This window comes from Taudactylus pleione, unplaced genomic scaffold (assembly GCF_031769625.1).
Source record: "Taudactylus pleione unplaced genomic scaffold, aTauple2 ptg001329l, whole genome shotgun sequence".
NCBI lineage: Eukaryota > Metazoa > Chordata > Amphibia > Anura > Myobatrachidae > Taudactylus > Taudactylus pleione.
Window position 1 is genome coordinate 1,324,683 of NW_028285729.1, and position 118,812 is coordinate 1,443,494.

Here is a 118,812-nt window from a genome sequence, read left to right on the forward strand (position 1 = left end):
CTGGGAGAAAACACAAAGATAACCACAGCAGACCAATCCATTGCTGAAAACAATGATCTACAAATTTCTTTAGCTCAGGTATCTCACTTCTCACTGTAACCTTTAACCTTCCCGGAACAGACTTGCAATTGACAGGTCTACATTATCTGCCTCGATTCCGCCTTGTCTCTCCACCGGTTAGTTGACCTTCTTACAGTGAGTGGAATGGACCCAGGTATCTCTCTCCGCCACTTTCAATGAAGTTGTACTCGTCAGCAACACCTGTTACGGACCTTCCCACCGATCTGTCAAACAACCTGAATGCAAGAAATTTATGATCATAACAAATTCTCCAGGTTCAACATCATGACAGTTTGTTTCAGGCATATCATGTGGCAACAATTTCAGTTTCTGCTGTTGCTGTTTTAACTGTTTACTCATTGTTATAAGATACCTTACAGTTACCTCGTTGTTACTTTTCAAATCTTCCTGTGGGCTTATAATCAAATAAGGTTGTCTACCAAACAGTATTTCAAAGGGGGACAGATTGAGAGGGGGTCTAGGAGTTGTCCTGATACTATGAAGGACAAGTGGTAGTGCTTCTGGCCAAACCAGTCCAGTTTCTGCCATGATCTTACTTAATTTATTTTTAATAGTCCCGTTCATCCTCTCCACCTTGGCACTGGCTTGTGGTCGGTAGGGGGTATGAAGTCTACTATTAATACCCATCAACTTACACATGTTTTGGAAGACATCACCTGTGAAATGAGTACCCCTATCACTTTCAATTCTAGGGATACCATATCTGCATACAAACTCCTGAACTATTTTCTTAGCAGTAAATAAAGCAGTATTAGTGGCAGCTGGGTATGCCTCAACCCAATTAGAAAACACATCAGTGCACACTAATACATACTTGAGATTCCTTCAGGGTGGTAATTGGATGAAATCAATTTGTATTACCTGAAAAGGTCCGTCAGTCGGAGGAATGTGGAATGGTTTGATAGGCATGGTTTTCCCAATGTTTTTCCTCAAGCAGGTCAAACAGGACATTGCTCTCTTTTCCGCTTGGGAAGAAAAATGCCGGTGCACACCAGTATGCTCTCACCAATTTGCACATACCTTGCTTTCCCAAGTGAGTCAGACCATGCGCTGCCTCAGCTAGGCTTGGGTAGTACGCCTTGGGGGCCACTGGCTTACCTTGTCCATCTCTCCAGAGTCCAGAGGACTCCTGCCCACATCCCTTAGACCTCGAGACTGCCTTTTCCTGAATGGAACACAAATTTTGCATCTCAATTAATTTCTGCATGTCAATCATTTGAAACATCATTTGGTTAATTGGCACGTTCACTTTTAACCCTGCTGCCCATTTGGCAGCTTCGTCTGCCCTGTTGTTGCCCAGTGACACCGGATCATCCTCACATGTACGGGCTTTACACTTAATTACGCCACTGCCTTTGGCAATTGGATCACTGTCAGTAGTCCTTTTATATGTCTGGAATGTGCGACTGGTGTGCCTGCTGCTGTCATAAAATTCTCAGACGCCAGAGCCCCGAAATCATGTACCACCCCGAAGGCGTACCTAGAGTCAGTGTAGATATTAGCAGATTTGCCTTCTGCTAATTCACAAGCTCTTCTTAGTGCCACCAGCTCCACCACTTTTGCCAAGTGAGGTGGACCTAGTGGTTCGGCTTCTATGATGTCTTCGTCATTTACCACAGCATAACCTGTACATAAATCTCCAGTGTCAGTTTGTCTATGACAACTCCCATCCTGATTCAGATATTCCATACAGTTATGCGTATCAATATACCTGCAGAACTCACCTTCCGCCAGCGACTCACCTCTCTCCACCCTTTGAGCATCCTGTTGCACACGTGGTAAATACGTTGCTGGATTTAGTGTACTGCACCGTTTGATGGTGATGTTTGCAGGTGCTATTAGGGCTAGTTCCCATTTTGTGAACCTAGCTGAGGAGACATGTCTGGTTTGGGCAGAATTCAGCAAAGAAGATACAGCATGGGGTGTATAAACAATCATATCATGACCCAATACTACATCCTCACTCTTACTGACCAATAGAGCTGTTGCTGCTATACTTCTTAAACACGTTGGGGGTGATCTTGCCACAGTGTCCAATTGTGCACTGTAGTATGCTACGGACCTACTGGCATCACCATGTTTTTGTGTGAGGACACCAGCTGCACAACCATTTGCCTCCGTAAAGTACAAATAAAAACGTTTTTCATAATCAGGTATTCCCAATGCAGGTGCTCTTGTCAGACTATCCTTAAGATTAAGGAAAGCCTGCTCTGTTTACTCTCTGTGTATGACACGATCGGGCTTTGAGGAAGAGACTAAGGGCCTTATTCAGAGCCGGTTGCAAGCGCTGAGCCCACTGGTCATGCGCACGTCGGAGCCGGCTCCTACGTGCGCATGTGCGAGAACCGGCTAGCAACAAGCACTCCATCGCTACAGGTCTCGCACCAAAGGGGGTGAGCTGTCGATGGTGATTGACAGCTTGCCCCATTTGGGAGGCGGGCATGGGGGGTGACCGGCCAAACGGAGGCGTTTCCAGATGGAATGCTTGCCGTTTGGGGATGGCCCCACTGACATCAGCAATTGATCAGAGCAGGAAGCTCCCTGGGGCTTGTGCTTGCCGAGACCCAACCTTAGGGTGTCGTCGCAAGCCCCTATGGTTGCGATGGTCCTGACCATCAACCTGGTCGCTCACTAGAGCTGTGGGTGGTAACCCACAGCTTAGCTAGCGACCAGGAGGTTACACTTTACACCACAAGCCACCACCCTCATTCAGAGCAACTGTTTGTATCTAGCAATCGACTCTGAATGAGGGTCTAAGTCCTGTAATGGCAAGGCCAACATAGAAAAACCTGAGATCCACATTCTGCAGTATCCACACATTCCCAAGAAGGTACGGATTTGCTGTTGGTTCTGCGGCAGTGTCATGGTCTGTATGGCTTGGATTCTGTCATTGGTCAGATGTCGTAACCCCTGGGTTAGGCAATGTCCCAAGTATTTAACCCTGGACTGGCATGGCTGTAGTTTGTCCTTAGCAACCTTGTGTCCTGTTTGCGAGAGATGATGCACTAAAAGTTTAGTATCATTTAAACATGACGTAAACAAATCAGAACACAACAATAAATCGTCCACGTATTGTATTAGAACAGATCCATTGGCAGGTTGAAAAGATTGTAAACAGTCGTGTAAGGCCTGGGAGAAGATACTGGGGTTGTCTATGAAACCTTGGGGCAATCGTGTCCATGTGTATTGTACCCCCCTGATATGTAAATGCAATAGGTACTGACAGTCAGGATGAAGAGGGACAGAGAGGAAAGCAGAACAGAAGTCAATGACAGTGAAATGGGTTGCATTTGGTGGGATCTGCATGAGAATGACAGCTGGATTCGGCACTACAGGGAATTGGCTTTCTACTACCTTATTAACCCATCTAAGGTCCTGTACCAGCCTCTAACCCCTCCCACCACTCTTCTTCACAGGAAAGATGGGACTGTTGGCTACATTTGCTGTACGGACTAAAATTCCCTGTTGTAATAACCGCTCAATTATGGATAAACCCCTATCTCTACCTCCTGTTTTAGCGGGTAATGGGGAATTTTTGGAGCTTGCCTACCGCTTTTTAAATTTACCATTACGGGAGCTACATTTGCCATCAATCCAGTGTCCTGTCCATCTTTGGTCCAGAGGGACCCCGGTATCTGAGATAACATTTGTTCTACTTGAGATGGATTTTTATCTGAAACAGCAGAGTGAAACATTAACCTTTGGGGAGTGTCCAATATATCCCTCACCTCGTGCGCCACTCTCTCTGGGATATTTAAGAATATACCATCAGGGGTACAATATATGAAACATCCCATCTTACATAACAAATCTTTTCCAAGTAGGTTAGTAGGGGCCGCTGCTGCCAGGAGAAAGGAATGCCTTGTATGCAATGGACTGATTAGTAACCTCTGCAGATTTGGTTAAAGGATAATGTTGCACTTTACCCATTACACCCATTGCTGGTACTGTTTCGCTGGTCATCTGTAAATTAGATGGAGATTTTATCACTGATCTGATCGCCCCTGTGTCTACAAGAAAAGAATGTTTAGTACCAGCTACGTCAATTATCATTACAGGTTCTTCTCTAACATCCCCAGTTAACCTGACTGGCTGTAGACTACAGGTATGACCTGCCCCCTAGCGTTGACTCTCACTCTCCAATACAGCATTTAAGGCCACAACTGGAGTAGGTGACTGTGGAACATTCCCTGCATTCTGCATATATCCCTTATGTGGATATCTAGGTACTACCTGGTTAGGAGGTCCTACCCTCTTCACCTTACAGTTCCTAATTACATGTACCACTTGGTTGCAGTTAAAACACCTTTGTGAGTGGGGTGGGGGAAAAGGTTGTTGTGTGGGTTGGGCAGTAGAGAAAAATTGTGTGGGTAAGAATTTTGAGGGTCATATGGTGGCTGGTGGGTAGCATGGGTTTTGTGGCTGTGTGTGATAAGTGGGGTAGGGCTGTGTTTGTGGCGGTGCAGGATTGGTGAGGGCGTGTAGCTGTGCAGGTGCATGTGTGTCTGGTGGCTGTGATGGTATATTCATTCCTTCTAGAGCTTGAATGCTAACAGCCATTAGTTTCTCGCTCTGGGTCTCTCTCTTCTTGAGGATGTTTTTATCGTGCTCAATAGCAGACTCCCTAAGTGTGTCTACAGTAACTCCCCTGCAGCCTGGTAGAGAGGTCTTGACTCGGGTCTTTAGATTGTCTTTAAGACCATCCATAAGTACTGTGATGACCATTTCCCTATGGTGAGTGCTATCTTTAATATCTTCTATCCCAGTGTACTGGGTGATAGTCTGCAGAGCTCGGGTACAGTAATCTTCTGCAGATTCACTCTCTTTTTGTTTTATGGTGAAAATTTTACTCCAGTTAACTACTACCGGAAAATATGCACCCAATTGAGTTATTATGCGGGTAATGTTACCTTGGTTATCCTCGTCTGTTAAGGGGTCGTCTCCCTCCAATACGCAATCTGTGATAAACTTTTTCCACTCGCCAATCTTTATTGGTTGGCTCGTGAGCATTACCCAAGTTTTTCACAAATCTTTGGCATTTTGCTAAGTCCTTCTTAGGGTCAGGGAAGTCGGTCATTATGGAATTTAGTTCAGCTCTTGTCCAAGGACAATGCATCACTACATCTCTTGTGGGCACCACACCATTCGCATCCGGATTCCCATTGGGAACAGTTATTGTCCGGACGGGAAGTATGCCTGCCCTAATGCTACCTTTGACCGAATTACCTAGTTGAGGGTTCAGCCTACTACTATGTACGGTATTAGTAATCTCCGCTACTGTTAAAGTGGGGGTTAATACTTCCTGTACGGGTGGGGCTACCTCCATTTCTGGTACTAGTGAGGTAGCTACCTGTGCTTGCTGTGGTGGTACATTTAACATTTGTGCAACATGGGAGAGAGCGGACATCACAATAGGGTCATCATCTACATCATCAACACGTTCCTTATAATTACTTAAGAGAGGGTACAGGTTACATGTTACATTTTTATGGGTTTTTACATCGACTGTACCTTCACCACCATCCGCATAGGGCGGTGGTGGTGCGCGTGAACTACTGACATTACCTTCCGCAACGCTACCTTGCTGTGCGTGCGTGCTATTTCACGGCATGCACGCAACGCTGTTTAGCGCTCCGTGCGCACTCCCCTGCATCATGCATGCGACGCTGGTTTGCGTTGCATGCACACCCCTAAGCCACGTATCCCCCTCATGCTGCCATAGCTTTAAACAATCGTTATACTTTATCATTTTCTTTCGAGAGTGCACCATACAGATGCTATCTCGGACATTGTTCAATACCTCCTTATCATAGCTGCCAATTCTGGGAAAAGGTTTAACACTCATCCTCGTCATCTTAAACCATACATCACAGTACATAGTTGCGTACGCACCGCGCTTTGTATGCATTATATGCCATGCCGAACCAATCGGCGCTTCCAAGAGCAGCACATCATCTAACATCTCTACCGTTTGCTTGGCTCCCATCTTGGGAAAATAACACTAAACTTTTCAATAGAGATTTAAATCGGTGAAAGAATGTCAAGGCTACTTTTACTTACCGGTGGACGATATTAACAGGACGCACCCACACACCTATGGAAGAATAACCAGGCTGCTTCCATGCACCTAAGCCCTTTTCGAGTACTTTGCACTGCTAGAATTTCAGCATTACAATAACACCTACCCTTTTCAGTGATTTAATCCACCACTACTCAGTTCACAATCACAACTATTATGCCACAACTGTGCGGGTCGATCACAATACCCAATAACCCTAACTGATCACTGGATGCTGCGATCACACTGAGAGCCGATACCTAACACAAAACAACAACTACACCTCCTATGTGTATAGACTGCGGTATCTACTACCGAGCCACTAGCCCGACACCAGGCGCCTAGCCCCTAAGGGTCCTACAATACCCCTAGCTAGGGAACATGTTACCCCTACCAACACATGTTCACTGTTACACACCTTTTTACTGCACAGAAAAATAAATGTTTTCCCAGATCTTTAAAACAATGCTATCACGCTATCAAAATCACAATGCAATCTCAACGGCTTTGTTTAAACACGCTGCAGCAATACAGGAAATACGTATACACTATTGTGACCGCTACACAAAAAGTATTATTGCCCTTACACTATTGTGCAACTTCCCCTTTTAACATGAAGTTTTATCAACGAAGGAAAACAAACTTTTTCCTTCCTAGTCCCTGGATTCTAATCAGCGCTCCTTGAACTCACACAATAACGGATAGCGGTCTCTCAGCAACAAAGTGGTAGCAGGTATTCGAAGGCACAATGCGTTCTTTCCTGCGCATGGCGCTTCCACCCTTTGCTGAGAGATCGATAACCATGTGTTACCGTGTGAATAGTAGCATGATTTCACTACGAGCCCCCAACTATGAATTCCTACCTGTCTATACACCCTAAATGTTGCTATTTAGCGTTATAAGTCGCACAAGAAATAATTGCTTTCCAGACTTTGATTGTGTTTTCAAAGCACAAAAAGATATTATTCACCAAAAAGCAGATAGTTACACGCTGTGATCTAAATACAATTAGCGCAAACAGATGATACAATCACTAGGTACAATCGAAAACATACGCATGCGCTCTGAATCCAGATTCCCGGCATCAACTATGAAACCTCCGTCAACAGCAAAGAAAAGATGACTGACTAGCAGATCCAGGGTGCTTGCATATAAACCCTTGCAGAGATAGGCAATACAATAGAACAAGTTGGCATAATCCCATTGGTTCTTCTTCCTGGTTCTCCTGTTACGATGCAGTTCATAGGTCATTTTGTATTGTAATAGTTCAGCCTCCAACAGCTTCTTTGTGTCCATTTTCCCGCTGAAGAACAAGTCTAACCTGGCTAATTACATCACATGAACAGAGTACATTTCAATGCCTATCTCTCTATGATCCATAATTCCCAGACGCATGTTGGGATCTCCTTGCCGATGGAACCGGAAATTCGCAAATAAACAGTGGTTCAGAATGGCACCAAACACGGTCTGTTTATCATGTACTAAACCTGAGATCTTAAATACAGTCGCTTTATTACATAATAATGAATAAAACCTCGGATATTAACCTTAATGCTAGGGAACCTTCCTATGTAAGTGTGCAAACTGTAAGTGTGAGGATATTAAGGAAAGACACTAGTTAGCGTTGTGCGACTACGTGTTTGTGGAGTACACCGTGGTACGTGTTTTGCAAGGTTGTTCATATTATATGTTTTAGTAAATGTTTGTATATATATAATGAGGACTTTTAACATTGTTCTATTGCGTGGGAATTGCACGACGCTAAATAATAGCATCGCAGTATGTACTTATAATGTGTGAGATTCGCTAAAATGGCGCTGGGCGGCCATTCGCAAAATGGCGTCTTGTTGCCATTTGCAAAATGGCGTCGTGCAGATTTTAATTTTAACAGATTCTGTCTCAGCCAATTATCCGGCTTCGACAACACTGAGGTGGGTGTAGCTATGTAGGAGTGGGGCACCAGCGCTATGTATTACTGAGAATGATAGAAATGAGCAGAAAAAGCGCCAGCTGTGAGCTCATGTCTCCGCGGCTTCTGGGAGGTTTATCTCTGTTCTGTTGACTATAATGTGTGGCCAAATCATTTTCCACACTGTACCACCAGCCTCAACACCATACACCAGCGCCCCCTAGCTGTGATAAATGCTAGCTAGAAGTGATTGGTTACTATGGGCAACACCAGCAGAATTCATGCCTACAAACCCATGGACCAATAGCAGAGTGTGTTCTAGCTGTGGGTGTGGCTTCGATTTGCCAGTCTCTACAATGGCGGATTATCTGATGCAGCCTCAGGATGTGTTGAATTTTTTAAGTGCATCCCCGGATCCAGCCGCCTGTACAGTCACTGGGAGAAAGGACACCGTTAGCCAGAGTTGCTGCTGTTATTAAGGGGCCAAAGTCAATTTCCTGCAATTCTCACTCTATGGGGGGAATTCAGTTGTTTTTTGGGCGCCCTGTGCTAGAGATGTGGAGTTCGGTTTCCCTGGAAACTGAACAGACTATAACTTAAGGGTTCCAAGTCCAACCAGGCCCGGGCTCAGGTCTTCCCACCAAGCTCGGATCCCAAAACTAGGCCAAATGTCATCTTCCTGGCGTTGGATCTTGCGTGTTTTGGAATGCAAATTAAGTGACTCCATCGTGATCAGGCGCCATTTCATAGAGGAGAGGGTGTGAGCTGGAGCAGCGAGGCACTGTATTCCAAAAAGAAAAAAATGCTAAACAAGCCATCATGGAACCATTAAGGTGCCATTAGCAGCATTAGGTTAGGAGGAGTTAGGTTTAGGAGTTTGATAGAAAGACATACATGCCTACCCTCCCGGTTTTCGCGGGAGGCTCCCGATTTTTCGGGTAACCCCCCGCACCCCCGGAAGGGTTGGCATTTCTCCCGCATTCTGCCCACTTCCTAGTGAAGTGGGCAGAATTAGGAGACTACCCACGGCAATCGCGGGCCTCCGTGAAGGGGGCGGGGCTTAAGCTGTGATTCTGCATGAATCACAGCATTTGGCCCCGCCCCCTATGTAAATTGTGCCCAACCGCGGCAATTTTACCGCGAGGGGGCGGGGCTTAATGACGCGAATCATCAAGCCCCGCCCCCGTCGGCCCCCTGCTGCTTCTCTTACTCGGGCTTCTCCCGGGAAGAGAATATAAAAGGTAGGCAACCCTGTAGAAAGATCTGGAGAGTGTGACAGGAGTAGGTGTCTGTAAAGAAATGTGACCGCAGGCATCATTGTCACTTGTCAGTGTTGTCACGGATGTCAGTGTGACCTCATTGTTTTGATTTCTTTTCCCAGTTATATATATAAAAAGTTGCAAAACAAAAATGTTTTACCTGTTTGCAAGTAAAACAAAAAACCTGCAGTCTTTTTTAATTTGCATAGTGTGTTATCCTTCCAGTGTAATCGAGGGTGTGTGCAGTGGTGTCTCACACTTAGGGCATGATTCAGACCCACTGTCCGCTCGCAAGTGGGTCGATGGTGTGCACTGCGCATGCGCACGATGGAGGGAGCTCCGTCGTGCGCATGCGCGAGACGCGACAAGCGAAGGACTTTCCTTCGCTCGTTGTGTATGATCAAAGGGGGCGTGCTGTCGATGTTGATTGACAGCACGCTCCCTTTTGGTGGGCGTGCCTCCCAGACGGAGGCGTTCCCAAGGGAACGCCTACCGTCAGAAGCCGGCCCCACTGACATCACTAGTGATGTCAGTGGGAGTGATTTTGGCTCTGATAGAGCCAAAATCACTCCGGGCCTTGCGGTTGAGAAACTCAACCGCAGGCTTCGGCTCGCAGTGGCGATGGTCGCGATGGTCAAGACCATCGCGACCATCATCCTGCACGCTCGTATATGCTGTGGGTGGTGACCCACAGCTATACGAGCATCTAGGAGGACGCTCCATAATTATGGAGGTGGGCCCTGATTCAGAGCGAGCGCTCTGGTCAGAGCGTCCGGCTCTGAATCAGGGCCTTAATCTGCAGTGCACTTCCAACAAAATTCTCGCAAAGACCAGTGCCTCCAAATTTGTGCACTGCAAACTATTGCCAGTGGGTGTTTTTTTTGGTAAGAAACATAGGCATTATACTGTACTCAGGGCCTGATTCAGAGCCAGACGCTATTTAAGAGCAAACAATTGTTCACAGAAGAGTTTTCTCTAACATGTCAACTTAGGTTATAAACATTAATAGTAATTCATCTTCACAATATACATTTGTCTGTTTTCCTTTGTATCAACAATTAACCTCTGTACCTATTACAGATATTTACCTTATACAATTATTACATATTTTAACCTGCTTTTATAAATTAGTGTAAACTTTCAGTTCTAACTACAGTGTTGTATCTTATTTTGCTTAAGTATATATTCTCCGATATTATAAAAGGTTTATTGAGTCCAACTCAGTTCTCCCTATTCCCTGTTGCAATAAATAGGACAGGCCATCGTTGGTGCACTTTCCTTAGGATACTTAAAAGCCCCAGAATTTGTCATAACGCATCCGAGCGTTTGGCGGCAATAGTTTCATTAAAGTCTGAAATCTGTTTGAGATGTTTCCCCTTTAAATGTTGCTGCATCTTTAAAACTGTTACCCTGTTTCCTATGCTGGCTTTAAGGTCCATGGTCAGTTAAGGTTTTCTGGAATAACTATGTACAAGGATGTACAGGGGCTATTGGGTCCTCAGGAGATTTAAACTAAGGTCCGTATTCAATTAGAAGTGAAAAGTCCGTATCCGCGATACTTTTTCGCAGATGACGTAATTTTCTAGGCAGAAAGTCAATGCAATGTAATAGGCGGAAAAGTTTCGCCTATGAATAGGAGGCGGAAAAAAGTGCAGAATTGGGGTTTTGGGGTGCAAAGTTGCGGGAACCACGTGCAGCCTTCAGACAGTCCCCCAAAGGTAAACTGTGTCAATTTAAAAAAAAAAAACACTTAAGGACACCCCAAAAAAATTACTTTCAATTTGGGGGTGTAAAAAAAAATGTTGGGGGACAAAGTTAAAAACTAGCAAACTTGACTCTGGGGGGGTCCCCAAGTATGCCCCAGGTGTTTTTTTGATTGCAGGGGCTTGCGACAGGTGGATTTTTCATGACTTTTTCAACTTTACTTTGGCAACTTTTAAATATGCTCACCCCCATTTTCAAGTACCCCAAATGTGCTGGGATAAGTTATTTTATACAAAAAATACTCCTGAATACTATTCTGCATCACGTATAGAAAAACGCTATTTAGCAGCTATTGAGCCCGTTTAAAAACACCAAATACCTTCAGCAAGCCAAATCGGGGGGTACCATAGCTAACCCCCATGTCAGAGCATCTTTTGGGGGGGTGTCAGGCTGATTCCCCAAATCTGACAGGACTTTCCGCTTGTTCAAGTTTCGCCGGGTCAGTTTCGCCTACTTTCAAATTCAATACGGGCTAAAGCGGGCACGCGCACAATACTTTTCCGCCTCCAAAACAGGTGAAGTAGGCGGAAAGTCTGGGAGGCGGAAAAGTATCCCGGGTCCACTCAAATTGAATACGGCTCTTAATGTTGCTGCATCTTTAAAACTGTTACCCTGTTTCCTATGCCGGCTTAAAGGTCCATGGTCAGTTAAGGTTTTCTGGAATAACTATGTACAAGAATGTAAAGGGGCTATTGGGTCCTCAGGAGATTTAAATCAAGTCTTTGTTATCTTTCTCTGCCTTTGTATTTTGAGTTACCTTTAGTATAGTTGCATTAAGAATAGTATTAACTATATAGATATCTATATAAGTATATCAGTCTTTTTCCTTTCTCCTGTTTGCCCACTTTATAGTGGCTTGGCAACTAGGCTTACAGTCTATTACGGTCTATTACGGCTGGGTAATTGCTACTAATGTGCGAGTTTAATATTGAAGCTTTTAGATAGATTCTCTCTCTGAGTGCATTAGAGACAGATAGTTGTTACTTGGGTATATTGAGGTGCAGGCTGTGTGCATACCTCCCAACATGACCCTCTCCAGGAGGGACACAATGCTCTGGTCCTGGACTTCCCTGGTAATTTATGATTGGTGGAGGCTCCAGGGGCGGGGCTGCAGCACAGTCCAAAATTCAAATAGGGGAGTCACACCAACTGCCAGTGAGTCCCAGCCAGTGATGTTGGCAGTGTGTGAGATGACAGTTGGTGTGACTCCCCTATTTAACTTTTGAACTGTGCTGCAGCCCCGCCTCTTACCAGGGAAGTCCAGGACCAGAGCATTGTGTCCCTCCTGGAGAGGGTCATGTTGGGAGGTATGTGTGTGTCAGGCTGTGATAGGTAAGAGATACCTCTGTCTGCTGTCCTCAGTGCATACACTGCTCCACAACGAGTCCCTTTAGGCTGCACCTCAGTGACAATCTGAATATATTGCTTCATTCCCCTCACAGGGTAGGAGCACATCTCTTCCCCGCAGTGATGACATGGGGGAGTCACTTTTCGCCGAGTCTGCCTCAATCATTGCCCAAAAGGACTGGCTAGTCCTAGAGGTGTGTGGGATGGACCCCTCTCACCCTCCCCTCAACTCTCCAGAGTAGTCTCCCTCAGTGCCTCCTCACAGCTCTGCCCTCCTGGACAGTTACCTCAGCTCTGCCCTGACCAACTGCTACTGGCTTACAACTGCCACTCACGAAGCACTGGTCATGTGACCTGCTCCTGACCTCTTTAGAAGCTGCAAAGGTTGCTGGGAATTGTGGGGGTAACACACAGGGGGAGTGATAGTTCACTGTTAATAGACATTTACATAACATAAAATATTTTACACTAAATGTGTATATACAGTCAGGTGCATAAATTTTGGGACATTGACAGAATTTTCATATTTTGGCCTCTATTCACCACCACAATGGCTTTGAAATGAAACAAAGAAGATGTGCTTTACCTGCAGACTTTCAGATTTCATTTGAGGGTAATTACATCCAAATCGGGTGAACGGTGTAGGAATTACAACTGTTTCTATATGTGCCTCCCACTTTTTAAGGGGCCAAAAGTAATGGGACAAACTAAACAATCCTAAATCTAACTTTCACTTTTTAATACTTTGTTGCAAATCCTTTGCAGGCAATTACAGCCTGAAGTCTGGAACGCATAGACATCACCAGACGCTGGGTTTCATCCCTGGTGATGCTCTGCCAGGCCTCTACTGCAAATGTCTTCAGTTCCTGCTTGTTCTTGGGGCATTTTCCCTTTTTTGTCTTCATCAAGTGAAATGCATGCTCAATCGGAGTCAGGTCAGGGGATTGACTTGGCCATTGCATAACATTCCACTCTTTAGCCTTAAAAAACTCTTTGGTTGCTTTTGCAGTATGCTTCGGGTCATTGTCCATCTGCACTGTGAAGCACCATCCAATGAGTTCTGAAGCATTTGACTGAATATGAGCATATAATATTGCCCGAAACACTTCAGAATTCATTCTGCTGCTTTTGTCAGCAGTCACATCATCAATAAATACAAGGGAACCAGTTCCATTGGCAGCCATAAATGCCCACACCATGACACTACCACCACCATGCTTCACTGATGAGGTGGTATGTTTTGGATCATGAGCAGTTCCTTTCCTTCTCCATACTCTTCTATTCCCATCACTCTGGTACAAGTTGATCTTTGTCTCATCTTTCCATAGGATGTTGTTCCAGAACTGTAATGGCTTTTTTAGATGTTGTTTGGCAAACTCTAATCTGGTCTTCCTGTTTTTGAGGCTCACCAATGGTTTACATCTTGTGGTGAACCCTCTATATTCACTCTTGTGAAGTCTTCTCTTGATTGTTGACTTTGATACATATACACCTACCTCTGGGAGAGTGTTCTTGATTTGGCCAACGGTTGTGAAGGGGTTTTTCTTCACCAGGGAAATAATTCTTCTGTCATCCACCACAGTTGTTTTCCGTGGTCTTCCGGGTATTTTGGTGTTGCTGAGCTCTCCGATGCGTTCTTTCTCTTTAAGAATGTTCCAAACAGTTGATTTGGCCACACCTAATGTTTTTGCTATCTCTCTGATGGGTTTGTTTTGACTTTTCAGCCTAATGATGGCTTGCTTCACTGATAGTGACAGCTCTTTGGATCTCATATTGAGAGTCGACAGCAACTGATTCCAAATGCAAATATCACACCTAGAATCAACTCCAGACCTTTTACCTGCTTAATTGTTAATGAAATAACGAGGGAATAGCCCACACCTGTCCATGAAAGAGCTTTTGAGTTGATAGTCCCATTACTTTTGGCCCCTTAAAAAGTGGGAGGCACATATAGAAACCGTTGTAATTCCTACACCGTTCACCTGATTTGGATGTAATTACCCTCAAATTAAATCTGAAAGTCTGCAGGTAAAGCACATCTTGTTTGTTTCATTTCAAAACCATTGTGGTGGTGAATAGAGGCCAAAATCTGAAAATTCTGTCAATGGGCCTGATTCAGACCCACTCGCGAGCGGCTGTCCGCTCGCAAGTGGGTCGATGTTCTGCACTGAGCATGCGCATGACGGAGGGAGCTCCGTCGTGCGCATGCGCCAGACGCGACGAGCGAAGGAAAGTCCTTCGCTCGTTGTGTCCGATCAAAGGGGGCGTGCTGTCAATGTTGATTGACAGCACGCCCCCTTTGGTGGGCGTGCCGGGGGCGTGCCTCCCTGACGGGGGCGTTCCCACGGGAACGCCTCCCGTCAGAAGCCGGCCCACTGACATCACTAGTGATGTCAGTGGGAGTGATTTTGGCTCTGATAGAGCCAAAATCACTCTGGAGCTTGCGGTTGAAAACCTCAACCGCAGGCTCCGGCTCGCAATTTCGATGGTCGCGATGGTCTCGACCATCGCGGCCATCACAAAGCACGCTCGTATAGCCTGTGGGTGGTGACCCACAGCTATACGAGCGTCCAGGAGGACGCTCCATGAAAATGGAGCCCGGCCCTCATTCAGAGCGTGCGCTCTGCTCAGAGCGTACGGCTCTGAATGAGGGCCAATGTCCCAATATTTATGCACCTGACTGTATATATATATATATATATATATTTACATGGGCACCCAAGCACATATAGGAAACCCAGAATCTGGGGTACCACACACGTGACTTTTTCTGTGTCGGCCTTTTTATCCCTGTTGCCCTTCTGTCCCTGTCAACCTATTGCCTGTCTAACATCTGTTATCTATCTAGACCATGGCCCGTATTCAATTTGAAGCGAAAAGCCGGAATCGTCGGAAAAGTTTCACCGATGATGTCGGCGGGGATGGGAGGCGCGGCCGGGGGAGGGGAGGTTGGGGCATTGGCAGGCTGCTGTAGAAGGAAAAAAAATTCCTGTCTACAGCAGCACACACAGTAGGTGTTGCTGTGGGCCTATTCTGATAGAAGGCCTGGAGCTGTAGCTCCATCAGCCCCATTGTTAATCCGGCCCTGCATTCATACATACAAATACACGCACACTGAAGCAGTACACAAACATACCTTCACTTGGTGCTGCAGGACCAGTCCTGGTTGCAACAGGGGCCTGGGACCTCGATTCATTAGGCCCCGCCCCCTCGATGTAATGCAGCAATTTGCGTGTATATGGGGGCGGGGTTTAATGTATTGGCTCCGCCCCCGATATGGTGTCTCAGGGAGGGTTTCTAGGCATCCGCTAGTGTGGAGCCAGCCCCTCTCCTCCCTAGAAGAAAGCTGATGCAGTGCATTCAGTAGAACAGCCGCTGCTGCTAAGCCTCAACCCGGGAACAGATGTCGCTGCACACCTGTTCTCGGCAGGGTCATATCGACCCTGTGTGGGGGCCCCTCTTTGTGTGGGGCCCCGGGATGACCGCCCCTGTCGCCCCCCCCCCCTTAATCACATTCATAGTGACATATTAATAAAAGAAACAGAATCGGGTTGTATTGATTGTACAGGACCCCCGCAGGAATGGCGATCATCAAACCTAAAAGTTACATAACTTACAGTGTCTGTATAAGTACCACTTTGTTATAGCTTCACAAATCTCTACTTCAGTGCCCTTTCCTCATCCCTAAATGTGTCCTGATATACTGTACCTATTACTGGTTCCCAGCTATGTGTCCCCTAACTGTACATTCCCCATACACACCCTTACTCACTTTATGTACAACAATAGAAATATGAGGCTATGGGGTCTATTTACTAAGCTGAGTTAGGAGATAAAGTGAATGGTGATAAGGTACCAGCCAATCAGCTCCCAACTGTCATTTTTCAAACACAGCCTGTGACATGGCAGTTAGGAGCTGATTGGCTGGTACCTTATCACCATTCACTTTATCTCCTAACTCAGCTTAGTAAATAGACTCCTATGTTACCAAGTTAATAGCACTTCTTTTCAATAAATGACTATGGGCCTGATTCAGAGGCGCTCGTAAGCGGCAGCTCGTTCGCTCCGAGCGATGTTTGCCCAACTGTGCATGCGTACGGATCGTTATACGCATGCGCAAACCAGTCAGTGCGGCCGAAAATCGTTTGTTCGCTAAATAGCGAATGCCTGCTAATATGAGTGACAGGAGGAGGCGTATGTGGGTGGTAACAGGGGAAGGTGCTTGAAAACGGGGGTGTGGAATTAGATCGCAGGCGTGCTTAAAGGTCAAAACGGGCGTTTTATGGGTGTGCATAATTAATACAGCAGCGTCATTGACCACGTCACTGGGTTGTTTTATAGCCAGAACTGCTCGCAAATTTGTGGTAGCAAAAACCAACCACAAGAATAGCGAGCAGTTCATACGCTGGTCGATGTACTCGATTAATCTAATAAATAGCGGACATGACGTATGGTGCGAGCGGCCAGGGGGCGTATTTTTCAAAATTACAACCGCAAGTTTTGTTCGCTCGTTCAGACATAGAGGCGTCAACAGACCGCAAAGAGCGAACGGTTCATTTGAATAGCCACCCCTATTTGTTGAACGAACGAGCGCAAATAGCGTGCGGCTCTGAATCAGGCGCTATATTTCTACTTTAACTTATAAACCTAACATGGCCATACTGAGTTATTACTAATATACGGGACCTACAGGAGGCGCCAGATGTTTCTTTCCCTGTTACATAGCATTAATCAACTGGTTCAACCACCGGAAAGAGCTGGCCTCCCTAACAATTTAGGAAAAGCCTGTTGACAACTTGAGACTTACTACAGTAGTGGTTACTTTGTGACATCTTTTCCAGCAAAGGATACTGCAAATGTAGCTAAAGTATACTCAGGAACAATTTATAGAATAGGTATCAAGCCCGGATTTGAAATTTAAAAGAGCGCTCTCCAACTTGTGACTGTTAAGGGGCCTATCCATCAGCAGATAAAATGAACGACTGAACGATATATCGTTCAGTCGTTCAATTTATCTGCTAATGGATAGGCCCTGAATGACGACAGATGCGCACTCCAGCGGCCGACAAATTGTGTCTTTTGACTCTCCAACATGTTGGTCAATTATCGCTTATCGATGACAGATATTAGAAATATCTGTCAGTTTATAAGCGGTAAACGACGAACAACGAACAATTTTTTTAATGAAAATGAATAGAAACATAAAAAAATTCCACTCCCAGAATGATGTCGTGCGAAATCGTTCGTCGTTCGCAAAAATCTGTCATGTACATGACAGATATCTGTCACCGCAGCCCCAGGAATGATCAAGGGATAAATCTTTTGTCTTTCATCGTTAGAAAAAGATCTGCTAATGGATGGGCCCCTTAACACAGCGACAAGATGGCGTCGCGCATGTCCTGCAATACAGTTGGTGGCCCTCTTGGTTAGGAAGTTGAAGCCTCCCTGTAGGAACCTAAGTATGGAGTATGTGCAGTAGCATTCTCCAACTCCAACAAGATCACTGTGGACACAGCAGCTTGTGTGCAAAGCTGACACTCTACCAGTATTTCCTGCGTCAGATCACAGTGGAGAGAGGAGACAGCAGGTTGTCTGCAGAGCTAACACCTTGGAGAAAAGAGACAGCAGGTTGTCTGTGGAGCTAACACCTTGGAGAAAAGAGACAGCAGGTTGTCTGTGGAGCTAACACCTTGGAGAAAAGAGACAGCAGGTTGTCTGCAGAGCTGAAACCTTGGAGAAAAGAGACAGCAGGTTGTCTGTGGAGCTAACACCTTGGAGAAAAGAGACAGCAGGTTGTCTGCAGAGCTGACACCTTGGAGAAAAGAGACAGCAGGTTGTCTGTGGAGCTAACACCTTGGAGAAAAGAGACAGCAGGTTGTCTGTGGAGCTGACTATCTACCATCATATACTGGGAATTGGGGCCAGTTTCAGTTTTGATTCTCTGATCAGCCAGAGGAGGAGGATCCACCCCGGCTCCAGGATATTCATAGAACAGACATCACAGGGCAGCCCCAGTCTTAGGCCCTCATTCAGAGCCGTACGCTCTGAGCAGAGCGCACGCTCTGAATGAGGGCCGGGCTCCATTTTCATGGAGCGTCCTCCTGGACGCTCGTATAGCTGTGGGTCACCACCCACAGGCTATACGAGCGTGCATTGTGATGGCCGCGATGGACGTGACCATCGCGACCATCGAAATTGCGAGACGGAGCCTGCGGTTGAGGTTTTCAAACGCAAGCTCCGGAGTGATTTTGGCTCTATCAGAGCCAAAATCACTCCCACTGACATCACTAGTGATGTCAGTGGGCCGGCTTCTGACGGGAGGCGTTCCCGTGGGAACGCCCCCGTCAGGGAGGCACGCCCCCGGCACGCCCACCAAAGGGGGCGTGCTGTCAATCAACATTGACAGCACGCCCCCTTTGATCGGACACAACGAGCGAAGGAAAGTCCTTCGCTCGTCGTGTCTGGCGCATGCGCACGACGGAGCTCCCTCCGTCGTGCGCATGCTCAGTGCAGACCATCGACCCACTTGCGAGCGGACAGCCGCTCGCGAGTGGGTCTGAATCAGGCCCTTAGTTTCCACTCTCCAGGTAACGTGAGGTGATCGCAGGGCCTCAGCTGTAAGTGATAGTGGTGACCCCAGGGCTATGTCAGACCCCACGGTCACCGCCTTCCTGACCAAGCTGCTGTGCTCTCACGGGGGGCGGCTGCCGAAGGAGAGACTGACGCAGCTGCTGGAGCTTCCCCCGGAGCAGATAGAGCTGATCCTGCAGGATGAGGCGCAGAGGTTCCCCCAGGTGGGAGAGCTGGTCCTGGCCCAGAGCCCCATCAGGATCTGCCCCCGGTACCTGAAGAACGAGGGGGAGGAGGAGGAGGAGGAGTGCGGGAGACTGCACCTGTGCCGGCGCTACCTACAGGGCAACTGCTGGCAGAGCAAGAGGTGGGTACTGACTGGCAGCATCCTATACACAGAGAGGGGGCAGGAGGTGGGTACTGGCAGCACTGCTATACACAGAGAGGGGGCAGGAGGTGGGTACTGGCAGCACTGCTATACACAGAGAGGGGGGAGGAGGTGGGTACTGGCAGCACTGCTATACACAGAGAGGGGGGAGGAGGTGGGTACTGGCAGCACTGCTATACACAGAGAGGGGGCAGGAGGTGGGTACTGGCAGCACTGCTATACACAGAGAGGGGGCAGGAGGTGGGTACTGGCAGCACTGCTATACACAGGGAAGGGGCAGGAAGTGGGTACTGGCAGCACTGCTATACACAGAGTGGGGGCAGGAGGTGGGTACTGGCAGCACTGCTACACACAGAGAGGGGGCAGGAGGTGGGGACTGGCAGCCCTGCTATACACAGAGAGGGGGCAGGAGGTGGGTACTGGCAACACTGCTATACACAGGGAAGGGGCAGGAAGTGGGTACTGGCAGCACTGCTATACACAGAGAGGGGGCAGGAGGTGGGTACTGGCAGCACTGCTACACACAGAGAGGGGGCAGGAGGTGGGTACTGGCAGCCCTGCTATACACAGAGGGAGCAGGAGGTAGGTACTGGCAGCACTGCTATACACAGAGAGGGGGCAGGAGGTGAGTACTGGCAGCACTGATATACACAGAGAGGGGGCAGGAGGTGGGTACTGACTGGCAGCATCCTATACACAGAGAGGGGGCAGGAGGTGGGTACTGGCAGCACTGCTATACACAGAGAGGGGGCAGGAGGTGGGTAATGGCAGCACTGCTATACACAGAGAGGGGGCAGGAGGTAGGTACTGGCAGCGCTGCTATACACAGAGAGGGGGCAGGAGGTGGGTACTGGCAGCGCTGCTATACACAGAGAGGGGGCAGGAGGTGGGTACTGGCAGCACTGCTATACACAGAGAGGGGGCAGGAGGTGGGTACTGGCAGCACTGCTATACACAGAGAGGGGGCAGGAGGTGGGTACTGGCAGCACTGCTATACACAGAGAGGCGGCAGGAGGTGGGTACTGGCAGCACTGCAATACACAGAGAGGGGGCAGGAGGTGGGTACTGACAGCACTCCTATACACAGAGAGGGGGCAGGAGGTGGGTACTGGCAGCACTGCTATACACAGAGAGGGGGCAGGAGGCGGGTACTGGCAGCACTGCTATACACAGAGAGGGGGCAGGAGGCGGGTACTGGCAGCACTGCTATACACAGAGAGGGGGCAGGAGGTAGGTACTGGCAGAACTGCTATACACAGAGAGGGCAGGAGGTGGGTACTGGCAGCACTGCTATACACAGAGAGGGGCAGGAGGTAGGTACTGGCAGCACTGCTATACACACAGAGGGGGCAGGAGGTGGGTACAGGCAGCACTGCTATACACAGAGAGGGGGGAGGAGGTGGGTACTGGCAGCTCTGCTATACACAGAGAGGGGGCAGGAGGTGGGTACTGGCAGCACTGATATACACAGAGAGAGGGCGGGAGGTGGGTACTGGCAGCACCGCTATACACAGAGAGGGGGCAGGAGGTGGGTACTGGCAGCACTGCTATACACAGAGAGGGGGCAGGAGGTGGGTACTGGCAGCACTGCTATACACAGAGAAGGCAGGAGGTGGGTAGTGTCAGCACTGCTATACACAGAGAGGGGGCAGGAGGTGGGTACTGGCAGCACTGCTATACACAGAGAGGGGACAGGAGGTGGGTACTGGCAACACTGCTATACACAGGGAAGAGGCAGGAAGTGGGTACTGGCAGCACTGCTATACACAGAGAGGGGGCAGGAGGTGGGTACTGGCAGCACTGCTACACACTGAGAGGGGGCAGGAGGTGGCTACTGGCAGCCCTGCTATACACAGAGAGGGAGCAGGAGGTAGGTACTGACAGCACTGCTGTACACAGAGAGGGGGCAGGAGGTGGGTACTGGCAGCACTGCTATACACAGAGGGGGCAGGAGGTGGGTACTGACTGCCAGCATCCTATACACAGAGAGGGGGCAGGAGGTGGGTACTGGCAGCACTGCTATACACAGAGAGGGGGCAGGAGGTGGGTACTGGCAGCACTGCTATACACAGAGAGGGGGCAGGAGGTGGGTACTGGCAGTGCTGCTATACACAGAGAGGGGGCAGGAGGTGGGTACTGGCAGCGCTGCTATACACAGAGAGGGGGCAGGAGGTGGGTACTGGCAGCGCTGCTATACACAGAGAGGGGGCAGGAGGTGGGTACTGGCAGCACTGCTATACACAGAGAGGCGGCAGGAGGTGGGTACTGGCAGCCCTGCTATACACAGAGAGGGGGCAGGAGGTGGGTACTGGCAGCACTGCTATACACAGAGAGGGGGCAGGAGGTGGGTACTGGCAGCACTGCTATACACAGAGAGGGGGCAGGAGGTGGGTACTGGCAACACTGCTATACACAGGGAAGGGGCAGGAAGTGGGTACTGGCAGCACTGCTATACACAGGGAAGGGGCAGGAAGTGGGTACTGGCAGCACTGCTACACACAGAGAGGGGGCAGGAGGTGGGTACTGGCAGCACTGCTACACACAGAGAGGGGGCAGGAGGTGGGGACTGGCAGCCCTGCTATACACAGAGAGGGGGCAAGAGGTGGGTACTGGCAACACTGCTATACACAGGGAAGGGGCAGGAAGTGGGTACTGGCAGCACTGCTATACACAGAGAGGGGGCAGGAGGTGGGTACTGGCAGCACTGCTACACACAGAGAGGGGGCAGGAGGTGGGTACTGGCAGCCCTGCTATACACAGAGAGGGAGCAGGAGGTAGGTACTGGCAGCACTGCTATACACAGAGAGGGGGCAGGAGGTGAGTACTGGCAGCACTGATATACACAGAGAGGGGGCAGGAGGTGGGTACTGACTGGCAGCATCCTATACACAGAGAGGGGGCAGGAGGTGGGTACTGGCAGCACTGCTATACACAGAGAGGGGGCAGGAGGTGGGTAATGGCAGCACTGCTATACACAGAGAGGGGGCAGGAGGTGGGTACTGGCAGCGCTGCTATACACAGAGAGGGGGCAGGAGGTAGGTACTGGCAGCACTGCTATACACAGAGAGGGGGCAGGAGGTGGGTACTGGCAGCGCTGCTATACACAGAGAGGGGGCAGGAGGTGGGTACTGGCAGCGCTGCTATACACAGAGAGGGGGCAGGAGGTGGGTACTGGCAGCACTGCTATACACAGAGAGGGGGCAGGAGGTGGGTACTGGCAGCACTGCTATACACAGAGAGGCGGCAGGAGGTGGGTACTGACAGCACTGCTATACACAGAGAGGGGGCAGGAGGCGGGTACTGGCAGCACTGCTATACACAGAGAGGGGGCAGGAGGCGGGTACTGGCAGCACTGCTATACACAGAGAGGGGGCAGGAGGCGGGTACTGGCAGCACTGCTATACACAGAGAGGGGGCAGGAGGTGGGTACTGGCAGTACTGCTATACACAGAGAGGGCAGGAGGTGGGTACTGGCAGCACTGCTATACACAGAGAGGGGCAGGAGGTAGGTACTGGCAGCACTGCTATACACACAGAGGGGGCAGGAGGTGGGTACAGGCAGCACTGCTATACACAGAGAGGGGGGAGGAGGTGGGTACTGGCAGCTCTGCTATACACAGAGAGGGGGCAGGAGGTGGGTACTGGCAGCACTGATATACACAGAGAGAGGGCGGGAGGTGGGTACTGGCAGCACTGCTATACACAGAGAGGGGGCAGGAGGTGGGTACTGGCAGCACTGCTATACACAGAGAGGGGGCAGGAGGTGGGTACTGGCAGCACTGCTATACACAGAGAAGGCAGGAGGTGGGTAGTGTCAGCACTGCTATACACAGAGAGGGGGCAGGAGGTGGGTACTGGCAGCACTGCTATACACAGAGAGGGGACAGGAGGTGGGTACTGGCAACACTGCTATACACAGGGAAGAGGCAGGAAGTGGGTACTGGCAATACTGCTATACACAGAGAGGGGGCAGGAGGTGGATACTGGCAGCACTGCTACACGCAGAGAGGGGGCAGGAGGTGGCTACTGGCAGCCCTGCTATACACAGAGAGGGAGCAGGAGGTAGGTACTGGCAGCACTGCTGTACACAGAGAGGGGGCAGGAGGTGGGTACTGGCAGCACTGCTATACACAGAGGGGGCAGGAGGTGGGTACTGACTGGCAGCATCCTATACACAGAGAGGGGGCAGGAGGTGGGTACTGGCAGCACTGCTATACACAGAGAGGGGGCAGGAGGTGGGTACTGGCAGCACTGCTATACACAGAGAGGGGGCAGGAGGTGGGTACTGGCAGCGCTGCTATACACAGAGAGGGGGCAGGAGGTGGGTACTGGCAGCGCTGCTATACACAGAGAGGGGGCAGGAGGTGGGTACTGGCAGTGCTGCTATACACAGAGAGGGGGCAGGAGGTGGGTACTGGCAGCGCTGCTATACACAGAGAGGGGGCAGGAGGTGGGTACTGGCAGCACTGCTATACACAGAGAGGGGGCAGGAGGTGGGTACTGGCAGCACTGCTATACACAGAGAGGCGGCAGGAGGTGGGTACTGGCAGCCCTGCTATACACAGAGAGGGGGCAGGAGGTGGGTACTGGCAGCACTCCTATACACAGAGAGGGGGCAGGAGGTGGGTACTGGCAGCACTGCTCTACACAGAGAGGGGGCAGGAGGTGGGTAATGGCAGCACTGCTATACACAGAGAGGGGGCAGGAGGCGGGTACTGGGAGCACTGCTATACACAGAGAGGGGGCAGGAGGCGGGTACTGGCAGCACTGCTATACACAGAGAGGGGGCAGGAGGTGGGTACTGGCAGCACTGCTATACACAGAGAGGGGGGAGGAGGTGGGTACTGGCAGCACTGCTATACACAGAGAGGGGGGAGGAGGTGGGTACTGGCAGCACTGCTATACACAGAGAGGGGGCAGGAGGTGGGTACTGGCAGCACTGCTATACACAGAGAGGGGGCAGGAGGTGGGTACTGGCAGCACTGCTATACACAGGGAAGGGGCAGGAAGTGGGTACTGGCAGCACTGCTATACACAGAGTGGGGGCAGGAGGTGGGTACTGGCAGCACTGCTACACACAGAGAGGGGGCAGGAGGTGGGGACTGGCAGCCCTGCTATACACAGAGAGGGGGCAGGAGGTGGGTACTGGCAACACTGCTATACACAGGGAAGGGGCAGGAAGTGGGTACTGGCAGCACTGCTATACACAGAGAGGGGGCAGGAGGTGGGTACTGGCAGCACTGCTACACACAGAGAGGGGGCAGGAGGTGGGTACTGGCAGCCCTGCTATACACAGAGAGGGAGCAGGAGGTAGGTACTGGCAGCACTGCTATACACAGAGAGGGGGCAGGAGGTGAGTACTGGCAGCACTGATATACACAGAGAGGGGGCAGGAGGTGGGTACTGACTGGCAGCATCTTATACACAGAGAGGGGGCAGGAGGTGGGTACTGGCAGCACTGCTATACACAGAGAGGGGGCAGGAGGTGGGTAATGGCAGCACTGCTATACACAGAGAGGGGGCAGGAGGTGGGTACTGGCAGCGCTGCTATACACAGAGAGGGGGCAGGAGGTAGGTACTGGCAGCGCTGCTATACACAGAGAGGGGGCAGGAGGTGGGTACTGGCAGCGCTGCTATACACAGAGAGGGGGCAGGAGGTGGGTACTGGCAGCACTGCTATACACAGAGAGGGGGCAGGAGGTGGGTACTGGCAGCACTGCTATACACAGAGAGGGGGCAGGAGGTGGGTACTGGCAGCACTGCTATACACAGAGAGGCGGAAGGAGGTGGGTACTGGCAGCACTGCAATACACAGAGAGGGGGCAGGAGGTGGGTACTGACAGCACTCCTATACACAGAGAGGGGGCAGGAGGTGGGTACTGGCAGCACTGCTATACACAGAGAGGGGGCAGGAGGCGGGTACTGGCAGCACTGCTATACACAGAGAGGGGGCAGGAGGCGGGTACTGGCAGCACTGCTATACACAGAGAGGGGGCAGGAGGTAGGTACTGGCAGAACTGCTATACACAGAGAGGGCAGGAGGTGGGTACTGGCAGCACTGCTATACACAGAGAGGGGCAGGAGGTAGGTACTGGCAGCACTGCTATACACACAGAGGGGGCAGGAGGTGGGTACAGGCAGCACTGCTATACACAGAGAGGGGGGAGGAGGTGGGTACTGGCAGCTCTGCTATACACAGAGAGGGGGCAGGAGGTGGGTACTGGCAGCACTGATATACACAGAGAGAGGGCGGGAGGTGGGTACTGGCAGCACTGCTATACACAGAGAGGGGGCAGGTGGTGGGTACTGGCAGCACTGCTATACACAGAGAGGGGGCAGGAGGTGGGTACTGGCAGCACTGCTATACACAGAGAAGGCAGGAGGTGGGTAGTGTCAGCACTGCTATACACAGAGAGGGGGCAGGAGGTGGGTACTGGCAGCACTGCTATACACAGAGAGGGGACAGGAGGTGGGTACTGGCAACACTGCTATACACAGGGAAGAGGCAGGAAGTGGGTACTGGCAGCACTGCTATACACAGAGAGGGGGCAGGAGGTGGGTACTGGCAGCACTGCTATACACAGAGGGGGCAGGAGGTGGGTACTGACTGCCAGCATCCTATACACAGAGAGGGGGCAGGAGGTGGGTACTGGCAGCACTGCTATACACAGAGAGGGGGCAGGAGGTGGGTACTGGCAGCACTGCTATACACAGAGAGGGGGCAGGAGGTGGGTACTGGCAGCGCTGCTATACACAGAGAGGGGGCAGGAGGTGGGTACTGGCAGCGCTGCTATACACAGAGAGGGGGCAGGAGGTGGGTACTGGCAGCGCTGCTATACACAGAGAGGGGGCAGGAGGTGGGTACTGGCAGTGCTGCTATACACAGAGAGGGGGCAGGAGGTGGGTACTGGCAGCACTGCTATACACAGAGAGGGGGCAGGAGGTGGGTACTGGCAGCACTGCTATACCCAGAGAGGCGGCAGGAGGTGGGTACTGGCAGCCCTGCTATACACAGAGAGGGGGCAGGAGGTGGGTACTGGCAGCACTGCTATACACATAGAGGGGGCAGGAGGTAGGTACTGGCAGCACTGCTATACACAGAGAGGGGGGAGGAGGTGGGTACTGGCAACACTGCTATACACAGGGAAGGGGCAGGAAGTGGGTACTGGCAGCACTGCTATACACAGGGAAGGGGCAGGAAGTGGGTACTGGCAGCACTGCTATAGACAGAGAGGGGGCAGGAGGTGGGTACTGGCAGCACTGCTACACACAGAGAGGGGGCAGAAGGTGGGGACTGGCAGCCCTGCGATACACAGAGAGGGGGCAAGAGGTGGGTACTGGCAACACTGCTATACACAGGGAAGGGGCAGGAAGTTGGTACTGGCAGCACTGCTATACACAGAGAGGGGGCAGGAGGTGGGTACTGGCAGCACTGCTACACACAGAGAGGGGGCAGGAGGTGGGTACTGGCAGCCCTGCTATACACAGAGAGGGAGCAGGAGGTAGGTACTGGCAGCACTGCTATACACAGAGAGGGGGTAGGAGGTGAGTACTGGCAGCACTGATATACACAGAGAGGGGGCAGGAGGTGGGTACTGACTGGCAGCATCCAATACACAGAGAGGGGGCAGGAGGTGGGTACTGGCAGCACTGCTATACACAGAGAGGGGGCAGGAGGTGGGTAATGGCAGCACTGCTATACACAGAGAGGGGGCAGGAGGTGGGTACTGGCAGCACTGCTATACACAGAGAGGGGGCAGGAGGTAGGTACTGGCAGCGCTGCTATACACAGAGAGGGGGCAGGAGGTGGGTACTGGCAGCGCTGCTATACACAGAGAGGGGGCAGGAGGTGGGTACTGGCAGCACTGCTATACACAGAGAGGGGGCAGGAGGTGGGTACTGGCAGCACTGCTATACACAGAGAGGGGGCAGGAGGTGGGTACTGGCAGCACTGCTATACACAGAGAGGCGGCAGGAGGTGGGTACTGGCAGCACTGCAATACACAGAGAGGGGGCAGGAGGTGGGTACTGACAGCACTCCTATACACAGAGAGGGGGCAGGAGGTGGGTACTGGCAGCACTGCTATACACAGAGAGGGGGCAGGAGGCGGGTACTGGCAGCACTGCTATAAACAGAGAGGGGGCAGGAGGCGGGTACTGGCAGCACTGCTATACACAGAGAGGGGGCAGGAGGTGGGTACTGGCAGCGCTGCTATACACAGAGAGGGGGCAGGAGGTGGGTACTGGCAGTGCTGCTATACACAGAGAGGGGGCAGGAGGTGGGTACTGGCAGCGCTGCTATACACAGAGAGGGGGCAGGAGGTGGGTACTGGCAGCGCTGCTATACACAGAGAGGGGGCAGGAGGTGGGTACTGGCAGCACTGCTATACACAGAGAGGCGGCAGGAGGTGGGTACTGGCAGCCCTGCTATACACAGAGAGGGGGCGGGAGGTGGGTACTGGCAGCACTGCTATACACAGAGAGGGGGCAGGAGGTGGGTACTGGCAGCACTGCTATACACAGAGAGGGGGCAGGAGGTGGGTACTGGCAGCACTGCTATACACAGAGAAGGCAGGAGGTGGGTAGTGTCAGCACTGCTATACACAGAGAGGGGGCAGGAGGTGGGTACTGGCAGCACTGCTATACACAGAGAGGGGGCAGGAGGTGGGTACTGGCAACACTGCTATACACAGGGAAGAGGCAGGAAGTGGGTACTGGCAGCACTGCTATACACAGAGAGGGGGGAGGAGGTGGGTACTGGCAGCACTGCTATACACAGAGAGGGGGGAGGAGGTGGGTACTGGCAGCACTGCTATACACAGAGAGGGGGCAGGAGGTGGGTACTGGCAGCACTGCTATACACAGAGAGGGGGCAGGAGGTGGGTACTGGCAGCACTGCTATACACAGGGAAGGGGCAGGAAGTGGGTACTGGCAGCACTGCTATACACAGAGTGGGGGCAGGAGGTGGGTACTGGCAGCACTGCTACACACAGAGAGGGGGCAGGAGGTGGGGACTGGCAGCCCTGCTATACACAGAGAGGGGGCAGGAGGTGGGTACTGGCAACACTGCTATACACAGGGAAGGGGCAGGAAGTGGGTACTGGCAGCACTGCTATACACAGAGAGGGGGCAGGAGGTGGGTACTGGCAGCACTGCTACACACAGAGAGGGGGCAGGAGGTGGGTACTGGCAGCCCTGCTATACACAGAGAGGGAGCAGGAGGTAGGTACTGGCAGCACTGCTATACACAGAGAGGGGGCAGGAGGTGAGTACTGGCAGCACTGATATACACAGAGAGGGGGCAGGTGGTGGGTACTGACTGGCAGCATCTTATACACAGAGAGGGGGCAGGAGGTGGGTACTGGCAGCACTGCTATACACAGAGAGGGGGCAGGAGGTGGGTAATGGCAGCACTGCTATACACAGAGAGGGGGCAGGAGGTGGGTACTGGCAGCGCTGCTATACACAGAGAGGGGGCAGGAGGTAGGTACTGGCAGCGCTGCTATACACAGAGAGGGGGCAGGAGGTGGGTACTGGCAGCGCTGCTATACACAGAGAGGGGGCAGGAGGTGGGTACTGGCAGCGCTGCTATACACAGAGAGGGGGCAGGAGGTGGGTACTGGCAGCGCTGCTATACACAGAGAGGGGGCAGGAGGTGGGTACTGGCAGCACTGCTATACACAGAGAGGCGGAAGGAGGTGGGTACTGGCAGCACTGCAATACACAGAGAGGGGGCAGGAGGTGGGTACTGACAGCACTCCTATACACAGAGAGGGGGCAGGAGGTGGGTACTGGCAGCACTGCTATACACAGAGAGGGGGCAGGAGGCGGGTACTGGCAGCACTGCTATACACAGAGAGGGGGCAGGAGGCGGGTACTGGCAGCACTGCTATACACAGAGAGGGGGCAGGAGGTAGGTACTGGCAGAACTGCTATACACAGAGAGGGCAGGAGGTGGGTACTGGCAGCACTGCTATACACAGAGAGGGGCAGGAGGTAGGTACTGGCAGCACTGCTATACACACAGAGGGGGCAGGAGGTGGGTACAGGCAGCACTGCTATACACAGAGAGGGGGGAGGAGGTGGGTACTGGCAGCTCTGCTATACACAGAGAGGGGGCAGGAGGTGGGTACTGGCAGCACTGATATACACAGAGAGAGGGCGGGAGGTGGGTACTGGCAGCACTGCTATACACAGAGAGGGGGCAGGTGGTGGGTACTGGCAGCACTGCTATACACAGAGAGGGGGCAGGAGGTGGGTACTGGCAGCACTGCTATACACAGATAAGGCAGGAGGTGGGTAGTGTCAGCACTGCTATACACAGAGAGGGGGCAGGAGGTGGGTACTGGCAGCACTGCTATACACAGAGAGGGGACAGGAGGTGGGTACTGGCAACACTGCTATACACAGGGAAGAGGCAGGAAGTGGGTACTGGCAGCACTGCTATACACAGAGAGGGGGCAGGAGGTGGGTACTGGCAGCACTGCTACACACAGAGAGGGGGCAGGAGGTGGCTACTGGCAGCCCTGCTATACACAGAGAGGGAGCAGGAGGTAGGTACTGGCAGCACTGCTGTACACAGAGAGGGGGCAGGAGGTGGGTACTGGCAGCACTGCTATACACAGAGGGGGCAGGAGGTGGGTACTGACTGCCAGCATCCTATACACAGAGAGGGGGCAGGAGGTGGGTACTGGCAGCACTGCTATACACAGAGAGGGGGCAGGAGGTGGGTACTGGCAGCACTGCTATACACAGAGAGGGGGCAGGAGGTGGGTACTGGCAGCGCTGCTATACACAGAGAGGGGGCAGGAGGTGGGTACTGGCAGCGCTGCTATACACAGAGAGGGGGCAGGAGGTGGGTACTGGCAGCGCTGCTATACACAGAGAGGGGGCAGGAGGTGGGTACTGGCAGTGCTGCTATACACAGAGAGGGGGCAGGAGGTGGGTACTGGCAGCACTGCTATACACAGAGAGGGGGCAGGAGGTGGGTACTGGCAGCACTGCTATACACAGAGAGGCGGCAGGAGGTGGGTACTGGCAGCCCTGCTATACACAGAGAGGGGGCAGGAGGTGGGTACTGGCAGCACTGCTATACACAGAGAGGGGGCAAGAGGTGGGTACTGGCAGCACTGCTATACACAGAGAGGGGGCAGGAGGTGGGTACTGGCAACACTGCTATACACAGGGAAGGGGCAGGAAGTGGGTACTGGCAGCACTGCTATACACAGGGAAGGGGCAGGAAGTGGGTACTGGCAGCACTGCTATACACAGAGAGGGGGCAGGAGGTGGGTACTGGCAGCACTGCTACACACAGAGAGGGGGCAGGAGGTGGGGACTGGCAGCCCTGCGATACACAGAGAGGGGGCAAGAGGTGGGTACTGGCAACACTGCTATACACAGGGAAGGGGCAAGAAGTGGGTACTGGCAGCACTGCTATACACAGAGAGGGGGCAGGAGGTGGGTACTGGCAGCACTGCTACACACAGAGAGGGGGCAGGAGGTGGGTACTGGCAGCCCTGCTATACACAGAGAGGGAGCAGGAGGTAGGTACTGGCAGCACTGCTATACACAGAGAGGGGGCAGGAGGTGAGTACTGGCAGCACTGATATACACAGAGAGGGGGCAGGAGGTGGGTACTGACTGGCAGCATCCTATACACAGAGAGGGGGCAGGAGGTGGGTACTGGCAGCACTGCTATACACAGAGAGGGGGCAGGAGGTGGGTAATGGCAGCACTGCTATACACAGAGAGGGGGCAGGAGGTGGGTACTGGCAGCGCTGCTATACACAGAGAGGGGCCAGGAGGTAGGTACTGGCAGCGCTGCTATACACAGAGAGGGGGCAGGAGGTGGGTACTGGCAGCGCTGCTATACACAGAGAGGGGGCAGGAGGTGGGTACTGGCAGCACTGCTATACACAGAGAGGGGGCAGGAGGTGGGTACTGGCAGCACTGCTATACACAGAGAGGGGCAGGAGGTAGGTACTGGCAGCACTGCTATACACACAGAGGGGGCAGGAGGTGGGTACTGGCAGCACTGCTATACACAGAGAAGGCAGGAGGTGGGTAGTGTCAGCACTGCTATACACAGAGAGGGGGCAGGAGGTGGGTACTGGCAGCACTGCTATACACAGAGAGGGGACAGGAGGTGGGTACTGGCAACACTGCTATACACAGGGAAGAGGCAGGAAGTGGGTACTGGCAGCACTGCTATACACAGAGAGGGGGCAGGAGGTGGGTACTGGCAGCACTGCTACACGCAGAGAGGGGGCAGGAGGTGGCTACTGGCAGCCCTGCTATACACAGAGAGGGAGCAGGAGGTAGGTACTGGCAGCACTGCTGTACACAGAGAGGGGGCAGGAGGTGGGTACTGGCAGCACTGCTATACACAGAAAGGGGGCAGGAGGTGGGTACTGGCAGCGCTGCTATACACAGAGAGGGGGCAGGAGGTGGGTACTGGCAGCGCTGCTATACACAGAGAGGGGGCAGGAGGTGGGTACTGGCAGCGCTGCTATACACAGAGAGGGGGCAGGAGGTGGGTACTGGCAGTGCTGCTATACACAGAGAGGGGGCAGGAGGTGGGTACTGGCAGCGCTGCTATACACAGAGAGGGGGCAGGAGGTGAGTACTGGCAGCGCTGCTATACACAGAGAGGGGGCAGGAGGTGGGTACTGGCAGCACTGCTATACACAGAGAGGGGGCAGGAGGTGGGTAATGGCAGCACTGCTATACACAGAGAGGGGGCAGGAGGCGGCTACTGGGAGCACTGCTATACACAGAGAGGGGGCAGGAGGCGGGTACTGGCAGCACTGCTATACACAGAGAGGGGGCAGGAGGCGGGTACTGGCAGCACTGCTATACACAGAGGGGGCAGGAGGCGGGTACTGGCAGCACTGCTATACACAGAGAGGGGGCAGGAGGCGGGTACTGGCAGCACTGCTATACACAGAGAGGGCAGGAGGCGGGTACTGGCAGCACTGCTATACACAGAGAGGGGCAGGAGGTAGGTACTGGCAGCACTGCTATTCTCACAGAGGGGGCAGGAGGTGGGTACTGGCAGCACTGCTATACACAGAGAGGGGCAGGAGGTAGGTACTGGCAGCACTGCTATTCTCACAGAGGGGGCAGGAGGTGGGTACTGGCAGCACTGCTATACACAGAGAGGGGGGAGGAGGTGGGTACTGGCAGCACTGCTATACACAGATAGGGGGGAGGAGGTGGGTACTGGCAGCACAGCTATACACAGAGAGGGGGCAGGAGGTGGGTACTGGCAGCACTGATATACACAGAGAGAGGGCAGGAGGTGGGTACTGGCAGCACTGCTATACACAGAGAGGCGGCAGGAGGTGGGTACTGGCAGCACTGCTATACACAGAGAGGGGGCAGGAGGCGGGTACTGGCAGCACTGCTATACACAGAGAGGGGGCAGGAGGTAGGTACTGGCAGCACTGCTATACACAGAGAGGGCAGGAGGTGGGTACTGGCAGCACTGCTATACACAGAGAGGGGCAGGAGGTAGGTACTGGCAGCACTGCTATACACAGAGAGGGGGGAGGAGGTGGGTACTGGCAGCACTGCTATACACAGAGAGGGGGGAGGAGGTGGGTACTGGCAGCACAGCTATACACAGAGAGGGGGCAGGAGGTGGGTACTGGCAGCACTGATATACACAGAGAGAGGGCAGGAGGTGGGTACTGGCAGCACTGCTATACAAAGAGAGGCGGCAGGAGGTGGGTACTGGCAGCACTGCTATACACAGAGAGGGGGCAGGAGGTGGGTACTGGCAGCACTGCTATACACAGAGAAGGCAGGAGGTGGGTAGTGTCAGCACTGCTATACACAGAGAGGGGGCAGGAGGTGGGTACTGGCAGCACTGCTATACACAGGGAAGGGGCAGGAAGTGGGTACTGGCAGCACTGCTATACACAGAGAGGGGGCAGGAGGTGGGTACTGGCAGCACTGCTACACACAGAGAGGGGGCAGGAGGTGGGTACTGGCAGTCCTGCTATACACAGAGAGGGAGCAGGAGGTAGGTACTGGCAGCACTGCTATACACAGAGAGGGGGCAGGAGGTTGGTACTGGCAGCCCTGCTATACACAGAGAGGGGGCAGGAGGTGGGTACTGGCAGCACTGGTATACACAGAGAGGGGGCAGGAGGTGGGTACTGGCAGCACTGCTATACACAGGGAAGGGGCAGGAAGTGGGTACAGGCAGCACTGCTATACACAGAGAGGGGGCAGGAGGTGTGTTCTGGCAGCACTGCTACACACAGAGAGGGGGCAGGAGGTGGGTACTGGCAGCCCTGCTATACACAGAGAGGGGAATGGAGGTGGGTACTGGCAGCACTGCTATACACAGAGAGGGGGCAGGAGGTGGGTACTGGCAGCCCTGCTATACACAGAGAAGGGAAAGGAGGTGGGTACTGGCAGCACTGCTATACTCAGACAGGGGGCAGGAGGTGGGTACTGGCAGCACTGCTATACACAAAGAGGGGGCAGGAGGTGGGTACTAGCAGCACTGCTATACACAGGGAAGGGGCTGGAAGTGGGTACTGGCAGCACTGCTACACACAGAGAGGGGGCAGGAGGTGGGTACTGGCAGCCCTGCTATACACAGAGAGGGGAAAGGAGGTGGGTTCTGGCAGCACTGCTATACACAGAGAGGAGGCTGGAGTTTGGTACTGGCAGCACTGCTATACACAGAGAGGGGACAGGAGGTGGGTACTGGAAGCACTGCTTTACACAGAGAGGGGGCAGGAGGTGAGTACTGGCAGCACTGCTATACACAGAGAGGAGGCAGGAGGTGGGTACTGGCAGCACTGCTATACACAGAGAGGGGGAGGAGGCGGGTACTGGCAGCACTGCTATACACAGAGAGAGGGCAGGAGGTGGGTACTGGCAGCACTGCTATACACAGAAAGGGGTCAGGAGGTGGGTACTGGCAGCCCTGCTATACACAGACAGGGGGCAGGAGGTGGGTACTGGCAGCACTGCTATACACAGAGAGAGGGCAGGAGGTGTGTACTGGCAGCACTGCTATACACAGAGAGGAAAGGAGGTGGGTACTGGCAGCACTGCTATACACAGAGAGGGGGCAGGAGGTGAGTACTGGCAGCACTGCTATACACAGAGAGGGGCAGGAGGTGGGTACTGGCAGCACTGCTATACACAGAGAGGGGGCAGGAGGTGGGTACTGGCAGCACTGCTATACACAGAGGGGGCAGAAGGTGGGTACTGGCAGCACTGCTATACACAGAGAGGGGGCAGGAGGTGGGTACTGGCAGCACTGCTATACACAGAGGGGGCTGGAGGTGGGTACTGGCAGCACTGCTATACACAGAGAGGGGGCAGGAGGTGGGTACTGGCAGCACTGCTATACACAGAGAGGGGGCAGGAGGTGAGTACTGGTAGCACTGCTATATACAGAGAGGGGGCAGGAGGTGGGTACTGGCAGCACTGCTATACACAGAAAGGGGGCAGGAGGTGGGTACTGGCAGCACTGCTATACACAGAGAGGGGGCAGGAGGTGAGTACTGACAGCACTGCTATAAACAGAGAGGGGGCAGGAGGTGGGTACTGGCAGCACTGCTATACACAGAGAGGAAAGGAGGTGGGTACTGGCAGCACTGCTATACACAGAGAGGGGGCAGGAGGTGAGTACTGGCAGCACTGCTATACACAGAGAGGGGCAGGAGGTGGGTACTGGCAGCACTGCTATACACAGAGAGGGGGCAGGAGGTGGGTACTGGCAGCCCTGCTATACACAGAGAGGGAGCAGGAGGTAGGTACTGGCAGCACTGCTATACACAGAGAGGGGGCAGGAGGTGGGTACTGGCAGCACTGCTATACACAGAGAGGGGGAGGAGGTGGGTACTGGCAGCACTGCTATACACAGAGAGGGGGCAGGAGGTGGGTACTGACAGCACTGCTGTACACAGAGAGGGGGCAGGAGGTGGGTACTGGCAGCACTGCTATACACAGAGGGGGCAGGAGGTGGGTACTGACTGCCAGCATCCTATACACAGAGAGGGGGCAGGAGGTGGGTACTGGCAGCACTGCTATACACAGAGAGGGGGCAGGAGGTGGGTAGTGTCAGCACTGCTATACACAGAGAGGGGGCAGGAGGTGGGTACTGGCAGCACTGCTATACACAGAGAGGGAGCAGGAGGTGGGTAGTGGCAGCACTGCTATACACACAGAGGAGGCAGGAGGTAGGTACTGGCAGCACTGCTATACACAGAGAAGGGGCATGAGGTGGGTACTGGCAGCACTGCTATACACAGAAAGGGGTCAGGAGGTGGGTACTGGCAGCCCTGCTATACACAGACAGGGGGCAGGAGGTGGGTACTGGCAGCACTGCTATACACAGAGAGAGGGCAGGAGGTGTGTACTGGCAGCACTGCTATACACAGAGAGGAAAGGAGGTGGGTACTGGCAGCACTGCTATACACAGAGAGGGGGCAGGAGGTGAGTACTGGCAGCACTGCTATACACAGAGAGGGGCAGGAGGTGGGTACTGGCAGCACTGCTATACACAGAGAGGGGGCAGGAGGTGGGTACTGGCAGCACTGCTATACACAGAGGGGGCAGAAGGTGGGTACTGGCAGCACTGCTATACACAGAGAGGGGGCAGGAGGTGGGTACTGGCAGCACTGCTATACACAGAGAGGGGGCTGGAGGTGGGTACTGGCAGCACTGCTATACACAGAGAGGGGCAGGAGGTGGGTACTGGCAGCACTGCTATACACAGAGAGGGGGCAGGAGGTGAGTACTGGTAGCACTGCTATATACAGAGAGGGGGCAGGAGGTGGGTACTGGCAGCACTGCTATACACAGAAAGGGGGCAGGAGGTGGGTACTGGCAGCACTGCTATACACAGAGAGGGGGCAGGAGGTGAGTACTGACAGCACTGCTATAAACAGAGAGGGGGCAGGAGGTGGGTACTGGCAGCACTGCTATACACAGAGAGGAAAGGAGGTGGGTACTGGCAGCACTGCTATACACAGAGAGGGGGCAGGAGGTGAGTACTGGCAGCACTGCTATACACAGAGAGGGGCAGGAGGTGGGTACTGGCAGCACTGCTATACACAGAGAGGGGGAGGAGGTGGGTACTGGCAGCACTGCTATACACAGAGAGGGGGCAGGAGGTGGGTACTGACAGCACTGCTGTACACAGAGAGGGGGCAGGAGGTGGGTACTGGCAGCACTGCTATACACAGAGGGGGCAGGAGGTGGGTACTGACTGCCAGCATCCTATACACAGAGAGGGGGCAGGAGGTGGGTACTGGCAGCACTGCTATACACAGAGAGGGGGCAGGAGGTGGGTAGTGTCAGCACTGCTATACACAGAGAGGGGGCAGGAGGTGGGTACTGGCAGCACTGCTATACACAGAGAGGGAGCAGGAGGTGGGTAGTGGCAGCACTGCTATACACACAGAGGAGGCAGGAGGTAGGTACTGGCAGCACTGCTATACACAGAGAAGGGGCATGAGGTGGGTACTGGCAGCACTGCTATACACAGAGAAGGGGCATGAGGTGGGTACTGGCAACACTGCTATACACAGAGAGGGGGCAGGAGGTGGGTACTGGCAGCACTGCTATACACAGAGAGGGGGTAGGAGGTGGGTACTGGCAGCACTGCTATACACAGAGAGGGGGCAGGAGGTGGGTACAGGCAGCACTGCTATACACAGAGAGGGGGCAGGAGGTGGGTACTGGCAGCACTGCTATACACAGAGAGGGGGGAGGAGGTGGGTACTGGCAGCACTGCTATACACAGAGAGGGGGGAGGAGGTGGGTACTGGCAGCACTGCTATACACAGAGAGGGGGCAGGAGGTGGGTACTGGCAGCACTGCTATACACAGAGAGGGGGCAGGAGGTGGGTACTGGCAGCACTGCTATACACAGGGAAGGGGCAGGAAGTGGGTACTGGCAGCACTGCTATACACAGAGTGGGGGCAGGAGGTGGGTACTGGCAGCACTGCTACACACAGAGAGGGGGCAGGAGGTGGGGACTGGCAGCCCTGCTATACACAGAGAGGGGGCAGGAGGTGGGTACTGGCAACACTGCTATACACAGGGAAGGGGCAGGAAGTGGGTACTGGCAGCACTGCTATACACAGAGAGGGGGCAGGAGGTGGGTACTGGCAGCACTGCTACACACAGAGAGGGGGCAGGAGGTGGGTACTGGCAGCCCTGCTATACACAGAGGGAGCAGGAGGTAGGTACTGGCAGCACTGCTATACACAGAGAGGGGGCAGGAGGTGAGTACTGGCAGCACTGATATACACAGAGAGGGGGCAGGAGGTGGGTACTGACTGGCAGCATCCTATACACAGAGAGGGCGCAGGAGGTGGGTACTGGCAGCACTGCTATACACAGAGAGGGGGCAGGAGGTGGGTAATGGCAGCACTGCTATACACAGAGAGGGGGCAGGAGGTGGGTACTGGCAGCGCTGCTATACACAGAGAGGGGGCAGGAGGTGGGTACTGGCAGCGCTGCTATACACAGAGAGGGGGCAGGAGGTGGGTACTGGCAGCGCTGCTACACACAGAGAGGGGGCAGGAGGTGGGTACTGGCAGCACTGCTATACACAGAGAGGGGGCAGGAGGTGGGTACTGGCAGCACTGCTATACACAGAGAGGGGGCAGGAGGTGGGTACTGGCAGCACTGCTATACACAGAGAGGCGGCAGGAGGTGGGTAGTGGCAGCACTGCAATACACAGAGAGGGGGCAGGAGGTGGGTACTGACAGCACTCCTATACACAGAGAGGGGGCAGGAGGTGGGTACTGGCAGCACTGCTATACACAGAGAGGGGGCAGGAGGCGGTACTGGCAGCACTGCTATACACAGAGAGGGGGCAGGAGGCGGGTACTGGCAGCACTGCTATACACAGAGAGGGGGCAGGAGGTAGGTACTGGCAGAACTGCTATACACAGAGAGGGCAGGAGGTGGGTACTGGCAGCACTGCTATACACAGAGAGGGGCAGGAGGTAGGTACTGGCAGCACTGCTATACACACAGAGGGGGCAGGAGGTGGGTACAGGCAGCACTGCTATACACAGAGAGGGGGGAGGAGGTGGGTACTGGCAGCTCTGCTATACACAGAGAGGGGGCAGGAGGTGGGTACTGGCAGCACTGATATACACAGAGAGAGGGCGGGAGGTGGGTACTGGCAGCACTGCTATACACAGAGAGGGGGCGGGAGGTGGGTTCTGGCAGAACTGCTATACACAGAGAGGGGGCAGGAGGTGGGTACTGGCAGCACTGCTCTACACAGAGAAGGCAGGAGGTGGGTACTGTCAGCACTGCTATACACAGAGAGGGGGCAGGAGGTGGGTACTGGCAGCACTGCTATACACAGAGAGGGGACAGGAGGTGGGTACTGGCAACACTGCTATACACAGGGAAGAGGCAGGAAGTGGGTACTGGCAGCACTGCTATACACAGAGAGGGGGCAGGAGGTGGGTACTGGCAGCACTGCTACACAGAGAGAGGGGGCAGGAGGTGGCTACTGGCAGCCCTGCTATACACAGAGAGGGAGCAGGAGGTAGGTACTGGCAGCACTGCTGTACACAGAGAGGGGGCAGGATGTGGGTACTGGCAGCACTGCTAAACACAGAGGGGGCAGGAGGTGGGTACTGACTGCCAGCATCCTATACACAGAGAGGGGGCAGGAGGTGGGTACTGGCAGCACTGCTATACACAGAGAGGGGGCAGGAGGTGGGTACTGGCAGCACTGCTATACACAGAGAGGGGGCAGGAGGTGGGTACTGGCAGCGCTGCTATACACAGAGAGGGGGCAGGAGGTGGGTACTGGCAGCGCTGCTATACACAGAAAGGGGGCAGGAGGTGGGTACTGGCAGCGCTGCTATACACAGAGAGGGGGCAGGAGGTGGGTACTGGCAGTGCTGCTATACACAGAGAGGGGGCAGGAGGTGGGTACTGGCAGCGCTGCTATACACAGAGAGGGGGCAGGAGGTGGGTACTGGCAGCGCTGCTATACACAGAGAGGGGGCAGGAGGTGGGTACTGGCAGCGCTGCTATACACAGAGAGGCGGCAGGAGGTGGGTACTGGCAGCCCTGCTATACACAGAGAGGGGGCAGGAGGTGGGTACTGGCAGCACTGCTATACACAGAGAGGGGGCAGGAGGTGGGTACTGGCAGCACTGCTATACACAGAGAGGGGGCAGGAGGTGGGTACTGGCAACACTGCTATACACAGGGAAGGGGCAGGAAGTGGGTACTGGCAGCACTGCTATACACAGGGAAGGGGCAGGAAGTGGGTACTGGCAGCACTGCTACACACAGAGAGGGGGCAGGAGGTGGGTACTGGCAGCACTGCTACACACAGAGAGGGGGCAGGAGGTGGGGACTGGCAGCCCTGCTATACACAGAGAGGGGGCAAGAGGTGGGTACTGGCAACACTGCTATACACAGGGAAGGGGCAGGAAGTGGGTACTGGCAGCACTGCTATACACAGAGAGGGGGCAGGAGGTGGGTACTGGCAGCACTGCTACACACAGAGAGGGGGCAGGAGGTGGGTACTGGCAGCCCTGCTATACACAGAGAGGGAGCAGGAGGTAGGTACTGGCAGCACTGCTATACACAGAGAGGGGGCAGGAGGTGAGTACTGGCAGCACTGATATACACAGAGAGGGGGCAGGAGGTGGGTACTGACTGGCAGCATCCTATACACAGAGAGGGGGCAGGAGGTGGGTACTGGCAGCACTGCTATACACAGAGAGGGGGCAGGAGGTGGGTAATGGCAGCACTGCTATACACAGAGAGGGGGCAGGAGGTGGGTACTGGCAGCGCTGCTATACACAGAGAGGGGGCAGGAGGTAGGTACTGGCAGCACTGCTATACACAGAGAGGGGGCAGGAGGTGGGTACTGGCAGCGCTGCTATACACAGAGAGGGGGCAGGAGGTGGGTACTGGCAGCACTGCTATACACAGAGAGGGGGCAGGAGGTGGGTACTGGCAGCACTGCTATACACAGAGAGGGGGCAGGAGGTGGGTACTGGCAGCACTGCTATACACAGAGAGGCGGCAGGAGGTGGGTACTGGCAGCACTGCAATACACAGAGAGGGGGCAGGAGGTGGGTACTGACAGCACTCCTATACACAGAGAGGGGGCAGGAGGTGGGTACTGGCAGCACTGCTATACACAGAGAGGGGGCAGGAGGCGGGTACTGGCAGCACTGCTATACACAGAGAGGGGGCAGGAGGCGGGTACTGGCAGCACTGCTATACACAGAGAGGGGGCAGGAGGTGGGTACTGGCAGTACTGCTATACACAGAGAGGGCAGGAGGTGGGTACTGGCAGCACTGCTATACACAGAGAGGGGCAGGAGGTAGGTACTGGCAGCACTGCTATACACACAGAGGGGGCAGGAGGTGGGTACAGGCAGCACTGCTATACACAGAGAGGGGGGAGGAGGTGGGTACTGGCAGCTCTGCTATACACAGAGAGGGGGCAGGAGGTGGGTACTGGCAGCACTGATATACACAGAGAGAGGGCGGGAGGTGGGTACTGGCAGCACTGCTATACACAGAGAGGGGGCAGGAGGTGGGTACTGGCAGCACTGCTATACACAGAGAGGGGGCAGGAGGTGGGGACTGGCAGCACTGCTATACACAGAGAAGGCAGGAGGTGGGTAGTGTCAGCACTGCTATACACAGAGAGGGGGCAGGAGGTGGGTACTGGCAGCACTGCTATACACAGAGAGGGGACAGGAGGTGGGTACTGGCAACACTGCTATACACAGGGAAGAGGCAGGAAATGGGTACTGGCAGCACTGCTATACACAGAGAGGGGGCAGGAGGTGGCTACTGGCAGCCCTGCTATACACAGAGAGGGAGCAGGAGGTAGGTACTGGCAGCACTGCTGTACACAGAGAGGGGGCAGGAGGTGGGTACTGGCAGCACTGCTATACACAGAGGGGGCAGGAGGTGGGTACTGACTGGCAGCATCCTATACACAGAGAGGGGGCAGGAGGTGGGTACTGGCAGCACTGCTATACACAGAGAGGGGGCAGGAGGTGGGTACTGGCAGCACTGCTATACACAGAAAGGGGGCAGGAGGTGGGTACTGACAGCGCTGCTATACACAGAGAGGGGGCAGGAGGTGGGTACTGGCAGTGCTGCCATACACAGAGAGGGGGCAGGAGGTGGGTACTGGCAGCGTTGCTATACACAGAGAGGGGGCAGGAGGTGGGTACTGGCAGCAATGCTATACACAGAGAGGGGGCAGGAGGTGGGTACTGGCAGCACTGCTATACACAGAGAGGCGGCAGGAGGTGGGTACTGGCAGCCCTGCTATACACAGAGAGGGGGCAGGAGGTGGGTACTGGCAGCACTCCTATACACAGAGAGGGGGCAGGAGGTGGGTACTGGCAGCACTGCTATACACAGAGAGGGGGCAGGAGGTGGGTACTGGCAGCACTGCTATACACAGAGAGGGGGCAGGAGGTGGGTAATGGCAGCACTGCTATACACAGACAGGGGGCAGGAGGCGGGTACTGGGAGCACTGCTATACACAGAGAGGGGGCAGGAGGCGGGTACTGGCAGCACTGCTATACACAGAGAGGGGGCAGGAGGTGGGTACTGGCAGCACTGCTATACACAGAGAGGGGGGAGGAGGTGGGTACTGGCAGCACTGCTATACACAGAGAGGGGGGAGGAGGTGGGTACTGGCAGCACTGCTATACACAGAGAGGGGGCAGGAGGTGGGTACTGGCAGCACTGCTATACACAGAGAGGGGGCAGGAGGTGGGTACTGGCAGCACTGCTATACACAGGGAAGGGGCAGGAAGTGGGTACTGGCAGCACTGCTATACACAGAGTGGGGGCAGGAGGTGGGTACTGGCAGCACTGCTACACACAGAGAGGGGGCAGGAGGTGGGGACTGGCAGCCCTGCTATACACAGAGAGGGGGCAGGAGGTGGGTACTGGCAACACTGCTATACACAGGGAAGGGGCAGGAAGTGGGTACTGGCAGCACTGCTATACACAGAGAGGGGGCAGGAGGTGGGTACTGGCAGCACTGCTACACACAGAGAGGGGGCAGGAGGTGGCTACTGGCAGCCCTGCTATACACAGAGAGGGAGCAGGAGGTAGGTACTGGCAGCACTGCTGTACACAGAGAGGGGGCAGGAGGTGGGTACTGGCAGCACTGCTATACACAGAGGGGGCAGGAGGTGGGTACTGACTGCCAGCATCCTATACACAGAGAGGGGGCAGGAGGTGGGTACTGGCAGCACTGCTATACACAGAGAGGGGGCAGGAGGTGGGTACTGGCAGCACTGCTATACACAGAGAGGGGGCAGGAGGTGGGTACTGGCAGCGCTGCTATACACAGAGAGGGGGCAGGAGGTGGGTACTGGCAGCGCTGCTATACACAGAAAGGGGGCAGGAGGTGGGTACTGGCAGCGCTGCTATACACAGAGAGGGGGCAGGAGGTGGGTACTGGCAGTGCTGCTATACACAGAGAGGGGGCAGGAGGTGGGTACTGGCAGCGCTGCTATACACAGAGAGGGGGCAGGAGGTGGGTACTGGCAGCGCTGCTATACACAGAGAGGGGGCAGGAGGTGGGTACTGGCAGCACTGCTATACACAGAGAGGCGGCAGGAGGTGGGTACTGGCAGCCCAGCTATACACAGAGAGGGGGCAGGAGGTGGGTACTGGCAGCACTGCTATACACAGAGAGGGGGCAGGAGGTGGGTACTGGCAGCACTGCTATACACAGAGAGGGGGCAGGAGGTGGGTACTGGCAACACTGCTATACACAGGGAAGGGGCAGGAAGTGGGTACTGGCAGCACTGCTATACACAGGGAAGGGGCAGGAAGTGGGTACTGGCAGCACTGCTACACACAGAGAGGGGGCAGGAGGTGGGTACTGGCAGCACTGCTACACACAGAGAGGGGGCAGGAGGTGGGGACTGGCAGCCCTGCTATACACAGAGAGGGGGCAAGAGGTGGGTACTGGCAACACTGCTATACACAGGGAAGGGGCAGGAAGTGGGTACTGGCAGCACTGCTATACACAGAGAGGGGGCAGGAGGTGGGTACTGGCAGCACTGCTACACACAGAGAGGGGGCAGGAGGTGGGTACTGGCAGCCCTGCTATACACAGAGAGGGAGCAGGAGGTAGGTACTGGCAGCACTGCTATACACAGAGAGGGGGCAGGAGGTGAGTACTGGCAGCACTGATATACACAGAGAGGGGGCAGGAGGTGGGTACTGACTGGCAGCATCCTATACACAGAGAGGGGGCAGGAGGTGGGTACTGGCAGCACTGCTATACACAGAGAGGGGGCAGGAGGTGGGAAATGGCAGCACTGCTATACACAGAGAGGGGGCAGGAGGTGGGTACTGGCAGCGCTGCTATACACAGAGAGGGGGCAGGAGGTAGGTACTGGCAGCACTGCTATACACAGAGAGGGGGCAGGAGGTGGGTACTGGCAGCGCTGCTATACACAGAGAGGGGGCAGGAGGTGGGTACTGGCAGCACTGCTATACACAGAGAGGGGGCAGGAGGTGGGTACTGGCAGCACTGCTATTCACAGAGAGGGGGCAGGAGGTGGGTACTGGCAGCACTGCTATACACAGAGAGGCGGCAGGAGGTGGGTACTGGCAGCACTGCAATACACAGAGAGGGGGCAGGAGGTGGGTACTGACAGCACTCCTATACACAGAGAGGGGGCAGGAGGTGGGTACTGGCAGCACTGCTATACACAGAGAGGGGGCAGGAGGCGGGTACTGGCAGCACTGCTATACACAGAGAGGGGGCAGGAGGCGGGTACTGGCAGCACTGCTATACACAGAGAGGGGGCAGGAGGTGGGTACTGGCAGTACTGCTATACACAGAGAGGGCAGGAGGTGGGTACTGGCAGCACTGCTATACACAGAGAGGGGCAGGAGGTAGGTACTGGCAGCACTGCTATACACACAGAGGGGGCAGGAGGTGGGTACAGGCAGCACTGCTATACACAGAGAGGGGGGAGGAGGTGGGTACTGGCAGCTCTGCTATACACATAGAGGGGGCAGGAGGTGGGTACTGGCAGCACTGATATACACAGAGAGAGGGCGGGAGGTGGGTACTGGCAGCACTGCTATACACAGAGAGGGGGCAGGAGGTGGGTACTGGCAGCACTGCTATACACAGAGAGGGGGCAGGAGGTGGGTACTGGCAGCACTGCTATACACAGAGAAGGCAGGAGGTGGGTAGTGTCAGCACTGCTATACACAGAGAGGGGGCAGGAGGTGGGTACTGGCAGCACTGCTATACACAGAGAGGGGACAGGAGGTGGGTACTGGCAACACTGCTATACACAGGGAAGAGGCAGGAAGTGGGTACTGGCAGCACTGCTATACACAGAGAGGGGGCAGGAGGTGGATACTGGCAGCACTGCTACACGCAGAGAGGGGGCAGGAGGTGGCTACTGGCAGCCCTGCTATACACAGAGAGGGAGCAGGAGGTAGGTACTGGCAGCACTGCTGTACACAGAGAGGGGGCAGGAGGTGGGTACTGGCAGCACTGCTATACACAGAGTGGGCAGGAGGTGGGTACTGACTGGCAGCATCCTATACACAGAGAGGGGGCAGGAGGTGGGTACTGGCAGCACTGCTATACACAGAGAGGGGGCAGGAGGTGGGTACTGTCAGCACTGCTATACACAGAAAGGGGGCAGGAGGTGGGTACTGGCAGCGCTGCTATACACAGAGAGGGGGCAGGAGGTGGGTACTGGCAGCGCTGCTATACACAGAGAGGGGGCAGGAGGTGGGTACTGGCAGCGCTGCTATACACAGAGAGGGGGCAGGAGGTCGGTACTGGCAGTGCTGCTATACACAGAGAGGGGGCAGGAGGTGGGTACTGGCAGCGCTGCTATACACAGAGAGGGGGCAGGAGGTGGGTACTGGCAGCACTGCTATACACAGAGAGGGGGCAGGAGGTGGGTACTGGCAGCACTGCTATACACAGAGAGGCGGCAGGAGGTGGGTACTGGCAGCCCTGCTATACACAGAGAGGGGGCAGGAGGTGGGTACTGGCAGCACTCCTATACACAGAGAGGGGGCAGGAGGTGGGTACTGGCAGCACTGCTATACACAGAGAGGGGGCAGGAGGTGGGTACTGGCAGCACTGCTATACACAGAGAGGGGGCAGGAGGTGGGTAATGGCAGCACTGCTATACACAGAGAGGGGGCAGGAGGCGGGTACTGGGAGCACTGCTATACACAGAGAGGGGGCAGGAGGCGGGTACTGGCAGCACTGCTATACACAGAGAGGGGGCAGGAGGTGGGTACTGGCAGCACTGCTATACACAGAGAGGGGGGAGGAGGTGGGTACTGGCAGCACTGCTATACACAGAGAGGGGGGAGGAGGTGGGTACTGGCAGCACTGCTATACACAGAGAGGGGGCAGGAGGTGGGTACTGGCAGCACTGCTATACACAGAGAGGGGGCAGGAGGTGGGTACTGGCAGCACTGCTATACACAGGGAAGGGGCAGGAAGTGGGTACTGGCAGCACTGCTATACACAGAGTGGGGGCAGGAGGTGGGTACTGGCAGCACTGCTACACACAGAGAGGGGGCAGGAGGTGGGGACTGGCAGCCCTGCTATACACAGAGAGGGGGCAGGAGGTGGGTACTGGCAACACTGCTATACACAGGGAAGGGGCAGGAAGTGGGTACTGGCAGCATTGCTATACACAGAGAGGGGGCAGGAGGTGGGTACTGGCAGCACTGCTACACACAGAGAGGGGGCAGGAGGTGGGTACTGGCAGCCCTGCTATACACAGAGAGGGAGCAGGAGGTAGGTACTGGCAGCACTGCTATACACAGAGAGGGGGCAGGAGGTGAGTACTGGCAGCACTGATATACACAGAGAGGGGGCAGGAGGTGGGTACTGACTGGCAGCATCCTATACACAGAGAGGGGGCAGGAGGTGGGTACTGGCAGCACTGCTATACACAGAGAGGGGGCAGGAGGTGGGTAATGGCAGCACTGCTATACACAGAGAGGGGGCAGGAGGTGGGTACTGGCAGCGCTGCTATACACAGAGAGGGGGCAGGAGGTAGGTACTGGCAGCGCTGCTATACACAGAGAGGGGGCAGGAGGTGGGTACTGGCAGCGCTGCTATACACAGAGAGGGGGCAGGAGGTGGGTACTGGCAGCACTGCTATACACAGAGAGGGGGCAGGAGGTGGGTACTGGCAGCACTGCTATACACAGAGAGGGGGCAGGAGGTGGGTACTGGCAGCACTGCTATACACAGAGAGGCGGAAGGAGGTGGGTACTGGCAGCACTGCAATACACAGAGAGGGGGCAGGAGGTGGGTACTGACAGCACTCCTATACACAGAGAGGGGGCAGGAGGTGGGTACTGGCAGCACTGCTATACACAGAGAGGGGGCAGGAGGCGGGTACTGGCAGCACTGCTATACACAGAGAGGGGGCAGGAGGCGGGTACTGGCAGCACTGCTATACACAGAGAGGGGGCAGGAGGTAGGTACTGGCAGAACTGCTATACACAGAGAGGGCAGGAGGTGGGTACTGGCAGCACTGCTATACACAGAGAGGGGCAGGAGGTAGGTACTGGCAGCACTGCTATACACACAGAGGGGGCAGGAGGTGGGTACAGGCAGCACTGCTATACACAGAGAGGGGGGAGGAGGTGGGTACTGGCAGCTCTGCTATACACAGAGAGGGGGCAGGAGGTGGGTACTGGCAGCACTGATATACACAGAGAGAGGGCGGGAGGTGGGTACTGGCAGCACTGCTATACACAGAGAGGGGGCAGGTGGTGGGTACTGGCAGCACTGCTATACACAGAGAGGGGGCAGGAGGTGGGTACTGGCAGCACTGCTATACACAGAGAAGGCAGGAGGTGGGTAGTGTCAGCACTGCTATACACAGAGAGGGGGCAGGAGGTGGGTACTGGCAGCACTGCTATACACAGAGAGGGGACAGGAGGTGGGTACTGGCAACACTGCTATACACAGGGAAGAGGCAGGAAGTGGGTACTGGCAGCACTGCTATACACAGAGAGGGGGCAGGAGGTGGGTACTGGCAGCACTGCTACACACAGAGAGGGGGCAGGAGGTGGCTACTGGCAGCCCTGCTATACACAGAGAGGGAGCAGGAGGTAGGTACTGGCAGCACTGCTGTACACAGAGAGGGGGCAGGAGGTGTGTACTGGCAGCACTGCTATACACAGAGGGGGCAGGAGGTGGGTACTGACTGCCAGCATCCTATACACAGAGAGGGGGCAGGAGGTGGGTACTGGCAGCACTGCTATACACAGAGAGGGGGCAAGAGGTGGGTACTGGCAGCACTGCTATACACAGAGAGGGGGCAGGAGGTGGGTACTGGCAGCGCTGCTATACACAGAGAGGGGGCAGGAGGTGGGTACTGGCAGCGCTGCTATACACAGAGAGGGGGCAGGAGGTGGGTACTGCCAGCGCTGCTATACACAGAGAAGGGGCAGGAGGTGGGTACTGGCAGTGCTGCTATACACAGAGAGGGGGCAGGGGGTGGGTACTGGCAGCACTGCTATACACAGAGGGGGCAGGAGGTGGGTACTGGCAGCACTGCTATACACAGAGAGGCGGCAGGAGGTGGGTACTGGCAGCCCTGCTATACACAGAGAGGGGGCAGGAGGTGGGTACTGGCAGCACTGCTATACACAGAGAGGGGGCAGGAGGTGGGTACTGGCAGCACTGCTATACACAGAGAGGGGGCAGGAGGTGGGTACTGGCAACACTGCTATACACAGGGAAGGGGCAGGAAGTGGGTACTGTCAGCACTGCTATACACAGGGAAGGGGCAGGAAGTGGGTACTGGCAGCACTGCTATACACAGAGAGGGGGCAGGAGGTGGGTACTGGCAGCACTGCTACACACAGAGAGGGGGCAGGAGGTGGGGACTGGCAGCCCTGCTATACACAGAGAGGGGGCAAGAGGTGGGTACTGGCAACACTGCTATACACAGGGAAGGGGCAGGAAGTGGGTACTGGCAGCACTGCTATACACAGAGAGGGGGCAGGAGGTGGGTACTGGCAGCACTGCTACACACAGAGAGGGGGCAGGAGGTGGGTACTGGCAGCCCTGCTATACACAGAGAGGGAGCAGGAGGTAGGTACTGGGAGCACTGCTATACACAGAGAGGGGGCAGGAGGTGAGTACTGGCAGCACTGATATACACAGAGAGGGGGCAGGAGGTGGGTACTGACTGGCAGCATCCTATACACAGAGAGGGGGCAGGAGGTGGGTACTGGCAGCACTGCTATACACAGAGAGGGGGCAGGAGGTGGGTAATGGCAGCACTGCTATACACAGAGAGGGGGCAGGAGGTGGGTACTGGCAGCGCTGCTATACACAGAGAGGGGGCAGGAGGTTGGTACTGGCAGCGCTGCTATACACAGAGAGGGGGCAGGAGGTGGGTACTGGCAGCGCTGCTATACACAGAGAGGGGGCAGGAGGTGGGTACTGGCAGCACTGCTATACACAGAGAGGGGGCAGGAGGTGGGTACTGGCAGCACTGCTATACACAGAGAGGGGGCAGGAGGTGGGTACTGGCAGCACTGCAATACACAGAGAGGGGGCAGGAGGTGGGTACTGACAGCACTCCTATACACAGAGAGGGGGCAGGAGGTGGGTACTGGCAGCACTGCTATACACAGAGAGGGGGCAGGAGGCGGGTACTGGCAGCACTGCTATACACAGAGAGGGGGCAGGAGGCGGGTACTGGCAGCACTGCTATACACAGAGAGGGGGCAGGAGGTGGGTACTGGCAGCACTGCTATACACAGAGAGGGCAGGAGGTGGGTACTGGCAGCACTGCTATACACAGAGAGGGGCAGGAGGTAGGTACTGGCAGCACTGCTATACACACAGAGGGGGCAGGAGGTGGGTACAGGCAGCACTGCTATACACAGAGAGGGGGGAGGAGGTGGGTACTGGCAGCTCTGCTATACACATAGAGGGGGCAGGAGGTGGGTACTGGCAGCACTGATATACACAGAGAGAGGGCGGGAGGTGGGTACTGGCAGCACTGCTATACACAGAGAGGGGGCAGGAGGTGGGTACTGGCAGCACTGCTATACACAGAGAGGGGGCAGGAGGTGGGTACTGGCAGCACTGCTATACACAGAGAAGGCAGGAGGTGGGTAGTGTCAGCACTGCTATACACAGAGAGGGGGCAGGAGGTGGGTACTGGCAGCACTGCTATACACAGAGAGGGGACAGGAGGTGGGTACTGGCAACACTGCTATACACAGGGAAGAGGCAGGAAGTGGGTACTGGCAGCACTGCTATACACAGAGAGGGGGCAGGAGGTGGGTACTGGCAGCACTGCTACACGCAGAGAGGGGGCAGGAGGTGGCTACTGGCAGCCCTGCTATACACAGAGAGGGAGCAGGAGGTAGGTACTGGCAGCACTGCTGTACACAGAGAGGGGGCAGGAGGTGGGTACTGGCAGCACTGCTATACACAGAAAGGGGGCAGGAGGTGGGTACTGGCAGCGCTGCTATACACAGAGAGGGGGCAGGAGGTGGGTACTGGCAGCGCTGCTATACACAGAGAGGGGGCAGGAGGTGGGTACTGGCAGCGCTGCTATACACAGAGAGGGGGCAGGAGGTGGGTACTGGCAGTGCTGCTATACACAGAGAGGGGGCAGGAGGTGGGTACTGGCAGCGCTGCTATACACAGAGAGGGGGCAGGAGGTGGGTACTGGCAGCGCTGCTATACACAGAGAGGGGGCAGGAGGTGGGTACTGGCAGCGCTGCTATACACAGAGAGGCGGCAGGAGGTGGGTACTGGCAGCCCTGCTATACACAGAGAGGGGGCAGGAGGTGGGTACTGGCAGCACTCCTATACACAGAGAGGGGGCAGGAGGTGGGTACTGGCAGCACTGCTATACACAGAGAGGGGGCAGGAGGTGGGTACTGGCAGCACTGCTATACACAGAGAGGGGGCAGGAGGTGGGTAATGGCAGCACTGCTATACACAGAGAGGGGGCAGGAGGCGGGTACTGGGAGCACTGCTATACACAGAGAGGGGGCAGGAGGCGGGTACTGGCAGCACTGCTATACACAGAGAGGGGGCAGGAGGCGGGTACTGGCAGCACTGCTATACACAGAGGGGGCAGGAGGCGGGTACTGGCAGCACTGCTATACACAGAGAGGGGGCAGGAGGCGGGTACTGGCAGCACTGCTATACACAGAGAGGGCAGGAGGCGGGTACTGGCAGCACTGCTATACACAGAGAGGGGCAGGAGGTAGGTACTGGCAGCACTGCTATTCACACAGAGGGGGCAGGAGGTGGGTACTGGCACCACTGCTATACACAGAGAGGGGGGAGGAGGTGGGTACTGGCAGCACTGCTATACACAGATAGGGGGGAGGAGGTGGGTACTGGCAGCACAGCTATACACAGAGAGGGGGCATGAGGTGGGTACTGGCAGCACTGATATACACAGAGAGAGGGCAGGAGGTGGGTACTGGCAGAACTGCTATACACAGAGAGGCGGCAGGAGGTGGGTACTGGCAGCACTGCTATACACAGAGAGGGGGCAGGAGGTGGGTACTGGCAGCACTGCTATACACAGAGAAGGCAGGAGGTGGGTAGTGTCAGCACTGCTATACACAGAGAGAGGGCAGGAGGTGGGTACTGGCAGCACTGCTATACACAGAGAGGGGGCAGGAGGTGGGTACTGGCAGCACTGCTATACACAGGGAAGGGGCAGGAAGTGGGTACTGGCAGCACTGCTATACACAGAGAGGGGGCAGGAGGTGGGTACTGCCAGCACTGCTACACACAGAGAGGGGGCAGGAGGTGGGTACTGGCAGCCCTGCTATACACAGAGAGGGAGCAGGAGGTAGGTACTGGCAGCACTGCTATACACAGAGAGGGGGCAGGAGGTGGGTACTGGCAGCACTGCTATACACAGAGAGGGGGCAGGAGGTGGGTACTGGCAGCCCTGCTATACACAGAGAAGGGAAAGGAGGTGGGTACTGGCAGCACTGCTATACACAGAGAGGGGGCAGGAGGTGGGTACTGGCAGCACTGCTATACACAGAGAGGGGGCAGGAGGTGGGTACTGGCAGCACTGCTATACACAGAGAAGGCAGAAGGTGGGTAGTGTCAGCACTGCTATACACAGAGAGAGGGCAGGAGGTGGGTACTGGCAGCACTGCTATACACAGAGAGGGGGCAGGAGGTGGGTACTGGCAGCGCTGCTATACACAGAGAAGGGGCAGGAGGTGGGTACTGGCAGTGCTGCTATACACAGAGAGGGGGCAGGAGGTGGGTACTGGCAGCACTGCTATACACAGAGAAGGCAGGAGGTGGGTAGTGTCAGCACTGCTATACACAGAGAGAGGGCAGGAGGTGGGTACTGGCAGCGCTGCTATACACAGAGAGGGGGCAGGAGGTGGGTACTGGCAGCGCTGCTATACACAGAGAGGGGGCAGGAGGTGGGTACTGGCAGCGCTGCTATACACAGAGAGGGGGCAGGAGGTGGGTACTGGCAGCACTGCTATACACAGAGAGGCGGCAGGAGGTGGGTACTGGCAGCACTGCTATACACAGAGAGGGGGCAGGAGGTGGGTACTGACAGCACTCCTATACACAGAGAGGGGGCAGGAGGTGGGTACTGGCAGCACTGCTATACACAGAGAGGGGGCAGGAGGCGGGTACTGGCAGCACTGCTATACACAGAGAGGGGGCAGGAGGCGGGTACTGGCAGCACTGCTATACACAGAGAGGGGGCAGGAGGTGGGTACTGGCAGCACTGCTATACACAGAGAGGGCAGGAGGTGGGTACTGGCAGCACTGCTATACACAGAGAGGGGCAGGAGGTAGGTACTGGCAGCACTGCTATACACACAGAGGGGGCAGGAGGTGGGTACAGGCAGCACTGCTATACACAGAGAGGGGGGAGGAGGTGGGTACTGGCAGCTCTGCTATACACAGAGAGGGGGCAGGAGGTGGGTACTGGCAGCACTGATATACACAGAGAGAGGGCGGGAGGTGGGTACTGGCAGCACTGCTATACACAGAGAGGGGGCAGGAGGTGGGTACTGGCAGCACTGCTGTACACAGAGAGGGGGCAGGAGGTGGGTACTGGCAGTACTGCTATACACAGGGAAGGCAGGAGGTGGGTAGTGTCAGCACTGCTATACACAGAGAGGGGGCAGGAGGTGGGTACTGGCAGCACTGCTATACACAGAGAGGGGACAGGAGGTGGGTACTGGCAACACTGCTATACACAGGGAAGGGGCAGGAAGTGGGTACTGGCAGCACTGCTATACACAGAGAGGGGGCAGGAGGTGGGTACTGGCAGCACTGCTACACACAGAGAGGGGGCAGGAGGTGGCTACTGGCAGCCCTGCTATACACAGAGAGGGAGCAGGAGGTAGGTACTGGCAGCACTGCTATACACAGAGAGGGGGCAGGAGGTGGGTACTGGCAGCACTGCTATACACAGAGGGGGCAGGAGGTGGGTACTGACTGGCAGCATCCTATACACAGAGAGGGGGCAGGAGGTGGGTACTGGCAGCACTGCTATACACAGAGAGGGGGCAGGAGGTGGGTACTGGCAGCGCTGCTATACACAGAGAGGGGGCAGGAGGTGGGTACTGGCAGCGCTGCTATACACAGAGAGGGGGCAGGAGGTGGGTACTGGCAGCGCTGCTATACACAGAGAGGGGGCAGGAGGTGGGTACTGGCAGCGCTGCTATACACAGAGAGGGGGCAGGAGGTGGGTACTGGCAGCGCTGCTATACACAGAGAGGGGGCAGGAGGTGGGTACTGGCAGCGCTGCTATACACAGAGAGGGGGCAGGAGGTGGGTACTGGCAGCGCTGCTATACACAGAGAGGGGGCAGGAGGTGGGTACTGGCAGCACTGCTATACACAGAGAGGGGGCAGGAGGTGGGTACTGGCAGCACTGCTATACACAGAGAGGCGGCAGGAGGTGGGTACTGGCAGCACTGCTATACACAGAGAGGGGGCAGGAGGTGGGTACTGGCAGCACTCCTATACACAGAGAGGGGGCAGGAGGTGGGTACTGGCAGCACTGCTATACACAGAGAGGGGGCAGGAGGCGGGTACTGGCAGCACTGCTATACACAGAGAGGGGGAAGGAGGCGGGTACTGGCAGCACTGCTATACACAGAGAGGGGGCAGGAGGCGGGTACTGGGAGCACTGCTATACACAGAGAGGGGGCAGGAGGCGGGTACTGGCAGCACTGCTATACACAGAGAGGGGGCAGGAGGCGGGTACTGGCAGCACTGCTATACACAGAGAGGGGGCAGGAGGCGGGTACTGGCAGCACTGCTATACACAGAGAGGGGGCAGGAGGTAGGTACTGGCAGCACTGCTATACACAGAGAGGGCAGCAGGTGGGTACTTGCAGCACTGCTATACACAGAGAGGGGCAGGAGGTAGGAACTGGCAGCACTGCTATACACAGAGAGGGGGGAGGAGGTGGGTACTGGCAGCACTGCTATACACAGAGAGGGGGGAGGAGGTGGGTACTGGCAGCACAGCTATACACAGAGAGGGGGCAGGAGGTGGGTACTGGCAGCACTGATATACACAGAGAGAGGGCAGGAGGTGGGTACTGGCAGCACTGCTATACAAAGAGGCGGCAGGAGGTGGGTACTGGCAGCACTGCTATACACAGAGAGGGGGCAGGAGGTGGGTACTGGCAGCACTGCTATACACAGAGAAGGCAGGAGGTGGGTAGTGTCAGCATTGCTATACACAGAGAGGGGGCAGGAGGTGGGTACTGGCAGCACTGCTATACACAGGGAAGGGGCAGGAAGTGGGTACTGGCAGCACTGCTATACACAGAGAGGGGGCAGGAGGTGGGTACTGGCAGCACTGCTACACACAGAGAGGGGGTAGGAGGTGGGTACTGGCAGCCCTGCTATACACAGAGAGGGAGCAGGAGGTAGGTACTGGCAGCACTGCTATACACAGAGAGGGGGCAGGAGGTTGGTACTGGCAGCCCTGCTATACACAGAGAGGGGGCAGGAGGTGGGTACTGGCAGCACTGGTATACACAGAGAGGGGGCAGGAGGTGGGTACTGGCAGCACTGCTATACACAAGGAAGGGGCAGGAAGTGGGTACAGGCAGCACTGCTATACACAGAGAGGGGGCAGGAGGTGTGTTCTGGCAGCACTGCTACACACAGAGAGGGGGCAGGAGGTGGGTACTGGCAGCCCTGCTATACACAGAGAGGGGAATGGAGGTGGGTACTGGCAGCACTGCTATACACAGAGAGGGGGCAGGAGGTGGGTACTGGCAGCCCTGCTATACACAGAGAAGGGAAAGGAGGTGGGTACTGGCAGCACTGCTATACTCAGACAGGGGGCAGGAGGTGGGTACTGGCAGCACTGCTATACACAAAGAGGGGGCAGGAGGTGGGTACTAGCAGCACTGCTATACACAGGGAAGGGGCTGGAAGTGGGTACTGGCAGCACTGCTACACACAGAGAGGGGGCAGGAGGTGGGTACTGGCAGCCCTGCTATACACAGAGAGGGGAAAGGAGGTGGGTTCTGGCAGCACTGCTTTACACAGAGAGGAGGCTGGAGTTTGTTACTGGCAGCACTGCTATACACAGAGAGGGGACAGGAGGTGGGTACTGGAAGCACTGCTTTACACAGAGAGGGGGCAGGAGGTGAGTACTGGCAGCACTGCTATACACAGAGAGGAGGCAGGAGGTGGTTACTGGCAGCACTGCTATACACAGAGAGGGGGAGGAGGCGGGTACTGGCAGCACTGCTATACACAGAGAGAGGGCAGGAGGTGGGTACTGGCAGCACTGCTATACACAGAAAGGGGTCAGGAGGTGGGTACTGGCAGCCCTGCTATACACAGACAGGGGGCAGGAGGTGGGTACTGGCAGCACTGCTATACACAGAGAGAGGGCAGGAGGTGTGTACTGGCAGCACTGCTATACACAGAGAGGAAAGGAGGTGGGTACTGGCAGCTCTGCTATACACAGAGAGGGGGCAGGAGGTGAGTACTGGCAGCACTGCTATACACAGAGAGGGGCAGGAGGTGGGTACTGGCAGCACTGCTATACACAGAGAGGGGGCAGGAGGTGGGTACTGGCAGCACTGCTATACACAGAGGGGGCAGAAGGTGGGTACTGGCAGCACTGCTATACACAGAGAGGGGGCAGGAGGTGGGTACTGGCAGCACTGCTATACACAGAGAGGGGGCTGGAGGTGGGTACTGGCAGCACTGCTATACACAGAGAGGGGGCAGGAGGTGGGTACTGGCAGCACTGCTATACACAGAGAGGGGGCAGGAGGTGAGTACTGGTAGCACTGCTATATACAGAGAGGGGGCAGGAGGTGGGTACTGGCAGCACTGCTATACACAGAAAGGGGGCAGGAGGTGGGTACTGGCAGCACTGCTATACACAGAGAGGGGGCAGGAGGTGAGTACTGACAGCACTGCTATAAACAGAGAGGGGGCAGGAGGTGGGTAGTGTCAGCACTACTATACACAGAGAGGGGGCAGGAGGTGGGTACTGGCAGCACTGCTATACACAGAGAGGGGGCAGGAGGTGGGTAGTGGCAGCACTGCTATACACACAGAGGAGGCAGGAGGCGGGTACTGGCAGCACTGCTATACACAGAGAAGGGGCATGAGGTAGGTACTGGCAGCACTGCTATACACAGAGAAGGGGCATGAGGTGGGTACTGGCAACACTGCTATACACAGAGGGAGGGGCAGGAGGTGGGTACTGGCAGCACTGCTATACACAGAGAGGGGGCAGGAGGTGGGTACTGGCAGCACTGCTATACACAGAGAGTGGGTAGGAGGTGGGTACTGGCAGCACTGCTATACACAGAGAGGGGGCAGGAGGTGGGTACAGGCAGCACTGCTATACACAGAGAGGGGGCAGGAGGTGGGTACTGGCAGCACTGCTATACACAGAGAGGGGGTAGGAGGTGGGTACTGGCAGCACTGCTATTCACAGAGGGGCAGGAGGTGGTTACTGGCAGCACTGCTATACACAGAGAGGGGGCAGGAGGTGGGTACTGGCAGCACTGCTATACACAGAGAGGGGCAGGAGGTGGGTACTGGCAGCACTGCTATACACAGAGAGAGGGCAGGAGGTGGGTACTGGCAGCACTGCTATACACAGAGAGGGGGCAGGAGGTGGGTACTGGCAGCACTGCTATACACAGAGAGGGGACAGGAGGTGGGTACTGGCAGCACTGCTATACACAGAGAGGGGGCAGGAGGTGGGTACTGGCAGCACTGCTATACACAGAGAGGGGACAGGAGGTGGGTACTGGCAGCACTGCTATACACAGAGAGGGGGCAGGAGGTGGGTACTGGCAGCACGGCTATACACAGAGAGGGGGCAGGAGGTGGGTACTGGCAGCACGGCTATACACAGAGGGGCAGGAGGTGGGTACTGACAGCACGGCTATACACAGAGAGGGCAGGAGGTGGGTACTGGCAGCACTGCTATACACAGAGAGGGGGGAGGAGGTGAGTACTGGCAGCACTGCTATTCGCAGGGAAGGGGCAGGAAGTGGGTACTGGCAGCACTGCTACACACAGAGAGGGGGCAGGAGGTGGGTACTGGCAGCCCTGCTATACACAGAGATTGGAAAGGAGGTGGGTTCTGGCAGCACTGCTATACACAGAGAGGGGACAGGAGGTGGGTACTGGCAGCACTGCTTTACACAGAGAGGGGGCAGGAGGTGAGTACTGGCAGCACTGCTATACACAGAGATGGGGAGGAGGTGGGTACTGGCAGCACTGCTATACACAGAGAGGGGGCAGGAGGTGAGTACTGGCAGCACTGCTATACACAGAGAGAGGGGCAGGAGGTGGGTACTGGCAGCACTGCTATATACAGAGGGGGCAGGAGGTGGGTAATGGCAGCACTGCTATACACAGAGGGGACAGGAGGTGGGTACTGGCAGCACTGCTATACACAGAGAGGGGGTAGGAGGTGGGTACTGGCAGCACTGCTATACACAGAGAGGGGGCTGGAGGTGGGTACTGGCAGCACTGCAATACACAGAGAGGGGGCAGGAGGTGGGTACTGGCAGCACTGCTATACACAGAGAGGGGGCAGGAGGTGAGTACTGGTAGCACTGCTATACACAGAGAGGGGGCAGGAGGTGGGTACTGGCAGCACTGCTATACACAGAGAGGGGGCAGGAGTTGGGTACTGGCAGCACTTCTATACACAGAAAGGGGGCAGGAGGTGAGTACTGACAGCACTGCTATACAAAGAGAGGGGGCAGGAGGTGGGTACTGGCAGCACTGCTATACACAGAGAGGGGGCAGGAGGTGGCTACTGGCAGCACTGCTATACACAGAGAGGGGGCAGGAGGTGGGTACTGGCAGCACTGCTATACACAGAGAGGGGGCAGGAGGTGGGTAGTGGCAGCACTGCTATACACACAGAGGAGGCAGGAGGTAGGTACTGGCAGTACTGCTATACACAGAGAAGGGGCATGAGGTGGGTACTGGCAGCACTGCTATACACAGAGAGGGGGCAGGAGGTGGGTACTGGCAGCACTGCTATACACAGAGAGGGGGGAGGAGGTGAGTACTGGCAGCACTGCTATACACAGAGAGGGGGCAGGAGGTGAGTACTGGCAGCACTGCTATACACAGAGAGGAGTCAGGAGGTGGGTACTGGCAGCACTGCTATACACAGAGAGGGGGCAGGAGGTGGGTACTGGCAGCACTGCTATACACAGAGAGGGCAGGAGGTGGGTACTGGCAGCACTGCTATACACAGAGAGAGGCAGGAGGTGGGTACTGGCAGCACTGCTATACACAGTGAGGGCAGGAGGTGGGTACTGGCAGCACTGCTATACACAGAGAAGGGTCAGGAGGTGGGTACTGACAGCACTGCTATACACAGAGAGGGGGCAGGAGGAGGGTACTGGCAGCACTGCTATACACAGAGAGGGGCAGGAGGTGGGTACTGACTGCACTGCTATACACAGAGAGAGGGCAGGAGGTGGGTACTGGATAGCACTGCTATACACAGAGAGGGGCAGGAGGTGGGTACTGACAGCACTGCTATACACAGAGAGGGGGCAGGAGGTAGGTACTGGCAGCACTGCTATACACAGAGAGGGGGCAGGAGGTGGGTACTGGCAGCACTGCTATACACAGAGAGGGGTCAGGAGGTGGGTACTGGCAGCACTGCTATACACAGAGAGGGGCAGGAGGTGGGTACTGACAGCACTGCTATACACAGAGAGGGGGCAGGAGGTGGGTATTGGCAGCACTGCTATACACAGAGAGGGGGCAGGAGGTGGGTACTGGCAGCACTGCTATACACAGAGAGGGGGCAGGAGGTGGGTACTGGCAGCACTGCTATACACAGAGAAGGGGGAGGAGGTGGGTACTGGCAGCAGTGCTATACACAGAGAGGGGGTAGGAGGTAGGTACTGGCAGCACTGCTATACACAGGGAAGGGGCAGGAATTGGGTGCTGGCAGCACTGCTATACACAGAGAGGGGGCAGAAGGTGGGTACTGGCAGCACGGCTATACACAGAGAGGGGACAGGAGGTGGGTACTGGCAGCACGGCTATACACAGAGAGGGGGCAGGAGGTGGGTACTGGCAGCACTGCTATACACAGAGAGGGGCAGGAGGTGGGTACTGGCAGCACTGCTATACACAGAGAGGGGGCAAGAGATGGGTACTGACAGCACTGCTATACACAGAGAGGGGGCAGGAGGTGGGTACTGGCAGCACTGCTATACACAGAGGGGCAGGAGGTGGTTACTGGCAGCACTGCTATACACAGAGAGGGGGCAGGAGGTGGGTACTGGCAGCACTGCTATACACAGAGAGGAAAGGAGGTGGGTACTGGCAGCACTGCTATACACAGAGAGGGGGCAGGAGGTGAGTACTGGCAGCACTGCTATACACAGAGAGGGGCAGGAGGTGGGTACTGGCAGCACTGCTATACACAGAGAGGGGGCAGGAGGTGGGTACTGGCAGCACTGCTATACACAGAGGGGGCAGAAGGTGGGTACTGGCAGCACTGCTATACACAGAGAGGGGGCAGGAGGTGGGTACTGGCAGCACTGCTATACACAGAGAGGGGGCTGGAGGTGGGTACTGGCAGCACTGCTATACACAGAGAGGGGGCAGGAGGTGGGTACTGGCAGCACTGCTATACACAGAGAGGGGGCAGGAGGTGAGTACTGGTAGCACTGCTATATACAGAGAGGGGGCAGGAGGTGGGTACTGGCAGCACTGCTATACACAGAAAGGGGGCAGGAGGTGGGTACTGGCAGCACTGCTATACACAGAGAGGGGGCAGGAGGTGAGTACTGACAGCACTGCTATAAACAGAGAGGGGGCAGGAGGTGGGTAGTGTCAGCACTACTATACACAGAGAGGGGGCAGGAGGTGGGTACTGGCAGCACTGCTATACACAGAGAGGGGGCAGGAGGTGGGTAGTGGCAGCACTGCTATACACACAGAGGAGGCAGGAGGCGGGTACTGGCAGCACTGCTATACACAGAGAAGGGGCATGAGGTGGGTACTGGCAGCACTGCTATACACAGAGAAGGGGCATGAGGTGGGTACTGGCAACACTGCTATACACAGAGGGAGGGGCAGGAGGTGGGTACTGGCAGCACTGCTATACACAGAGAGGGGCAGGAGGTGGGTACTGGCAGCACTGCTATACACAGAGAGTGGGTAGGAGGTGGGTACTGGCAGCACTGCTATACACAGAGAGGGGGCAGGAGGTGGGTACAGGCAGCACTGCTATACACAGAGAGGGGGCAGGAGGTGGGTACTGGCAGCACTGCTATACACAGAGAGGGGGTAGGAGGTGGGTACTGGCAGCACTGCTATTCACAGAGGGGCAGGAGGTGGTTACTGGCAGCACTGCTATACACAGAGAGGGGGGAGGAGGTGAGTACTGGCAGCACTGCTATTCGCAGGGAAGGGGCAGGAAGTGGGTACTGGCAGCACTGCTACACACAGAGAGGGGGCAGGAGGTGGGTACTGGCAGCCCTGCTATACACAGAGATTGGAAAGGAGGTGGGTTCTGGCAGCACTGCTATACACAGAGAGGGGACTGGCAGCACTGCTTTACACAGAGAGGGGGCAGGAGGTGAGTACTGGCAGCACTGCTATACACAGAGATGGGGAGGAGGTGGGTACTGGCAGCACTGCTATACACAGAGAGGGGGCAGGAGGTGAGTACTGGCAGCACTGCTATACACAGAGAGAGGGGCAGGAGGTGGGTACTGGCAGCACTGCTATATACAGAGGGGGCAGGAGGTGGGTAATGGCAGCACTGCTATACACAGAGGGGACAGGAGGTGGGTACTGGCAGCACTGCTATACACAGAGAGGGGGTAGGAGGTGGGTACTGGCAGCACTGCTATACACAGAGAGGGGGCTGGAGGTGGGTACTGGCAGCACTGCAATACACAGAGAGGGGGCAGGAGGTGGGTACTGGCAGCACTGCTATACACAGAGAGGGGGCAGGAGGTGAGTACTGGTAGCACTGCTATACACAGAGAGGGGGCAGGAGGTGGGTACTGGCAGCACTGCTATACACAGAGAGGGGGCAGGAGTTGGGTACTGGCAGCACTTCTATACACAGAAAGGGGGCAGGAGGTGAGTACTGACAGCACTGCTATACAAAGAGAGGGGGCAGGAGGTGGGTACTGGCAGCACTGCTATACACAGAGAGGGGGCAGGAGGTGGCTACTGGCAGCACTGCTATACACAGAGAGGGGGCAGGAGGTGGGTACTGGCAGCACTGCTATACACAGAGAGGGGGCAGGAGGTGGGTAGTGGCAGCACTGCTATACACACAGAGGAGGCAGGAGGTAGGTACTGGCAGTACTGCTATACACAGAGAAGGGGCATGAGGTGGGTACTGGCAGCACTGCTATACACAGAGAGGGGGCAGGAGGTGGGTACTGGCAGCACTGCTATACACAGAGAGGGGGGAGGAGGTGAGTACTGGCAGCACTGCTATACACAGAGAGGGGGCAGGAGGTGAGTACTGGCAGCACTGCTATACACAGAGAGGAGTCAGGAGGTGGGTACTGGCAGCACTGCTATACACAGAGAGGGGGCAGGAGGTGGGTACTGGCAGCACTGCTATACACAGAGAGGGCAGGAGGTGGGTACTGGCAGCACTGCTATACACAGAGAGAGGCAGGAGGTGGGTACTGGCAGCACTGCTATACACAGTGAGGGCAGGAGGTGGGTACTGGCAGCACTGCTATACACAGAGAAGGGTCAGGAGGTGGGTACTGACAGCACTGCTATACACAGAGAGGGGGCAGGAGGAGGGTACTGGCAGCACTGCTATACACAGAGAGGGGCAGGAGGTGGGTACTGACTGCACTGCTATACACAGAGAGAGGGCAGGAGGTGGGTACTGGATAGCACTGCTATACACAGAGAGGGGCAGGAGGTGGGTACTGACAGCACTGCTATACACAGAGAGGGGGCAGGAGGTAGGTACTGGCAGCACTGCTATACACAGAGAGGGGGCAGGAGGTGGGTACTGGCAGCACTGCTATACACAGAGAGGGGTCAGGAGGTGGGTACTGGCAGCACTGCTATACACAGAGAGGGGCAGGAGGTGGGTACTGACAGCACTGCTATACACAGAGAGGGGGCAGGAGGTGGGTATTGGCAGCACTGCTATACACAGAGAGGGGGCAGGAGGTGGGTACTGGCAGCACTGCTATACACAGAGAGGGGGCAGGAGGTGGGTACTGGCAGCACTGCTATACACAGAGAAGGGGGAGGAGGTGGGTACTGGCAGCAGTGCTATACACAGAGAGGGGGTAGGAGGTAGGTACTGGCAGCACTGCTATACACAGGGAAGGGGCAGGAATTGGGTGCTGGCAGCACTGCTATACACAGAGAGGGGGCAGAAGGTGGGTACTGGCAGCACGGCTATACACAGAGAGGGGACAGGAGGTGGGTACTGGCAGCACGGCTATACACAGAGAGGGGGCAGGAGGTGGGTACTGGCAGCACTGCTATACACAGAGAGGGGCAGGAGGTGGGTACTGGCAGCACTGCTATACACAGAGAGGGGGCAAGAGATGGGTACTGACAGCACTGCTATACACAGAGAGGGGGCAGGAGGTGGGTACTGGCAGCACTGCTATACACAGAGGGGCAGGAGGTGGTTACTGGCAGCACTGCTATACACAGAGAGGGGGCAGGAGGTGGGTACTGGCAGCACTGCTATACACAGAGAGGGGACAGGAGGTGGGTACTGACAGCACTGCTATACACAGAGAGGAGGCAGGAGGTGGGTACTGGCAGCACTGCTATACACAGAGGGGCAGGAGGTGATTACTGGCAGCACTGCTATTCACAGAGAGGGGGCAGGAGGTGGGTACTGACAGCACTGCTATACACAGAGAGAGGGCAGGAGGTGGGTACTGGCAGCACTGCTATACACAGAGAGGGGCAGGAGGTGGGTAATGACAGCACTGCTATACACAGAGAGGGGGCAGGAGGTAGGTACTGGCAGCACTGCTATACACAGAGAGGGGGCAGGAGGTGGGTACTGGCAGCACTGCTATACACAGAGAGGGGTCAGGAGGTGGGTACTGGCAGCACTGCTATACACAGAGAGGGGCAGGAGGTGGGTACTTGCAGCACTGCTATACACAGAGAGGGGGCAGGAGGTGGGTACTGGCAGCACTGCTATACACAGAGAGGGGGCAGGAGGTGGGTACTGGCAGCACTGCTATACACAGAGAGGGGGCAGGAGGTGGGTACTGGCAGCACTGCTATACACAGAGAAGGGGGAGGAGGTGGGTACTGGCAGCAGTGCTATACACAGAGAGGGGGTAGGAGGTAGATACTGGCAGCACTGCTATACACAGGGAAGGGGCATGAATTGGGTGCTGGCAGCACGGCTATACATAGAGAGGGGGCAGAAGGTGGGTACTGGCAGCACTGCTATACACAGAGAGGGGACAGGAGGTGGGTACTGGCAGCACTGCTATACACAGAGAGGGGGCAGGAGGTGGGTACTGGCAGCACTGCTATACACAGAGAGGGGCAGGAGGTGGGTACTGGCAGCACTGCTATACACAGAGAGGGGGCAGGAGGTGGGTACTGGCAGCACTGCTATACACAGAGAGGGGGCAGGAGATGGGCACTGACAGCACTGCTATACACAGAGAGGGGGCAGGAGGTGGGTACTGGCAGCACTGCTATACACAGAGGGGCAGGAGGTGGTTACTGGCAGCACTGCTATACACAGAGAGGGGGCAGGAGGTGGGTACTGGCAGCACTGCTATACACAGAGAGGGGGCAGGAGGTGGGTACTGACAGCACTGCTATACACAGAGAGGAGGCAGGAGGTGGGTACTGGCAGCACTGCTATACACAGAGGGGCAGGAGGTGGTTACTGGCAGCACTGCTATTCACAGAGAGGGGGCAGGAGGTGGGTACTGACAGCACTTCTATACACAGAGAGGGGACAGGAGGTGGGTACTGGCAGCACTGCTATACACAGAGTGGGCAGGAGGTGGGTACTGGCAGCACTGCTATACACAGAGAGGGGTCAGGAGGTGGGTACTGACAGCACTGCTGTACACAGAGAGGGGCAGGAGGTGGGTACTGGCAGCACTGCTGTACACAGAGAGGGGCAGGAGGTGGGTACTGGCAGCACTGCTATACAGTGTATACACAGAGAGGGGTCAGGAGGTGGGTACTGGCGGCACTGCTATACACAGAGAGGGGACAGGAGGTGGGTACTGGCAGCACTGCTATACACAGACAGGGGGCAGGAGGTGGGTACTGGCAGCACTGCTATACACAGAGAGGGGGCAGGAGGTGGGTACTGACAGCACTGCTATACACAGAGAGGGGTCTGGAGGTGGGTACTGACAGCGCTGCTATACACAGAGAGGGTGCAGGAGGTGGGTACTGGCAGCACTGCTATACACAGACAGGGGGCAGGAGGTGGGTACTGGCAGCACTGCTATACACAGAGAGGGGGCAGGAGGTGGGTACTGGCAGCACTGCTATACACAGAGAGGGGGGAGGAGGTGGGTACTGGCAGCACTGCTATACACAGAGAGGGGGCAGGAGTTGGGTTCTGGCAGCACTGCTATACACAGAGAGGGGGGAGGAGGTGGGTACTGGCAGCACTGCTATACACAGAGAGGGGGCAGGAGGTGGGTACTGGCAGCACTGCTATACATAGAGAGGGGGCAGGAGGTGGGTATTGGCAGCACTGCTATACACAGACAGGGGGGAGGAGGTGGGTACTGGCAGCACTGCTATACACAGAGAGAGGGGCAGGAGGTGAGAACTGGCAGCACTGCTAAACACAGAGAGAGGGGCAGGAGGTGGGTACTGGCAGCACTGCTATACACAGAGAGGGGGCAGGAGGTAGGTAGTGGCAGCACTGCTTTACACAGGGAAGGGGCAGGAAGGTGGGTACTGGCAGCACTGCTATACACAGAGGGGGCAGGAGGTGGGGACTGGCAGCACTGCTATACACAGAGAGGGCCACCTCCTGCCCCCTCTCTGTGTATAGCAGTGCTGCCAATACCCACTTCCTGGCCCCTCTCTGTGTATAGCAGTGCTGCCAGTACGTACCTCCTGCCCCTTCTCTGTGTATAGCAGTGCTGCAAGTACCCACTTCCTGCCCCCTCTCTGTGTATAGCAGTGCTGTCAGGGCAGGAGGTAGGTACTTGCAGCACTGCTCTACACAGAGAGGGGACAGGATGTGGGTACTGGCAGCACTGCTATACACAGAGAGGGGGCAGGAGGTGGGTACTGGCAGCACTGCTATACACAGAGAGAGGGCAGGAGGTGGGTACTGGCAGCACTGCTATCCACAGAGAGGGAGCAGGAGGTAGGTACTGGCAGAACTGCTATCCACAGAGAGGGGGCAGGAGGTGGGTACTGGCAGCACTGCTATACACAGAGAGGGGGCAGGAGGTGGGTACTGGCAGCACTGCTATACACAGAGAGGGGGCAGGATGTGGGTACTGGCAGCACTGCTATACACAGAGAGGGGGCAGGAGGTGGGTACTGGCAGCACTGCTATACACAGAGAGAGGGCAGGAGGTGGGTACTGGCAGCACTGCTATCCACAGAGAGGGAGCAGGAGGTGGGTACTGGCAGCACTGCTATACACAGACAGGGGGCAGGAGGTGGGTACTGGCAGCACTGCTATACACAGAGAGGGGGCAGGAGGTGGGTACTGACAGCACTGCTATACACAGAGAGGGGTCAGGAGGTGGGTACTGACAGCGCTGCTATACACAGAGAGGGTGCAGGAGGTGGGTACTGGCAGCACTGCTATACACAGACAGGGGGCAGGAGGTGGGTACTGGCAGCACTGCTATACACAGAGAGGGGGCAGGAGGTGGGTACTGGCAGCACTGCTATACACAGAGAGGGGGGAGGAGGTGGGTACTGGCAGCACTGCTATACACAGAGAGGGGGCAGGAGTTGGGTTCTGGCAGCACTGCTATACACAGAGAGGGGGGAGGAGGTGGGTACTGGCAGCACTGCTATACACAGAGAGGGGGCAGGAGGTGGGTACTGGCAGCACTGCTATACATAGAGAGGGGGCAGGAGGTGGGTACTGGCAGCACTGCTATACACAGAGAGGGGGGAGGAGGTGGGTACTGGCAGCACTGCTATACACAGAGAGAGGGGCAGGAGGTGAGTACTGGCAGCACTGCTAAACACAGAGAGAGGGGCAGGAGGTGGGTACTGGCAGCACTGCTATACACAGAGAGGGGGCAGGAGGTAGGTAGTGGCAGCACTGCTATACACAGGGAAGGGGCAGGAAGGTGGGTACTGGCAGCACTGCTATACACAGAGAGGGGGCAGGAGGTGGGTACTGGCAGCACTGCTATACACAGAGAGGGCCACCTCCTGCCCCCTCTCTGTGTATAGCAGTGCTGTCAGTACCCACCTCCTGCCCCCTCTCTGTGTATAGCAGTGCTGCCAGTACCCACCTCCTGCCCCCTATCTGTGTATAGCAGTGCTGCCAGTACCCACCTCCTGTCCCCTCTCTGTGTATAGCAGTGCTGCCAGTACCCACATCCTGCCCCCTCTCTGTGTATAGCAGTGCTGCCAGTACGTACCTCCTGCCCCTTCTCTGTGTATAGCAGTGCTGCTAGTACCCACTTCCTGCCCCCTCTCTGTGTATAGCAGTGCTGTCAGGGCAGGAGGTAGGTACTGGCAGCACTGCTATACACAGAGAGGGGGCAGGAGGTGGGTACTGGCAGCACTGCTATACACAGAGAGAGGGCAGGAGGTGGGTACTGGCAGCACTGCTATCCACAGAGAGGGAGCAGGAGGTAGGTACTGGCAGCACTGCTCTCCACAGAGAGGGGGCAGGAGGTGGGTACTGGCAGCACTGCTATACACAGAGAGGGGGCAGGAGGTGGGTACTGGCAGCACTGCTATACACAGAGAGGGGGCAGGATGTGGGTTCTGGCAGCACTGCTATACACAGAGGGGGGCAGGAGGTGGGTACTGGCAGCACTGCTATACACAGAGAGGGGGCAGGAGGTGGGTACTGGCAGCACTGCTATACACAGAGAGGGGGCAGGAGGTGGGTACTGGCAGCACTGCTATACACAGAGAGGGGGCAGGAGGTGGGTACTGGCAGCACTGCTATACACAGAGAGGTGGGCAGGAGGTGTGTACTGTCAGCACTGTTATACACAGAGAGGGGGCAGGAGGCGGGTACCGACAGTACTGCTATACACAGAGAGGTGGCAGGAGGTGGCAGCACTGCTTATTCATTGGGCAAAGTTAGATGTCCGGGATGACAGGTTCTAATCTTGGCTGATTTCCTATTCTAGAGAGGTACAGTATTTAACAGGGAGCAATAGGTGGTTACTGACATCAGAGGCTGGCACAAGTTATAGGGGGAGAAGCAGCTGAGGCAGGTAAGGTGACATTAGAGGCTGGCACAAGTTATAGGGGGAGAGGCAGGTGAGGTGACGTTAGAGGCTGGCACAAGTTATAGGGGGAGAGGCAGGTGAGGTGACATTAGAGGCTGGCACAAGTTATAGGGGGAGAGGCAGGTGAGGTGACATCAGAGGCTGGCACAAGTTATAGGGGGAGAAGCAGCTGAGGCAGGTAAGGTGACATTAGAGGCTGGCACAAGTTATAGGGGGAGAGGCAGGTGAGGTGACATTAGAGGCTGGCACAAGTTATAGGGGGAGAGGCAGGTGAGGTGACATTAGAGGCTGACACAAGTTATAGGGGGAGACGCAGGTGAGGTGACTTTAGAGGCTGGCACAAGTTATAGGGGGAGAGGCAGGTGAGGCGAAGTTAGAGGCTGGCACAAGTTATAGGGGGAGAGGCATCTGAGGTGACATTAGAGGCTGGCACAAGTTATAGGGGGAGAGGCAGGTGAGGTGACATTAGAGGGTGGCACAAGTTAAAGTGGGAGAGGCAGGTGAGGTGATGTTATAGGCTAGCACAAGTTATAGGGGGAGAGGCAGGTGAGGTGACATTAGAGGCTGGCACAAGTTATAGGGGGAGAGGCAGGTGAAGTGACATTAGAGGCTGGCACAAGTTATAGGGGAGAGGCAGGTGAGGTGACAATAGAGGCTGGCACAAGTTATAGGGGGAGAGGCAGGTGAGGTTACATTAGAGGCTGGCACAAGTTATAGGGGGAGATGCAAGTGAGGTTACATTAGAGGCTGGCACAAGTTATAGGGGGAGAGGCAGGTGAGGTGACATTAGAGGCTGGCACAAGTTATAGGGGGAGAGGCAGGTGAGGTGACATTAGAGGCTAGGCTAAGAAGTGCTAAGTGGGCAAGAGGTGATGCCGGTATTTGCCCAGGGCTATGGATGTGTTATGGGGCAGCCTTATATTGTATGGACAGAGGGCAATGAGGGCAGTAGGGACAAGGGTAAGAGTGTAATGGGCATCAGCAGGTACATGAAGAGATCAGTCTCAGTATATTATTATAGTGTTGGAGGTGTGTGCGGCATTGCAGGACAAGGGTAAGAGTAGAATGGGCATCAGCAGGTATATGAAGAGATCAGTCTCAGTATATTATTATAGTGCTGGAGGTGGGTGCGGCATTGCAGGACAAGGGTAAGAGTAGAATGGGCATCAGCAGGTACATGAAGAGATCAGTCTCAGTATATTATTATAGTGCTGGAGGTGGGTGCGGCATTGCAGGACAAGGGTAAGAGTAGAATGGGCATCAGCAGGTACATGTAGAGATCAGTCTCAGTATATTATTATAGTGCTGGAGGTGGGTGCGGCATTGCAGGACAAGGTTTGGGTGTGTTACATAGTGAAGCACATACATCATATATAGGTAAAGGGACATATGGTCTCTGTATGGGAGCAGGACGGGGCTGTGTGTTACACAATGTTCTGTATGTAATGTAGCCAAGAAAATTCTCTCTATATCTAGGGGCTTATTTATCATTATCTTTTAATATATGCGGCATATTCCCCAAAAACACCAATTTCAGAGGATACCGGCAAATATTAAGTAACCCCTAAATGCATTATCGAGGGATGGAAGCAAATATCCATTTTCGACAGCAGCCGGAACCCACAAAGGTTTCAATGGGGTGTGAGAATCTGTCAGAGTTACCAGGCATCGCATTCTGGAGTTTGGCCCCTGCAGCTAAAGATGGCGTTGTGCCGCTGTAGCCCATACTCGCCGACATTGTGGCTGCTCCCTTCAGGAGTATGGAGCTTGGGGAAAGGGGGGTGGAATGGCATAGGGGGCGTGGCTGGGGTCATTACCTGGCATTAGGGGCGGGGCTGTGCGATTGTGTCATAGTGGGTCCGTTGCCGCAGCACAATGCCGAGATCACCACCATTGTAGAGTAGGGGGCGGGGTCATGATGATGCGATTCAGCATCATGTGTGAGGGTGGGTCGAGGGTAGGTGGCTGGGAGACTTACCCGCTTTTCCGGTGCGGCTGAGAGCACCACCTGATTTTCGGGAACCTCTTTGGGCCGTTTTGGGAGAGTAGGGCCAGTATGCTGTAGCCTATGGGCGACACTTTATAGCGCCTATTCCCCGGCAATGGGTGGTGCACATGCGTGGTCAGGAAACGTGCGCAGAAGTCCCAATCGAGGAGTGATGTGGTCACTTCACTCCAAGCACATCACGGGGACTATTTCCTTTCCGAGCCCCTGTCCCTGCGTGACTGCGTCTGCTACGTTATACATGTGGAAGCTGACACTGCATACTGCAATGCGATCATGGGCGCTTATATTGCATTGAGTGTGCGATTATGGATGAATGGGCCCCTAAGACGTGTACAGTTCCGCGCTGTGCTGGAAAGTGAAGCAGCAGCTATTCCATACTTCCCTATTCTCCCGGAAGTTGTGTGAGGCTCCAGATTTTTCGGGTATTCCCCCGCACCCCCGGAAGAGCAGGCGGATCTCCTGCATTAGGAAGATAATTCCCTGGAGCACAAACTTGGAAAGCGGAGGAAAATAACTTGCACGGAGCTTCATATTCGCTGACATCTGAGAACAACCTCTAGAGATGCTGCATAATTTGCTGTACGCCCAGAATGTGATCATTCTCAGAACACGGTCAGAATGTAACACATACTTGCCGACATTCAGCTCCCTCCTTCCGGGAGGGAGCTGAATGCCTGCATTCTGCGGGGGACGTGGCCGGGCTATGATGATGTTTTGGGGGCATTGTGAAGACGCGATTGTGCGGTCACTCCCCTGGCCCCGCCCCCTCTTCACAATGCCGGAAAAAAGGCATTGTGAAGAAGGGGGGCGGAGCCACGATGACACGATTCAGCGCGAATCGCGTCATCAGGCCCCCCCGCAGCGGGTGTTTTTACTAGTAGTCTGGGGGGGTAGGCGGCAGCCGGGAGGCTTGCCTGCCTTTCCGGGGGGTCAGGAGCGCCACCCGATATTCGGGAGGCTCCCGACCAAATCGGGAGGGTAGACAAGCCTGATGTAACCTCATATTTCACTGCTGTGAGGCAGCAATGCTAACCACTACGTCAACTGTGACATGCTACAATAGAATAAATACTGAGAATTAAATCCAGCTTACAGCACCACCCTAATGCCGGGGGTATTCTATACAGAGGGTACAGGAGGTATTCCAGCTGTCTAGAACGCTCTGTAGTTTTAGGTGGAGCAGATATTAGAAGTAGCCCATTACTTTGCCTGACACACTGACTGTACAGGACCAGAGCAGCTGGCAGAACTACCACCACTGTGCTGGAGGGAGAGGGTGGTGGCGGTGTGGTAGCCACGGGACCACAGTTACAGGCCACCTCTGTGGTCTCTGGCCCTCATTCAGACCCACTCGCGAGCGGCTGTCCGCTCGCAAGTGGGTCGATGGTCCGCACTGAGCATGCGCACGACGGAGGGAGCTCCGTCGTGCGCATGCGCAAGACGCGACAAGCGAAGGACTTTCCTTCGCTCGGAGTGTCTCATCAAAGGGGGCGTGCTGTCGATGTTAACTGACAGCACGCCCCCTTTGGTGGGCGTGCCGGGGGCGTGCCTGCCAGACGGAGGCGTTCCCAAGGGAACGCCTACCGTCTCAAGCCGGCCCCACTGACATCACTAGTGATGTCAGTGGGAGTGATTTTGGCTCTGATAGAGCCAAAATCACTCCTGGCCTTGCGGGTTGAAAAACTCAACCGCAGGCTTCTGCTCTCAGTTTCGATGGTCGCGATGGTCTAGACCATCGCGACCATCATCCTGCACGCTCGTATATACTGTGGGTGGTGACCCACAGCTATACGAGCATCCAGGAGGACGCTCCATATTAATGGAGGTGGGTCCTGATTCAGAGCGAGCGCTCTGGTCAGAGCGTCCGGCTCTGAATCAGGGCCTCTATTCTATGCCATGGCTTCCGATGATGCCCTGTTGCACCCCTGAATATTATGCAATCCAGCAAAGCTCATTAAAAAGTACAAGTGCCACCGGGTAAATTGAAGCAATACTTGATAATATACAGGGTGACTATGGGGCAAGTTTATGTAGGAAGTGGAGAAGTTGCCCATAGCAACCAATCAGTGCTCCAACCTATCAGTTTATAGAATGTACTTGTTAATTGTTAGCTAGATATGAGATCAGCAAGTGCGTACGGTGGCTCAGAGCAGGTTGCACCGATATAGAAATCGATCAGGAGAATTATCCGTGTAATAATCAGGTGACAGACATGTTATTAGGTCAGATAAACCAGCATAAACATGTGCACTACTTGGGTCAATGTAAAGTTGTGAGTTGTTTGTACTTATGTAATCTGTTGTTAGTTTATTTGGAGCTACGGGACCCTTGTGGCGTCTTATAAATAACAGATAATAGTAATAATACACCACTACTCCTCCTACTGGACACTAGTCCTCTGCATGAGAGTAGTAGTTGTTTTATCAATTCCAGCCATATAGAGTTGAGTAAAATGGCGGCTTCTTAAGAGTGTGGGAGGGCTGGCCAGTAAAAAGGCGCGGGGTCCATGGCAGGGGTTCCAGGCACTGCCCCTCTTCACCCCCGGACCCCGAAGTGGCAGCACCCCCTGCTGGCTTGTTAGTTCACCACTTTCTGTATTTTATCAGCTTCAGCTACTTTAATATTTGTTTTGCTTGTGTCTCAGGTGCCCGTTGAAGTTGTCCCATGATATATTATCAGATCACAATCAGATGGTGTTAAAGTCTAATGAGATCAGCGGACTGAATGACCAGGAATTAAAGGTTCTCCTGCTGCAGAATGACAGCCAGCTGCTACCGGAGGTGAGAGTTACCGGCGCGGTGCTGGGAGGATCGGTCCTGTGGCCCTGTAGTAGTAGCACTGGCGCTATTAGTGTTTATGTCATGTAGCTATATATTGTTGTAAATACAAAATAAAGTGATTTTATTTAAAAATGTCATCAGTGTCTTTCAGCACCAGTAAATCTGCGTAATTCTAAAGGTGCATACACACACACACAACGATTTTTTGAACGATTATCGATAATGATATCGTTTATTGTTCAATCGTTGAAAAAATCGTTCATTTTCTGAGTTAAACGATGAACGATTATCGTTCATGCGCGTTCACATTTGTAGTTCAGTCAGACTGACCAACTCAACGATTTTCAGTAAGGGAATATGCAAAAATCGTTTGTAGTTAAAAAAAAATCGTTCATTACTTTTAGTAAATGAACGATTTTAGTAAACTATTTTCGTTCATTTTACCCTTGAAAAAATGAACGAAAATCGTTTACTAAAATCGTTCATTTACTAAATCGTTGCGTGTGTGTGCAGCTTAAGATATTCACCGACAGTACTGTTTGTTCTGGTGGATTAGGGAGTCGCTGCACTCAGGGCCTGATTCAGAGCCGCTCGTAAGCGGCCGCTCGTTCGCTCCGAGCGATGTTCGCACAACTGCGCATGTGTATGGGTCGTAATGCGCATGCGCCAACCAGTCATTGCGGTCGGAAATTGTGCGCTCGTAAAACAGCGAGGGGCTGCAAATTTGAGTGACAGAATGAGGTGTTTGTGGGTGGTAACAGGGGAAGGTGCTTGAAAACGGGGGAGTGGAGATCCAAACGCAGGCGTGCCAAACGGTCAAAAGGGCGTTTTATGGGTGTGCATAATTAGTAAAGCAGCGTCATCGGCCACGTCACTTGGTTGTCTTTTAGCCTGAACTGCTCGCAGTGATAACGGGAAGTAAATCCTACCACAAGCACTGCGAGCAGTTCAGATGCCTTTAGATGTTCCCGATTAATCTAATAAATAGAGGAGATGACGTATGATGCGAACGGAAAAGGGGCGTCTTTAGAAAATAGCGAGCGCATTTTTCGGACGCTCGCTCAGACATAGAGGCGTCTACAGACCGCAAAGAGCGAGCGCTTAATTTAAATAGCCAGCCCCTTTTTCAGAACGACCGTCCGCAAATAGCGTCCGGCTCTGAATCAGGCCCTGTGGACGCCTCTATGTCTGAGCGAGCGTCCGAAAAATGCGCTCGCTATTTTGTAAAGATGCCCCTTTGCCGTTCGCATCCTACGTCATCTCCTGTATTTATTAGATTAATCGGGAACATCGAAAGGCGTCTGAACTGCTCGCAGTGCTTGTGGTAGGATTTACTTCCCGCTAACACTGCGAGCCGTTCAGGCTAAAAGACAACCAAGTGACGTGGTCGATGACGCTGCTTTGTTAATTATGCACACCCATTAAACGCCCGTTTTGACCGTTTGGCACGCCTGCGTTGGGGTCTCCACTCCCCGTTTTCAAGCACCTTCCCCTGTTACCACCCACAAACGCCTCATCCTGTCACTCAAATTAGCAGCCCCTCGCTGTTTTACGAGCGCACGATTTCCGACTGCAATGACTGGTTGGCGCATGCGCATTACGACCCATACGCATGCGCAGTTGTGCGAACATCGCTCGGAGTGAACGAGTGGCCGCTTACGAGGGGCTCTGAATCAGGCCCACAGACCGCAAAAGAGCGAGCGCTCAATTTAAATATCCGGCCCCTTTTTCTGAACGACCGTCCGCAAATAGCATCCGGCTCTGAATCAGGCCCACAGACCGCAAAAGAGCGAGCGCTCAATTTAAATATCCGGCCCCTTTTTCTGAACGACCGTCCGCAAATAGCGTCCGGCTCTGAATCAGGCCCTCAGATCGCAAATGCATTGCAGGAGGTGAATTAGCATTTAATTGGACTGTGTTGCTTAGCCGGTTCTGTGCAGCTCTGCAATACTGTCCATCTCTGAATCATGCCCTCAGATCACATCAATGTGTGATGCAGTGCGGTTAGTCCCATGTAGGACCAGTTGTTACAGATGGGTGTATAAATGACACGCGGCGTTAGTGCGCTCCATCTCTGTGTATCACTGCGCACATTTCCATCTCGCCCCGTGATCACACTTCAACATAATTATACAAACCGCCTGTTCTGTGCTTTTTAAATATGCTCTACAGTGACCTCCTCTCGTCCTGTCACAGAATTCGAACTTAGGGGCCTATTCATCCTTCCTCCAGTGCGGGGACAGCTACTCCGAAAAGCAGATGTCCCTGCAATTACCTGCCCCTACGACCGGTTTCTGAGCATGCATGACCTAAGATCAGGCATGAGCAAAGCCGCCAGGGGGTCAGGGATGAGGTGGCGGAGGGTGTAGGCTCCAGTCACACAGTAATCACTTTGCAGCATCTGTTAGCAAATCCCAGACGGGCTACCGATTATGCCTGTTTCAGGGTAAGGGGTCGAGTTCCATTCCATTGGTTCCAGGGGCAGACTGGGAGCCTTCCAGGTGTCACTGACCTCTCGCTATAGGACCTGTGCCCTCCTCTACTGACACCATGAGCAGATAGGAATTTGTGGGCGTTAAGGGGAGGCAACAGGACAAAGCAAATTCATATATGTCTACAGGAAATAATGTGACATATAATCACACATGACCCCCGCCCTCCATCCTGTTGTATTATATGACATGTGACAATGGAAGCGAGGCTGGAGGTGATGTGTAACAAGGAGAGAGTATGGGGACGTGACGGGGAGATTCAGGGGCATAAATGGGGTGAGGAAGGAGGGTGCATAAGTGCCATTCCATGTGCATAACGGTGGGTTTTGTTCTAATCGAAATGAAATAGTACCCAAGTGACCAATGTGAGTGAGTACAAATGAACGCACTTTATTTACAAGTAACAAACAAACAACATACAAAGTATACAGTATACTCAACTTTTGTCTATGTATTCAGATGACACCGGTAATTCATCATCTCCAACATAAGATGTTCTTCATCTTATCTTCTGGGGAGCCCTCATTTCACAACGCCCAGGTAGTTCAATTTACATTGCAGGCATCCTTACTGCAGACTTAGGGCCTGATTCAGACCCACTCGCGAGCGGCTGTCCACTCGCAAGTGGGTCGATGGTCTGCACTGAGCATGCGCACGACGGAGGGAGCTCCGTCGTGCGCCAGACGCGACGAGCGAAGGAAAGTCCTTCGCTCGTTGTGTCTGATCAAAGGGGGCGTGCTGTCGATGTTGATTGACAGCACGCCCCCTTTGGTGGGCGTGCTGGGGGCATGCCTCCCTGACGGGGGCGTTCCCAAGGGAACGCCTCCCGTCAGAAGCCAGCCCACTGACATCACTAGTGATGTCAGTGGGAGTGATTTTGGCTCTGATAGAGCCAAAATCACTCCGGGCCTTGCGGTTGAAAACCTCAACCGCAGGCTCCGGCTCCCAGTTTCGATGGTCGCGATGGTCACGACCATCGCGACCATCAAACTGCACGCTCGTATAGGCTGTGGGTGGTGACCCACAGCTATACGAGCGTCCAGGAGGACGCTCCATTTTTACGGAGGGCGGCCCTCATTCAGAGCATACGCTCTGCTCAGAGCGTACGGCTCTGCTCAGAGCGTACGGCTCTGAATGAGGGCCTTAGATCCTTGCATGAGCCAATAACCTTTTGTCTACCTCTGATTTATATACCCTAGTCTTGGGTGTTGGCTTTCCGTATATTAAGCCCATATTAATTACATACAGTGCTAGGCATCAAGCACTGATTGGTCCAACGTAGCATTGACCAAACTTATCTCTCTTGCACATGCTCTGTAAGCACTAAGATATATACTACCAGACAAAGACATACAGTAATGACGTATCCTAGTATGTCTGGAGATGAACTGTTTCAAAGCTCTTTTGTGTGTAGAGTCTGGACATCACTAACAGTTACCCATAATGCTTAGCATCTCTACACAGCTTACGATGGTCATTCCAATGGAATGTAGCTGCTACTGATAAGAACATGTAGGCTATGACTGGCTCATTATACTTCTAGTAGTAGAAATGGCAGGTACAGCTAGGCCCCTCAAATTATGGCTTATTTGACCCCAAAAGGTTATATCTAACAATTCTGTCCATAGACTGCAACTATAGTACAATCTCTTTTCAAACCTCAAAGAGGCCTAGCAAGGGGTATATGTGTTTGTTACTTATATGCCTATGTAGAAATTAATTATTTAATCACTGATTACACCATGTGACGTAACGGGACATTTGGATAAATTTTAAATGAAGTCCAATTCCATGAATAAGGTTGAATAACGAATCTAGAACTTTCTTTATTTTATCATATATTAGTCATAGCTTAAAGTTGATTCTAGTAAAATAAAAGTAGAAAAAAAAAAGTTTGTAAATTGTGTAGTTTTCTTGTAACGGAAACGGGACTCCTACAAAATCCTTCCCAGATTCCCAGATAACATAACAATAAACTTCTGTGACATTAGACCGGGCTGGGCTCTGATAGTTTTCTGTGCAGGGTAAGCAGACCCAATAGTTTTATAATATATTATTAATCGAAGTATTTGTGCATTTGTTCTTTGTACAATAAAAAATATATTTTGGTGCTTGAGTGGGCCATCCAGTCTGACGAAAAGGGACATGTGCGGTTTTGTTCTCTAATGTAGCATGAACGTAAGTCACAACCCCAACCCTAACCCCCCCTCTCCCCGCACCCTAACCCCCTCGGGGGGGGGATGGTGCCGAACACTAATTTCCCCCAGGGGTGCCTAAACCTAACCCCCCCTTCCCCTGGAAGCAGCTCACACTAACCCGGCAATGGACGTTCGTCAGTCTGGCAGTTTCGGGATCCCGACGCGGTATCCTGATCCCCTTCGGGATATTGGCGTCTGCATTTTGGCAGGCGGCGGGATACCGGCGACAGTATTTTCGACGGCCAGCGTACAGTCCGCCGGCATCTCAACAGCATCCCAATTATTTTATATATATTAGTAGTAAATGTACTAAAGTATGTGTACAAAAATGTGTTTTATTATTGAGTCCTAACAAACCTTCTAAACTTCCTCTTGAAATACTGCCATTCACATGCATTTGTTTCCAATAGTAGCTAGCTTCAGGATTAGCATTTACACAAATACTAGGGTTGCCACACATCTCTTCACCAGTATAGGGAACCAATTTACCTACAGGGCCGCCATCAGGGGGTACTGCCAGGCCTCAAGTCCCGGGCCCGGAGAAAGTGGAGAGAGAAGGTTGCCCGGGCAGCAGTGCTGTTGCACCAGCAGCTAGGGTCAAAAGTTGATATTGATATAACGCCAGTGACATTGCACATACGGCGCCAACCGCGAGCCATCTAGAGCTCGCAGAACTGTAGCCAATCAGGAGTGGCCGCTACTGATTGGCTGCCGGTCCGCGAGCTGTGATTGGCTCGCAGCCTGTACCATATTTGAAATGGTTAAGCATACAGTAATTGCTGTTGCCGCTGCCTAAAGTGAACTGGGCAAGAGGAAATCATGTGACCAGCGACGGTCACAGATCCTTCCTCACAGTTAGCAGCATCAATTGTCAGCGCGGATTGGCTGTGCCAGTGCCAGTCCTGTCAGCTGGAGGAAGAAACCACTATAAGAGGCACTACATAGTCCCTGACCTTCCCCTGTGCTCTCCCCCAGTCTAGCCAGCCACCCCTGCCCTTTTCACCCCTTGATCCAGCCAGTCTCCCCCCTGTTCCAGCCAGCCTTCCCTGCACTGCCCCCCCCTGTTCCAGCCGGTCTTCCCTGCCCTGTCTCCCCCACAAGTTCAGCCAGACTTACCTGCCCTTTCCCCAGTCCAGCCAGCCGGCCTTCCCTGCCCTCCCCCCCAGTCCAGCCAGCCGGCCTTCCCTGCCCTCCCCCCAGTCCAGCCAGCTGGCCTTTTCTGTCTCCCCCCCCAGTCCAGCCAGACTTCCCTTCCCTGTCCTGCCCCCAGTCCAGCCAGCCGGCCTTCCCTGCCCTCCCCCCAGTCCAGCCAGCCGGCCTTCTCTGTCTCCCCCCCAGTCCAGCCAGCCGGCCTTCCCTGCCCTCCCCCCAGTCCAGCCAGCTGGCCTTTTCTGTCTCCCCCCCCAGTCCAGCCAGACTTCCCTTCCCTGTCCTGCCCCCAGTCCAGCCAGCCGGCCTTCCCTGCCCTCCCCCCAGTCCAGCCAGCCGGCCTTCTCTGTCTCCCCCCCAGTCCAGCCAGACTTCCCTTCCCTGCCCTCCCCCCAGTCCAGCCAGCCGGCCTTCCCTGCCCTCCCCCCAGTCCAGCCAGCCGGCCTTCCCTGCCCTCCCCCCAGACCAGCCTTCCCTGCCCTCCCCCCAGTCCAGCCAGCCAGCCTTCCCTGCCCTGCCCTCCCCACAGTCCAGCCAGCCGGCCTTCCCTGCCCTCCCCCCCAGTCCAGCCAGCCGGCCTTCCCTGCCCTCCCCCCAGTCCAGCCAGCCGGCCTTTTCTGTCTCCCCCCCCCCCCCAGTCCAGCCAGACTTCCCTTCCCTGTCCTCCCCCCAGTCCAGCCAGCCGGCCTTCCCTGTCCTCCCCCCAGTCCAGCCAGCCGGCCTTCTGTCTCCCCCCAGTCCAGCCAAACTTCCCTTCCCTGCCCTCCCCCCAGTCCAGCCAGCCGGCCTTCCCTGCCCTCCCCCCAGTCCAGCCAGCCGGCCTTCCCTGCCCTCCCCCCAGTACAGCCTGCCAGCCTTCCCTGCCCTCCCCCCAGTCCAGCCAGCCGGCCTTCCCTCCCCTCCCCCCAGTCCAGCCAGCTGGCCTTTCCTGCCCTCCCCCCAGTCCAGCCAGCCGGCCTTCCCTGCCCTCCCCACAGTCCAGCCAGCCGGCCTTCCCTGTCTTACCCCCAGTCCAGCCAGCCAGCCTTCCCTGTCCTCCCCCCCAGTCCATCCAGCCGGCCTTCCCTGTGTTCCCCCAGTCCAGCCAGTCGGCCTTCCCTGTCTTCCCCCCAGTCCAGCCAGCCGGCCTTCCCTATGTTCCCCAAGTCCAGCCAGTCGACCTTCCCTGTCTTCACCCTAGTCCCCTTCCTTCTGGCTTTTTAACCGGTGGGTGGGGGGGCTGCCTATTTTGTTATTACCGGTCCCCACAATTTCTGATGGCAGCCCTGAGCCCATATATGACAATGGGTAGATAAGTGGCAGATATGTGACAGAGAGGAGTATATGTGACGAGAGGGGGTGTGGGGACATCATTTGTCACCAAGGACGGAGAGTGGGGTGCATGGGGTAGGACCGGGCATGGCAGGTACGTGATGCACCACATGATAGGTGTTTATCAATTAATTTACGTCTAATATGTGCATGTTAGGATGTGCCAGGCACAGGGTCCCAGATTGCCGTAATCCACCACTGATCACATCCCATCGCTGAATAACATGTACTAATAATAATCTCTCCTGTTACTGCAGCGAGTGTAATAAATATTAGTATGTACCATGTGAGACGGATAATGTCCACTATATTTACTATTCTTACTGCTCGGTTTCACATTGTACATACTAATATATCTTATATCATATGCTTAATCCCAGACATTTATGTTCACCAAACTATAAATTATTTTGCTCAAAATACGAGCGTACCCCTTACAGGTCCCGTGTGCGGCAGAGGTGTGGGGCAGAGGTGTGGGGCGGATCACTGTATCACTGACCCTTTTCTCCACAGGTCTGTGTGAAATACCTGCGCGGCACCTGTGACCAAGCAAATGGGTGTACACTGATGCACGTCTGTGGATTTTTCACGCAAGGAGAATGCAATCGTCGCGTTTGCAGAAAGTCACACAATCTACTGGAGGTGAGCCCAGATCTGCTGCAAAATCTACCTATCGAGGCCGTGCAGAACTTTCAGATGCTCTGCGAACTCAAATACAACCAGCGGCACCAGGAAGCAGGCACAGACATGAGAAGGGGGGCACCGCGAGGCCTGAGGGGCAGAGGCGGAGGAAGGGGACGGGCCAGTTCTAGAGGCAGAAATGGATTTCGGGGCGGATCAAGGGGGACGGATCAAGAAAGACAAACGGAAGGAACAGGTATCCAGCTAACAAATTATTTCATAAATAGAAATATTGTTATGACCACTGTATAGAACATATTTAAATACCCAATTTATCATACAAGTATTGAATTTCCAGAGCTAAAGGTGATTTGTGCTAAAGGGGGGGGGGTTGAAGCATTACAATTATTTTATTGTTTGCAACTAACTGGACATCTAAAACATGTTTGTTTTTTTCTATTGGAACTTTGTTTTTTATTTAAATTAAAGAATTCCCCTCTTTTTCACAGACTTTACGCACCCTAATGAAACAACAGAATTGACTTTTGGTTCTTCTATTTAGGGTCCCAGGTTCGGGGGAGATCTAGCAGCTGACCAGCGCCTGAGAGTGGCAAGAGCCATCGTTGTGGGCCTGGAGAAGATGATGATGATGATGATGATGATGACGATGACGATGATGACAATGATGATAGACATCAGAAACCTGAGCTAGACAAGTTAATGGAAGACTGGTTGTTCCCCGATACATCGGGATCTGGCAACACACAAGTGGGATCAGACAGACGACCCAAATTATCTGCAGCATCATCCAACCCGCCCAAAGCGCGTCCTGTGCAGTCCGATACTACTATACCTAATGCAGCGCAAACTCGTGTAGAGCAAATATCATCTGCTAGATCAAACAAAGCAATGATTGCACCAATCACTCCACTTACAGGATCCAGTCAGCCAATCAGAACATCCCATGTTCCACCAACATCTTCTGGTGGACTGAACTCAAATTATTCCTCTGCTGGTGAATCCAGTTTTAAAACGGTCACATCTATAGGAGATGGTTTATATGCTCCTCACCCAACAGCGCTCGCAGGATCTACTAAGCCGGTAATTACGCCAATCCCGGCAACATCAAGTGCATCACCCATTGCCCAGCCCTTGACACAGTACAGTAGAATAAACAGGCCAACATCATCTCCAGTAACGCCTACATTCATTGCAACACCGATTGGGGAGCTTTATCAATCAGACGCACAATCCAAATTGCCTGCAGCATCGTACTACACGCCAACGGTGCGTCCTGTTCCTCTGAATACTACTTTACCTAACGCAGCGCAAATCAGAGCGGAGCACATATGTGATACCCCCTAAAGTGCTTGTTATCCAATTCATATATTTGTGTATTGAATTCATTATAATCCTTAACTCATTGTTAGGGAAATAGTAAAAACCTGTTTATCTGCCTGTTTGGGTATTTACACAGTGTTAAATAGTAAGAAATAGGCTGATTGATGTGTATGCCCAGTTCATTCATTCATGTGTCGACCCCCTCAGAGAGGACATTGGAGCAGGCCGCCCTAGCTGGATAGTGGGCGCTGAAAGAGTGCGTGGCACAGGGCGTTAGCATGTAACCCCTGTATAGGGGAAAACTGTCCCCATAGGACAAGCCCAGGATTTCAGTGGACTAAAGCGGCGCGTGCGGTGAGCGGGAAGGAGCCCGCACGCGACTGCTGGTGTGAGAAGGACCGCGGGGGCCGCCTGGAATTTGGTGTGCCTGAGGTAAGGGAGCAGCGGGGGCAGCGCTGCGCTTACCGGAGAACCAAGAGCTGCCACTGAGGTGAGAGCGGGTCTCACCGGATAACTGTGTGTGAGGCAATGATCGGGGGAGGCAGAGCAGGTCTGTGTGCTGATTACCTGCGTTCCTGAGGTGACTGATGAGCGGCAGATCTGTTTAGATGAAGTCCGGCTGACGGCTGTAGCTGGTATAGAGAGCCGGAAGTTTCCTTCAGTACATGCTGCAGAGGGCTGGGACAGAGCAGGCAGTCCCTTCTCCCCACATGGCGGGCTGTGGGCGGCAGCCAGAGGAATGGACCCTCCCCAGTGAGCAGTAAGAAGAGGTAAGCTGGCTGAGGTAAATGGACGGAGGCAGGGCAGTGACTCCTTTAGTAACAGGCACTTGAGTCAGGACATCAGGAGCAAGCACCGTGGAGAGGTCGGTAATAAATTAATCACAGCACAGCACAGCGGTCTTAAGGCCCCCATACATCAGAGATGGATTGCAGCAATCGTGCAATTTGCAATCGATTGTGTATAAAAATCTGCAATGTATGGGCTTCACAGATCGCAGATTGCAACCAAAAAGTGATTGGAATTGTTTAATCAGATTGTCCAACATGTTGGATTTCACAGATGGATTGGGGCTGTAGATTGCTAGTGTATGGACATGATCAGCAGATTTGCAGACCGTTACCATGAAAATGATGGAGCCTTTCAAGATTGCCAGATCTGTGTGTGCTGCAATCGATCTGCAAATCACTGAAAAAGATCTGTAGTGTATGGGCGCAGATTGCTCGATTGGGAAATCCTAAGATCGCTGATGTATGGGGGCCTTTACACTTCAGCTGACAGGTGTAATGAGTCACTAATCTCCGTTGGGTTCAAGAGCCAGATAGCTGTCACATACAGAGAGACTCTCATTCCTCCTAATAAACTTCCATACATTCAGTATCAAATGCACATTCCCAAAGGATGGCTGTAGAGACACATAGCCATGAAACCTAACTAATTTATGACTGGAAGTTCAGAGTGCAGGTCAGACAGTTACACTGCATTCTGGTATTACAGCATCTCTGTATAGCCTAATAGCCTGTAAATTACTTTCTGCTACAGGACATAGGCAAACAGGTTAAGACAGTCAGCATAAACTTTTACAGACCACTCAGGAAAGCCATGGAAAGAAATGCCCATGTAAAGCTATTAAGTATCACTACAGGTAGGAAAACGTTTGCTCAGTCAGTATACACGGTAACAGCCAGGATTACCTCCAGCTAAAGGAAACTAGATGTACTCTCCATTTAGATTAACCCGGGCAACAGTCTGCAGCATACCCTCTGCCAATGCTTATCCTACTCATTAAGTTGGTACCAACTAAAGTAAATTAATAACGTGCACCACCTCTACAGAACATGCTGGACTTTATTACTGGCAGTTATTTATCTATATTCAGGTAGATAGGGAATTTGAGAACCTGTGTTCTAATACATTTATCCCTATTTAAAATATCGTATGATATATGTTTAATTGCGTGTACTTGTTAGGTTAACCTACTTGAATTCCCAGTATCTCCACTTTGCTGTTCTCTTCGTTTGAAATGAGTCTTCAGCTATTCAAGTGTTTCAGTGAAATAAAACCTTGTTGTTCATAGTGTGATTTACTAGTAAATGTACTGATTAGGAATTGCCATTTTCTGAGTTTTTCACATTGTGTGAAATTGCCTGTTTAATAAAATGTAAACTTTATTTGAACCTAAACTGGTGACCATCTATGCCTGTATCTCCTCTGTACCTCTCTAAACTGAGAATGAGAACCAAGAGACCCAACCAAGATCTGGTAAGAGTCGAGACATCATCCCGCACAACACTCTAATCAATGCAAAGTACGAGCTTGGGGTGTTACACATATCACCTGTTACATCCAACAAAGCAATAAGTGCACCAACTGATCCGCTTCATAGATCCAGTCAACCACTTGGACCGTCCAGTGTTCCACCAACATCTTCAATTAGATTGAACTCAAATCAGCCAACACCGCTCACAGGAGCAAATTCAGTATATGGTAAAGTGTCTAGTTATCTGAGCAAGGGGGCATCCGGCCCCCCACCTGTACCAGCTCGTTCTTTATCCACTGCTACAGCACCTGCTGAGACAGCAATATATACCATTGGTGGTATCAGCAGTGTACGCACTTCAAGTGTCTATAATCACCCATCCAGACTATCTGAGGGAGCTGACCAACATCCACACAATCCCCTCGCCAGCGTAAAACCAGTGTCAAGACCTGATCTCGACCAATTTCCAGGCACCGGATCAGCAGATGAAGTTCCCAAACCTCAGCCTGTGTACAAAACGATCCCAGATAGACCTACGTCATCCAGCAAATGTAAGCTCTTGTGTCCAGTGTTTGTGGAATTTGTTCATTGAAAATAGAGGCTCTCGGTGAACTGACAGGGAAAGCTCCATAGTTCTCACTGCCCCTCTATATCTTAAACTGCTTCCATTTCTCTATCTCCATGTCGCTAGTGCGTAAGTTTGTAGGCAGCGACGTAACTATTGAGGGTGCAAGGGGTGTGCTTGCTATGGGCCCCGGTGGCTTAGGGGGTCTACCAGCCCAGCAAGCAACCCCCTGCACCCTGACAAGTTTTTTTCATTTCACTGTTTTGCAGCCGTAGCAGCTCTTGCGGAACAGTGCCAATGTCATTTTTAATCAGGCGCCGGTCACAGCCAATATGAACTCGCGGACCAGCAGCCACTGCCAATTGGCACCTGATTAAAAATTACATCGGCACTGTTTCCCCATGTCTGCGGCTGCAAACTCACCAAGGCACACAAGAACAGAGGCTGGTGGATGGGCACAAGGGGGAGGTGAGATGCTCCAAGAGGGACACAGGGAGTTGCAGCAGGGGGGTGGGGGTGGCATAATAGCCTAGGTTAGGGGGCAATACTGTGTGTGGCACTACTATGGGGCATGATGTGTTATAAGGGGCATTACTGTGTGTGGCATAATGTGTAAGGGGCATTACTGTGGGGCATAATGTATACGGAGCACTACTACTGTGGGGCATAATATATTAGAACACTACTACTGCGTGGCATAATGTGTTATAAGAGGCACTACAACTGTGTGATATAATGTTTTTAAGGAGTACAACTGTGGAATAACATGAATGGGGGCCCCCTTAAAAATTTTGCTATGTGCCCACAAAGTTCTAGTTACGCCCCTACTCGTAGGAATGGTAAATTGACAACGTCTAATGTGCGAGATTGGCTCAGCTTAAACAAGGACACCCTAGGCTTCTGTCCGACCAGATGAACCTGCTAAGGGCCCTATTCAATACTTTAAAGTCGGCTTCAGAAATCAACAAGGGCAACATTTGGAGTGGAAATAATAATCTTGGGAAAGCAAATCACCTTAATCAGACGGCACCTACCCAAATACGATAACGGCAAACGCTTCCACGCTGGAGACTCTGCTAAAGTACGACGAATTAGATCTGGGAAGTTAGCTATGTATCAATCTGATTGACAGGGACATTTATTCCTAAATATTTCAAAGTAGAGGAAGCCCAATAAAAGAGAAATGAGCCGCGCCAATTCTCTGCTGCTGCCGCATGTACAGTTACTGCTTCTGTTTTGGCGCGAATCCCGTAATATCCTAACCTAAGGCTCACTCAGCTAGGCAATGGTGAGGAACGTTACGACCATCGGTTGCGATGGTGATCACATGCTGTGACCCCTTTCACCGTGCTAGGATCTCAGATGCTGGCAGGAGGCGTCTCTTCTCTTCAGTCGCCTCCTGCGGCATCAGCATTTTACCTGGGCGGAATTACCCAGCTGATTGTGTGCGGATGTGCGATACTGTCCATCTCTCAATCAGGCCCTTAGACGTAAGCATGTGGACTGAGAACGCTAGTGCATACAGACTGATCTGTCTGCCGATGGACCACACTATCCGAGAAATGGGAGTTCTGGTGCCATAACTAGGCAGCGACCGTTCCGCATTGTAAGATTGTCTTTGGTGTGTAAGCCAGCTTCCCTGCTCCACCATAGTGTGTGGAAAGAGATGGGGCGCATTTTACAGACGGATATTTTGCTGACTGCTATGATTGCAGACAGAAAAACAGTGGGCAGGACAGGCCTCCACAGGCAGCCGCGCAGATTTTCAGCGCACACCGGTGGACCCTCGCACTAGCATGAAGAAATAAATAGATGCTGCAGCCAAGCGGAAAAGCGGTGACTAGCAAGACTAGGAAAGTGCCCCGGAATGGCTGCCGGCACCCCGCAAAGCCCTGCACCAGTCACAAAAGTGGGCGGTCCGGGGGTGCGATGATGTGAATCGCGCTGAATCGCATAATCGTAGCCCCGCCCCCTGCCTTATAATGCCAGTGATATTAGCATTATAAAGTGGGCGGTGGGGCCACTATGACGCGATAGCATCGGCATGCCCCTGCGCCCCTACTTGAACCGCCCCCACCCTCCCTTCTGGACGGACCTGCCAGCCCCCTCTCGGATCCCATGCAAGAATTAACCAACTGTCGCATATATGAAGTGTCAGCTTAACGCAGCCGCTCCACACATGGAAGCTGCTCATTATCCAATGTGTTTTTATTTTATCTTAGCGACGCCTGGAAAAGCCCCTATCTGTCTGTCCAATATCTGGAAGTACTGCAAGCTGGGAGGTAAGTGCTGAGGAGCCCAACACATCAGCAGAGAGACAATGGGGGGTATTTACTAAGCTGAGGATTTTCAATGGGGTTTAAAAGGGCAAAAATATTAAATGCAAAACCAGGTGCAATTTGCATTTACTATTATTTTTGTAATAAATACCACGTCCAGAACCGCCGTCAGGCGGCAGCATAGAAAGGCCGCCTCTTACTAAATATATCCCTTAGTCCCTTTGGGCTGTAATGTGAAACAAATGGGTGTGGTGCAAAATGGCGACATGGTCTGAATGTCCGTACTGTACATGTCACCGTAATGGTTTTTTTTTTTACCTAAACCTACACTAAACCTCACCCTGTCTGTGGCCTAAATCTGTGATGTCAGCGTTGTGACATGCCATTAATACCATATATACCAAAATAAATATGAGATTCCTGAACCCCGTTCTAGCAATATAACTCGTATATCAACAATATAAACAGCTATTACAGTGTATAGTTTATTTATATTAATTCTATTATTATCTCATTACGGGTTATATAATGACTCTTCTTATTACACATCCTCTGTGATATGTGACCTTAGATTTCCTATTACACATCACCTGTTCTAGCGGTGGCTACTGGTCAGCGTCCCGGATAACGTCAGGTGTCCTCTGTCCGCAGGTAACTGCCCGGATGTGCACTTCTACTTACCGTACCGCTGGCAGGTCTTCAACGCTTCAACGGAGGAGATTGGGAAGATGTTTCCAATATGGAGGATGTTGAGAGGGCCTACTGCGACCCTAAGGTTACCAGGTAGGATCCCAAATCACCACCTGTGGGCTAGGTTAGCTAGGGCTCAGCTGTCCAATAGCTTGTGCTCAGTGGCTGGCGCGCAGGCTGCAGGGACGGAAAAGGCGGGAGGAAGGGAGGGCACAGCCGCAACAATCTGCGCGGAGGAGGGGTCACTTCTCTGGAGAGAGCAGTCTGGGCCTGATTCAGAGCCGGACGCTATTTGCGGACGGTCGTTCTGAAAAAGGGGCCGGATATTTAAATTGAGCGCTCGCTCTTTGCGGTCTGTTGACGCCTCTATGTCTGAACGAGCGAACGAAACATGCGCTCGCTATTTTGTAAAGACGCTCCCTGGCCGCTCGCATCATACGTCATCTCCGCTATTTATTAGATTAATTAGAGTACATCGAACGGCGTCTGAACTGCTCGCTGTTCTTGTGGTAGCATTTTCCTACCGCAATCATGCGAGCAGTTCAGACTAAAAGACAACCAAGTGACGTGATCGATGACGCTGCTTTGTTAATTATGCACACCCTTAAAACGCCCGTTTTGACCGTTTGGCACGCCTGCGTTCTGATCTCCACTCCCCGTTTTCAAGCACCTTCCCCTGTTACCACCCACAAATGTCTCATTCTGTCACTCAAATTAGCAGGCATTCGCTGTTTTGCGAGCACACGATTTCCGACCACACTGACTTGTTGGCGCATGCGCATTACAACCCATACGCATGCGCAGATGTGCAAACATCGCTCGGAGCGAACGAGCGGCCGCTTACGAGCGGCTCTGAATCAGGCCCACTGTCAGCAGCAGCAGAGGAAAAGTAGACAGACAGTATAGAGCTTTTCTTGTTGTTATTAATTACATTTGAATTAAATGCACTGTGTGTGTATGTATGTAAGTGTGTATAGACTGTATATATATATATATTTATTTATATATGTGGGTGGAGCTACTGGATTTGAAGCTATAGAAAAACTATTTTATATCCTTTATATGTAATATTTATACATATATATGTGTATATATATATATATATATATATATATATAAAAAAGAAGGCACTCAACAGGGTCTTTAAAATAAAACTTTTCTTATGGAAAATAAATTTTGGCCCAGGACAGTTAATGAGAGGTGTGTATAATATATATATATATATATATATATATATATATATACTACAGTATATCCAAAGCAGAGCTGTGACTAGACTTTTTTGACCCCCCCCCGATTTTTTAAATAGGGACATAAGATGCTCGCCAAAGACGGGGTGTAGCCTCATGGGGGAGCGGTGTGACAAATGTGATTTGCCCCATATGATACTGAAGGGGTACTGATCCCGTTGTACCACTGTTATCCAGGAGTCACTGCTAAACAGTGTGAATCCAATGACTGCAGGGATGATACACAATAGTAAGACCTGCATTGGTTTATTGCCGATTAATACCTTAAACATCCTTACTTAACACTTAGCTTATCTAATAAATAAAGAGACGGACACAAATACAGCTTGGCTAAAAGGTCACAGCTTTTATTTACCAATTAATTCACCTAACCGAGGTGGCCAGAAGACGCTGCATACTCAGTTCCATCTTTCAAGCTGGAGACATACACAGGGAACGACTGAAACGCTCCCCCTAAAGACGCACTTACGTTGCGAAGGACTGGCACGTCTAGCCAAACCTTGTCGCTCTGCCCAGAAAATATAGGAAGAGCCATCTAGCCACACCCACTCTTCCCCAGAATCTTCCACAGTAAGGAAAGAACACCGGAACCGTGAGCCACCGCACCAAAACCAAGCCAAACAAAACAAAATTGAAAAACACAGCAACTAACTAGCAGGGATGCCAAGGGGGAAACAGGTATCCTGAGGGAAGAAGAAAAACTAAAAAACCTTCCCCGTGAACCAAGGTGGGCCAGATAATGGTTCCCGGGAGGAAAAAGTAAAAATATCCCTTCACACCTTCACTTATCGAATGCTATCCATTCGATAACTGGCGGGTAAGCAACGTTTTCAGGTTGGCACAGGAAGCGCTACCAACGCTTATCGCGGCGCACATAAGATTTTCAAGCAGAGACCTTCACCTACCAAGGTACATGAAAAGCACCATCTAAACCCAATTCCGCTAAGCTTCACTGATGAACATAATTAAACTAAATTGAAGAGAGGAATTAAAATGGCATATACTTACCGCTGGGCCCAACTAAAGGGCGACACCCCATGTACAAGGAACGCGTTGCACAGGGCAAATAAAGGGATACCTTGCCCCTGTAAGGTAAGCCATCTGCCCCTGGAAAACCTAAGCCTATACAACATGCCGAAGCCCTGAACAAAGTGTATTGAAACAATGAACCCGAGGAAAACAAAGTCTTGCTGGGCTCTACAATTGCGCTGACCCGGATATAACCAAATTGCAACTGAAAGGTCAAACTGGAAAGGGGCAACCACTAAATGGACAGGAGCCACCTATACATAACCCAAGCAATCTCCACCAAAGCTGCAAGACAATGGGTCTGTGGGAGCCAACACCGAAGGGAAAACCCCTACGACAAACTTAAAGGGCCTCGAATAGCAGGAAAGATTATAAAGGGCCGTAAAGACCTTTCAACAAACAAAAGAAGGAGATTTCCATCAGCGTTGCAACCACGGAACCAAAAAGTGACCACACTGGTAATACCCTATACAAAATGACAAAACATGTCCCTTGAAAACCCAATCCCCTAAAAGCCCTGCACACAGAAAGCCTGTCAGTCCCGCCAGGCAACTAAATAAATCTGCAGAGATGCCGACGCAAGCGCCCCCCTGTGCCGGCCTGACAATCTGCCATACCAAGGGCAAGGTAACCCCACTGCAGGAATCACTGGAGACAGCAATGAAAAACTGGCAAAATAAAGCAAGACAAAGCATACGCAAAATGCAGCATATACACCGGGCACACGACAGGATCGGAATCGAATATCGACCCCCAGACAATGCAAACTAAATGCCTCAACAGCCGAAAAGCTGGAGAAGAGGGAACCATCTGAGTGCTAATAGCACGCCAAGCCCAGAGAGTCACACCAGGAAACCTCCCCCCCCCCCCCCGATTACTAACACGACCGCTCCATAGGTCAAACACCACAAACAAACGGAAACAATACCAACAACAAAAAAGCGCCAATAAGTCCAACTGTATGTGGTGACAGCGCCCAGGGTGCTATATAACAGAAACCTTCAAAAAGTCGCCATATACGACAAGCCAGCCGCCTTGGCTAAAAGCTGCAACATGGTAAAAGTGGCCGGATATGAAGGACGAGTGCGGTAGCTACTAGATTGAACTAGGGGCCTAAACCAAGTGCGGAGGTCATCCCAAATCTCAGAAGACAACCGCACGTGGTGACACGGCTTGCTTGCACCGAACGCAGCCCCTACCAACTGCATAACAACAACCTTCCCAGAGAGATGAAATGACAAGCACAAAAATGGAACCTAGGAACGACTGCACTGTACACAGCTTAAACCTTTACGCCTACAAACCACCGGACAAGGAAACAAAAAAAATCGACCGTATCACCTGCTGCAAATAACAGCAACTAGCAACCCCACCTAACTAAGTGCCCAGATACAACAATCATGAATAGAAAATCTCTGTCAATAATGCACTACCGAAACACCCGAAATCCGAAAAGAGGAGGTAAGCACAGACATAGTTCCCCCTGGCCCTATAAAGAGAAATGCGGTATAAATATTGTGCACCACGGGCCCGGAAATGCCAGCGGAAATGCACAAGTGTAAAAGGAAGTGAATTTCTCAAAATAGGTTCAGGAGGTAACAGGTATCAACAAATACATCACGTCCCAACGAACCCAAATAGCGCATGCATACGAATGGAAAGGCGACAACCGGAATACCGATACAATAACCAGCCTATTAAACAAAACGCCTGAACCAAAATTACTCATCCAACAAGGCCTCACAAACAGCCGATACCACCCCAGGGTCTAAAAAGGGCAGCACCTATAAAGCAGACATAACAGATACTGCAGGGAGGGGCGAAGGAAAAGGGGCCTACCACCTACCCAACAGAATTCAGTGTCCACAGAAACCCACAACACCCCCAGGGACACGTAAACTGCAGGGCGTCCTAAAATAAAGCGACCCAGAATGGTAAATCACCACCAACCAGGAAAACTAGTGATAAAAGGGCAGAATACACCCTTTTCCCATGGGAACGCCTACAGTCTGGGTCCGGCCCCACTGACATCACTAGTGATGTCAGTGGGAGTGTTTTTGGCTCTGATAGAGCCAAAGGCACTCCTGGCTTGCAGCCAACGAGACCCTACCGCAAGGGTCTCGTCGCAACCTCGATGGTCGCGATGGTCTTGACCATCGCGACCATCTTTTTGGCCGCTCGCATAAGCTGTGGGTGGTCACCCACAGCTATGCGAGCGGCCAGGAGGCCGCTCCAATTTTAGTTAGGAGGGCCCTGATTCAGAGCGAGCGCTCTTGTCAGAGCGTCCGGCTCTGAATCAGGCCCACTGTTGCATTTCTTCAGGATTACATAACTTTGCAACCTTGTACCATTTTCTGTTACAAATTGGAACTATGTTATCATATTTTCCACAATAGAGGATTTTCTGGATTTTCAAGCTCTGTCATTGTGATCTTTTAAACCCACTAGCCACTGCATTTCCCTGCAGGAACGATTGTATTGCATTTTGTAATACGATTTGAATGTTCGTTATATGAGTGTGTTGTTATGCCTCTAGTTGGGACCCATGCATTTATGTGATTGTTACATGTTGGAATAAATAATTTTAATATTGACTATACATGCAGGTTGATTTAGCGCAGTTCCTCATTTCTATTTTTGGTAACTCCTCCCCCTCTTTGTTTCGCAGGATTCCATTGGTTGACTTTGAGACCATGAGATCTGGCACAAGCCCCGTCCGTCGGCTCTCCACCCCGTCGTCAGTCACAAAACCCTCGGAATACGTTATGACCAGCGAGTGGATTTGGTACTGGAAGGATGAATATGGCACCTGGACGCAGTATGGACAATCTGTAAGCTGGCTCAGGGAATATTGTTCCTATCGCATAAGATGGCCGACTGCGGACATAATTACATCTTCTTACAGTATCAGGGGGTCTACCTTCTGCAATGATGAGCCTCGTGTAGAATTGTATCTTTTTTTGTGTGTGTAAAATATGCATTTTTGAGCCGCTTATAGCCATCGGGGTGTGTGTGTGTGTACTGGGGAAGGGAGGGGAGTAAATATCCTGGGCTTGTAATTAATGCCAGTCAGTGACAGGCTGAGCAGTCACCTTATAGCTGAGAAGCCCCCTCTCATGGGTGATTGGTTTATAATGTTAACATTAGGTATTATATTTTGATAAGTCTGATCAACAATTTTAAATATATCTAATAAAATTAATATTATAAAATTTTGTTCTTTAAGGAGGGTTTCAGTGCACCCGTACTATAATTGATTTCCTTTTCTCTTTGTCTATTAGTTCATTGTTTTGAATCAATGGGTAGCACCAAGTAATATTGAGCACATATAGCTGAATAATATATTGGAAACTATATGAATAGCTATAAAATTTTCCCTCATTTGATCAACCATTACATGTAACTTGGTGCGGGTTTCTTCGATATTCTGTAATAGTCTGGGTTGGTTGTCAGCATATACGGGACACCAGGGCGCTGTCACATAAGCGCATTACAGAAACGGACTTATGACCAGAGTCGGTTATAGCGAATTTAGTTTGTTTATTGTAGTAAATGAATCCCGTCTTACTATACGATGATATCAGCACTTTCCCCCTATATAACTGACATGTACAGATGTGATTTGCTCCAATAAAGGATTTTCCAATGAAGTAACATTACTGTATACAGACAAACGCTGTATTATATTATTATGTCTCCCATGGGCTCACATCTACCTCTGACCTGCACACAATGCACAGAGAATAGCAGCGCTTGGGACAGGCATCAACCAAGGATGTGATCAACGTGAGCAAATAATATATATATCATTTATAATGATACATTCACATAAACACAATATAAAGTAACAATATGTAACAGTCTAATACGTATGCTGGTAACAGACTTAAATAATAATAACAACAAAATTGCAGATGAACATATATAATATATATAGGGGCCTATTTATCAACAAGTTTTATCATACGCAATGAGTTTCAAAACTCGCTGTGTATGATAAATGGTGCTGCAGCCAATCAGCTTCCAACTGTCATTTTTCAAACAGATGACAGTTGGTGATTGGTTGGAGCACCATTTATCATACGCAGCAAATTTTACAAGGAGGTAAGAAATGTATGTTGAATCTGTGCGCCGCGACCATTTCCATGGGAGGGTTCCTATGTAACTCTCTCAGCAAGATATGCAATGTTTAGACCATAAGCTACAGAGGACTATGCCCGAAGCGTAGCGAGCAAAGCGAGCCCGTGAGGGTACAAGTTTCTAAAGTGACATCGCTTTAAGGGCATGGAATCGCACTTTCGTCCTCACTCCACATCACGTCCATGTACATTAACAATGAGGATCTAAGCACAACCCTGGTGTGACATGGGGCTGAAGTGAAGGGACTGGTGTGACATGAGGCAGGAGGCTGGTTTGACTGGGCAGTAGGCTGGAGAGACACAGGGGGCAGGAGGCTGTAGGGGACACAGGGCAGAAGGTGACACGGGATTGAACCTCTGTTGTATGATGATGACATTGGTTACATTACTACACAAACAGGCATCTTCCGGACCATATGATCTCCTACGTGAAGAGTGAGTACCAGCTGAAGACACTGTCTGCCCAGGGATGATCAGTTTCTTTAGAGGTTCCCCATTGCAGATAAACCACCATATAGGTAAGATGTATTTTTATTAAGTAAACACAAAACTGGATTTTATTAGTGGGTTGGAATATAACCCACTATACCCCAGTTTGATGCTGCCCCTAATGTTTATTTTTATTTCCCTTTAATTCAACTCCACATGCTAGACACGCCTCCTCCCTGGCACACTTGGGGGGGGGGCATAGCAGGCACTTGCTCCGTGCGCTCTGATCACACGATATACTGTATATCTCTGCTTATGGGAGTAGAGAAAGAAAAGGCTCTCAAGTATAGGGGCACTCATATAGAATCTTTTTAGTTTTAATATTACCAATAATATACAAATACATAGACAACATAAATTGTGACAAAATACGTACTGAAATGTGTAGAGGGTGTCATATGGGAATGGTATCGAAATACCGGCAGCTATTTAGGTTCAAATCCCGACCGTGGACGCTCGACAGGAGGAGATCCCGAAGAGGGACGGTAAGTACTCTAACCCTCCTCTCTCCCCCTAACCCTAACCCTCCCTTGGTGGTGCCTAACCCTAAAACTCCTGGGATGTTGCCTAACCCTAAGTCCCCCCAGTAGTGGCTAAACCTAACCCCCCCTTCCCGCACCCTAAAACTAACCCTTCCATGGGGGGTGCCTAACCCTAACCTTCTCAGGGTGGTGCCTTACCCTAACCCTCCCTCCTGCAGCTAACTGCTAAGATGCCCCGTACTTACCTCGTTCAGGATGGAGTCTGTGTAGATAATGGTGTCGGCATTAAGATAGGCGTCGGTATTTTGACGCCTATCTTAATTCCCGTTTCGGGCTTTTACCGTCAGGATTTAGACTGGCGGCATGCCGTCCGCCGATCTATATCCGTCACATGTACCATGCCTAGGAGGTGTGGTCATGTGCATAAGCGGCGAAAATATTAGACATACATACACAGAATATACAATATTATTATTAAAAAGACATATAATATAATACACCAAGATTAATCATGAGGCGATGTCCTCTAATTTAATTGCTTTGAAAAATATCAAATGCAATATTACTGCAATCTCGTTAGTTATCAAGGAGTATAGCAGAATGGCGATATTTGCGTTCCGGACTCTGCTTCTCGTAGTGGCCATTGCTGAGACACTAAACTCCACGGGCCAGATGTAATGGGATGCCATTTTGTAAAAAATGCAAGTTTAGCACTAAACTCGCATGTTTTACACACTCGCATATGTAATAGGGTGCGACTATAGATACACTCGCATATTTCTTGCTTTACTATTACTCGGGAAAAACAAACTCGCATCCAGATGTTTTCCCATTCACAAGAAAGAACTCAGGCAATGCAATAGAGTGTCTCATTCAGACCCGCTCGCGAGCGCTGTACGCTCGCAAGCGGGTCGATGGTGCCCAAGTACGCATGCGCACGACAGAGGGAGCTCCGTCGTGCGCATGCGCGCGACCCGGCGAGCGACGGGGAAGTCGTCGCTCGGGGTCTTGCACCAAAGGGGGCGTGCTGTCGATGGTGAGTGACAGCACGCCCCCTTTGGTGGGCGTGCCGGGGGCGTGGCTGCCCAGACGGAGGCGTTCCCATGGGAACGCCTACCGTCTGGGTCCGACCCCACTGACATCACTAGTGATGTCAGTGGGAGTGATTTTGGCTCTGATTTTGGCTCTGATAGAGCCAAAATCACTCCAGGGCTTGCAGCCACAAGACCCTACCGCAAGGGTCTCGTCGCAAGCCCGATGGTCGCGATGGTCTTGACCATCGCGACCATCATCATGGACGCTCGCATAAGCTGTGGGTGGTAACCCACAGCTATGCGAGCGTCCAAAAGGCCGGGTCGCAATTAAAAAAACACGCCCTGATTCAGAGCGGGCGCTCGTTCAGAGCGTCCGGCTCGGAATCAGGCCCAGAGTGCGAGAGCTTCACTCGCACATATTACTGCCTGAAAGTTCGCAAAAACAACAGACCAGCCTCATCCAGTCTGAGCAGATACGTGCATGTTTCTGTGTGTTTTTTTTTTTTTTAAAGGCGTGACACACCCCCCCCCCCTATATTTAGCGGAAATCGTCACATCTGGGTTTCTTTGAGGAGAATACAGAATAAGGACTTAGGGGTTGATTCAGACCCGGACGCTAAGCTGCGATCGCTCGCTATGGGTGATTGTTGCCCATCTGCGCGTGCGTATGCATCGCAGTGCGCGTGCACGAGCCAGTCACTGCGCTCGGGAATTGTGTGCTCGAAGTGCACAGATTGGCCGCTACTGTGAGTGACAGCGCCGTTTGTGGGTGGTAACAGGGGAAGGTGCTTGTGAATGGGGGAGTGGTGGTGCGAATGCAGGCGTGTCTGGGCGTCAAACCGGCGTTTAATGGGCATCCATAATTAGCATGGAAGCGTCATTGTACACGTCACCTGGTTGTATTTCAGCCTGCAGTGATCGCAGTGCTTGCGGCGGGGTAGGGTCTACCTCAAGCGCTGCGTGCAGCTCCGATGGCTCTCGATGTTACTGATTAATCATACACTTCCTGGAGATGACGTGCGCTAAGAAAGAAAAGTGGGCGTCTTTATACCGGCATGCGCTCATTCTCACGTCGCTCTCTGAGACATAGAGGGCGTCCTTACGCCAGAGAGCGCGATCGTGGAATTTGCATACCCAGCCCCTTTTGGATGTGAGCGATCGCGGCTTAGCGTCCGGGTCTGAGTCGACCCCTTAGACTCTGAACATCATAGTATATGAGCGAAGGAAGAGAGAGGGATGGCCGATAACAAAAACAGCTCAAAAATATGTCTAAAAAGTACGGGGTCAGCCGAAAACACCTATACCTTTCAGGCAGGGGCGTATCTATAATGGGTGCAGGGTCTGCGGGGCCCCACACCGCACACCCTGTACCCATAGTTTGACTTACCTCTCCGGAGTCCCACGTCGGGCGGGGATCCGGCGCTGTAAAAACGACTGGAAAATGGCCGCCTGTCATTTGTGCATGCGCAGTACAGGGAAAATGGCCGCCGTGGCCATTTTCCCGGTGACCTGAGCATAGTCTATAGACTCTGGGCGCAATCTAGTGCCCAGAGTCTATAACTCCAGCGCTGGGCGCGCACAGCTCAGTGCACTGCTGGCTGCCGGGCAGAGAGGAGTGGGTCCGTGTTGGAGACTGCACACGGGCCCCCTCCTCTCTAGAAACGCCCCCGCTTTCAGGATCTATACTGCAATATGAACCTGTATGTGCCTTGTATATAATCACTGTACTCTTTCCAATGTGTTTCGACTCGACAAGAGTGCTGCAACTACAGCTGTTATTTATACTAAACTCATCGGAAGTCACTGCCGCGTCCCAGAAGAGACTGCAGCGTGGCTATGGTGAAAACAAATCCTATTGGTCCCCGGGTCTCCTTAGCAACAGTAATCATTACCCAATTGGTGCAGCTGATATGTTATTTATACATATTATACATGATGTTTTTTTGACTATTTTAAAGGGATGCAGTTTACAGATCAGCGGACTAAATGCTGCCGGTCTATATCCTGACAGGAGATACCCGACGGGGGTAGGTTAGGATTAGGCACCCCCATGGGAGGCACCACTCACCGCTAACAGTCATATCCAATCCCCTGCACAGCACCACTCACCGCTAACAGTTATATCCAATCCCCTGCACAGCACCACTCACCGCTAACAGTTATATCCAATCCCCTGCACAGCACCACTCACCGCTAACACTTATATCCAATCCCCTGCACAGCACCACTCACCACTAACACTTATATCCAATCCCCTGCACAGCACCACTCACCGCTAACACTTATATCCAATCCCCTGCACAGCACCACTCACCACTAACACTTATATCCAATCCCCTGCACAGCACCACTCACCGCTAACACTTATATCCAATCTCCTGCACAGCACCACTCACCGCTAACACTTATATCCATTCCCCTGCACAGCAACACTCACCGCTAACAGTTATATCCAATCCCCTGCACAGCACCATTCACCCTTAACAGTTATATCCAATCGCCTGCACAGCACCACTCACCGCTAACACATATCCAATCCCCTGCACAGCACCACTCACCGCTAACACATATCCAATCCCCTGCACAGCACCACTCACCGCTAACACTTATATCCAATCCCCTGCACAGCACCACTCACCGCTAACAGTTATATCCAATCACCTGCACAGCACCACTCAACGCTAACAGTTATATCCAATCCCCTGCACAGCACCACTCACCGCTAACAGTTATATCCAATCCCCTGCACAGCACCACTCACCGCTAACAGTTATATCCAATCCCCTGCACAGCGCCACTCACCGCTAACAGTTATATCCAATCCCCTGCACAGCGCCACTCACCGCTAACAGTTATATCCAATCCCCTGCACAGCACCACTCGCCGCTAACAGTTATATCCAATCCCCTGAATAGCACCTCTAACCGCTAACAGTTATATCCAATCCCCTGAAAAGCACCTCTCACCGCTAACAGTTATATCCAATCCCCTGCACAGCACCACTCACCGCTAACAGTTATATCCAATCCCCTGCACAGCACCACTCACCGCTAACACTTATATCCAATCCCCTGCACAGCACCACTCACCGCTGACAGTTATATCCAATCCCCTGGGAGGTACCACTCACCGCTAACACTTATATCCAATCCCCTGCACAGCACCACTCACCGCTAACAGTTATATCCAATCCCCTGCACAGCACCACTCACCGCTAATAGTTATATCCAATCCCCTGCACAGCACCACTCACCGCTAACACTTATATCCAATCCCCTGCACAGCACCACTCACCGCTAACAGTTATATCCAATCCCCTGCACAGCACCACTCACCGCTAACAGTTATATCCAATCCCCTGCACAGCACCACTCACCGCTAACACTTATATCCAATCCCCTGCACAGCACCACTCACCGCTAACACTTATATCCAATCCCCTGCACAGCACCACTCACCGCTAACACTTATATCCAATCCCCTGCACAGCACCACTCACCGCTAACACTTATATCCAATCCCCTGCACAGCACCACTCACCGCTAACACTTATATCCAATCCCCTGCACAGCACCACTCACCGCTAACAGTTATATCCAATCCCCTGCACAGCACCACTCACCGCTAACACTTATATCCAATCCCCTGCACAGCACCACTCACCGCTAACACTTATAGCCAATCCCCTGCACAGCACCACTCACCGCTAACACTTATAGCCAATCCCCTGCACAGCACCACTCACCGCTAACAGTTATATCCAATCCCCTGCACAGCACCACTCACCGCTAACAGTTATATCCAATCCCCTGCACAGCACCACTCACCGCTAACACTTATATCCAATCCCCTGCACAGCACCACTCACCGCTAACACTTATATCCAATCCCCTGCACAGCACCACTCACCGCTATCACTTATATCCAATCCCCTGCACAGCACCACTCACCGCTATCACTTATATCCAATCCCCTGCACAGCACCACTCACCGCTAACACTTATATTCAATCCCCTGTACAGCACCACTCACCGCTAACACTTATATCCAATCCCCTGTACAGCACCACTCACCGCTAACACTTATATCCAATCCCCTGCACAGCACCACTCACCGCTAACACTTATATCCAATCCCCTGCACAGCACCACTCACCGCTAACACTTATATCCAATCCCCTGCACAGCACCACTCACCGCTAACAGTTATATCCAATCACCTGCACAGCACCACTCACCGCTAACAGTTATATCCAATCCCCTGCACAGCACCACTCACCGCTAACACTTATATCCAATCCCCTGCACAGCACCACTCACCGCTAACACTTATATCCAATCCCCTGCACAGCACCACTCACCGCTAACACTTATATCCAATCCCCTGCACAGCACCACTCACCGCTAACACTTATATCCAATCCCCTGCTCAGCACCACTCACCGCTAACACTTATATCCAATCCCCTGCACAGCACCACTCACCGCTAACACTTATATCCAATCCCCTGCACAGCACCACTCACCGCTAACACTTATATCCAATCCCCTGCACAGCACCACTCACCGCTAACACTTATATCCAATCCCCTGCACAGCACCACTCACCGCTAACACTTATATCCAATCCCCTGCACAGCACCACTCACCGCTAACAGTTATATCCAATCCCCTGCACAGCACCACTCACCGCTAACACTTATATCCAATCCCCTGCACAGCACCGCTCACCGCTAACACTTATATCCAATCCCCTGCACAGCACCGCTCACCGCTAACACTTATATCCAATCCCCTGCACAGCACCGCTCACCGCTAACACTTATATCCAATCCCCTGTACAGCACCACTCACCGCTAACACTTATATCCAATCCCCTGCACAGCACCACTCACCGCTAACACTTATATCCAATCCCCTGCACAGCACCACTCACCGCTAACACTTATATCCAATCCCCTGCACAGCACCACTCACCGCTAACACTTATATCCAGTCCCCTGCACAGCACCACTCACCGCTAACACTTATATCCAATCCCCTGCACAGCACCACTCACCGCTAACACTTATATCCAATCCCCTGCACAGCACCACTCACCGCTAACACTTATATCCAATCCCCTGCACAGCACCACTCACCGCTAACACTTATATCCAATCCCCTGCACAGCACCACTCACCGCTAACACTTATATCCAATCCCCTGCACAGCACCACTCACCGCTAACACTTATATCCAGTCCCCTGCACAGCACCACTCACCGCTAACACTTATATCCAATCCCCTGCACAGCACCACTCACCGCTAACACTTATATCCAATCCCCTGCACAGCACCACTCACCGCTAACACTTATATCCAATCCCCTGCACAGCACCACTCACCGCTAACACTTATATCCAATCCCCTGCACAGCACCACTCACCGCTATCACTTATATCCAATCCCCTGCACAGCACCACTCACCGCTAACACTTATATCCAATCCCCTGTACAGCAGCAGGTGGGAGTAATTCACTTTCAGATCTTGTCTGATTATCATAATACAGGAGACAGGTCAGCTACTACATTAGCTGTGAGGAGATAATATACAGAGGTCACTATACTGGCTTTAATACTGACAGACTGTCACTTCATATATTTAAGAAAGGAGAGAAGCACTGGGGGTCATTCAGACCCGCTCGCGAGCGGCAGGACGCTCGCAAGCGGGTCGATGTTTCCCACTGCGCAAGCGCACGACGGAGGGAGCTCCGTCGTGCGCATGCCCGAGACCCGGCGAGCGACGGGCTCACCATCGCTCCGGGTCTCACACCAAAGGGGGCGTGCTGTCGATGTTGATTGACAGCACGCCCCCTTTGGTGGGCGTGCCGGGGGCGTGCCTGCCAGACGGTGGCGTTCCCATGGGAATGCCTACCGTCTCAAGCCGGCCCCACTGACATCACTAGTGATGTCAGTGGGAGTGATTTTGTCTCTGATAGAGCCAAAATCACTCCAGGGCTTGCGGCAGCGAGACCCTACCGCAGGATCTCCGTCGCAAGCCCAATGGTCGCGATGGTCAAGACCATCGCGACCATCATCATTGACGCTCGCTATAGCTGTGGGTGGTAACCCACATGAGGACGCTCCAAAAAAAGGTAGGAGGGCCCTGATTCAGAGCGAGCGCTCTGGTCAGAGCGTTCAGCTCTGAATCAGGCCCACTGTGATAAGTATTTCCCAGCTACTGGATCTATTTAGTGCAGAAATACCTAAAGACTATTCTACATAGTATAAAGAGAGGGCTTACTCTCAGACTGTGCCTCAGTCAGGGATACAGACTACTACACCCTGTACCTACCTATCAGAGCAGATACCGGTAGCAGAATATTATATCTTCAAGTGCAGTATAGACCGTGCAGGATATCGTCAGCTGGTAACACATCAGATGTGACTACCTGTATCATCTATAATCTATCATTCACCAGCATAGATACTACTTAGTCAGCATTAATTAATTGGTTCGACCACCGGAAAGAGCTGGCCTACATAACAATTTAGGAAAGGCCTGTTGACAACTTGAAACTTGACTTACTACAGCTTCAGTAACTAGTGGTTACTTTGTGACATCTATTCAAGAAAAGGATACTGCAAATGTAGCTAAAGTATACTCAGGAACAATTTATAGAACAGGTATCAAGCCCGGATTTGAAATTTAAAAGAGCGCTCTCCAACTTGTGACTGTTAGTAATAACTCAGTATGGCCATGTCAGGTTTATAAGTTAAAGTAGAAATATAGTCATTTATTGAAAAGAAGTGTTAATAATTTGGTATCATAGGGGTCTATTTACTAAGCTGTGTTAGGAGATAAAGTGAACGGTGATAAGGTACCAGCCAATCAGCTCCTAACTGCCATGTCACAGGCTGTGTTTGAAAAATGGCAGTTGGGAGCTGATTGGCTGGTACCTTATGACTGTTCACTTTATGTCCTAACAAAGCTTAGTAACTAGACCCCATAGCCTCATATTTCTATTGTTGTACATAAAGTGAGTAAGGGTGTGTATGGGGAATGTACAGTTAGGGGACACATAGCTGGGAACCAGTAATAGGTACAGTATATCAGGACACATTTAGGGATGAGGAAAGGGCACTGAAGTAGAGATTTGTGAAACTATAACAAAGTGGTACTTATACAGACACTGTGTCACGACCCTGTCTAGTTGTCACCTTTTTGCCTTGGGACTTACCCCATGGATCTGTGTGTGTAATTTGCCTGGAGGATTTGCTCTGATTATTGCACCTGGCCTGTCCTCTGTCTGTGAGCACTGCTAGCCCTGATTGGAATCACAGGTGTGGTTCTTATTCTCAGAGCTGCAGAGATGAATACTCCCTCTGTATGTTGTGCCTTCCACCACTCAGAATGCTACTACCAGACCACCTGTCCGTATCCACCAATTGCTGCCAGACCCATGGTATATATATCCTCTCCTGATAGCATTCTTGGCCTGAACATCTTGTCTTCCCGTGGTATATGGTTCATGCTGTTTCTGTGTTCTAGTATATCCCTGAAACCTGCTATAGTGATCCCTGGTGCTATCCAGAAAACCTGTTTCAGCTGTACCTGGCAATCCAGTAAATCTGCTGGCAGCAACCCCCGATGCTTCCAGAAAACCTGTTACTGCCAAACCTGGCAATCCAGTAAGCCTGCTGACAGCAACCCCTGGTGCATCCCGAAAACCTGCTACAGTAATACCTGGCATCCAGATGTTCTGTTACAGCAATACCTGGCCGGTGCTCTGCTGCTAGTCCTACTCCTGGTTGGTCCCTGGCACTCTGTAAACCTGCATCGTGTCACCCTGCCTTGCTTTCTGCTGTGGATCAACTCCTGCCCCTTTTACCTACCTACTCCCTCCCTGAACCTAAAATTCCCAAACCTACCCATTCCTTCCTGAAACCTGTTATTCCCAATTATCCTATCCAGCCTGCATCTGAGTACCAACCTTGTCACAGCATTTCCAGATTACCCTGTTTAGCCCTCATCTCAGCATTACCTGACTTCCCTTCAGCCATTGTCACATTTCAGTCCAGAGTCAAGTTCCAAGCTCATCAGTTCTATCCACGTTGTTCCAGTCCAGAGTCAAGTTCTTAGTTCATCAGTTCAATTCAACAAGTCTTCCTGCCGGTCCCAGTCCGGTCCCTCCAGTTCCTGTCATTTATCATCAAAGGCAGTTTTCACTGCTACACAAGTCTTATAAATAGAGCCATCTACATTATCTGTGATTCCAGTCATGCCGGCCCTCTGTTGAAACCCGATCACCACCTGAGACAGGTAACTCACAGACACCAATCATGACACACTAAGTTATTTAACTTTTAGGTTTGATGATCGCCATTCCTGCGGGGGTCCTGTACAATTAATACATCCAATTATGTTTCTTTTATTAATGTCACTATGAATGTATATCTGACCATCTGGTGGAGCATATGTTATTTGTCTATTCATATTAGAATATTTGATAAAGGGTTGACCCAAGACAGCCTTTACATTTGGTCTGGCCCTCTGAGCTTTGTCTGGTAGCCTCATCTGGCTAGCAGGAAGTCTAGAATGTCACCCTGCAGCCAGAGTCTATGCAGCAGTGCCGCCTGGAACGTCCTTAGGACGCTTCAAACAGTCACACCGCTGCCCTTACAGCTCCCCGGGGCATCCTCACGATGCCCCAGGCATTGCTGTAAAAACCGGTGACTGTGACCCCGCCCTCAAGTGATGTCACACAGGAGGCGTGGCCTGCACCAGGCCCGCAAATAATATTATATATATCAAAGTGGCCTTTGGCAGAAAAAAGATTCCCCACCCCTGCTTTACATCATCCATTAATTTTAAAACTTGGGTGGAGGCACTTCAGTTCATATACTGTCATAACCGGGCAGGGGCAGAACTATGGGAGACAATGGAGGCACCTGCCGCCGGGCTCCAGCTCTGTAGGGGAGGCACCTCCTCCATTGTCCACAACATATCCACCCCACTTAGGGATGTAACTATGTACCCAGAGTGTACCATCATGGCCCTTCCCGGCACCTGAGAAGCCACCATACACTAGTGGAGAGCTCCATGTCTGACCATCAGCTGCTGCCTTCGTCTATCTATAGCCTGTCTGCATGTGAATTGCTTCATTACAGTGTCAGCGGCTGTGATGGGGGGGCACCAAATTATAACTTGCCTCCGGGTGTCTAGGATAAACTTACGCCACTGTAACCGGGTATCGCAGAAGGAGGAAATAGTATCATCTAGGGTAAGGTGAACCCCGGTTACATGTCGTTGGGGGCTACACACTGGAAATTTTAGTATAATTGGACTTGGTTTCATTTTTATATCATTTTCATGTTTTTATATTTCAATGCGTTGGACCGCACTGAGTGCCGTTACCTAGTAATTTGTTTTAGATGCAAACCAGTGTCCGTAATCTTCACCCTAACCCTCCCTTTGATGCCTAACTGTCGGGGTAAGTTCCTAAACCTAACTGTCTCTCCTAAAGCCTAACCCTATCCCTCCGGTAAGGGCCGAACCCTAACCGTCTCTCCTAAAGCCTAACCCTATCCCTCCGGTAAGGGCCGAACCCTAACCGTCTCTCCTAAAGCCTAACCCTATCCCTCCGGTAAGGGCCGAACCCTAACCGTCTCTCCTAAAGCCTAACCCTATCCCTCCGGTAAGGGCCGAACCCTAACCGTCTCTCCTAAAGCCTAACCCTATCCCTCCGGTAAGGGCCGAACCCTAACCGTCTCTCCTAAAGCCTAACCCTATCCCTCCGGTAAGGGCCGAACCCTAACCGTCTCTCCTAAAGCCTAACCCTATCCCTCCGGTAAGGGCCGAACCCTAACCGTCTCTCCTAAAGCCTAACCCTATCCCTCCGGTAAGGGCCGAACCCTAACCGTCTCTCCTAAAGCCTAACCCTATCCCTCCGGTAAGGGCCGAACCCTAACCGTCTCTCCTAAAGCCTAACCCTATCCCTCCGGTAAGGGCCGAACCCTAACCGTCTCTCCTAAAGCCTAACCCTATCCCTCCGGTAAGGGCCGAACCCTAACCGTCTCTCCTAAAGCCTAACCCTATCCCTCCGGTAAGGGCCGAACCCTAACCGTCTCTCCTAAAGCCTAACCCTATCCCTCCGGTAAGGGCCGAACCCTAACCGTCTCTCCTAAAGCCTAACCCTATCCCTCCGGTAAGGGCCGAACCCTAACCGTCTCTCCTAAAGCCTAACCCTATCCCTCCGGTAAGGGCCGAACCCTAACCGTCTCTCCTAAAGCCTAACCCTATCCCTCCGGTAAGGGCCGAACCCTAACCGTCTCTCCTAAAGCCTAACCCTATCCCTCCGGTAAGGGCCGAACCCTAACCGTCTCTCCTAAAGCCTAACCCTATTCCTCCGGTAAGGGCCGAACCCTAACCGTCTCTCCTAAAGCCTAACCCTATTCCTCCGGTAAGGGCCGAACCGTCTCTCCTAAAGCCTAACCCTATCCCTCCGGTAAGGGCCGAACCGTCTCTCCTAAAGCCTAACCCTATCCCTCCGGTAAGGGCCGAACCGTCTCTCCTAAAGCCTAACCCTATCCCTCCGGTAAGGGCCGAACCGTCTCTCCTAAAGCCTAACCCTATCCCTCCGGTAAGGGCCGAACCGTCTCTCCTAAAGCCTAACCCTATCCCTCCGGTAAGGGCCGAACCGTCTCTCCTAAAGCCTAACCCTATCCCTCCGGTAAGGGCCTAACCGTCTCTCCTAAAGCCTAACCCTATCCCTCCGGTAAGGGCCTAACCGTCTCTCCTAAAGCCTAACCCTATCCCTCCGGTAAGGGCCTAACCGTCTCTCCTAAAGCCTAACCCTATCCCTCCGGTAAGGGCCTAACCGTCTCTCCTAAAGCCTAACCCTATCCCTCCGGTAAGGGCCTAACCGTCTCTCCTAAAGCCTAACCCTATCCCTCCGGTAAGGGCCTAACCGTCTCTCCTAAAGCCTAACCCTATCCCTCCGGTAAGGGCCTAACCGTCTCTCCTAAAGCCTAACCCTATCCCTCCGGTAAGGGCCTAACCGTCTCTCCTAAAGCCTAACCCTATCCCTCCGGTAAGGGCCTAACCGTCTCTCCTAAAGCCTAACCCTATCCCTCCGGTAAGGGCCTAACCGTCTCTCCTAAAGCCTAACCCTATCCCTCCGGTAAGGGCCTAACCGTCTCTCCTAAAGCCTAACCCTATCCCTCCGGTAAGGGCCTAACCGTCTCTCCTAAAGCCTAATCCTATCCCTCCGGTAAGGGCCTAACCGTCTCTCCTAAAGCCTAACCCTATCCCTCCGGTAAGGGCCTAACCCTAACCGTCTCTCCTAAAGCCTAACCCTATCCCTCCGGTAAGGGCCTAACCCTAACCGTCTCTCCTAAAGCCTAACCCTATCCCTCCGGTAAGGGCCTAACCCTAACCGTCTCTCCTAAAGCCTAACCCTAACCCTCCGGTAAGTGCCTAACACACTAAAAAAAAATGTTGACCAGTTCCGTGTCGGCCTTTTGAGCCTGTCGACCCTTCGTTCCTGTCAACCTTCATCAATGTTGACATGTTGTGTGTCAACCTTTTGTCCTTGTTGACCTATTTCCTGTCTAACATCTGTTGTCTAGCGAGACATTGTCAACCTTTTAAATGTAGATCTATTGACTGGAACCCGCGGTGAATAGCATGTAGAAAACTGTATATTGCCGGCTCTCACTGAGCTATGGGGAACACATCCATGTTGTGGCACAATAACACAGTGACAAGATGGCGCCGCTGATTTGCAGAGAACCAAATGGCGGCCATCTTGGTAAAGTACTTGATGCCTCCTGAAGGGGCGCCATGGAGACTGCGCAGTAGCACTCTCCAGTCTTTAAAACTTTCTGCGCACCATAAGGGAAAGTCATGTCTCCCATTTTCGTGAAGGACACTGCACCCAGTACTCAACCCAGCCAGTTATAATGAAACAGGGGCCATTTTAAGACAGGAGGTGGCCCGTGTGCAGCTGTCCATCAGCCTCCTAGCCCCTGTGGGGGAAAAATGATGCTGGCATGTGGACACAAAAAGACGGTGGTGGAGTTTTTAGCGCAGACGCCATATTTCTGGCACTATCTTTGGAAATATGGTACCAGAATAATAATGGTGCGGGGGGCAGCAGATAAGTATATGCCAAAGGTAGGCAACTTGTGGCATTCCAGCTGCTGTGGAACTACACATACCAGCATGCCCTAACAACAAAACGATGGCAGAGAATGCTGGGATGTGTAGTTCCACAGCAGCTGGAGTTCCACCGGTTCCCTACCCCATGTGTATGCATTGGGTGCAGGATGTGTGAAGTAAAGAACACTATGGGGCCTATTCATCATCGCTTGATTTCACGAAAGCAGATGAAAATGCACATTTTCACCTGCAATTGTAAAAATTAAGTTATCGGGCCATTCATCAAGAAGGTAAAGCAGGAGATATCACAGATATCCCCATACACTAGTATCACAAATATCCCCATACACTAGTATCACAAATATCCCCATACACTAGTATCACAGATATCTCCTGCTTACCTTTCTCTCCCGGAATGGCCCGCTGTCCCCATACACTAGTATCACAGATATCTCCTGCTTACCTTCCTCTCCCGGAATGACCCGCTGTCCCCATACACTAGTATCACAGATATCTCCTACTTACCTTCCACTCCCGGAATGGCCCGTTGTCCCCTATCGATTCCTCCCTATCTATACCTTCTAAAATTGTCGCTATTTAGCGTTATGAGTCGCACAAGAAATAATTGCTTTCAGACTTTGATTGTGGTTCCAAAGCACAAACAGTTATTATTCACCATAGCAGATAGTTACACGCTGTGATCTAAATACAATTAGTGCAAACAAATTATACAGACACACAAGGTACAGTTGTTACATACGCACTCGCTCTGGACCCAGATCCCGACATCAAAGATGAAACCTCCGTCAACAGCAAAGCAAAAAGTCTGGGCATCCAGTTTCAGAGAGCCCACATATATACTCTAGCAGAGATAGGCAATACAATAGAACAGTTTGGCATGATTCCATTGGTTCTTCTTCCTGGTTCTTCTGTTACAGTACAGTTCATAGGTCAATTCGTATTGTCACATTCCAGCCTCCAACAGCCCTTTGTGTCCATTTTCCCGCTGCATAATAAATTAGACTGACTGCATTACAGGAAACATTTCAATCCCTAACTCTCTATGTTCCATAACTTGCAGACACGTGTTGTGATCTCCTCACCGATGAAACCGGAAATCTGCAAAGACACAGTAGTTTAGAATGACACCAAACACTGTCTGCTTATTATGTACTAAACCTCAGATATCAAATCACATGTATTCCACAACCTTGCTAATAATAAATAAAACCTTAAATATAAACCTTTATGCTAGGGAACCTTTTTATGTAAATGTGCAGTGTGTAAGTATTGGGGTATTGAGAAAAGACGCTAGTTAGCGTTGTGCGACTACGTGTTTGTGAAGTACACCATGGTACGTGGTTTGCAGGGTTGATCATATATGTTTGTATCAATGTATGCATTTATATAATGGGGACTTTTAACATCTTTCTATTGCATGGGAATCGCACGACACTAAATAATAGCATCGCCGTATGTACTTATAATGTGTGAGATTCGCTAAAATGGCGCTGGGCAGCCAGTCGCAAAATGGCATCTTGTTGCCATTCACAAAATGGCATTGTTCCGATTTCATTTTAAGCAGATTCTGTCTCAGCCAATTAACCAGCTTCGACAGTCCACCCTTTGATAGCAAACAACATGCTATCACACTCTGATTTTACAATTAATCTAATTTAGGCTTACATTATGACATATTATTTAATGTTATATTATGGGATGGCACAAGGTGGTTCTTAAGCCATCAATAATGTGTCTCTAGGGAGGGACATAAAACTACCCTTATACGCACACTGTGGACCTTGGGAGATCATGGGAAAGATGTGGGGATGCACCAATCCTATAAAGAAAGTCTTGAAGGGGATTAGGGACTTACATTATTTAAGGTGTTTTAAAATAACATTTTAATAATACATTTTATGCATGTCTAAATCTTATACATCATATGATGGTTCCATCTAGTTCAGGGTTGTAATGCAGTCCTACATTTACCTCAGTATTCATATCGTTACTTCTAACCACCATCAAAATGTAATTCTTTCGGTTTACTTTATCTTTACATTTTCCACATTTCAACACAGTAGGAACACACCTGACACATAAGCCAATTACTATGAAGACAACCAATATGAGGATCAGGAGTTTACCTACACTAGCAACCATTTCCTGGACCCACTTTCCTAGACCTGAGAACCATTTCACTGGGTTCAATCATGAAATCCATTCCTCTACCTTCTCCTCTGCTCCAGCCACTGAAGCATTATGGTTCTTCCGAAATTCACATTTCAGCTGCAGAATTTCATCCATCTTCCGGTCTATCACCTCCTTGGGGTCACTAGTGTTATTTGTAATGTATGTGCAACACTTTACACCAAATTGGGTGGTCAAAGTAACGCAATACCCTCCAGTGACAGCTGTTAAATAATTTAACACTAGTCTACGTTGCACCAGTTCTTTCTTGTACGCTTGCAACTCCCTACCTGTATATCTAAACGTGTCATCATACATCTCGGTGATATTCTCTATTAATTTAGCAAGATCTTGGATATATCTGAAATTTAGTTTACCCCGAGCTGGATCCTGATGGGATCCAATGCGACTAAAACTTGAATGCCAGTTGTCTCACTAATTAACTGAGTGGCTTTATGTACATCACCAGGTATCATATTTCTTTTGTCTCTGTGTTCATACTGTGTGTGAAGATATGGTGAATTAATGAATACCAAGCATTTCACCATGTGTAAGGGTCATAGCCTCTGGGACTACTCTTCCCAGGTAACACAAACCTTCGGAACTTGGAGAGAGCCACTTATACGCTTTCCTTCCATATATAAAATATACATCATCAGGGAGAACATAAGGAATAGTAAACATCATTATCATCACACACATTTCCCTAGCAAGTGATCCTACTTCAGGTTCTCTCATTTGACTCATGCAAGTTTCTGGTTGTAATATCTTGGCACAATACCCTTCTGGTACCCTACCAACCATTTCTTTAGTGTTGCTTAGTGTATATTTATACCGGAAGTGTCTTCCACCCGACCTAATTGTACGTAACAGTTCATAATTCATAGGCTCATGGTCAGCTCTTAGCGCGAAGGTCATTGTCTGGTTGTTCCCAGTCACCTCCCAACTTCCTAGTTCATTGGAGTTGGTGATGTTTAAACATAAGAGTGTTTTATCTGCCTGGTACTGGTGGAGTTTAAAATGAGGTGGTTTGGTCTTGAGAAATTTTCCATCCAGTGCATGCCCTCTTTGTGATTCTAAAATTTCAGAGACATTTAAAGGAAATGGCACTAACCCTACATTATGCTGTCCTTGGGGCACGTGAGAGCACACCCAACAGTCGGTTTGGTTTAAAACTTTGCCCACCATGGTATGATAATCCTCTAAAGGATACTCACCCCAATACTGGTTATATTTAGGTTGGCACTGTTGGATGCATCTCTCATTGATTATGGACCCACAGAACTCACACATACAATAATCCTGAGATGATAGACCTTCACACTGTCTCCGAGTATCCAGAATAACTGATCTCTTAGCAATTACTGTACTGGGTTTGGTCAGATACTCCCCCGTTTGGTTTAGCACTCCTTCTCCCAACTCCATTCCATTGATATCACCATCAGCTCCCCCCTCCATCCTCTGTCATCCATCACAGAAACCAGAGATCCCGAAACAACCCAAGAAAATGAGGACTCTGGGAGAAAACACAAAAATAACCACGGCAGACCAATCCATTGCTGAAAACAATGATCTACAAATTTCTTTAGCTCAGGTATCTCACTGTAACTTTTAATCTTCCCAGAACAGACTCACAATTGACAGGTCTACGTTATCTGCCTCGATTCCGTCTTGTTTCTCCACCGGTTGGTTGACATTCTTACAGTGAGTGGAATGGACCCAGGTCTCTCTCTCCGCCACCTTCAATGAAGTTGTACTCAACAGCAACACCTGATATGGACCTTCTCACCGATCAGTCAAACAACCTGAACGCAAGAAATTTCTGATCATAACAAATGCTCCAGGTTCAACATCATGACAGTTAGTTTCAGGCATATCATGTGACAAAAATTTCAGTTTCTGCTGTTGTTTTAACGGTTTACTCATTGTTATAAGATACCTTACAGTTACCTCATTGTTACTTTTCAAATCTTCCTGCGGACTTATAATCAAATGATTATTAAAATAGTGATGTCTGCAACATGCACAAAGGTACTATCACAAGTCAATCTTTGCGAGTGACACCTGACACTCGTGCAGACATAATTGCAAAAGAGAAATTAAGATGACTCATATAAGTGCCTTGGATTGATAGGAAACGTCAAGTAATAAAATAAGAAGATTATAGTTTAAAAGTTCATAGTCATTCATATATCCTTTGGTCCACTGGAACCTTTCTGGTGTTCTCGGGCTTAATGTTGTCTCTCAAGATTTCCAACGTAGTAAGTACCACTCCCAATGCCAGATTCGGTGTGAGACAAGCAGGGCCTCAATTCAAGCAGTGGTTTTTAAATTAATCCGGGTATGCCACCAGCTGGAATGTTTGGTCCTCCTTATACGTCACAAAACAGTTGCAGAGTTCCCCTTCACCAACATGTTTCGACCATCCTGTGGTCTTTATCAAGGTATAGGGGAGTGCTGAATTAACTGGTATTTATACCAGTGTTAATCAGTCACATAGTTATCACATGGTGTTCATTAACAATACAATATACAAAACACATTATAAAGATACATTATAATATAAAAACATCTGACAGTATTTGTATATCAATAAAAACAAGTGGAATACACTTTCCTTACACATTTGAATAAAAAATACCATTTGAAATGATCCTCAAATAATCTGGCTGTCAATCAGTAATCAGCTGCTAGAGCTGTTTAATCAGTCAAAGGCTGTTAGAGCTGTCAATCTGATTTAGCCCGAGAACACCAGAAAGGTTCCTGTGGACCAAAAGATATATGAATGACTATGAACTTTTAAACTATAATCTTCTTATTTTATTACTTGACGTTTCCTATCAATCCAAGGCACTTATATGAGTCATCTTAATTTCTCTTTTGCAATTATAATCAAATGAGGTTGTCTACCAAACAGTATTTCAAAGGGGGACAGTTTGAGAGGGGGTCTAGGAGTGGTCCTGATACTGTGGAGGACTAGTGGTAGTGCTTCTGGCCAGCCCAGTCCAGTTTCCGCCATGATTTTACTTAATTTATTTTTTAATAGTACCGTTCATCCTCTCCACCTTGGCACTGGCTTGTGGTTGGTAGGGGGTGTGAAGTCTACTATTAATACCCATCAACTTACACATGTTTTGAAAGACATCACCTGTGAAATGAGTACCCCTATCACTTTCAATAATTCTAGGGATACCGTATCTGCATACAAACTCCTAAACTATTTTCTTGGCAGTAAATGCAGAAGTATTAGTGGCAGCTGGATATGCCTCAACCCAATTAGAATACACATTAGTACACACTAATACATACTTGAGATTCCTGCAGGGTGGCAATTGGATGAAATCAATTTGTATTACCTGAAAAGGTCCGTCAGTCAGAGGAATGTGGGATGGTTCGGTAGGGATGGTTTTCCCAATGTTTTTCCTCAAGCCGGTCAGACAGGACATTGCTCTTTTCCGCTTGAGAAGAAAAACCCGGTGCGCACCAGTATGCTCTCACCAATTTGCACATACCTTGCTTTTCCAAGTGAGTCAGACCGTGCGCTGCCCCAGTCAGGCTTGGGTAATATGCCTTGGGAGCCACTTGCTTACCTTGTCCATCTCTCCAGAGTCCAAAAGACTCTTGCCCACATCCCTTGGACCTCCAGACTGCCTTTTCCTGGATGGAACACAAATTTTGCATCTCAATTAATTTCAGCATGTCAATCATTTGAAACATCATTTGGTTATAATTGGCACATTTACTTTTAACCCTGCTGCCCATTTGGCAGCTTCATCTGCCCTGTTGTTGCCCAGTGACACCGGATCATCCTCACAAGTATGGGCTTTACACTTAATTACTGCCACTGCCTTTGGCAATTGGATTGCTGTTAGTAGTCCTTTTATATGCCTGGAATGTGTGATTGGTGTGCCTGCTGCTGTCATAAAATTTTTCAAACGCCATAGAGCACCGAAATCATGTACTACCCCGAAGGCGTACCTAGAGTCAGTGTAGATATTAGCAGATTTACCTTCTGCTAACTCACACGCTCTCCTCAATGCTACCAGCTCCGCCACATGGGCTGAATGAGGTGGACCTAAAGGTTCAGCCTCTATGATATCTTCGTCATTTACCACAGCATAACCTGTACATAACTCTCCAGTGTCAGTTTGTCTATAACAACTCCCATCCGTGTAAAATGTCACATCTACATTTTCTAAAGGTGTATCCCGTATGTCAGGTCTTGCAGTAAAGGTTTGATTCAGATATTCCATACAATCATGTGCATCAATATACCTGCAGAACTCACCTTCCACCAGCGACTCACCTCTCTCCACCCTTTGTGCATCATGTTGCATATATGGTAAATACGTAGCTGGATTTAACGTACTACACCATTTGATGGTGATGTTTGCAGGTGCTATAAGGGCTAGTTCCCATTTTGTGAACCTAGCTGAGGAGACATGTCTGGTTTGGGCAGAGTTTAGCAAAGCAGATACAGCATGGGGAGTATAGACAATCATATCATGGCCTAATACCACATCCTCACTCTTACTGACCAGTAGAGCAGTTGCTGCTACACTTCTTAAACACGTTGGGAGTGATCTTGCCACAGTGTCCAATTGTGCACTATAGTATGCTACGGGCCTACTGGCATCACCATGTTTTTGTGTGAGGACACCTGCTACACAGCCATCAGCTTCCGTACAATATAAATCAAAAGGTTTTTCATAATCAGGTATTCCCAATGCAGGTGCTCTTGTCAGACTATCCTTAAGATTAAGGAAAGCCTGCTCTGTTTCCTCTGTGTGTATGACACGATCGGGCTTTGAGGAAGAGACTAAGTCCTGTAATGGCAAAGCCAAAATAGAAAAACCTGGGATCCACATTCTGCAGTATCTATACATTCCCAAGAAGGTACGAATTTGCTGCTGGTTCTGCGGCAGTGTCATGGTCTGTATGGCTTGGATTCTGTAATTTGTCAGATGTCGGAACCCCTGAGTTAGGTAATGTCCCAAGTATTTAACCCTGGACTGGCATGGCTATAGTTTGTCCTTAGCAACCTTGTGTCCTGTTTGCGAGAGATGAAGCAATAAAAGTTTAGTATCATTTAAACATGACGTAAACGAATCAGAACATAACAATAAATTGTCCACATATTGTATTAGAACATATCCATTGGCAGGTTGAAAAGATTGTAAACAGTCATGTAAGGCCTGTGAGAAGATACTGGGACTGTCTATGAAGCCCTGGGGAAATCGTGTCCATGCGTATTGTACAACCCTGTATGAAAAAGCGAATAGGTACTGACAGTCAGGATAAAGAGGTACAGAGAAGAAAGTAGAACAGAGGTCAATGACAGTGAAATTGGTTGCATTTGGTGGGATCTGCATAACGATGTCAGCTGGATTCGGCACTACGGGAAATTGGCTCTCTACTACCTTATTAATCCCTCTAAGGTCCTGTACCAGCCTATAACCCCTCCCACCACTTTTCACAGGAAAGATGGGACTGTTGGCTATATTTGCTGCATGGACTAAAATTCCCTGCTGTAATAATCGCTCAATTATGGGATAAACCCCAAACTCTACCTCCTGTTTTAATGGGTACTGGGGAATTTTTTAGCTTTCCTACCGCTTTTTAGATTTACCATTACGGGAGCTACATTTGCCATTAATCCAATGTCCTGTCCATCTTTGGTCCAAAGTGAATCTGGTATTTGGGATAACATTTGATCTACCTGGGATGGATTTTTACCTGAACCAGTAGAGTGAAACATTAACCTTTGGGGAGTGTCCAACATATCCCTCACCTCGTGTGCAACTCTCTCTGGGATATCTAGAAATATACCATCAGGGGTACAATATATGACACATCCCATCTTACATAACAAATCCCTCCCCAGTAGGTTAGTAGGAGCTGCTGCTGCCAGGAGAAAAGAATGCCTGGTATGCAATGGCCTGATAGTGACCTCTGTGGATTAAATTACAGGATAATGTTGCACTTTACCCATTACACCCATTGCTGGTACTAGTCACCTGTACATTAGCCAGAGATTTTATCACTGATCTGGTCGCCCCTGTGTCTACAAGAAAAGGATGTTTAGTACCAGGTACATCAACCATCATCACCGGTTCTTCCCTAGTACTTCCTGTTAACCTGATTATCTGTAGACTACAGGTATGACCTGACCCCTAGCATTGACTTTCACTCTCCAATATAGCATTTAATGCCACAATTGGAGCTGGTGACTGTGGGAAATTTCCTGTACTCTGTGTATATCCCTTATGTGGATATCCAGGTACTCCCTGGTTAGGGGGTCCTACCTTCTTCACCTTACAGTTCCTACTTACATGTCCCACTTGGTTGAGTTAAAGCACCTTCGTGAGTGGGGTGGGTGAAAGGGTTGCTGTGTGGGTTGAGAGGTAGGAAAAGATTGTGGGTGTGGATAAGTATTTTGAGGGTAATATGGTGGTTGTGGATAGTATGGGTTTTGTGGCATTATGTGATGAGTGGGGTAGGGCTGTGTTTGTGGCGGTGCAGGATTTGTGAGGGCGTGTAGCTGTGCAGGTGCATGTGTGTCTGGTGGCTGTGATGTTAGTCATTCCTTCTAGAGCTTGAATACTAACAGCCATTAGCTTCTCGCTCTGGGTCTCTCTCTTTTTGAGAATGTTTTTATCATGCTCAATAGCAGACTCCCTAAGTGTGTCTACAGTAACTGCCCTCCAGCCAGGTAGAGAGGTCTGGACTCGGGTTTTTAGATTGTCTTTAAGACCATTGTCGAAGCTAGTTTAGTGGCCGAGACAGAATCAGTGTAAAAGTAGCTTGGAACGACGCCATTTTGCAAATGGCCATCCAGCGCCATTTTTAAGTTACAACTCACGAGCTAGGTACAGATGGCAATGTTTTTGATAATCCTTTTAGAAGCCATGACAGGCCCATTCTGGGGACAACCTTGCATAGAGAAATACCAAAACAACTAGAAAAACAGCCTCCTGAGAAAAGTAAATAGAAAAGACAATACACCAAGAACTGTGGGTGTTTTTGCATGTAAATTAAGAAACCTCACATGTAGACAGGTGTAGCTGTGGCAATTGTAAAATGGCCCAGACACTTGAATTTGACTGAATGAACAATGGTATTTAAACTCACTATCAGACAGGCCGGCACCAGCAATCGGCTGGGGGTCTCCACCCTGTTTGAGAGTGAATCTCATTACTAATAACACATTGCATTGCAGTTTAAGAATGTGTGTGTGTGTGTGTGTGTGTGTGTGTGTGTGTATATATGTATGTATGTATATATAATTATATATATATATATATATTAAATCCATCATAAATAGAATCACATGCATAAACACCGCACATTACGCACAGTTGCGCTGTTAACATGACGCACATTAGCGAATACACAATATCCTGCATGCGAACGCTGTTTATTAGCTGCATACGTGCACATCTGCCCCAAATCAGATAAATCTAACTAGAGCCTTTACCCAAACCCCTAATACTTACACAATGCACACCCACATAAAAGGTTCCATAGCTTTAAAGTATAAGATTCAAGTTTTATCCATTTATTACTAATACTGTGAAATAAAAGATTATTTGGTATTTAAGGTTTAGTACATGATAAGCAAGCAGTGTTTGGTGTTGTACTGATCAACTCTTTCTCAACAGCTTTCTGGTATCATCGGTGAGAAGATCGCAACCTGCATTCTCAACTTATGAACAGTAGAGAGTTAAAACACTAAAATGTGCTTTGTAAAATTAACAGCTTAGATTTGCGTGCAGGGGGAATAGAGGAGACAATAGGCTGTCGGAGGCTGACCTGTGTCCATTTGAATCGACCTGTTAAATGTCCTGTAACAGAAGCACCGTGATGGAGAACCAATGGGATCGCAACAAACTTCTCTATTGTATAGTCTATTTCTGTAAGGGTATAAATATGTGTTGTGACCCCCTTCTGGAGTCTTCTTGCTGATTGACTGAGGTTTCTTGCTGCTGCCTGTATCTGGTCCCAGAAGCGCGTGCGTATGTATGACTGTATCTTGGGTCTGTATGACTTCTTTGCGCTAAATTGTACTTAGATCACAGCGTGTAACTATCTGTACTTTACTTGAATAATACTTTGTGCTTTGGAAACACATGTTCAAGGTCTGAAGGCATTTATTTACTGTATGACCGTACGCAAATAGCGTAAATTTTAGAGGTTTATAGGCAGGTTTTAGAAGGTATAGGTAGGAGCATATAGAGGTTTAAATGCAGAATCCTTACCATCCATAAGCACCGTGATGACCATTTCCCTGTGATGAGTGCTATCTTTAATATCTTCTATCCCAGTGTACTGGGTGATAGCTTGCAGAGCTCGGGTACAGTAATCCTCTGCAGATTCACTCTTTTTGTTTGTTTTTTTACACAATCTGTTTTTATTGAAAGAGGACCAAACATATCCAAGTAAAATACAGAAAAGAAGTGGAGTGGATACAGTTAATAACAGTAAATTATTCCATTCTGAATAATACAATTAGATTCATAATATAATATTAAAAAAACCTCAATATTACTATACAATAAATCAATAAGAAAACCAGAGTAAAAAAAAATTAAAAATTTAAATGATAGATATTAAAAATAAAAAATAAAATTTTTGACCAGAAAAAGGAAGGAAAATCGGGGAAGGAAAGTCTGAGGGGAAAAGGGGGATTGAGCGGGTTGAGCAAAAGAGCACATTCTAAATGGGTTACTCCACCACATCTTCAGAGAGAGCACAAATATACAATACTTAATTACCTCCTAAAAAAGGAAAAACAAACCTGAAATCATGGAAAAACAGATACAGAAACATTATGCGACCCATTAAACTTGGAGTATTGTGCGGAATTTTTGAACGGCAGCCAGGGAAGCCTGACATCTGTAGAGTCGGTAAGATTATCGTTAGAAAAATATATAATATCCTCCATATCCCTGTAATAATCTACCCTCTTAAACCAGTCTTTGATGGAGGGAGGGGAGGTAGATTTCCACAAAACAGGTAT

General features: G+C 52.1%; 1 pseudogene; it reads left to right on the forward strand.

Annotated features, from left to right (window-relative positions):
* Positions 1–19,062: 19,062 nt before the first annotated feature.
* On the forward strand, positions 19,063–92,648 carry LOC148443153 (zinc finger CCCH-type antiviral protein 1-like; annotated as a pseudogene).
* Positions 92,649–118,812: the final 26,164 nt, after the last annotated feature.